Raw genomic sequence first — 144179 nt, forward strand, 5'->3', positions numbered from 1 at the left:
AAAAGCTTGTATATACAAGGGGCATGACATATCTCATTCATCAGGGGCAATCAAGTCAAGATTCCGAGAATCTCTCAAAGATGGAAAAAACAATCAGGGGCATGTATCCAAGTAAATCTTAGTCTATTTCCAATCAACATGGGGCATTGTCCTGGGCCAATGATTACGAGGGGCATGACGCCCATAGTGCACATCTCATAAAGTCCTCGCGAGGCGAATCTTTCCGAAATCCTTACTAACTGGGGCAAATCTATGCAAGTCCAGTTTGACAGCTTGATCAATACTCAGTAGGGTGCCCTGAATCGAATGGTAGTTACTACAATACTGGGGGCAATTTTCAAGACACCCATGTCTCCCCACAGAGCCGGGTTCACAAGATCATATCCCCACAGAGTAATCCTCAAAGAAGATATCTTTGAACATACTCGTCCCGACAAAGACATGGCTCCCCACCAGAGTTTACATCTTCAACACCATCGGTTCTCCGACACGTTGCTCTTCTCCAACATGGCTTACTAATATCTTTATCTCCAGTCAGGGTACATCAAGCTACTGGTTATCCCCAAGCAAGAATCATAAATTCCCAGCTGAGCATCTTCAAAACAAAATCAGACATCAAAACCACAAAGGCATAGAGATTTATTTTCTCAATAAAGACAACATAAATCATATTCACATATCATATGGCATAAACATATTCATACATTGCATACATTACCTCATAATGAATTCATCCATAACATACAAAGTTTCTCTTTTATTCTGAGGGACTCATTACATAATACATGCATCATGACATTGCATAACTATACCTATTGCAGGATACAGGCACAGACAAATGAACGAAATCTCCAACTTTCCAAGATCTAATTCAGCTACTACGAATAGTACTGACACGGTCAACGCTCGAAGATCTAATTCATTTACCACGAACGGTAATGACACGATCACTTTCAAAGATCTAATTCAGTTACTACGAACGGTACTGACACGGTCAACGCTCAAAGATCTAATTCATTTACCACGAACGGTAATGACACGATCACTTTCAAAGATCTAATTCAGTTACTACGAACGGTACTGACACGGTCAACGCTCAAAGATCTAATTCATTTACCACGAACGGTAATGACACGATCACTTTCAAAGATCTAATTCAGTTACTACGAACGGTACTGACACGGTCAACTCCCAGAGATCTAATTCTATCATCAAGAACGGTGTAGACACGATCACTGACCTTCCCAGTCTAATTCAGTTACTACGAACGGTACTGACACGACAAGAGAATCTAATTCTATCATCACGAACGATGTAGACACGATTATCTCTCTAAGATCTAATTCGGTTACTACGAACGGTGCTGACACGATCGACCTTTAAAGAGATCTAATTCCATCATCACGAACAATGTGGATACGATCAACTATTTCCTAAGTCTAATTCAGTTACTACGAACGGTGCTGACACGACCAACTCTCAAAGATCTAATTCATCTACTACGAACGGTAATGACACGATCAACATTCAAATACTCCTCAATACAGGGGATCAGTCTAACGCACGACTTATCCTCCAACCTAACGCACAACTCATTCCTTCAACCTAACGCACGACTCATTTCTTCAACCTAACGCACGGTTTTCCAGACATCTGCTGATGCAAGCTAGACCCAGTCTAACGTACGATTCAACCTAGGTCTTTTCCTCAGAAACAGTCTAACGTATGACACGTTCTGACTCTTAAGTACATCAAGTCAGATGGCATCTTCAAGCCCATCTCCATCATACATCTTCTCCAAACACCTGGATGGCATCTTCAAGCCCATCTCCGACAAAAGTCCCTACTTCAGCTAGGGCAAATTTCTTGGTATTCTAGTGTTCAATCATCTTCCACCTTCAGATACCGACTGGCATACAAACCACTCTACATCTTCAGGTTTAAGATAATTGAACAGGGGCAGCTGTCATACCCCAAAATTTGCCCGCATTTTCAAAAAAAGAAAAAAATTCGAAATTATTTTCAAAATTGGATTTTTATAAAATCTTGGATTCATTTACATTGACATCCTGAATTTTATAAATATTCGATTTAAAGTCTATTTTAAAATATAATAGTTTACTCTTAAATTGTTATATTTTAAATAGCAAAATATTGATTGATGCTTCTTAAATTTTCAATTGGCTTTTTATTTCGAATAAGTAATATAGCACAATTGGTAAGGAAGTAAGGTTTGCAGGTACAAGGTCCCGGGTTTGAATCCCACTTCTGACTTTTTTCCTTTTATTTCTTTCTAACTTTAATTTTAATTTTTATTTCAAAAATCATAAAAAAAAATGTATTTTTTTATTTTTTAATTGAGTTTTCGTTTTTTTAAATTAAGCATATTTTTTATATTCAGTTTTATGCTTTTATTCACTTTTTATTCAAAAATAACCAAAAAAATTATAAAGTAAAAAAAAAATGATTTAGATGTTATTTCTTCAAATATTAGATTATTTTAAATATATATTATTAGGTAGCTTTTTATAATTATTTTTAGTTTTATTTTATTATTTAGAGATTTCTAATTCTTTCCAAAGCAGTAAAGAGACAAAATCATTCAACCTTCCAAAACAACTTCAAGACAAAATCTTCAAAAATTTGAAGGGAATTAATCATGGGACAAGACTCTTGATGTCAGTAAATTAGTTGGTCCAATTCCATATTGAGCATTTTTCTTTCACCATAAGAACAATCCTAACGCACACAAAAAGGGGACCATTCACACGATCTCTACACGAAAACCTTGACTAACAATTCCACACGGTCTATTCACATACATTAACCCCAAACCTTCCATCACCTTTGAAACCATACTTCAAATAAACATTCATATAACCAAAGTTACTGACCAAAAAAAGAGAACATATATGGTCCTCATCGCTTTGCCTGGTGAACACTATCCATCATCAAACAATTTTTCCATTTTGTTAAACACTCAAACAAAATTCTTCATATTAACCTTTTGTTCAACTCACAAAACCATAAACAAATATTAACACTATTTATATTAACATTACTTGTGTAAGACTATAAACAATATTAACATTAATTATATTAACATTATTTGTGTGTAGCATGTTTTACAGGAAAAAGAAAAAGAAGAAACAAGTACAACTCTGAACCCCCCAGCGAGATCGATACCGATCTGCAACAGCCTCCGCAATCAAGCACCGTGAACGAACAACAGCTACTGACAAATCCAACTCCACCGACCACCTTCACCGACTCCCTCGCTCGCAGCTCTTCCGCAACCGACCTCACCTTGTCGTTTCCGCCATAGATTTCGGTAGCTCATATTCGTTTTTACTCTATTTTCTTTATTTCAGATTATTTTTGAATGTGTTTGATTTGTGTCTTTTGGCCTAAGGAAATGGTGTGGAAGAATCATGTGAGGAAGATGAAAGGAATGGGTTGGATCTGAATGCTGCTATATATCTCTTCAATTTCTTGTTATATGTTTTATTTTTATTTTCATCTTAAAGTGAGACACATGGCAGCAAATGATTGGCGGATTTATTTTTGACTTACTCAGTACCTTTTTTTATTTTGTTTATTTTGTATCACATTAAAAAATGAGATTAGGATGTGGGGATCTCCCACGTTAAGGAAAAAAAGAAATACAAAATTAAAAAAAGTCATTTAGTAAGAATAAAAAAAAATGTCTTAATTAGAATATTTAATTATTAGTTTTAGAATTAGTTTAGTTATGTTTTTTAGTTTATTAATTTAGGCTATTCAATTTGACTTATTAAAAACATAAAACATCAAAAACATTTTAACTATTATTTTTTTTAGAGCTTAATATGTTTAATTTTATGTTTTCTTTTACTAATTATAGTTTATATTTGCAAGTATTTCACCATCTTCTTGTATATTATTTTGTGTTTTATTACTAACCCTTTGTCTTGATGTGAGGTACGACATTTGCGATTCGTAACTATTGCGGACGTTCGCGAGTTCCATCTTTGTATATTTACCGTTTTATTTTTTTTACAAATAATGTAATTGTTTATAGTTTGTAATAGCTTAAGTAGGATTTACTTTCCGCACCTTTTTACTTTCCGCATTCCCGACAAGTTTTTATTGTAATCCCCATCCCGAAGCCATGTAATAGCATAGGAACTTTACTTTCCGCACTTTAATTTTCTGTACAAATAATAACTGTTAGATGCATGTTTAATAGGATTGCATGGAAAGACTAAAACTGAACATAGCTAACTAACTCAAGATAAAAATAATTGAATACAACACACTTGCACGCACTCACCTCTAGGGTACGCCCCTCTTGGTTGCCTTCGATTATAAGGTCGTGTCCCTCGAAATGTAGAGATACCCATTAGCAAAGGTCCCTCGATATAAAATCGTCACTAAGTCCCTCGATGACCCTCGATTGTTGCCTACGAAAAAGTGACGACCGTCCCTTCGAACTTGCTAAAGGTACATCTACCTGTTGCCTTCAAACGACCTCGATGACCCTTCGATGACCCACACGTCCAATATAACAAGGATTTCCTACTTCTATATAGTATGGATAATCCTGGGAATCGTAAAAAGCATAGAAAAAGACCAGTTAAATAGGGTAGTGCTCTTAAACTGCCTAGCTCAATAAAAACATCTTTTTCAATACTATTTCAAAAGACTAAGGCTACGCATTTACGCTAAAGCCCTTATGCTCCTTTCAAAACAAACAAACAAACATGAGCTAAGCAAATTAAGAGCCCGTAGACAACTACGGATGAAAAGGGTGCTTACACCTTCCCTTTTCATAACTTACCCCCCGAGCCCATTTTCTTTAAAAAGGTCTTTTTCTGTACTTTTTACCTTTCCTAAAATTGGACAAAATAAAAGTCGGTGGCGACTCATGCTCACCGCAACATTTGTTGCTTATAAAAATAAAAGTCAGTTCACCGAGTTACAATGCCCAACATAATCGGTGAAGGAAATGACGCCAGAGGAAGCTTGGTGTGGGGTGAAGCCTTCGGTTGGGCACTTGAGAGTCTTTGGTTGTCTGGCATATGCTCATGTATCGGATGCTAAACGAACAAAGCTTGAAGATAAGAGTCGTTGTTGTGTTTTTTTGGTGTAAGTGAAGAATCAAAGGAATACCGACTATATGATCTTACCTCCAAGAGGATCATTATCATTCGGGATGTCGTATTTGAAGAAGATGGGCAACAAAATTGGGAGAAGAGCTCCGAAGAAGATAAAACGTTTGATTTGGAATGGGAAGATGAGAAAAGTGAAGAAAGGGAGGAATCGAGTGATGGCGGTGAAGAAGAAAATGCAGCGGAAGGTAATGAAGAAGAAAATGCAGCCGATGGTAATGAAGAAGAAAATGCAGCTTCTCCAGTGACAGAACCCATAAATAGAAAAGCACCGAGGTGGATGAATGACTATGTCACCGGTGAAGGTCTTTCCGATGAAGAGGTACAAACACACTTAGCCTTGTTTGCTCATGCTGTTCATTTTGATCCTACTTCATTTGACGAAGCAGTAAAGGAGGAGAAGTGGAGGGCAGCCATGGATGCAGAAATGAGATCGATTGAGAAGAATGGAACGTGGGATCTCATGGAGCTGTCGAAAGGAGCGAAAAAAATAGGAGTCAAATGGGTGTACAAAACAAAGTTCAATGAGCTTGGAGAAGTAGAAAAATACAAGGCTCGCTTGGTCGCAAAAGGGTATGCTCAGGAATACGGAGTTGATTATGAAGAAGTATACGCTCCTGTAGCTCGTATTGACACGGTTCGAATGATTTTGGCACTTGCTGCACAAAGAGGTTGGTGTGTGTTTCAGCTGGACGTGAAGTCGGCCTTTCTTCATGGGAAGTTAGTTGAAAATGTGTATGTGGATCAGCCAAGAGGTTATGAAATAAAGAATGAGGAGCAGAAGGTATATAAGCTTAACAAAGCTTTGTACGGACTCAAGCAGGCACCGCGAGCATGGTTTAGCCGAATTGAATCATACTTCAAAAAGGAAGGCTTTGAGAAGGAGGATAGTGAGCAAACTTTGTTTACCAAAGTTAAACAAGGTAAGTATTTGTTCATTTGCTTGCATGTTGATGATTTAATTTATACCGGAGATGATGAAAAAAATGATGTTTGAATTCAAAGAGTCCATGATGAAGGAATTTGATATGTCAGACTTGGGTAAGATAAGGTATTTTCTTGGTATTAAGGTAGTTCAGTTTGATGGCGGTATATTCATCAGTCAAACGAAGTATGTGATAGAAGTTTTGAGAAGATTTGGGATGGAGCATAGCACTCCTGCTGAAAATCCAATGGTTCCTGGATTTAAAATCTCCAAAGATGAAAATGGGGTTGAAATGGATGGTTCATTTTTCAAGCAACTGCTTGGAAGCTTGATGTACCTGACCGCTACGAGGCCGGACATAATGTATGCGGTTAGCTTATTGAGCAGGTATATGTCAAGGCCTACAGAAGTTCATTATTCTGCAGCAAAGAGAATTCTACGTTACTTGCAAGGTACGACAAAGTTTGGCATTCTCTACAAAGCGGAAGGAAATTTGGAATTGATTGGCTTTACTGACAGTGATTATGCTGGATCGGTGGAGGATAGAAGAAGTACTTCAGGTTATGTTTTTATGCTAAGTGGGGCTGCAGTAGCTTGGTTAGGGGTGGCAAAACGGGCCGGGGCCCGCCGGGCCGCCCGCGCACCCGCCAAAAATTGGCGGGTTGGGTTGGGATTTTAGGCTCGCCGCTCGCCAAAGCCCGCCCCGCCAAAACCCGCCGCCCGCCATACCCGCCCCGCCAAAGCCCGCCACTCGCCAAAACCCGCTCCTCCTCCAAAACTCACTCTTTTTTTAGTTAATTATAATAATTGCAATTCTTGATAGTTTATTTTATATATTTATTTATAAATATATGTAATATTTTTTAGAGTAAATTTGTTAAAAATTACTTTTATAAAAAAATTGTTTTAAAAAATAAGTGAAAAGTTTAATTAAAAGGTAAAAAAAGTATATTAATCTATTAAAAAAATATAAATAAAAATAGGCGGGTAAGCCCGCCGCCCGCCAACCCGCCATCTTGGCGGGGCGGACATGATTTTGATGCCCATTTTACTTGGCGGGCATGCCCGCCCCGCTCGTTTTTTGGCGGGCATAAGGCGGGGCGGGCGGCGGGCGGGGCGGGCGGCCCGTTTTGCCACCCCTAAGCTTGGTCTTCTCGAAAGCAACCAATAGTAACATTGAGTACGACGGAAGCCGAATTTGTAGCAGCTGCGGGAAGCTGTTGTAAGGCAATATGCATGCAAAGGGTGCTGAAGAAGATAGGCTACACGGGAAGTAGAAGTACTGTCATTTTTTGTGACAATAGCTCAACAATTAAGTTGTCGAGGAACCCGATGATGCATGGCAGAAGCAAACACATTGATGTGCGCTACCATTTCTTAAGGGAGTTTGTGAATGATGGAGTAGTGCAGCTTCAGTTTTGTGGTACAAGGCATGAGTTAGCGGACATCCTCACCAAACCGCTGAAATTAGAGTCATTTCGGGAGCTGAGATGAAAGCTTGGAGTTTGTGATTTTTCAGAAGTTAACTAACTGCAAATGCAGTCTAGTTCAAGGGAAGGAATGTTAAGGCTTAGTCAAATAAGTGTCCTAGATTTTAGCATTGATTTGTTAGTTGATTTAGTAAAGTTTGTTTCCTTAAGTTTAGTCAGAACGTGGGCTGTAGAGTCTGTTACAGCATTAGGTTTTTGTCTATTTATTTGTTGCACTTCCACATGAATAAAACTAGTCAGTCCAAAACTGTTATTTGCAATCTAACAAACAGTGTAAAATGTTTTATATAATCAATACATTACAATGATTTACTTAAGTAATATTTTATATGAAATTAAACAAAAAATTAAAATTTTTATAAAATTTTAATAATTATAATCACTATGGTGTACAATTTTAATAATTATAATCACTATGGTGTACAATTTCTTTATACAATCTGTGTATTTCAATTAATCTTACTTATAAATGTTTTTTATTTTATTTTACATGTTTTAAATTTTAAAAAAAAAATATTATTTAGTATATTTGAAAGTATTTTATATAATTATTTATTTTTTACAAAAATCACAAATAATATTCAAAAAGAATGTTTGGAATCTAAGAAATTGGTAAATTTTGTGGTTTGTTTTATTAATGTTTTTTAAGGCTAAATTTTGTGGTTTGTTTTATTAATGTTTTTTAAGGCTAACTTACACTACCATCTCCAAAAGACAAAATTAAATTATAGTTTAATTAACGCTTTCGGCTATAAATAATATTTATGACGGAAATTTTATATCACCTAATAAAAAATTGAGCTATAAATCATAGACATGTTACGTTTTAATATTTTTTTTTTTAAAAAACCATATATTATTCTCTCGATTAAGCTAGCAAACAAGGGATAAAGTATTTAAAGGGCAAGCATTCGAATCCCAACAACTACATTTTCATTTTAATTTTAAATACTTATTACCTCGATTTTGCTGAAAACCGATGGATAAAGTATTTAGAGGAAACGTCTTCAAATAACAACAACTATATTTTATCACCTTTTAATTTTTTTATGACCTATTACATCGATTTTGCTAAAAACAGAGGGATAAAGTAGATAGAGCACACGTTTTTGAATCTCAACAACTATATTTAATCATCTTTAAATTTTAGTAATTTTTTAATGGCCTATATTCAGTGGCGGAGCCAGGACCCTGGTCGATCGAGGGAGTGCAAACTTCAGAATATTAATTAATATTAATAATTATAGTAATATATATTTAAATTAATTAATAATTATAATAATATATATTCAAAAAATTACATTGTATTAAAAAATAACAATACCAAAGTCAGTTCTAGTGCTGCATTAAAACAAACAATAACAAAGTCTAAACCAAACATTCCTAAACTTAATTAAAAGACCCACATGAAACACTTCACATTTTAAAATTCAAGCTTAAAAGATCTAAATAACTCTTGTTCTTTACAAAAGAGGTAAACAAGTCTATTTTCACTTCTTATATACTGCAATGATCTTGAAGTAAATATTCTTTAAGATTTAATGAGTTCTAAAAATTATAAAAACTAGTATTTACTAGCTACAAGTTTCAGTAGACAAATGATAATTTGTTTTCTAGTTCCAACAATACAATACTTCAAATTTAGAGATAATTTGTCTCTCTAAAAAACAGAACTTCATCCAAGTTATCTAACAAAAAACCAATAGCATGAAAAGTAAATCTCAATTCTACTAAATAAAATAAAAACAAAATCAGTAGCTTAAAAGAAAAACAAAATCAATAGCATAAAAAACTAGTAACATAAAAAAACCAATAGCATAAAAATAACTATTAACATAAAAAAAAGTAAATCTAAAAGAAACCATATATGATATTGATTCAACTGATAAAAAAATAGAAAAGAGGAAGCAAATATGAAAAAAAGGAAAACAAATTCCACAAAATCCTAAAATTAGTTTTTAAAATTGATCATCTTTGTTGTTATTAGGCTGCAAAATTAATGTTGACAGCTTGAGTAGTTTATTTTTGGATGGAGGAAGTGGAGAAAAGTGGAGGAAGAAAGAAGACGACTTTTGGCTTTTGAGATCTATTTCTTTCTTTGACAAATGCGTTAGAAAGAAGAAAGAATGACGAGGATGACGCTTGAGAACGAGTAGTGATGGTGGTGGTGCCGCCACAACCGCAATCAAGGATGGAGGTTAGAGGAAGTTAAGAGTTTTAATTAGTTCAGAAAGTTTAGGGTTTGAGAGAGATTTAGAGAGAAAATAAATGAATGAAAATTAATTTGAATTTCGACTATGGGTGCAAAACTATTTTTTTCAGGGGGTTCAAAATAAAATAAAATAGAGATATTGGTGCAATATTTTAAAATCCAGGGATTCAATTGAACCCCCTCATTATACTCTCCCTCCGCCACTGCTTATATGAACTCGGTTTTGATGAAAACCGAGGAGGAAAGTAGCGCATTGTATATATATATATATATATATGAGGTTAAAGGTAGTGCACTGACAGTGTAAAAAAGTTTTACACTGTCATCCAATAGAAACAAATTGTTTTGCCATGTCATATAAGTTTTTTTAAAATTACAGTCTGACTTATCCTGATTCATGGTCGTGATTGGTTGACAGTGTAAAACTTTTTTACACTGTCAGTGCATCACCTATTTTCTCTCTCTCTCTCTCTATATATATATATATATATATATATATATATATATATATATATATATATATATATATATATATATATATATATATATATATATATATTATAACCATTGTATATTCAACGTTCATTAATAAAGTAACAATGGTCAAAACATTGTCAATTCATCAATCCACATGAAACAATAGTGATTCGCGTGAAACTCTCACTAGTCAATCAAAACCTGAATGCTACCAACTATCCATCTTGGATGCAGATTCTTGAAATTTAAACTAGATGACTAGTCCAAACAAAAAAAATCATTATTATTTTTTTTAAATAGGTAAGAAAAAAATTTTAAAATTGTTATTTGGGCCATATAATCTTTAAAAAAACGGTAACAAAAGAGCTAAACAAATATTTCTTAAAAAAAACTAGATGACTCCTTTTCTATAGTCTTTTTATATATTATTAGTTCGATTAATTTAAGTATAAAGAAAAGGAGATATTGGATGAACTTAAGTCATTACATAATGCTCAGAATAGTGCTTTTACATATCATAATTCATAAATATTGGACAAAACAGCACAATGTAACTATCAGCTTTTCCAACCTAACATATTAATGAACTTGCTTAGCAACAAAATAACAAATAAAATAAAATGAACTTTCTTCACAAACATCTTAAACATACATTAATTTATTTTCTTCATCACAACTATGTCTTCCATTCTTCCAGGTGACAAACAAAACCATATAATAAAAAAGCACTTAATGCAACATACATATGATCATGGTATTCCAATGATTGGGAAGAAAGGAAGATAAAAACTACTTGGTGCCAAACCCCACTGTGAAGGCAAAGGAAAATTATAGGTTTTGGATGAGCCAAATTGATTATTCTCATCTTTGCATACTTTGTTTTTGGGGCAAGAAGTGAAGAAACTAAGAGGAGTGGAAGTTGTGTAGCTGTTTTCCTCTTTGTCCTTCACAATTTGTGAGAATTGGTTTTTCCTTGAAGCATAGAGATTACTTGGTCCACCAAGAAGTTTTGCATGGCAATTATCAGAAGCAGGTTTTGTATGGAATGTGGAAAGATCAACCATGAAGGAGCCATCATTTTCTGTAGTTGCCACAGCCAGGTTTTTCATAGCTTCACACTTCACAGAGACCTTAATCCCTAAAACCATGAAAAATAGTTATTTAATGCATATATAATTAGTTTAATCTGAAATAAAGTAAATTGAATAATGAGATGAGAATTGAAACAAACCTGAGAAATCATAGTCCTGAGTGCAATCAGTGCAAGTGACCTTGCCCTTTACAATTTGGCATGCAGAAGGGTCAATTCTAGCAAGAGTTAATGCAAAAAATAGTGCTGTGATAACATGAAAAAGCTTCATATTGAACCAAGTGAAAGCAAGAAATAACAATATAGCTGAATGATATGAAAGTTAGAATTTTGAAGAGAAGATTGGTAGTACTGAGTTATATATATTGACAGCTTGAGACATATTGATATTAATTGTAGGGGTCCTAAAGTTTGCTAGAGCTGTTATTAGTAGTTGGTATCCACAACTGTACACTTATGTTTGCATATGTATATATGGACGTAGAGTTTACCTGCATGTGACTTGGAGGTACCTAATCTTTTTTTTGGGTACAATGGAGGTACCTAATCTACAATACTTCAACATGCACAACACAACTAAAACTATAATAAGTATATCAATTATATCAACAAGCAATGGGGCTTATAGTTAAAAAAAAAGTGTTTCTTTATTGCTGGAACGAATAAAAGGTGTTACTTATAAAAAACAAAAATAGAGTTATCCGTGAGTATTGAACAGAAAGTGGTAATTCAGGTTATGGTTGCATGTATGTAATAATATTTAGAAGAAAAATGTGACAGGAAAAAATTAAATAACTTAGGACACTAATAAATGCACCGATAGATCTTGTTTCATTTAATAAGTAGGAGAAAATTGCTTTCATACAGGGCTGGTCTTTATAAAAAGAATTAATGCGTAAGAGGCGTTAAGAAAGAATTTATGTGTTAAATCTAAGTGTGCAGCTCAAACTTCTTAGAGTGATTTCTCGAGGAATCTAAATTTAAGATGTAACTTGGCAAACTTTGGTTAAAATTTTCATTTATTTCTTGCCGAATAATAAAGTAGCAATGTCACTTTCTATGAGATCTAGTGGTGGAGGATTAGGATAAAGCTAATACTGTATTGTTATTTTCTGGTATCAGATTAAAATTTGTTTAATCTATTATTAATCTATTATTAATATATAAACGTAAAAGTATCTGGAAATTCCACTTAAAGCCTTTTGATAAATATACTAAAACTTTTCTTATTCCATGGATAGAAATGACTTTTTGCAAAATAACTCAATATTATTGATTTGACATTTATTACTGTTGATGTGTCGCTCCCTTAATTTTTGTTGGTATTTTATATTTATTTTTATTTGTTGTTATTAAGTTATTTATTTACACAAATTACAAAATACTAATAGCTACTATTAAATGCATAGAGTTATTCCATAATTTGGAATGATGAGTTTTACGTTTTTGAAAATCCAAGCCCTCCACTAAAGATTATTAATATATAAACCTAAAAGTATCTGGAAATTCCACTTAAAGCCTTTTGATAAATATACTAAAACTTTTCTTATTCCATGGATAGAAATGACTTTTTGCAAAATAACTCAATATTATTGATTTGACATTTATTACTGTTGATGTGTCGCTCCCTTAATTTTTGTTGGTATTTTATATTTATTTTTATTTGTTGTTATTAAGTTATTTATTTACACAAATTACAAAATACTAATAGCTACTATTAAATGCATAGAGTTATTCCATAATTTGGAATGATGAGTTTTACGTTTTTGAAAATCCAAGCCCTCCACTAAAGAAAAATACAATTACTCCTGCCCTTCCATATTTCTATACAGATTGTTGGGTTATATATTTACTGAATCAATGGAATTCACTCTTCAATTTATCTTTTTCAGGTTTTCAAATTCTTCTCCATATCTGTTTTGCTGAAAGTATGATTTTAATTTGCATTTTTGTTTTTGTGTCTTTTTATTTCGATTTTAATTTGCCAAATCAAGTGAAATCTGTTTTGTACTTGCAACCTTTTAATCACTGGCATGCCCAATCGATTCTGTGAAAGACATCAATGAGTCGAAGGATTTGTGGAAGACAGCAGTTAGGTGTAAGCATATATGGCCTGCAACAAGTTTATTTGTGTAATTTTTTTTGATGGGTAGTTCATTGTACTGAAACATTGCTTCATGGTACTAAGTTTGATTTTAGCATAGATATGGGAACTCCTTTTAACTTGGGAAGGTGATTGGGACAAGGTGATTGATTTCATTGGAACAATGAAATTTTAATGGTTTTAGCTGAATTTTAATAGAACATCTCAAATGTTGAAGCCTAAAATGTAGGCTGGAGTACAAACGTAAAGTATTTCCAGATTATTGAGGTGAGAAGACTACTATGAATAGGAAAATTATTAGAAATTGGAGTTTGTCCACAATCTACTGTTTCATATTTCTTCTATTGTCCACAATCTGCTGTTTCACATTTCTTCTATTAGGGACAAAAATTTTCTATTTTCCACAATCAGCAGTTTCATTTCTTTTATGGAAATTGTGATTTGTTCATAAAAATGTTTGAGTGAATGTTATGTTTCGTAGCAATGTATATATTATGATTATTTTTTTTAGAATATTTGGTTGTTGATTATTGTCTTAATAACATTTTGAGGTTTATGAAATTATAATTTCTTAATTTTTTTTGCATTTAGTTGTTGATTAGAAGTAAGATCCATTCTCAAACACTATCGAATCTATCAAATCAATTAATGTAATGATGAGTGGAAGAGGGTTTGGATTACCACCACCACCAAACTCAAACAAACTCAAACTTAAAGTGGCTATCTTACTGCGTCTATTCCTATTCTCTTAGTGTAGCCAATAAAGACTAATAAATTTAGTTGACCTATTTTATTCTATTTTATTTATTCTTTATAATCAAATATAATAAGAGTCATTCTGAATTGTGGTAGTAATAAATACATAAAATAAAAATTATTAAATATATTTATAATTGCTATTAATTTAAAAATATATATTTTACCTAAATAGTAGTATCATAATATAACTTTTATTTTGAGACAAATAAGTAGTATAATAATATAATTTTGTCGTGTTATTTGAATGAATTTAAACTTTACAAATATAGTACTCTTTTGTTTTTTAATGTACTTCTAAGGACATTTCGATTTTAAAGTACTTCTAAGGGCATTTCGATTTTAAAGTACTTCTAAGGGCATTTCTTCTGAAAGTGCTTTTAGATTTTTGGGTATTCTTTTATTAATTACAAATATTTTTAGTAATTTATATTTGTGTTATTTATTTAAATATTTTGTTTTAATTTTATTAATAGTTATAATTTACTAAAAAAAATTAAAAACATATTAATTAATTCTCTATGAAATGGTATATTGAAAGATTTGCATACAAATAAATATCTAAGAATATAGAAAATCAGTTTGACTATAAAATTTTAATTATTGTAATTTATGGAATGGAACGATATCACGTCTAATACGTCCCATACATATTTTTTGTATGGGTAATGCTAACGAGTGCCCCAGGGGCACTGATTAAGAAATTAAAAAGGCAAGTGGAACATTGTTTAATAAAGTAAAAAGATATGTTTTTATCCAAAATATATGTATTAAATGCATTGAAAATATAAATAATTAACTTTTTTAAAGAAGATTAGGTGTATTCAATGCATTGAATATAGAATATTTTCTTAATTTGGAATGCTTAACCAGTGCCCCTGGGGCACTCGTTAGCATGACCCTTTTTGTATTTAATATTTGAATGTTTTCAATTATTGTGTTTACAAATTAAAATCTTACGATTAAATAATACATTAATTAATTTTAAAATATCTGAATTATTGGGTTTAATCATAAAAAATGTTATTTAATATTTGAATGTTTCTAATTAGTGTGTTTACTAAATAAATATTACAATTAAGTAATACGTTAATTTAATTTTAAAATCTTAAAATCTTAAAATTATTGGGTTTAATTGTAAAAAATGTTGATAATAAATTTTAAAATTTATTTCTTAAATTGGAAAATATATGAAACATTTAATTAGAAAGAGTATTACCGAACAAAAAATATTGCAAAACCTCAATCATGATTAATTTTATTATTTATAACAAATAGTGAAAAATGTCACTTCAAATTTGTTAATATAACACTAATTTTAAGGTAATAATATAAATCTATAAATAAAATAACATAAATAAAATTTCAATAGATGACTCAATTATAACTTTTTCAATTTCAAATCTAAAAATTAAACCTAGAGAATTTTTAAAATAATGGAGTTTTAATATCTAATATGACAATTATAATTATATATTACTCTATCTAATTAAAGAGTTTTAATATCTAATCTTGACAATTATAATTATATATTACTCTTTATAATTAAAGAGTTTTAATAATATAATTGTTTTTAATAATAAAATTGCAACTTATATATTGTGTCTCTTTTTTAAAAAATTGTATTAAATCATTATTATTGAATTGAAAACTAAATCATATTATGATAATTTCATACGTTATTTTTTATGCAAATCAATCAGTTTATGATGTTTGTACATAGACTTTGTTACTAAAATAAATATTCCAGTTATTTACTAAATTTATATTTTAGTTTTTATTTTTAAAATTTAGTAATACATTAACTATAGTTAAAACTACTATTAAAATATAATAAATTATATTAAAATTTCAATTTATCAATAAAGATTAGTGTTTTTTTATGATAAAACGGTATCATTTATACTAAAAAAATGTTATAAATGTTCGTATATGATAAAAGAACATGAGACAATCATGATAGAAACATGCATACATTTTTTTATGAAAAATATAAATTTATCATTCTTTTTACATTTCTACAATTATATATTATCATTTTATTTAATTAGTACATATAATATAAATTTTTATCACCACATCAAAAGTAAATTTACCTCTTTATAAAAACGTATAAAATAAAATACATTAATTATAATAATTTTAATTATTATAATAATATACATTAATACTTGAAATTTTTAAACATTTGACGAGAGCTGCCATACATTTTAGGTTTGAAAAAATGAGATAATATCTCAAATAGGTTTAATAAATTTTATTCTCTAACTATGTTTAATTTTTTAATTAAGATTATATTTTTTTAAAACTTATAAAATTATATTTTTATATTATAATAATATACATTAAATGTAGAAACTTTTAAGCATTTGACGGGAGCTGTCATACATTTTAGGTTTGGTAAAATGAGCTAATATCTCAAATAGGTTTAATAAATTTTTAGAATTAACTCATTTGGATTCAACTGGGGTTTGAATTGACGGGTAGATGTGAACGTATCTATGAGATGTGAGCTATTGACTGATCATTTTAATGTCTATCTTTTAACTATTTCTTTTACTACTGTTTTATAAAATTGAAGCAGGCCACATGTCAGAAAAGAAGGGTACTTGCAAAATTTTGAAGTGTAAACAATAATTTAGTTTTTCAATTTAAAATATTTTTACTGTAAAAATCTTTTCAAATTAACTTCATTATTGTAATCATGATAAAAATATTTTAAATGGTAGTCATGAAAATTTAATAATAAATGATAATAATAAAAAATAATGATAAAAGATAAAAATGTATTAATATAGTCAATTTTATAAACTCAATAAGCTACAATTGATTTTATAAACGTGAATAAGTTACAAATAATTTTATGAAAGTAATAAATTTAACTATTTATACAATTATTTGTATAAATGAGAATAAAAAGCAATGAAATTTTCATAATTTTTTATTTTAGAATTAATTTGACAAAGCATTTTAAATTTGAGATTCTTATATTTATTACACTATCCAATGAAAATTACTTAATAAGATTATTTTATTTATATGGGAATAAATATATATTATTTACCATAAGTTTTATATTTTTATTTTTTTTATAATTGTATATATTTAGATCTAATTTTTCTATTAACATATTCATATTTTCATTATTTGTTTAATTTTTAAATATTTTTTGCTCTTGAATATTTTGACGGGTACTGTCGTACATTTTAGATTTGTAAAATTTGTAAATTTGAAATTTTACAGGGAGCTGTGATATAATTTAGGTTTCTAAAAATGGAATAATATCTAAAATAGATTTAATAAATTTTTAGAACTAACTCATTTGGATTCAACTAGGGTTTGTTAACTCATTTGAATTCACGGTTAGATGTCAACGTATCTATGAGATACAAGCTATTGCATAAAATATGTTTGATATATATAAAGGAATTTTATAAGTCAAAATTAGATATATGTAATGTGAAATTCCAACCAGACCCGTGCGACAGCACGAGTTTCCTACTAGTAATAGCAATAAAATATGAGTAAGTAATTAGTTCATATTAGGTGTCTAAGTTTAATATGTATTTCTAATAAATTACTGTAAAAGATTAATTTAATAATTATTAATTTTTTTAATATTTTAATATTTGACCTTACGATTACGACCAAGGAAGATTAATTTCACTATTTATTTACAGAAATCTTTTTAGACCATAGCAAAATTTTGTATAGATATGATCTAATACAGAAATTATTTATACTTATCGAAATTCGAATCTAAACATTGAGAGAAGTTCATTCACTTAATCTCATTAAGTCCAACACACTATTTTATATTATATTGATGATTAAGTATACTAAATTTTAAATAATATAAATACTTGTTATTACATGTTTTAAGATTAGATATAGATTTTAAATAACATATTATTTATTACACGTTAAGACTAGATAATATAGTTTTGATTTATATAAATTTTATAGACTTAGTTTATTGAAAAGAAAATTAATTTTCAATGTTGAATTAGTTGAATTCATTGTTCACAATATATATATATATATATATATATATATATATATATATATATATATATATATATATATATATATATATATATATATATATATATATATATATATATATATATATATATATATATATATATATATATATATATATATAATGTAAATGTGTTAAACTATGGGTGTCAGCATATCTGGTTCATAAAATTAAAATATTATTTTCTTACTATATAATTTTTCGTTTATAATTATTTTAACTTATTTAATAATAAATATTAATTTTGTAATAAATTTTTTCTATACAATATTAATTATATTTTGTAACTCATAGAATTATCACAAAATTTACAATTAGGGACGAAAATAGTTGTGTTGAAAGAAACAAAGAATAAATGCTGCATTACAATTGGAATGTTTTATTATAGTCTAGGGTCAAGGGGGGAGGGACTCTATTTTCCATCAAAAATACTACCAGGATGGGGCTACTTTCTATGAATATTAATGAACCGTAAGTAGTAGGCCATATGTCATTATCTTCTTATTAGTTTTCTAACTTTCGGTTATATGGGATCCTAGATCAGTCCACACCAACGGACCAATATGTTGTCTCTCTTTTTTCACTCATTCTACTATATGTTTTGGAGAAATCAAGTTCTTGGTTATGTTGATCTAGATGGTAACCTCTTTGGTGGGTTTAATAATAGTCGAGGAGGCTTGAAACTCACTCTTCTCAGAGTTATGAGTTCGAATTTTACTAGGTTTTAAACGGGACTCCTGCTAATAAATGGTGGAATTAGTTCTCTTGAATTAATCGGTCGCAAGCCGAATATTAACATTTTAAAAAATGAATAATACTATTTACTACGAAAGAATTTAAACAAAAAACACAAGAATATATATATGTGTCATTAATTTAATAAATAATTTTAATTATTATAAAAAGTTGAAGTATATTAGGGAAGTAAGAATGTCATGTCAAACTTTCATTCAACGGTTGGCCGCATCCTATGTGCATTATCAACCATCTTCTCTAAAAAGGAAAACGCGCTACTCTTTAAGTATTCCAATAATTTCTGTTCATTTTCTATTTTTCGTCCTCTTACTAACTTAAACATTTGAGTTCTACCTTACCAATCAGATTCCTCTCCACTACATCAAAAACAGCAAATTACCGTAAGAGAATGTAAATACATTCCTTCTGATCATCATCTAGTTCTAGAGCAACCAAGTATCATGCATAATATAAATGAACATATTAGCAAATTAAGGAGTAGGTTTTAAATTCTCAAAAGCATCATGCATTTTGAATTTCCTAATAAAAAACACTGTCATTGACAATATCAATCGAACTCACTCTAATGCTTATATTTCTAGTTAAGTAGCTTCTTTTAGATTTTGTGCGTGTTATACGTGCAAGAGGATGAAGGTGTTCAAAGTTGTCAATGGCAGAAGATCATAAATCCAATATATGAAGACTTTGTTGTGGCCTATGGCGGCACATCCGTAACAAATTAATAAATAAATTCAAATATCTCATAACTCATATATGATGAAACTCGATGGGGAAATGAAAACAGAAAAACAACACAATACACTCGCCATACCAGAAGCCTAAACCAAACCATCTTTCTCCTTCATTTTTATTATCTAAATGCTCAAGAACCTATCTTTTGCTATCTTTTTAACAATCGGCTATCTTTTTAACAATCGACTAATTCGTCTTTGTGTTCAACAGTGAATTGTTTCTTGGGGTTCCTCGTTCCTCATCGTCGTCACAATGTCATATAGATCAAATTTTAGGTCAATATCAAGTTTATTTGTCCCATGATAGACATCAATTTTTTTTTTGGAGAAAAATAAAGAATATATTAATTCCCAAAAAGCATTGATTACAAGCTGATCCTAAGATCCAAGCATCCAAAAGACTAAGGAAAATCAAGGCCTAGTTTTAAAGAGTATTACAAAATGCCCATAATTTGCTGTCCCTCTTGGAACGTTCCTTGATAGTGTCTCTAATATGAATAAAACTAACATCAAGCCCTGCCTCCTGTTGGAATATCCTTCTATTGCGCCAAATCCAAACATGATAGAGAGATTCAGTAGCACAGAGTTTCAGCAGTCTAGCCCGATTGCCATGATAGACATCAATTATATATGATAAAAAGTACAATGATAAACAACTCGTAAGGTTGTTAGAGAATTTAGAAAATTTCACTTTATTTAAGGATAATTTTCGTAGTGTAATTGGTTTTCTCGCGAGAGATTGCAAATCTCTACTCAACTCTAGGTTGGGAAATTTTAGTTAGGAAATGTAGTTTTTTATAAAAATTAAATTGGGCTGTCTAAATTCAATTGTTTAAATAAAAATTTTGAAGAATTCTTATGAAATGTTTTTTCAAAGCTAAATTGAGAAAATTTCAAATACTACATACAAACTATCTTAATACAATGTGAATCTCAAATTAATTTCTATAATTTTTTCAAATTTTGCAAAAATCAATCCCCTCATTTTTCATTTTAGAAATTGGTCCGTACAAAATTTCACAAAATTTAAGAATGAATAATTTTTTTACTCTATACAATTTTAATTTTAATAAAATTTAAAATTTTCCTAGTCCTCACATACTAGGAAATGCATTTTTGAAGTCGTCCAGGATAATGCATTTTTAAATATAAGTTCCAGAGACAAGTATCTTTCCTCTCTCCCCAGGATAATGCATTTTTGAAGTCAGATTTCACTATTTATATCTGTCTGTTGTATCAACTGTCATGAACTTCGCTTGCTAATTCCAATTGATGCAGCAACAAAAGCCTTTTACCTCTCCTAACTCATTACTTAGAACTTCTCCAATACCATCAGGGCTTGGTTTCCCTATGATGGTCAATCCACATTCCGTTTCCAACTATTCGATGGTGGCGGAAACCATGCATCATTCAGACTTCTCTCTTTACCTACACTACAACTTCAAATTTCTTGAATATTTTTAAGTGATCATTTCACTACTAGGTTTCTATTTGTTTAAGTCATGAGTTAAGATCCTCTCCATTTCTCAAAAGAAATGGAGAATACCATTACTACTGTTTTCATTAGATACAAGTTAAATTACATAGATTACATGTCACACATTTCAAATATATATATATATATATATATATATATATATATATATATATATATATATATATATATATATATATACACCAGTACTTTAGTAACTGTGTTCTCAATTTTTTTTTAGAAACGGAGAGGATCTCAACTCGGTTTTAAGGTATAATAACATTTAAAGGCACACAAATCAAAATGAAAGCAATTGCATTACAGCATGCTGCATGTAAGTGTGTAACCACTATTTTTGGCTTTGCTGCCCATAGGTACATAGATTAGTAGCAGAAGAAAAACCAAAAGTCTTACATTTTCAAACATAAGTCTAAGAATAATCTCTGAATCCTTCACAAATGTATTACACTTCCGCCATCTCTGTTGTGCACGGTACTTCATTTGCGTGCTGTATGAAAGTGTATAAATCATCCTAAAGATAACATAAAAATTAAAAGTCTAGGAATAATTTCTGAATCTTTCACTAAGCCATTAAATTCTCTTCTGGCATCTCTGCTGTGCATGATACTTCATCTGTATGCTGTATGAAAGTGTGTAAATCATCCTAAAGATAACAGAGTCGGAGAAAAGCCTTCCAAATTTTAAAACAAAGATCAAACAGATATAAGAAAGACTGTTGGAAAAACGGACTCCTAAACGAAATGTTTAGGTTTTTCATTTTTCAATTTAAATGAGTGTCTCATTGAAACTTAAAAGGGTGGAGTATCAACATCATCTGTCTTTTAAACAGGAGTAATGTGGCTGCATGGTAAGAAAAGAAACTAACCATCAAACTTTACTTATCTTCTACATTCCAAAACCAGAGGCTTAGTTCTGTTACCATTCACTATCCTATAGGAATAACTTACACAATCAGAACAACATCATCGGCTCCATGTCGGTAAGATTTTAGACACCAATTTTCTTTTCATCATCTAAAACATAATCATCATGATTTCTAAATCAACTATCAACAAAATCATAAAAAGAAAAATATGTCCTACCAAACTAATCCAAAAATAGTAAGAAACTAGACTACATGTAACTTACAATCATATCAATCACCACATAGTTTCAACAAAAATTCTATGGAAACAGAAACAAATTACTTCAGCACGTCGCAAAAATCATCCTTAGAGTTGTATAATTCAAATAAATTACCCAAAATTCACAACAATATCTTCCAACAGAACACATTAATCATAAAAGAATTATATACTTTTGTTGATTAAAGAAATAATAAAATTGAAATACTTTGCTTCTATCATTGACCAGGTCTTCAATTTCATCTTTATTCATTAGGGTTTTTATTCATATGCAATTTCTCAGCCAAAACTCATAGGCGGAGATTCAAAAACTAAGAAAATATGTCAAAATATAAAGAATCAAAAAGAAAAAAGAAAAAAAAAAAAGAAAAACAAAATTCAAAACTCATTGTTTTTCAATCAATGAAACCTGTTTGGCTCAAAACGGCATTCCGAACTTTACGCAAATCTCTTCCCTTTAGGGTTCTTCCAACTCCTTCAAACAACGAACACGAATGCATCCGTGAAAAATCCAATTGCTTCGCGAGAAACTCGTGCGGAGGCATCTTGTTCTTGAAATCTTCCTCCTCAGCCAACTCTCGTGCTTCTTCCTCTTCGAATTTCCTTGCTAGCTCCGCCATTTCCAGCGACATTATCGGAATATTAATCGGCGCGGAATGGTAGAATTTAGTCGCGGCGAGGGACGGAAACGGCCGAGTTCGGTCTGTCGCTGATTGCTGGACGAGAATCGGTTGCGTTGCGTAAGAGGAAGATAAATCGGAGGAAACGGAAGAGAAGATTGAAACAGAGTCGAGATCGAGAAAATCCGTAGCGTCTACCGCGTCGGGAGAGTCTTTGTTTTCCGGCGAAACGGCATGGATTTCAGATGAATCGGGAGGGCCTAAGGGAGAAGGATTTTCGTCGTGACCGAAAACGACGTCGTCTTCGCTGAATTCGAAGGGTGTGGAGTTATCGAGTGGCGGCGCGTGGTTTGTGATGCCGAGAAAACGCTCGGCCCTCGAGGTAAGGAATTTGGGTGATCGGAATCGGGTCGGGTTGCGTGAGTACATGTCAGTTAGTTACCGGTTCTGGGAATTTTTTATTTTTTATTTTTTTGGTTTCTACTTTCTTTATTCGTGTGAGAAAGTGAGTTAGGTTTACGGTGTAAAAATGATGAGGTAAATGATTTTTATTGGGAAAGATGAGTAAGTAACGGTCATGATTATACTTTCTTTGATTTCGTTTCAACTTTCTTTGAACGTGGCAACGAAACAATAAATCGTGGATATCCACCAAAATAAAAAAGAGGTAGATAAACATGTTCGATTTTTTTTTTTTTTACATAAGAAAAAGAAATTAAGGAAAAAGTTAAAAAACGGTAAATAATTATGTCGTCATAATTTACAATTTTAATATTCTCTTGAGTCATAATTAAACAATTATAAAGTAAAATAATTATTTTTACACTAATTAAAAAAATTAATTAAGTGTAATTAATTTTTTTTATTTTATATACAATCTAAATAAAATTTATCAATTAATTTTTTATTTTATATACAATCTAAATAAAACTTATTATTCTTAGTTATAGTATGAATCAACTACCAACATTTAATGTTTTTGAATTAAATCAATTATATAACATTGATCTTTCAAATGCGTTAGTTCATATAGGCCGGCCTACCAGACCTGGAAAATTAGAAAATTTTATCTCGTATCTCTATATTATCCTTCTACACCTACATTTTTTTAAAATATTCTAATTCTACCATTTTAATTTATCAAATAATTCTATTATTTAATATTTACCATTTCACACTCCCACCAAAGTGCACCGATAACTTGCAAACAAGTTTTTCAGTTTGAAATTTTTCTTCACCAAATAACTTGCAGTCAAGATTTCCGGTTTGTAATTTTTTTTAACCAGATAACTTGCAGTCAAGATTTCCAGTTTGTCATTTTTTTAACCAGATAACTTGCAGTCAAGTTTTTCGGTTTGTAATTTTTTTTCACCAGATTGTTGCAAATTATTAATAATAATTAATAATATGTGTGTTCCAAAATGACAAGGAAAATATACTAGTGGATTTTAATTTTGAATTTGAAAGTTGGTAACTCTTCATGAAATGTTGCAACCGTTGGTGAACCATGCTGTGGGCCAAAAGTCATAACTCTTGGAAAAGAAATTGTTTCACCAAGGGTCGCTACCTTGTGAAACAATATCAGCATGGCCTATAAAAGCATAATTTCAGATTCAGAATTAACAACAGAAAAAATGCAAATCCTTTAGAATAATTCCAGAGCGCTCTTCGCTACATTTGAGTTTTCGTCGGTCTTGCGCAAACTTGATAAGGCTGAATTATCCTGGGTATTCTGCGTAGAAACTCCAAGACAAATTGGGAGTGCTTGAAATACTATAAGGAAAGTGTTTCGTACACGATTCTAGCCTCGATTCCATTCGATTTAAGTTAATTTTATAACAATCTTATAGTATTCAATTGCAAATAATATTGGCATCCGAGGCTTTTGTATCAAAATCTAGAACAAGAATCGATGTCACAAATCTGGGTAAGTTTTTATTTTGCCGAGTAGTGTAAAAATCATAATATCAAGATTACTGAATAAAGTTTTTTAATAATCAGTAATCATATCCTTATTTATCGATATTAAGATTTTCTGGTAATTATCTAGTGATATGCATTCCTAATTTTATTCTGATATGCCATACATAAAATAATGCGTAACGTTGTTGTAATGCACGATGTTTTTCATAGACTTATTGATAATTGAAAAAGAATATTCATGTGCCGATTACGTGAATGAATTGCAGTAATAAGTTTAGTATCATGTGATCATAAAACTAGAATTCATATATATAGTATGAATAGGAACAGTATATGCATATAAAAATGATTACATTTACATCAAGGCACTAGAAACAAAAGATGAAAATATATTTATATATGTATATTACAGTGATTGTTTAGTTTCAAGTGGATGTTGTATTGTCGTGACTATACTATATCGTAATATATCTGGATATAATATTATAAAATATATGCATGGTTTATATGACACCAATTGGATTTTATACATCTTATCTAATTACATTTTCAATTACGTGAATTATAAAAAAAAAAAAAAAAAAAAAGTGTTGCTAGCATTTCTCTTGTTTGTATTCAACGAGACTTATTATTATAAGATATATAAAGATCATTAAAAAATGGATCATGACTTATATAATATTATGAATTTGGAGGAGTCGAATATAACTATTGAATTTCGAGATGTGGAATTTAAGAATCTTATCGCGGAGGATAAGGAATTCAAGATTCCCACAAATGAAAATCTCGCGAGGAAGGTTCTCTACGGATTTGTTGAAAAATAAATCGAAAGTTCGTCAATGACTGTTGAAAAAACAAATCGAACTTAGAATAAGCAGAAAGTCCAAAATGCTAAGGATCTAAAATCGAACAAAATCGCTTTTCGACTTATTTCTCTTGTGTAGAAGGAAATAGTGAGAGATTTGTTCGTAAGATTCCTATTACGCTTCAAGTGGAAGATGGTACTAAGAGTTACAAGGAATAACTTTAAAGGACTCATCCTTTTGGCATGATGTTATCCAAGAAGAAATGGATTTGAGTATGTTAAATCATACTTGGGAATTTGTCGATCTACCCATTGGATGCAAGTGTTTGTTTAGAAAGAAGTATCATAGTGATGGTACATTAAACATCTACGAAGATAGATGATTAACCAAGGGTTTTAGACAAAATGAATGTGTTAATTATTTTAACACATATGTACTAGAAGGAAGCACAACGAAATTTATAATTTTGTTTGCTTTGACTTCCTAGCATGACCTAATGAGTCATCAAAAAGGATGTCAAAACGACATTCCTAAATGAATATCTCGATGAGGAGATTTACATAAAAAAAATCATAAGGTTATGTGCTTCTTGGTAATGAACAACTAGTGTACAAGCTTGTTAAATCCTTGTATGAATTAAAACAAGCACCGAAACAATGACATTAAAAGTTTGACTTTGTCATTGTAAGATTCTCCGATTAAGGAGGAACCACACAAGTTAGGGGGAGAATTTTCAATATTATCAAAACAAGAATTCAAAGAGTTTGTCATCATCAAAAAGGGGGAGATTGTGAATAATACATCTTATATTTAGTTTTGATGAAGACAAAGGTTATCAAATAAGAAAAGGATCTAAAGTGTCATGTACATCAATGATGTGGTTGATCAAGAAGGTTGAACATAGAAGTTCAAGAGAAGATTTGAGAGAAGTGAACATAACTAAGGTACTCATTGCAATTCATACTATTTATTTTAAATTTCTCATAATTTAATCTCTCACTTCATCTAAAAACCTTCTTGCATCATCATGCATGATTATCTAAAAACCTTTTTTCATCTAATTCTTATGATAAGTGTTTGTACACAAAGTTGTGTAAGAATTTTGTGATATTCCTTTGTCTCCATGTTAATCATTATCAAAGAGATGAATGAAATCTTAGAAACAAAGAGGTTTCTAACTTCCACATTCAAGATGAAAAATCTTGAAGTAATGGGCACTCTTTGCGATCAAAGTAAAACGAAAGAGTGGGGGTTGAGAAAACCACATTCAAGATGAAAGATCTTGGACTAATTGACACTCTTTTGGAGATCAAAGTAATGCAAAAATAGTGGGGGTTATAAACTTAGTCAAATACACTTTGAGAAAGTTCTTGATAAGTTCAAACTATCACGTTTCAAGAAAGTGAATATTCAATTTGATCTTAGTGTCAAAATGATGATGGAAGAAATGTGGCTATATTAGAATACGCAAGTGAAATTGGTTTTCTAATGTAATGTACTAGACCTGACATAGAATTTGCACTTAGTAAATGAGTAGATTTACTAGAAGTACAAATGGTGAACATTAGGAGGCTATCACAAGGATTTTGATTATCTTTTAAAAAAACCAAAATCTTGACCTCCGTTATGGTAGGTTTCCTGCCATATAAGAAGGATATACCAACATGAGTTGGATATCGAGTGTTGGGGATCATATACTTACACTAGTTAGTGGTGAGATTTCTTGGAAGATCAAGAAACAAAGATGCAACACGCTTTTGACCATGGATCCATAGTATATGGATCTCGCTTCCACTGGTCAAAGAAGTTGAATGATTGAAGGACTTTCTGTTGGAAGTTCCATTGGCTAAAGATGATGTTTCAAAGGTGTAAGTGTAAAATGAAAAATCTGGGCACTGAGGCCTTAGATATTCTTTCGTAAGAAAATTGATTAAAGATGTAATCATTTAATTCACATATATACGATTGATCTATAATTTGAATGTTTCATTTACTAAACTACTGGCCAGGGATTTAATAAAGACAACCTCAAGAGGTGTGAGGCTGAAACTCCTTGAATAAGTGTTCCAACAATGATAGCAACCCAATCTGAAGTTAATACATCTTAACCTAAGATTCAATGGGTAACAACAAGTCGTTGATTTGGAAGATGGTGCAACATTTTGTGACAATGTTGACTATTACATAATTGAGGGTTGAGTTTTTAGAAACTCTTAATGAAGTTCTATATCGAGGAGGATATGTATCTCAAGAAATAGATACAAACTGAACTTCACCTATATGAATTTCAAGATGGTGCCGTCTTAAAGTGAGAGTTGGAGTTTCTCTCATGAAAAATTCATGAAAACAGGAAAAGCACATGGCCATAAATAGTGCTAGGCGAGATATGTAGGCGAAGAATCTTTAAAGAGTGTGTGTATAGTAACGCCGGTCTGATCACATGGGATAACGGTTCAAAGCATAGCTACCTAACGTTCCGATTAGGCTTTGCGTTTTCTTTACTAAGGTTAAGTTCAAATCGAAAGATACCTAACTGTATTAACACTCTTTTGCTTTCTATATTCTGGAATTAGACTTGTCATTATTAGAACAAGTGGGGGATTGTTGCAAATTATTAATAATAATTAATAATATGTGTGTTCCAAAATGACAAGGAAAATATACTAGTGGATTTTAATTTTGAATTTGAAAGTTGGTAACTCTTCATGAAATGTTGCAACCGTTGGTGAACCATGCTGTGGGCCAAAAGTCATAACTCTTGGAAAAGAAATTGTTTCACCAAGGGTCGCTACCTTGTGAAACAATATCAGCATGGCCTATAAAAGCATAATTTCAGATTCAGAATTAACAACAGAAAAAATGCAAATCCTTTAGAATAATTCCAGAGCGCTCTTCGCTACATTCGAGTTTTCGTCGGTCTTGCGCAAACTTGATAAGGCTGAATTATCCTGGGTATTCTGCGTAGAAACTCCAAGACAAATTGGGAGTGCTTGAAATACTATAAGGAAAGTGTTTCGTACACGATTCTAGCCTCGATTCCATTCGATTTAAGTTAATTTTATAACACAGATAACTTGTAGTCAAATTTTTCGGTTTGTAATTTTTCTTAACCGGATAACTTGCAGTCAAGTTCTCTGGTTCATTGATCTATTCATTAATCTTAAAATATTTTATTAATTTAGATATCATATAAATTAATATAATAATATTATAAGATATTTATAATATTTTAGAAAGTAGTATAAGATATATATTTATAATATTCTAAAAGATATTATAAGATATATATTTATAATAGTTTAAGAGATATTATAAAATATTTATAATATTTGAGAGATTTATAAGATTATAATAATATCTTTTATTCCAATAATTAAGAAGATATGTTTTGGATTTATTATGAATTTGTTGGATTGTGTATAATATGTATCTCTTCTGTTATTATAGTGTGACAATTTTAGAGCTTTAGAGAAGAAAAAAAAAAGAAGAAATAAGGGTTTAGAGAATTTCAAGGGAAACTTAGAAAGGAATTTTTTTTTTTTGAAAAATTACAAATCGGAAAACTTGATTGCAAGTTATCCGGTGAAGAAAAATTACAAATCAAAAAACTTGACTGCAAGTTATTCGGTTAAGAAAAATTACAAATCGGAAAAACTTGACTGTAAGTTATCCGGTGAAAAAAAATTACAAAGCGGTAAACTTGATTGAAAGTTATCCGCTGCACTTTGGTAGGGGTGTGAAATGGTAAATATTAAATAATAAAATTATTTGATAAATTAAAAGGATAGAATTGGAATATTTTAAAAAATGTAGGGGTAGAAGAATAATGGTAGGGGTATGTGGTAAAATTTTCGGAAAATTATAGGGCTTGGGCTTTATAATTAGAGTCTATATTTTTTAGGGCCTTTTTAGCCCAACTCTGAAAAGTCCGCTATCCATTAGGCTAGCAATATGGATCGTTGGTAGCTCATTAGACCCGCATAATTATAAATTTTAAAAAATATATTAATATTTATATTATTTTACTCTAAAATAGCATATTGATTTTTCTCACTTCACTAAATTTTATCTTTATTCTTTTCAATCTTTCTTTTTTAAATATTATACACTAATATAATCAACATTTTCTCATCGTATTATATTAGTTTTTCTCTTATAATAAATATTCAAGTATTATTTTATACAATTTAAACATATATTGTATTTAAAAACACATTATAGTATTTATAAGAGATAATATAGTAATTAAAAATGTATTATGTTTAAAATAACATAATTTTTAATTTTATTTCTAATAATATTATGGAATTTTAATTTTAATTTTTTTAAATAAAAAAGTTTATTTAAGGCTGGGTAGTCTGAAGTCCATCTAAGACCGGGCTCGGGTAGTAAATCTTTAGCCCATTTTACACAGGACCTTTTTAGCCCAACCCTAAAAAGTCCAGGGTCGGTCAGGGCCGACCGTTTAAGACCGGATAGCCCTTTTTGACAGCTTTAGTATAATACAATCATTAATTAGTTTAAAAGCTAATGACATTTGTTTATAATTGTGACTAAGATTTAATGTAATTTTTTGTTTATAATAGTAAGTGGAGTAAGTATTAGGTATTAAACAGAGACAAAACACATGTTAAACCATCGAATAATGCATCTGACCATTCATAAGACACTCGTTAGTTGAATCATATTTGTTAATGTATTACCATCAATATTTGCAAACATCTCTTAGAGAGCCAACGAAAATCATGGTTAAAATCAAACATTGGTATCTCCATCTCCTATATTAAAAATAAAATCATCTTTCAACACATCAAGAGCCATCTTTTTTCTTATCTATGAACATATTGCTTTCTAAGATATATTAATCTTCCAAAAGTGAGACACAAAGTTTCTTGCTTGATTGCACTTAGTTTCAGTAAGTTTTCCCAACAAAGTAATGTTCTCAAACCGAGTTAAACGAGTCCCTAAATCACCTTTATTTTTAGGATTAATAACATTTTCCCAACGAACAATATTCATGGATCAATTTGTCTTACCATGGCAAACAAAATTTCTTACAGTTATATCGAAAGTCTCGCAAACATATTGAGGAAATCAACAAACTTGCATATTATATGTAGGTAAAGAAATAAGAATGGCCATGGTAAGAGTGACATTCCCTAGCTTGTTCAAAAGTCTACCTTTTCAAGAAGCAGGTTTGAAGATACCTTATCATAGATTTCCAAGAAATCCCTTTACTTATTGGGTTGTATTTCATTTTGAAACCCTACTTATTTCGCAAATCGATAAGTAAATATAATATTGTGAGCTACTCAAGATCATCCATAGTGGCTCGATTAATACCTTTAGAGGCATAAGCTCTTGATTTATATAAACTCACTTTATTACATGAAAAGAAGAAAGAATGTTCAAAAAGTTAGCAATGGTTTGTGCTTGAAAATATTTTGTCTTCATAAACACTAACACATCATCTTTATGCAAAAAGTGAAAAAATAAGGAGATAAACTTCTTTATCAATAAACATAAGTCGAAGAGATACTACTCATGATCAAAGAGATTACCACAACAAATTCTTGCAAAGAGTGAAAAAATAAGGAGATAAAGTATTTCTTTGTTGGAGGTCACAAAGAGGTTTAAAGTGTTCAATTCTTTTTCCATTCTACCGCAACAAGGCATAAGTCGAGGAGATACTACTCATGATCAAAGAGATTACCACAAAAAATTCAAAATAATAGAGGGTGTCACGAAGAAAATCCTATTTCACTTTATGATAAGCTTTCTCAAGATCAAACTTATAAATAACATTTATAGTGTTTCTTCTAAGTCTTATGCATATGGTCAATGTATTATTAAAGAATAATATCATTATCAATTGTACATGTATCTCGATTGAAGCTACTCTATAAAGAGATGATAATCTCACTTATATGCATAAGGCGGCTAACCAAAAATTTTAAGAGCAATTTATAACTGATGTTACACAAGTTAATAGGTTGAAATTCCTTGAACGTTTATGACTTATAAACTTTATAAATTAGAATCATAAGAGACTTATCCCATAAGGATCCATGTAACCTTTGTCAAAAGTAGACCACGCAAAATTTCAAATATTATTCCAAATATCTTCCTATAATATTTTAAAGAAAGTAGGTTAGAACCCATTCAAACCAAGGGCTTTATAGAATTTCATGATCATAAGGGCTCGATAGACTTCTTGATTTATAATTGTATTCTCCTGATCAAATTTAAATAGGAAGTGATAGATGTTATGATTTTTTGGTAATTCAAGTATGTGTAACCGGTTAACACGGGTGTGTTATCAGTTAAAGGCATCAAAAAGAGTCAAATAAGTTGCAGAAAAGTACTTTTGAGGTTGGTGTAACTGGTTACACAAACGCAGTAACCAATTGCAACTGATAGTTGTTTTCTGTTTTGTAACAGTTGTAACCGATTACAAGTTTGTGTTAATCGATTACATCCTCGAGTTTTTGACTTTTCTAATTTTTGACTTGATGCTTTTGCATCCCAACACAAATACTCTAGTGGTATGTTTTTATTGGAGAATGAATAAAATGATAATTGATCACCCTTAATTATATATTTCTCTAACTCTCTTCTCTTTCACTTTTCTCTTTCTCCACATACTCAAACTCTCTTCTCTTTCATTTTTCTCTTTCTCCACATACTCAAACTCTCTTCTCTTTCACTTTTCTCTTTCTCCACATACTCAAACTCTCCATTGTTTACCAATTGTGTGATTGTATATTCCAATATTTGACATCAAAAGTGTGATTTTGATCCACAATCACCTAGTGTGCAATATAATATAATCACCTAGTGTGCAATATGAATTATGTCTCCAATGATAGTCCCTACATTGAAGTGCAATCAAATGATGGTGTTGTTTGGCTACCAAGATGTTCTTGAAGTGATCAAGAATGGGGTAATCAATTAAGAAGAGGAAGATGAAGAGGAAGACCCATAAAAACTACTATAAGAAAAGTTATTAAAAAAGATCTCGAGATTAATGATTTGGATAAAAACATAGTCCTTAATAGAACATTATGGCAAAAGTTGATCCATGTAGGCGACCCCACTTAATGAAACAATACTTAATTGTTGTTCAAAAACATTCAAAATAAGAATTTCAAAAACTTTTCTAATGAAAAAGGATTTGAGCATACTTTTTATGCTCCAAATACTTGATAACAAAATAGAATATTTGAAAGAAAAAATATATCTCTTAAAAGAGTTAGTGCAAACTTTGTTTACTTGCTCTGTTTTACTGAAAACTGTTGCATTATTGGAAATCCATAACATAAAACGTATTTATTATTGCAAGTGATTACACTAACAGAAATAGTTATATCAACCCTTTCACATCTCTCACAACATTTTCTAAAACAATCACTGAATTATTAAAATAATAACAAGACTAAACATTTAAATAATGGAAATAATAGGCGGCTTGATTTCCCATTTATTGGAATCCTTAGGAAGCAAGTCCTTTCTTCAAAGATTGAATGGTTGCAACATTAGTTTTGAAAGCCAAAGCCAAGACATTATCATCAATGGTAGTGTTAAACAATGTGCTAGCAATTGAAACAGTTCCAGCATTAGCACTCCCAAAAGCAGATAAGGCCAAAGCAGGTTTTTGAGTATCAGAATTGAATTGAAAGTGCACAAGTCCCTTTGGAAACACAAACATGTCACCAGTTTGTAGCGTCTGAGTGAATAGCTTATTGGTTGTGTCCACAAATCCAACTTGAAGGGAACCTGTCGCGAGGAAAAGTAGCTCGGCCGAACGAGGATGTGTGTGTGGCGGATTGATTTTTCCAGCCGGAAATACTAGAGCAGCATATGACACACTTTGTCCATCAAGAGCTGGAAATTCAGCTTTGCTTGCTTTCAATACTTTGAAAGCTGAGGGTGGTGTGTTTGGTGGAAGAAGCGCACGGAAACCGGTGAATGTGAAGAAGGTAGCATCAACTTTGGTTCCAATTGGGGCTATGAAGTCGGTGAGGATGTCTGGATCACCAGCTGATGTTATTTGCATTATGGTGAATGCAGATATGATCAGTGTAAGGAGTTTTGAGGTTGTGGAAGACATGGTTTTATGATTAGATGGAATGTTTCAAAGTATGAAATTGTATCAACAGTTGGAGGATTTGTGTTTTCTGAAACTGAGGAATGTTGCATATATAGTGGTTTCTATTTGTATGCTGGCAATTTGTGTTGTAACATGTATGGAGATTTCAAGGTATTGTTGTCTGCAGCTATTTTCTTGTGACTTTTTTAATTGTTGCAGGCACCAAAAACAAGGATAAGAATGTGCCTTGTAAACACCATATCCAGCTTCACAATTAATTAAGTTATATATGAAACCTTATAATTAGTAAATCCTTTTCCTACAAGAAGATATGTAGTAGCAAAGAAGATATATAGATCAGAAATACTTTATTGTGAGATTAGACTAGGTGATTGAAATAAAAAATTTAATTTTTTTAAGTAATTCAAATGTTTTAATTGAATTTTTTAAATAAAAAAAATTGTTTGGATAAAGTACTGGAATTCTTTATTGTTATAATTTTAGGAAAATTTTGGTTTTTATCAATGGGCAAATTTAAAAGGCCTAATTTACACAATTTTCATGAAGATTAATTTTTTATATTTAAAAAAAATATGAGAATTAACTTGTAAAATTTAAAATATTAATAAGAATTAAATTGTTTTTCATGTTGTATAGAATGCATGTTATATAGAGTAAGAGAGTTATTTTAAATTTTAAATCTTTTAGAATTCATTTGAAATTTCATAACTTTAGCATTGAAAATATTTCATATGACTTTTTAGAATTCATTTGAAATTTCATAACTTTAGAATTCTTTAGAGATTTATTGACAGTGACTTTTTTTTTTTATAATTTAGATATTCTTTGTGTGCAGTTCTTTAATGAACTACAATAGATGGAAAAATTCTTCCTCCAAATATTTAACATTATTGCATGTAAAATGTTGAATTTAAACCATATATAATTGATGACTCTTCTTCATGGTGCTGAATTCAAACTATAATGAACTACAAAACCCTCCCTCACAATGCTGAGTTTGAATTACAATAGACGACAAAAAAAATTCTTAAAATATTTAACATTATTACGTTGAACATGATTGAATTCAAACTCAAAATCTCTTACGTGAACTCAAAATATTCAAGAATACTTTAAAGAAAGGCAAAATTATACATGGCAGAAGTTGATTCTTTAAATTTTGGATACTTTAGTTGATAAAGAAAGGCAGAAATTATAAATAGGTATATACTGAATTGAACCATTTAAAATAGTCATATACTTAACAGGACCTTATGTTTAAGTGTGAAAAGAATTGAAGTTATTCTTTTGGGCAGTGTGTTCTGATTTTTGTAAATGTTTTTTTTTTTAAGCAAGGGATATATTGAAGGGAGAATTAGGCTCTGTTTGGTAAGCCATGTTTTCTAACTTATAGCTTATGTCTTATGTCTTATAAGCTCATATGATAATTTAGACCCGTTTGGTAACGGTCTTTTCATCATGAGCTTATAGCTTATTTTACTAGCTTATAGCTTATTTTCCAGACGCTATTTCAAATAGCGTTTTAGCTTATGTCTTATAGCTTATCATTTTTTCTTCCTTTTTTATCCTTATTATTTTAATTAAAATCCATTTTTAACCCTTATAATTTATTTTAATTTAAAATAAAATAAATATATATTAAATATCTTTTATGTCATTTTACATTTATAAGTTAATTGAACCGCTAATTTTACCAAACACTTCAATTAGCTTATAAGCTATCAGTCTCAATCATCCGCTATAAGCTATAATTCATCAGTCATCAGCCATCAGTCATAAGCTATAAGCTATCAGCTAGCTTATCAGTCAACCGCTATTTTTACCAAACAGACCCTTCAAAATCGACCCAAAGCATCAATTAGAAAACGTGGCTTACCAAATAGAGCCTTAGAAAACAAATGATCCGCCTCTTCGACATGAGAATTACAAAAAACACACATTAAATTGTCATGATTTAGATTAATACCTCTATACACCAATAAATCTTTAGTTGGTAACCTATTCAAAAAAAGCCTCCAACCAAATGCCTTTATCTTAAAGGGAACATCCGCTTTCCAAATCAAATTGAAAGCCTCTTCACATTTAACCGGAGGACCGTAAGGAATACGCCTAGAAGCATAAAAACAATAACAAGAGGAAACCGTATATCCGCTATTCAAGTCCAACAACCATTCCACCTCATCCTTCGAATCATTCAAGCTACCGAAATTATCCAAAAGATCCTTCAACACCGAAAGGGAATGTAAAAAAACCACATCCCTACCAACAACCGAAATGCCAAGATCTCCCCACTTCCAAATCCCATCAATCCACCCTCCCATAACCGCAACCGACACCTTTTTTAAAGAAGAAGCCAAAAAAAGTTCCGGAAAAACTTAATTTGTAAGTGTGTTAAAGCTTTGAACTAATTATTACGCTTTTATCTATCAACTCCTAACCAAAAAGACAAAACATAAATCAGATAAAACCGAAGCCAGAGAACCCCATAAAATAAAAATAAACTTGAAAATCACAAAGACCACCCGGTGTAATAATTTATTTACATTTATCTCTTTTTTCGTAGCATATAAACAAAATGGTTACTTAAATGTGAAAAATATTTTTAATATATTTTAGAGATCTGATTACAATACTTGTTTATTTAAACATATTTTTCTTAAAGACGGTTGAAGAGTTAAAATTGTGAGTTTGTTAGACTACTAAAACAAGGAAAGATGGTTAAAAGCAAGTGGGTGTAAGTGGCAATATCAAATTTCAAGCGTTGCCTGAATTTGATCAAGTTTACGGAATGTTGATTTAATTCAAAAAGAGAAACACGATGGTTGCTTGGTAAAGTGACATCACCACAGTTTAAAGTCATAGAGGAGAATTATAGAAATATGTCTTAAAACATCAAGTGATAAAGAGAAAGAAAATATATTTCGAGACTAAAGAAATTAGAAAGTCAAAAAGCAATAGAGCAGTAGACAGGAAACATTGAGACCGTGGGGGCGGTTTGACCAATGGTGGTTGGCAGTGTCGTCAGGGAGCTGTGGTGATGGTGGTCTGGAAGTCGTTGGGTGTCTTAGAGACAAAGCCCGTCCGTGTGTGACAGTGGTCCATCGAAGGTTCGGTCATCCTCTGAGGCAGTCCGATGAAGATTCAATTGCCCGCGACAAAGTTGACGGTGACACAGTAACCGACTGATGTCCGGTCAGGTATTGAGCTCTGACAAGTACAAGGTCGGGTCCTTCGAGAAACAAGTCTTATGGTGGTCTGGAGGTCGTTGGGTGTCCTAGAGACAAAGCCCATCCGTCTGTGACAGTGGTCCAGCAAAGGAACGGTCGTCTTCCACGACAATCCGACAAAGATTTAATCGTCCGCGACAAAGTTAACGGCGACACAGTGGCCGACTGATGTCTGGTCGGGTGTTGAGCTCTGACAGGTAGAAGGTCAGGTCCTTCGAGAAACAAGTATGATTCGAGCAATTTCCTTGTATCGAGCTTTGTCCTTTCACCTTAAAAGCCAGTTTTGAAGGCTTGAGTTAGGCCCAACCACATTTCTTAATATTAGAGTTTGACCTAACTCGTCTTACAAAACCCATTTGTGAGGTGAGACGGCATCACTATATATAAACTCATTCAATGTTATATCTCTAACCAGTGTGGTACTTGGGATTTTTCCAATACACCCCTCACGCCCAACACTTTTTTTGGGCTTGGTGCATGGATTTAAACGGTGGGCGGCGCAGGATCTGATCAATAGGATCTGCTAACATATTAGAGTTTTCCCTAATGCATCCTTACAAAACCGGCTTAAAAGGTGAGGGTGTCACTCTATATAAACTATTTCAATGCTCTATTTCCAACCAATGTGAGACTTGCAATTTTCTCAATATGGTATCAGAGTCTATCGATCGGACTATGGGTCACCCGCCATTAATATCCACGCATCAAGCTCAAAAGAGTGTTAGACATGGGGTGTATTGAGAAAATTACAAGTCCCACATTGGTTGGAGATAGAGCCTTAAGAAGATTTATGTAGAGTGACATCTCTCATCTTATAAACTGGTTTTAAAGGGTTAACTTAAGCCCAACCATTTTTCTTAACACTATTAGGATTAATTTTATATATATATATATATATATATATATATATATATATATATATATATATATATATATATATATATATATATATATATATATATATATTAATCCTTCAATACTTAGTGAGAAAATTAGAGAGATAAATGTAGAAATTTCTTCGGTTTCATATGTTTAAGGAGATTGATAAACGCTTCTAAACAACTTGGCTTATGTGATTCATATACAAGGAGTTGAAGATATTGAGAGACATTTAGATTGAAAACAATTTTTTTTCTCTTATCTGATTTACTACTTTTAATATTATTTGTAACAATTTTTTAAATTTATAGCGAATTGGATCATTATTCTCTCTTTTTTCGATAGATCGGTTTGATCTAAGTAAATAAACTTACAAGTTTCTTGTTCTTGATATTACATGATTTTTTTTTAAAATTTTGGAATACGATCTTGCCCGCCCGTTTAAAGTCAGAACAAAATTTTGTATGAACTATTCCAACACAAAAATTGTTAGCACTTAACAAGATTTGCATCCGAAACTTTGAGAAGAGCACACCCTCAAAACTCAAACTTTTACCATTAGGCGAACCTTTAGAGGGGTTATTTATAAAATATCATTTATATTTACTTTCATAACAAAAACAAAAAACTATTTCAGCTTTGCAATAATTGCAACGTTGCACAAACAATTTGCATATAGATAAGAACACCATTTGTACGCACTAATGTCAAATATTATATTACCACATATCAACAAATCATGTTAAACAATTTGCCAATGTAATTTTATTATAAACTTGCACATTATGATGCTTTATTACTTATGTGCATCATACTTGAATTACAATAACAGAAATAGTTATATCAACCATTTCACATCTCACAACCTTTTTGAAAACAATAACTGAATCATAAAGTAACTGGAAGGAAAAAAAAAAAGCAATTTAATATTGAAATTTTGCAATGTTCCATCAATTATCATAACCCTTAAGAAGTAAATCCTTTCTTCAAAGTTTGAATAGTTGCAACATCAGTCTTGAAAGCCAAAGCCAAGACATTATCATCAATGGTAGTGTTAAACAATGTGCTAGCAATTGAAACAGTTCCAGCATTAGCACTGCCAAATGCAGAAAAGGCCAAAGCAGGTTTTTGAGTATCAGAATTGAATTGAAAGTGCACAAGTCCCTTTGGAAACACAAACATGTCACCAGGCTGTAGCGTTTGAGTGAATAGCTTACTGGTAGTGTCCACAAATCCAACTTGAAGGGAACCTGAGGCGAGGAAAAGTAGCTCGGCCGAGCGAGGATGTGTGTGTGGTGGATTGATACTTCCGGACGGGAACTGAAGAGCAGCATACGCCACACTTTGTCCATCAACAGCTGGAAATTCAGCTTTGCTTGCTTTCAATACTTTGAAAGCTGAGGGTGGTGTGTTTGGTGGAAGAAGGGCGCGGAAACCGGTGAATGTGAAGAAGGTACCATCAACTTGGGATCCAATTGGGGTTATAAAGTCAGTGAGAATGTCTGGATCACCAGCTGATGTTATTTGCATTATGGTAAATGCAGATATGATTAATGTGAGGAGTTTTGGAGTTGTGGAAGACATTGTTTGTGTTTTGGAATGTTTAAAATAAGAGGTTACTAAGGAAAAACTAGTTCAATGAATGGAAGATTTGTGATTTTTGAAATTTGAGGAATGCTGTATTTATAGTGGTTTCTGGTATATTATATGCTGGCAATTTTGAATTTGTTTTTTTCAACATGTATGGAGATTTCAATGAAACGTTTCTTTTGCTGTCTGCAGCTGTTTTCTTGTGACATTTTAATAATTAAGAATGTTACAAGGGGTATCTATATATTGAACCAATTAAGTGAGTAATGTTGATGCAACTTATATAGGATCTCACGTTAAAGTGAGAAAAGAATTTAAGTTTTTCTTTTAGGCACTGTGAAATCCTGATAAATTGAATTGAGTAATGAAGTGTCTTAGTGTCAAATGTATTTGGCCCTATTCTAGTCTTTTACTATGGGAAATGATAGTGGTACACCAGAACTTACAATCTACACCGTATTTTTATACTAGTTGGTTACTTTACTATATTTAATCATTATTTTTTAGTTTTTTTAATACAAAAACATGAATGCCATTGTTGTATTTTAATAGGTGTAAGGATACGGTGTAAATTTTGGAGGTAAGAATAGCATCCCTCTTTTACTATAGGCCCATTAACCAATCCTTTTTTGTTTCAGAATTGATATTTTGACACTTAAAGTGACACAAACACCGTATATTAATACGGTTTTGTTTTATTACATATAAAAAATATTTTTTTTTCTCCTTTAATACAAACCATTTTAACATTTCATTGTGTATTTGATACGGTGTTGATACAGTGTTCATTTTAGAGGTGTACATTTCTGTTTGTTTCGAGACCAGGAATTGGCCGTCTTTGTTAAACAATGAGCAACCATATTCGCTTGACGCCTAACAAACTCTACCTCAAAGTTTGGAAAATCAATTAACAAACGTTTAATAGAACGAATAATATAGCTAAACTCGGAACTTCCGACAATATTGGATTGGATAGCTTGCACCACCTTTTGCGAGTCACTTGCAAAAACTATATGATCGAGATTAAAAGCTAAAGCTCCTTGGATAGCTTCCTTCAAAGCCATCGCCTCAGCTTCTAGCACATATAAAGTACAACATCCCACGCAACACCCTCCTGAATAAAATTCCCCATATTATCTCGGATGCACCAACCTCTATTGGTAGTTCTTTGACTATCATTGTACCCCGCATCAACATTACACTTGAGTCAACCCAGCGGAGGGGGGATCCAATGCTGCGGATTAGGGGGGCAGCCTCTCTATCCTGAAAATTTTGAGCCAAAAACCAATCCTGCCATCTGTGAAAAGCTAACCAACCAAGCTTTGACGCCTCCTCTTTCTCATTGTGCCAAATAAAATTATTCCTATTTTGCCATAATGTTTCAATCATAATCGCGAAACGCCCAGCCACCTTTCTATCCACCACACTACAAACTTTCAAAATAAGAGATTTAATGTCATCAGAATGGTTAATAAAAGGTGCGACAGCATCATGCAAACCTGCTGACGTCCAACAAGAATTAGTTTCAGGACACCCGAAAAAAACGTGTCAGTCATCCTCCTCAGAGACCTTACAAAACTGACAAGTAGAAGGACAAGGAACATGATGTTGTTTCAGCCGAACCCGGGAAGGCAAACATCCAGTACAAATCTGCCAAATAAGATGCTTCACTCGGGGTGGTGCAAGGATAGACCACAAACCTTGCCAATTAACCTCCTGATTCTCCTGGATATAACACTTCTTTCTACTCTTCCAAACTCGATACCCTGACCGGACACTATACTGACCATCATTTTCTTCCTTCCACACCAATCTATCTGCAATAACATCCTCCACAAGCGGGACAAAAATAATTTCCTCCGTTCCTACGCAATCAAACAAATCGCGAATCACTCCCATATTCCACTGTTTAACGTTAGGAAGCATCAAGTCCTTAACAACTAAATCATAGATACCTTGTTGTTGCTGTCCATGCATACAACCCTCTGCTTAACCTCGAATCCAAGGTTCTTTCATTACTTTTATTTGGCTACCATCACCTATACTCCACCTACACCCAAAAGTTAGCACTTCTCTAGCTTTCCAAATACTTCTCCAAACAAAACTAAGATTATAGTCGATATTAGCATCAAGGAAGGTAGTTTTAGGGAAATACCTTGCTTTAAAGAACCTGGACACCAACGCTTGCGTGTTATTCATGAGAAACCAACCTTGTTTTGCCACCATAGCCATATTAAATGCTCTAAAATCTCTGAATCCAAGGCCCCCTTCTTTCTTGGAGCAAGCTAACTTATCCCAAGTCATTTCGAATACCATTCCGAATTCGATGCAAAATCATATTAACTCGGGTTAACCATTGAAAAGAGAGAAAGAGAACGATAGAAGTTGAAGGAAAATAACAATGACTACCAAAATATGTATACTACTAATACCATGTTGATATTACGCACAAAGGAAATATAAAATGTGAAGCAGACATTCTCATTCAATGGATTGAATTATTACACACATACAACAAGATAATGTGTAGCTTTTATATATTGATAGGCTTCATTCTATTCAAGAAAAATACAGTTAGCCATAACTAAAAACACAACATACTCATAACTAAAATATGTTGAATGCTCTGTTACCTTTACCCAAACGCAAATCTAGCTCTTTTTCTTGTTACCCCTCTTCTTGATGCCAAGAACTATCAAACATGATCCTGATCAATGGAAATTGCCCTAACTTCAAAGTGAAGGATAGAAAAACACTTAGAAAGGGGGGGTTTGAATAAGTGTAGCTTTAAAAAACTTGACAGATAAAAATAAATGCACAGTTATTTTTATCCTGGTTCGTTGTTAACTAAACTACTCCAGTCCACCCCCGCAGAGATGATTTACCTCAACTGAGGATTTAATCCACTAATCGCACGGATTACAATGGTTTTCCACTTAGTCAGCAACTAAGTCTTCCAGAGTCTTCTGATCACACACTGATCAGTCCAGGAACAACTGCTTAGATACCCTCTAAGACTTTTCTAGAGTCTACTGATCCACACGATCACTCTAGTTACAACCTGCTTAGATCACTTCTAAGACTTCCTAGAGTATTCTGATCCACACGATCACTCTAGTTCCTTACAACTTAATGTAATTCTAAGAGTATTACAAATGCTTCTTAAAAAGCTATAATCACAAACTGTGATATTTCTCTTAACGTTTAAGCTTAATCTCACTAATATATTACAACAGCAATGTAGTGAGCTTTGATGAAGATGAAGATTCTGAGTTTTGGATTTGAACAGCGTTTCAGCAAGTTAATTTGAATTGTTTTGGTGCAGAGTCGTTAACCTTGCTTCTCATCAGAACTTCATATTTATAGGCGTTGGAGAAGATGACCGTTGAGTGCATTTAATGCTTTGCGTGTTCCGTACAGCATCGCATTTAATGTTATACGCTTTTGTCAACTACCTCGAGCCTTGTTCACGCTGTGTCTACTGACGTAGCCTAGAATAGCTTTTAACGTTCCTTTTGTCAGTCAGCGTAGCTTGCCACTTGTACTTTCTTCTGATCTGATGTTTGTGAATACAACGTTTGAATATCATCAGAGTCAAACAGCTTGGTGCATAGCATCTTCTGATCTTCTGACCTTGAAGTGCTTCTGAGCGTGATACCATCAGAACTTCAGTGCTTCTGTTCTCTTGTTCTTCTGATGCTTCCATAGACCCATGTTCTGATTCTGCTTCGACCATCTTCTGATGTCTTGCCAGACCATGTTCTGATGTTGCATGCTGAACCCTTTGAGACAAAGCTTCTGAGCGCTGAATTATGCGTACTCTTTATATATTTCCTGAAAAGGAAATTGCATTGGATTAGAGTACCATATTATCTTAAGCAAAATTCATATTATTGTTATCATCAAAACTAAGATAATTGATCAGAACAAATCTTGTTCTAACAATCTCCCCCTTTTTGATGATGACAAAAACATATATAAATGATATGAATTTGCGATCAGAAAGAACAGACGGCAAAAGACAAATTACACAGCTATAGCATAAGCATATGAATATGTCTCCCCCTGAGATTAACAATCTCCCCCTGAGATAAATAATCTCCCCCTGAAATAAATACTCGAAGAACTTTAATAAAAGACTTCCCTGATTATTTCGGTAGAGACGATCATATAAGCTTCTGTCTTTAGAGAATTCATAGCTTCTGACTTCTGCTTCCATTGGACAGCTTCAGAACTAGAATTTCTTTAGATCCTTAGAATACTCACAGCTTCTGATTTCTGCTTCCATCTAGGACAGCTTCAGAACTTGAATTTCTTTGATCTTCTGAACATTCACAGCTTCTGACTTCTGCTTCCATCTAGGACAGCTTCAGAACTTGAATTTCTTTGATCTTCTGAATATTCACAGCTTCTGATTTCTGCTTCCATTTAGGACAGCTTCAGAACTTGAGTTTTCTGGATCTTTAGAACATTCGCAGCTTCTGATTTCTGCTTCCCTCGGATAGCTTCAGAGCTTTGAATTTCTACCAACATCACTTCATGCTAGATTTGTATCAGAACATTGTTGAATGTACCAGAGCATCATCTGAGCATCTCTATATCCTGAAATGTTACAGAACAAAAACTAAACGACAAAAGTCAGCATGAACGAGTCAGAACATAAAATGTATATTAGAACACATTATATGTATCAGAGCCATATAGGCCAAAATGATGTATCAGAGCAAATAGAATTTTGTCAGATCAAATAGACAAATATGGATCAAATTCTATTATCAGAGCTTCTGATTCATTCTTCTTTCTTGCTTCTGATTTCTGAAGCTTGATAGCACTCAGCTTGCTTCAGTTTCCATGGTTTTGCTTCTTGTGTTTGCTTTGAAGATTCTCTTCACTTCTTTATACCTGCAAAACACTTAAACCATATAGAACTTGCAGTTCTCGTTAGTGAATGCGTGGGAGCTTTACCCAGCAACTGATAGATTTAATCAAATCATTTATCATTTATCTTCTCCCCCTTTTTGTCATAACATCAAAAAGAATATTTCAAAAGATTCAGATGCAAAGCAAGAGACAAATAAAATTACTGGAATGTAAATCAAGGAAACTTTTTCATTGATAATCAAAAGCTATTACAAAAGGTTCCTATGTTTAACAAGATGAGAAACATTCCTAGCAAATACATAAAAAGTCATCCCAAGAGGAAATGACTACAAAAATTAAAAACAGCACCCTAGCAGGACACACTCCGTGTCAACCCATCAAGAATCCCTGTGGACTCTTGTCTTCCAGACTGGAACCTCCACTGTAGGAGAGATCCAAGAGTCCAAAGAGGAAGAGAGGGACAGTTCACAGACAGAGAGCTAATGTTGCAAACGGGGCTTTCCCTCAACATAGAAGTTAAGAATATCATTCTTAACCTCCTCCCATAACTCAAGAAAGTCTTCTGTCTTTGGGTGAAAGTTGATAACAACATCAAAGAAGAGGTCTGACTTGAGAGGTATTAGGAGAGCCATCCCGAGATATGCAGAGATCTGTCGCCTTTGAGTCATAGATCTTCAACAGGCTTAGGGTGAACGCTAGGTTTGAGCTAGGATTTTTAAAAGAAAGAAAAAACTTGTTTGAGCAAGAGACGAAAACGGAAGAGAGAGAAATAACTTGAAGAGGAATGCAAAGTGAGAGAGATATGAGAGGGAAAAGAAACGTTTGAAGAATATAAAAAAAACTGAAAGAGAGTAAATGATGAAAAGCATTTAATGTTACGTGACGTGAGGAGAGATAATAATGACAAAAGACGTGACTAGCACAGTTACCTATGGTCGGCGTTCCTTCAACTGCACGCGCGCTTATCTATGAATAGTAACGACAGGTTTACCATCCCGAGATAAAACGTTACAGCTGTTTTGCTTTAAAAGAGGTTCTGAATCAACTTAGACAATGAAACGTTAGTAATAACCGAATCATAATTTCTAAAAGATTTCAATCAGAACTTCTGATTTAAAAAATCATTTTCATTTCAGAAGATATTCATACATAAGAACTTCTCATCTTCTCATTCTGGGCATAAATCCATACTGATGTTCTTCAGAATGAACTTAAACCTATCTTCAGCCAGGGGTTTTGTAAAGATATCAGCCCATTGATGGTCTGTATCAACAAAGTTTAAAGATATAACACCCTTCTGAACATATTCCCTTATGAAATGATGTTTAATCTCAATATGTTTAGCTTTTGAATGAAGAATAGGATTCTTAGATAAACATATAGCAGAAGTATTATCACAGAATATAGGAATGTTACTCTCAAATATCTGATAATCTTCCAGCTGACTCTTCATCCAGAGCATCTGTGTACTACAACCAGCAGCAGCGACATATTCTGCTTCTGTTGTTGATAGAGCAATAGTTGCTTGCTTCTTGCTATACCAAGAGATCAAATGACTTCCAAGAAATTGGCAACTTCCTGAAGTACTTTTTCTTTCAATTCTGTCTCCAGCATAGTCAGCATCGCAGAATCCTACTAAGTTGTATTCTTTAGATTTTCTGTAAACTAAACCAACATTAGTAGTACCTTTCAGATACCTTAGAATTCTCTTAACAGCAGTTAAATGAGATTCTCTAGGATCTGATTGGAATCTAGCACACAAACAAACACTGAACAGAATGTCAGGTCTAGAAGCAGTCAAATATAGAAGAGATCCAATCATACCTCTGTATAACTTCTGATCTACCTTCTTACTTACCTCATCCTTACCTAGGATGCATGTTGGATGCATAGGAGTTTTGGCTTCTTTGCAGTCTAGAAGATTAAACTTCTTCAGAAGTTCCTTCACATACTTGGTTTGGTGAACATACGTTCCTTCTGATGTTTGATTTATTTGTATTCCAAGGAAATACTTGAGTTCTCCCATCATGCTCATTTCAAACTCAGCCTGCATAGACTCAGCAAACTCCTTTCCAAGTGTAGCATTAGATGTTCCAAAAATAATATCATCTACATATATTTGACAAATTAAAATATCCCTTTTAAAGGTTTTACAAAAGAGAGTAGTGTCCACTTTTCCTCTAGTGAAACCATTATCCAGAAGGAAAGAACTTAAGCGTTCATACCAAGCTCTGGGAGCTTGTTTCAATCCATATAATGATTTCTTTAGTTTAAAAACATGATTAGGAGACATAGAGTCTTCAAAACCAGGAGGTTGATGGACATAAACTTCTTCATCTATATAACCATTTAAGAAGGCACTCTTAACATCCATTTGATAGAGAGTGATGTTATGTTGAGTAGCAAATGAAATTAATAGACGAATAGATTCTAACCTGGCCACTGGTGCAAAGGTTTCTGTATAGTCAATCCCTTCTTGCTGACTATAACCCTGAGCCACCAGTCTGGCTTTGTTCCTTACCACTTCACCTTTCTCACTGAGCTTGTTTCTGAAGACCCATTTTGTACCGATTATATTGAATCCATCTGGTCTAGGAACAAGATCCCAAACATCATTCCTTGTAAACTGATTCAGTTCTTCTTGCATAGCAATTATCCAGTCTGGATCTTCTAGAGCATGATCAACAGAAGTTGGCTCGATCAAAGATACAAGACCTAATTGACAGTCTGCATTGTTCTTAAGGAATGCTCTTGTTCTGATTGGATCATCCTTCTTTCCAAGAATGACATCTTCTGAATGACCAGAGATGAGTCTGGATGATCTTCTGACAGATGGTTCTTCAGAAATGCTTAGGTTCTCCAGAGAAGCTGATACTAGATCTTCAGATTCTTTGCTTCTGGGAAGCTCTGCTTCTGATGCGTTGCTTCTTGGCTCAACAACTTCTGATATATCAATATCACAATCTGCAAAATTATCAAACTGCTTTGGTTTTTCAGAACCAAGCTTATCATCAAACCTGATATTGATTGATTCTTCTACAATCAATGTTTCAGTATTGTATACTCTGTAGCCTTTTGAGCGTTCAGAATATCCAAGAAGAAAACATTTTTGAGCTTTGGAATCAAACTTACCAAGATGATCTTTAGTGTTCAGAATAAAGCACACACATCCAAAAGGATGGAAATATGAAATGTTGGGCTTTCTATTCTTCCACAATTCATAGGGAGTCTTATTTAGAATAGGTCTGATAGAGATTCTATTCTGAATATAGCATGCAGTGTTTATTGCTTCTGCCCAGAAATGCTTAGCCATATTGGTTTCATTGATCATGGTTCTGGCCATTTCTTGCAGAGTCCTATTCTTTCGTTCTACAACCCCATTTTGCTGTGGAGTTCTAGGACAAGAGAAATCATGGGCAATACCATTTTCTTTGAAGAATTCTTCAAAGGATCTGTTCTCAAATTCACCACCATGATCACTTCTGACCTTTATGATTTTACACTCTTTTTCAGATTGAATCTGAATGCAGAAATCAAAGAACACTGAATGAGTCTCATCCTTGTGTTTCAAGAATTTTACCCATGTCCAGCGGCTATAATCATCTACGATGACTAATCCATATTTCTTCCCTCTGACAGATGCTGTTTTGACTGGGCCAAACAGATCAATGTGCAAGAGTTCTAATGGCCTTGAGGTAGAAACAACATTCTTGGACTTGAATGCAGGTTTGGAGAACTTGCCCTTCTGACATGCTTCACAAAGAGCATCTGATTTGAATTTCAGATTAGGGAGTCCTCTGACAAGATTCAGTTTGTTAATCTGAGAGATCTTTCTCAAACTAGCATGACCTAATCTTCTGTGCCAGACCCACTGCTCTTCAGAAACAGACATAAGACAAGTCACCTTCTGACTCATAAGATCTTGCAGATCTGTCTTATAAATGTTGTTCTTCCTCTTGCCTGTAAATAGGATTGAGCCATCCTTCTGATTTACAGCCTTGCAAGACTCTTGATTAAAGATTATATCATAACCATTGTCACTCAATTGACTGATAGATAAGAGGTTATGTGTTAATCCTTCTACAAGAAGTACATTAGAAATGGAAGGAGAGTTACCAGACTTTATAGTTCCAGAGCCAATTATCTTGCCCTTCTGATCTCCTCCAAACTTGACTACTCCTCCAGATTTAAGCACCAGGTCTTGGAACATAGACCTTCTTCCTGTCATGTGTCGTGAGCATCCAGAGTCCAGGTACCATGACATGTTGTGCTTTGTCCTCTTTGCAATCAAGGATATCTGCAATAGGAATAATCTTATCCTTAGGTACCCACATCTTTTTGGGTCCTTTCTTGTTAGATTTTCTCAAGTTCTGATTGAACTTGGGTTTAACATTGTAAGCAATAGGAGGAACAGCATGATAATTTTTAATGTGAGTTTCATGATATTTCCTAGGTTGTGTCACATGCTTTTTGGTGTGTGTTATGTGAAAACTTTGGGCATGTGAAGTGTGCCTAATATCATGGGAGTGGCCATACTTGAACTGATCATACAATGGCTTGTATGTGAGTTTCATTTCATCAACAGGTTCAAGTTTGTATGGGGTTTCACCCTCAAAACCAATGCCGACTCTTTTGTTTCCAGACACAGCATATATCATAGAAGCTAGCTGACTTCTGCCAATACTTCTAGATAAGAACTTCCTGAAACTTAAATCATATTCTTTCAGAATATGGTTTAGACTAGGAGTGGATTTTTCTGAATCAGAAGGAGATCCAACATTATTGGATAATTTTAAAAGTTTTTCTTTTAATTCAGAATTTTCCAACTCAAGCTTCTTTGTTTCAAATTCAAATAGCTTTTTCAGCTTTTTGTATTTGAGACTAATCTGAGACTTGAGTTCCAGAAGTTCAGTTAGACCGGAAACTAACTCATCTCTAGTAAGTTCAGAAAATACCTCTTCAGAATCTGATTCTGATGTAGATTCTGATTCGTCATCTTCTGTCGCCATCAGCGCACAGTTGGCCTGCTCATCTTCAGTGTCTGAATCATCCTCTGACTCATCCCAGGTTGCCATAAGACTTTTCTTCTTATGAAACTTCTTCTTGGGATTTTCCTTCTGAAGTTTTGGACATTCATTCTTGAAGTGTCCAGGCTCATTGCATTCATAGCACATGACCTTCTTCTTGTCAAATCTTCTGTCATCAGAAGATTCTCCACGTTCAAATTTCTTTGAACTTCTGAAGCCTCTGAACTTCCTTTGCTTGGTCTTCCAGAGTTGATTTAGCCTTCTGGAGATCAAAGACAGTTCATCTTCTTCTTCAGATTCTGATTCTTCAGGATCTTCTTCTCTAGCCTAAAAAGCGTTAGTGCATTTCTTGATATTTGATTTTAATGCAATAGACTTACCTTTCTTTTGAGGCTCATTTGCATCCAGCTCTATTTCATGACTTCTCAAGGCACTGATAAGCTCTTCCAGAGAAACTTCATTCAGATTCTTTGCAATCTTGAATGCAGTCACCATAGGACCCCATCTTCTGGGTAAGCTTCTGATGATCTTCTTTACATGATCAGCCTTGGTGTATCCCTTGTCAAGAACTCTCAATCCAGCAGTAAGAGTTTGAAATCTTGAAAACATCTTTTCAATGTCTTCATCATCCTCCATCTTGAAGGCTTCATACTTCTGGATTAAAGCTAGAGCTTTAGTCTCCTTGACTTGAGCATTTCCTTCATGAGTCATTTTCAAGGACTCATATATGTCATAGGCCGTTTCCCTGTTAGATATCTTCTCATACTCAGCATGAGAGATAGCATTCAGCAAAACAGTTCTGCATTTATGATGATTCCTGAAAAGCTTTTTCTGATCATCATTCATTTCTTGCCTTGTCAGCTTTACGCCTCTGGCATTTACTGGATGTTTGTAACCATCCATCAGAAGATCCCATAGATCACCATCTAGACCAAGAAAGTAACTTTCCAGTTTATCTTTCCAGTATTCAAAGTTTTCACCATCAAATACCGGCGGTCTAGTATAACCATTGTTACCGTTGTATTGCTCAGCAGAGCCAGATGTAGATACATGTGTAGACTTTTCACTTTCATCAACCATCTTTTACTGAAGCGTTTTTCTCTTCCTGAATCTTTTCTAAACACGGTTAAGTGCTTGCACCTTAGAACCGGCGCTCTGATGCCAATTGAAGGATAGAAAAACACTTAGAAAGGGGGGGGTTTGAATAAGTGTAGCTTTAAAAAACTTGACAGATAAAAATAAATGCACAGTTATTTTTATCCTGGTTCGTTGTTAACTAAACTACTCCAGTCCACCCCCGCAGAGATGATTTACCTCAACTGAGGATTTAATCCACTAATCGCACGGATTACAATGGTTTTCCACTTAGTCAGCAACTAAGTCTTCCAGAGTCTTCTGATCACACACTGATCACTCCAGGAACAACTGCTTAGATACCCTCTAAGACTTTTCTAGAGTCTACTGATCCACACGATCACTCTAGTTACAACCTGCTTAGATCACTTCTAAGACTTCCTAGAGTATTCTGATCCACACGATCACTCTAGCTCCTTACAACTTAATGTAATTCTAAGAGTATTACAAATGCTTCTTAAAAAGCTATAATCACAAACTGTGATATTTCTCTTAACGTTTAAGCTTAATCTCACTAATATATTACAACAGCAATGTAGTGAGCTTTGATGAAGATGAAGATTCTGAGTTTTGGATTTGAACAGCGTTTTAGCAAGTTAATTTGAATTGTTTTGGTGCAGAGTCGTTAACCTTGTTTCTCATCAGAACTTCATATTTATAGGCGTTGGAGAAGATGACCGTTGAGTGCATTTAATGCTTTGCGTGTTCCGTACAGCATCGCATTTAATGTTATACGCTTTTGTCAACTACCTCGAGCCTTGTTCACGCTGTGTCTACTGACGTAGCCTAGAATAGCTTTTAACGTTCCTTTTGTCAGTCAGCGTAGCTTGCCACTTGTACTTTCTTCTGATCTGATGTTTGTGAATACAACGTTTGAATATCATCAGAGTCAAACAGCTTGGTGCATAGCATCTTCTGATCTTCTGACCTTGAAGTGCTTCTGAGCGTGATACCATCAGAACTTCAGTGCTTCTGTTCTCTTGTTCTTCTGATGCTTCCATAGACCCATGTTCTGATTCTGCTTCGACCATCTTCTGATGTCTTGCCAGACCATGTTCTGATGTTGCATGCTGAACCCTTTGAGACAAAGCTTCTGAGCGCTGAATTATGCGTACTCTTTATATATTTCCTGAAAAGGAAATTGCATTGGATTAGAGTACCATATTATCTTAAGCAAAATTCATATTATTGTTATCATCAAAACTAAGATAATTGATCAGAACAAATCTTGTTCTAACACAAAGAACCAACAACATTTCATAGACGAAACACTCTCCAAACCATCACCCACAGATCCTCTTCATGTACCATGGGCAAGATGCAATAAAATGGTTCTTGCTTGGATTTTTCGGTCAATCACTGAATCAATCGCAAAATCAGTTCTTTGGATTCATACCGCTGCCGAGGTTTTGGAGAATCTACGAATGTGATTCTCTCAAAGCGATATCTTCTAGATCTCCGACATCCAAGATGACTTATACAAATTTCGGCAAGGTATTCTCACTATTTCCAATAATTTTACTTAGCTCAAAGTTTTTTGGGATGATCTTAAATTATATCGACCAACTTCTTCTTGTTCTTTCTCAATATCTTGTTCGTGTGGAGCGATTGCATATGTCAAAAACTACCGAGAACAAGATTACGTGATTTTTTTTATGAAAGACCTTAATGGGAAGTTCTCATCTTCAAAATTGCAAATCATGATGATGCACCCCTTACCAGATATTGATCGAGAGCTTTCTCATTGGTGAATTAACAGGAACGTGAGATGAATCCCCCTTTCTTCTATGCATTTTCCTTCAATCGATGCAATAGTTCTTACTTTTGTTTTGCAAGTTAATTTAAATGCATCTCAAGGTGGCAACAAAACTTGAAACCCTTATTCCAGAGGAAAAACCCCCTTTCTCCAAGCCTAATCGCGCATGCACTCATTCTGGTCGTACTAACCACACAATTGACACCTGTTTTGTCAAACATGAATATCCGCTTAGATTCAAGAACTAGGCTAAAAACTACTTCTTCCACAAACAATGTTTATGATCAGGCACCTACGACTTCAACAAGTCCAAGTTTTGGTTTTACACAAGAGCAATACAACAACATCGTGGAGATGATCTAACAGTCAAGACTTCAATTCACTCCTATGACCAACTCAATCACCAACACAGCCCTTTTGATTACGACAAACTCCTCCCTGCACAATGGTAAGTCTTCCATTTTTTGGATACTTGACACATGTGCAATTGACCACATCACTTATAGTCTTACACATTTTTTCACATATCAAACCATTAGTCCTATTTATGTTACTCTTCCTAATGGATCACAAATTAGTGCTAACATAAACAATGCCTTATACATCCCTAGCTTCAATGTTAATCTTGTATATGTGGCCAAACTAACTATTGACCTTAATTGTCATCTATTTTTCTATGCTAATGCCTATCATATTATACAAAATTATTCCAAGAAAATGATTGGTATAACTAACTTATAAAAAGGCTTATACATTCTATAATCTCCTATCTATCAAACACTTCTTAATTCTGATGACAATAACTCCTATGATCTTCGGCACTCAACATTAGTACATGTATCTAATGTAGGTTTAAAACCCATTTCTAGAATTTTTTTCTTTTATATATGGTAAACCTAATTTGGTCCCTTGTGATTCTTGTCATTACGCAAAACAGATAAGACTATCCTTTCCTTTAAGCAATACTTTTACTAATGCTCCTTTTGATTTATTACATGCTGATTTGTCGGACCCTTACTCTATTATTTCTCTTCTAGGTCAAAGATACTTTTTAACTTTAGTTGATGATTACACTAGATATACATGGTTCATATTCCTCAAAACCAAATATCAAACTAAAGTTAGCATTACCAACTTAATAGCTTACATTAAAATCAATTTAAAATAACCCTAAAATGTTTAAGATCCGACAATTGAACTGAGTTCCTCACCCTAGCAACTTTTCTTTTGTCCAAAGGAATCTTACATCACAAGCCTTTCCCTGAAACTCCTCAACAGAATAATATGGTGGAAAGAAAACAGCAACACAATCTTAATGTAGCTAGGTCCCTTCATTTTAATTTCAATACACCTTTATCCATGTGGAGTTTTGTGTGCAATATGCTATCCACATAATCAAGAAGTTGCCTACCCTCTCCTCAATTCCATAAGTCCTTATGAACTTATTTTAAAAACTCATCCATGCTATAGGCATCTAAAGGTTTATGGTTATTTATGTTATGCCACCTCTACGCAAGCACATAAGACAAAATTTTACTCTAGGGCTAGGAAGTCTATCTTTATAGGGTACCAAGAGGGCGCAAAGGGTTTCATCTTGTATGATTTGTCAAGTCATGCAATATTCCTCTCCAGGAATGTTATTTTTTATTAGTCTTATTTTCCTTTTAAAATATATGCTAACTCTGCTTAATCCCAACCTATCCCCTGGATTCCAATCTAACCCGGCTCCCATTCTTAATGACACACCTTCTGACACTGACCCTACTGTACCTCTAGCTCATGACTTTCCCATGCCAACTCCTAATCCCGATACATCTACAAACCTACCTATACCTTCAACTCAGAATTCTAACAGACATTTTACAGGAGATGTACCTCCAACTTATGACCTTACCTTAACCACTCCTAACTCTGATATTCCTTATCTATCTGAGGCATCAGATGCAAACTTAGTTCCTGCTTCCCCTTAGCATGACAAGTCCTTATCCAACACACCTTTCATAGCCACCTCTGAACCCGTGCACCCTCTACTCACAAGAGATTCAACTAAAATTTCCCATGCTCCCTCCTACTTGGCAGATTGCTCCCTCCTACTTGGCAGATTGCCATAGTTTACAAACATCTACCTCATTATCTTATTTCTCTTCCCCTTCCATGCCATATCATATTTCCTTTGTCCTGTCTTATAATAAGTGTTCCCTTTCATATAAAAGATACTGATGTTGTATTTCTTCAAACCCTGAACCAAAAACTTTCACCCAAGCAAATAAACTTAATTGTTGGAAACATGCCATGAGTGTTGAGTTACAAGATCTTGTTAACAATCATACTTGGTATATTGTTGACTTACCCCTTGGCAAAATCCCTATTGGGTTTAAGTGGCTATACAAAATTAAATATAACTATGCCAAATGTATTGGTAGGTACGAGGCAAGGTTTGTTGCCAAGGGTTATATCCAACTTGAAGGTCTTGACATAGTTTGACACCTTCTCACATGTGGCAAACATTACAAGAATCATAGTTTTTCTTTCTTTGGCAGCAATCAAAGGTTGACATCTAGCACAATTGGATGTCGGCAATTCTTATTTACATGATGACCTCCAAGAAAAAGTCTACATGACCCTTCCTCCAGGCCATTCTACATCATCCTCTTCCAAAGTATGTGAGCTCCATAAGTCTATTTATGGCTTGAAATTGGAAAGCAGACAATGGTGCTAAAAACTATCATCTTTTCTCCTTTCTATTGATTTTACATACTTTGAAGCTAATCACTCATTATACACTAAAGTCATTCCACACCGTTTTACAGCCTTACTAGTTTATATGGATGATGTTCGTACTAGAAACTTCATCACTAAGTTAAATTCTGTCAAACAAGCCTTGGATGTTGAGAATGTTGCCTCCAACATTGGACACCAAGTTCAAAATTAAGGATCTGGAACAACTAAGATACTTCTTGTACTTTGAAATTGCTAGAAATAGCTCACGGATTTTTTTCAACAAAGACAATATTCCCTGACATCTTGCTTCCAAACCTTCTTCTATTCCCTTTGATCATTCCCTCAAACTTTCTGCATTAGAGGATACCCCTATACTTTTGTCATATTTTTATTGAAAATTTGTAAAAACCATACGTAAAGAATTGTATATAAGTTTTTTCCTTTTTAGTTTTCTCATTTTAAAACAATTTTTAAAAATAGAATTGCCAACCAATTTTTTATTAAATAAACATTTAATTTAATCTCTAGACTATCACTCTTTCATAATTTACTCTCTAAACTATTATAATCAACGATAATAGAATGAAATAATAGTTTGAAAAATATTTTAATTACTTTTAAAATAATTTATAGGCTAATTTGATAAGAAAATAATAATTTAGAAACCAAATTAATTGTTTTTCTATTTTTGGCTTAATTTTATTCTAAAATACAATTATTGAAAATAGATTTAAAAAAGAGTATTTACAATAAAATACTCTTCCAGTTAAGTAGATTTTTAAAATATTGTGATAGGAAAAACACTAATTAAGCGGATTTTTAAATTTAATGAGAGAATCTAGTTAGATCCTTTTTCTTGGGATTATATATTTTACCACACTATAGTCATGGAGGATATATATATATATATATATATATATATATATATATATATATATATATATATATATATATATATATATATATATATATATATATATATATATATATATATATATATATATATATATATATAGGGCATATCATATGAGAATGACATATTTATATGAGAATGTGAGAATGAATCTGAACCATTGGATTTTAAAATAAATGGTGGAGATTATATATGAATCTTTTTTTTCTCTCTCATGCATCTTGAAATAAATGAAGTAGGAGAGAGAAAAAAAAGATTCACTTATAATCTCCACCATTTATTTTAAAATCCAATGGTTCAGATTCATTCTCACATTCTCATATAAATATGTCATTCTCATATGATATGCCCTATATATATATATATATATATATATATATAGAGAGAGAGAGAGAGGATGACTCAGGTGAGAACACTTGGTTATTATGAGAAATGAGAACAATGAATCACGACCATTAAATTTTGATTTTTTGGCTTTAATGGACTAGATTGATTTCTCTTTCTAAGATCTTTAATATTTATTTTAAATCAAAATAGAAAAAAAACATATCCAATTCATTAAAATCAACAAATCAAAATTTAATGGTAGTGATTCATTGGTCTCATTTCTCATAATAACCAAGTGTTCTCACTTGAGTCATCAAAGTTTTCATTTGATACGTCCCCATATATATATATATATATATATATATATATATATATATATATATATATATATATATATATATATATATATATATATATATATATAGAAAATTTCTCTATAGACCTCCCAACCTTCTAGTCCACCTCTGGTGAAAAACCCAAACTACCCCTGACTTCGGAAGTTCATTTCCGAAATGCAAGAAAAAGGCGTTTTCGGAGATGCATCTCCGAAAGCGCCTTTTTTTTTGAAAAAATTGTCTTATTTCGGAAGTTCATTTCCGAAAACAGCATTTCGGAAGTTCACTTCCGAAATACTGCGCGTTCTGCAGATTTAACAAAACACTCCCCCTCCCCCATTCATTTACCCTAACTCAAATCAAAACACAACCCCTCTTCAAATTTTCTGCCAAAATCAAGTGTAAGATCAAAGAGCATTCCCAAGTCTTCTTCCAAACTCATCATCAAACACTAATTGGTAAGTTCTACATTGTTTTTTCAAGTTTTAGATCTATTTGAATAAACTCTAATAGGGTGTTTAGAAACTGAAAAAATCACATTAAGATAGGTTAGTACTGATATTAGGATGTTTAGTAGGCATAAAAGTAGTTTTGGTTTAGGTTTTTTTGGGTCTGCCATTGGAGGCTGTATTGAAGGTCTGCGCAGGGGTGTTTCGGAAGTTCATTTCCGAAAACACCTCCATCCCAGTTTCGGAAATGAACTTCCGAACTGTATCAGAAGTGCATTTTTTTTGTTTTTTCATTTGTCTCGCATATTAATCGATTTCGATTGTTTACAGGAACATGTCAGGCAACCAGCCAGCACGCATCAGATAGGGCAGGGAGTCCTAGACTGCGTCGGCTAGACGCGAGCGGGCGGCGGCGCAGCTGGCGTCGACACGCGGGCGGGGCCGGGGACGCCGTGTGCACGTTCCACAGGACTTGGTGGAGAGTTCATCTGCTTCAGGCTCTAGGAGTAGGCTGGCTCGGGTATCTTCTTCCCGCCAGCGAGAGGAGGAGGATGAGGATGAGGAGGAGGAGGTCATACCGGATGTTGACCCTCCAGTCGGGGAGGAGGAGGAGCAGGAGGGGCAGGAGGTGGATAGCTATCCGGGAGGGCCTTTTGACACTTCCCTGCTGATTCACTACCAGGATCACGTCGCTCGGCGGATCTGGGAGGGAGAGGTATTTTTTTTAAGTTAGCCGTTTATTTGTCACCATTTTTTATAATTTTACCGTTTATTTCTCGCTTATTTGTTTTTTTTTTGTAACAGGAGAGAGAGCCATTGAAAATGGTGAACCACTCCAGGAAGATTTTCGGTCTGTTTAAACCAGCAGCTCAGTGGTTTAACGACCATGTGCGAGGTTCAGGACTTAGCGGGCTCTGCATGACCGGGTACACCACCATCAGCACCGGCATGCAGGGGGCATTTGTGGAGCGCTGGCACAAGGAGACGTCTTCTTTCCACTTGCCGGTGGGGGAGTTGACGATCACCTTGCATGACGTCCAGTGTCTTCTCCACCTGCCTATTAGGGGGCCGCTGTTGCACCACTCCAGGATCCAGAGGGTCGAGGCCATTGAGTGGATGATGCACTATTTGGGCCTGCCGCACGAGGTTGCTCACTTTGAGTGTGTCACGACTTGTGGGCCTCATGTCCGGTTCACTACACTGAGCATCTATTTTGAGTTCCACCTGGACGCGGCGGCCGAGGCCGAGCAGGAGGATAACGACCTATTCAGGGAGTACCACCGCGGCTGCGCTCTTCGGTGCTGGTACATGCATATGGTAGGCGCTGCATGCTTTGTGGACAAGAGTGCCAGGTACGTCGACGTGGCCTACCTCCGCTATTTCATGGACCTGGATACCGTTCACCAGTGGAACTGGGGGTCAGCTACTCTGGCATATCTCTACCAGAAGCTGAATGAGGCCTCCAACTGGAGGACGAGGCAGTTGGTCGGATCCTGCACACTGCTTACGGTACGTTTTATTTTAATACATTATCGTATTTATTTATTTATATATGTTTCGTATTTAATTTTAATACATTATCTTGTTTCTGTTTCAGAGCTGGATCATCTCCTACTTCTCCCGCATCCACGGCTTTCACATCGATCCTGCGTACGTGGACGCCATGCCCAGGGCCGTCAGATACGCTCTCCAGAGGGGGAACGATGCGGTGGGACCATACCGTCTGTACTTGGACCGCACGATGCACGACGACGTCACCTGGAGGGCGTTCGTCGACTACGCTCAGATTGTCCCCTTTGACGGCATTGCTCTATATTCAGGCTGGTTGGCATGCGGGACCGGCATCATGGTTCGATATCTCCCTGAGCGGTGCATGCGTCAGTTCGGATTCGTGCAGCGGATACCCAGGTCACCCTTTGAGGCTGCTCCCGACACTGTGACCCGAGTGCAGCTCACTGCCATATGGGAGCATTGGGAGGATCATGTGGTACCGCTGGAGTACCGTCTCACTCGGGTCACCCAGGACTGGCACAGTGAGGAGGGATACGTCACATGGTTCTACCGGGTGTCACATCCTCTTCTGAGACCCGACATTCCCGGCGCTCCTAGGCCAGCACACGAGGAGATCCTGGAGAACCAGCAGGCCGAGGATGATCACGCCATTGATCTCATGCCGATCTGCCAGCGGATATCGATGCTTGGGCGGGACGCGTTGGGTCGAGGTATCGTGGAGCGGGGCGGTCCAGAGGCAGTCGCCGTGATGGAGATGATCGTCACTGATGCGGACCGTGCGGCGACATACAGGCGGCAGAGGAGGTCTCAGGGCGAGAGGTTTAGGCACACCCAGTAGTGGTCGGATTTATATATTTTTTGTTATCGGATTGTATCTTTAGCACACTATTTTTATTTTTTTCGGTTTGTATATATTATTTTCATCGGATTAGTATTTTTTTTTGTTTATTTATCATATTAGTATTTTCAGTTTATCTATTGCTTATTTTATTTGGCGTTTACGTTTAATTAAAATGCGAGACTGTTTAAGAAAAAACATAAAAAAAAAACACAGTTTCTGCATAATTCGGAAATGAACTTCCGAATTCATCCATGAGGTGTTTTCGGAAGTTCATCTCCGAAGACACCCCCATGAGGTGTTTTCGGAGATGAACTTCCGAATTATGGAAATTTTTTTTAAAAAAAAAACGCTTCGAAAGTTCATTTCCGAAGCAGGGGTATTTTGGGATTTTCGCTGGGGGTCACCCCCATAGGGAGATGGCCAAAGAAAAATTCATATATATATATATATATATATATATATATATATATATATATATATATATATATATATATATATATATATATATATATATAAACAAATCAAAAGAGAAAATCGTGTTAAAAAACAAACTAATCTTCGAAATCTTATCTTTTTTATAAAATAAAATAAAAATCTGTTTTGATTTGATAATTTGTTACCCGCTAAGATTATATGAAACAAACAGTGAAGATTGCATAACAAGTAAACTGAGTTTCGCTATAAATTAGCATTCCAAATCAATATATATAGTAACATACACTTTGATAGAATCTTCATCACTTTCAAGCTTATGGCGGAACGCGATTTTGCTTCCAGAATATTAGAGGAGTGTGGTGGTGATGACTATTTGCTGATTGAAAAGTTACTAAGGTTGCGATCCGACTCTTTGGCGAATCAATTCAAAACTAAAGCTTCTGCTATTCTTCATGCAAATAATCGACAGTATGCACCTGTTTCAGAGACAATAACAACCAATAATCATGATGCTGCTGCTGGTACAAGTGTTGGTAAAGTTGATGCATCTGATTCTGATGATGTTCTTCATTCAAAGAATCGACAGTGTGAGTGTGATGCTGCTAAGGAGACAATAGCAACCAATAAACATGAGATTGTTGCTGGTAGAAGTGTTCGCAAAATACTTAAAATAAAACGAAGTGATGGACTGAGGAAAGTTGTTTGTGGAAATTCTAGTGCAGAAAATAACGAGACAGCTACCAAGGAATCTAACAATGCTGATATAAAGAATAATGAGACAACTGCTGAGGAATCCTATTCGGATTATGAACGTAATAAAAAAGTACATAAAATAGAGAAGATTGCCGGTATGTTTGAATCTATGTTGGATCACAATGTTAACCCTTGGGATGAAATGCGTTTAAAGAATCAAGAGATAGCTGCTGAGGAAATCGACAATCCTAATACAACGAATAGCGAGACAGCTGCTGAGAAAATCGACAATCCTAATACAAAGAATAAGGAGACAGCTGCTGAGGAATTCGACAATCCTGATACAAAGAAGAATAATGAGACGGTTGACGAGGAATCTTCGTTTGACAAGAAAATAAAGGCTAATAAGAAAAGATCAAACAAGCGTCGAAAGAAGAAAAACAATAACAATGGTAGCATTAGTCACCAGCGGGAAGTAGAAGAACCCGGACTTCCTTTGGAATTCAAAGAAAAGATTGAACAAATGGGAGGCATTGAGGTGAAGTTGGTGATCCAGAAGAAACTAACCAAGACTGATGTGACGCGAGGCAATAGTCGTCTCGCCATCCCAAAAGGAAAAATTAAAGAGAGTTTTCTGACACCAGATGAGGAATCGTACTTGGATTATGAGCGTAATAACAAAGAAGAGAAGATTGCAGGTATGTACGTATCTCTGTTGGATCACAATCTTAACCTTTGGGATGAAATGATCTTGAAGAAGTGGAAAATGGAGACAGCTGAACTCTACAATATCACAGAAGGATGGAATGAGCTTGTAGCAGAAAACAAATGGAACAAAGACGAGGAGGTGGAGGTGCAACTTTGGTCTTTCAGGCGCAACCACAAGCTCAATTTTGCGCTCGTCAAGCTCTAGCAAATATCTATCAATTAATGAAGATGAAATTTTTGTATGGAGGAAGGCTTTACCTTTCGTCGATAAAGAAGATTTTTTTAGGGACTGTTTTGGCTTTTGTGCTTCTAGATTTTCTTAATTTTTCTTATTTTCTCCTTTTGGCAAGATTTTTTGTTTCTGTTTTTCTTTGCTTATGTATTGTTTGTTGCTTTAGTCATTATTTTAAGAAGTTTTGTGTCTTGTTTTATTTTAATTTTATTCTTTTATTCTTTTATTATTATATTGTTTGAGTTCATTATTTACAGAATCTATGATCTGCTTTCTTGTTTAGTTCATGTGTTGAAGTGTGGATTATTGGTACTTAACAAGCCACCTCAACAAATTGTTGCATCCTTTTACTTATCAACATGGTTGAGGCTAAAGCAAATAAGGCAACAAAACTTGTAGCTCAAGCAATTGCAAGCTTAATGATTTAGTCGCAAAATGCACAGGTTCTTAAATACTGTAATTGACATTTTGTAGAATGCATGGTGAAGAAGCTCGGGCAGACTAATTAATGTAATTGTTAGTTATATTTTTTTTATCATGAATGTTAGCTGTTTGATTAAATGTCTGATAGACTTTGGGGGTGGATGTTACCTGTTTGATTAATTGCTTTGTTTTTTTAGTAGATTATGCTTACTCATCATTAATAGTTATTTGTAAGTTATGGAAGCTTAACTGCAAGGTATGACATGCTTTGGTTATGAAGTTAGATGTGAATGTGATTTTAGTTTGCTTTAAGATCAGGACAAACATGAGCTGGAATTGGATTTCTAGAGATTCTGGGAAGAGTTTTGCTCATCCAGCTTTGGCAAGGCTCTTGTCATTGTTTGATTTCTTAGATATCTAATGCATGTTTATCCAGCCATGGTTAAGAGATTAGTCTTTGGTGTGAATCTAGGCCTGTTCATGGCGAAAAACTGAACCGAACTAATAAATAGTTCAAGGAAATCGAACCAAACTAGATCTTTGGTTCAGTGCACTTTGTCTGAAACATATAGAAACTTCTTTCCATTTGTTTTTTGTTTGCCCTTTTGCTATAAATCTCTAAACAAGGCTGTCTGCAACGATTCTGCATTGGTTTTGCTTGCTTTCAAATTTGATTTTTTGGTTCCTTAAAACTTAAGAGCCATAGAGTATTATTTTAATCCCGGAGATAGGCCCGTATTAATTTAACCAAAGTTGGATGTATTTTCGTTACACAATCCAAATTTGGAAATTTCAGAGCTCCAAAGAAAATTATTATCTTTATTTATGAATTGCTTGTAACTCACATTAAAGTCATTCTCCACCCTCACCAATATCCCATCCAAGCGAGTGAGTCTCTTCGATTGCCAAGCAAGTAGAAAAAATTCTATTTGTAATACATTTCTTTCTCTTGCTACATTAAGCAGCTTTGGACCTTTGGTAACTAGTCAATTCAACTTTGTGTTATTCAAGATCAAATTCAAACTCAAAAACTTCAATTAGAGAAATTTCAACTCTAAACAACCAATACCTTGTAAGGAAACAATTTAAAGGTGTGATAGAGATTCTAAACTACACAACTTTGATTCATGTAATTTGTTCCATTAATAAGATATTCTTACTAGATAACTAGTCGATTATTTGCAGTTTTTTCATTTATATTTTTTGTAAAATTTATATTGCTATTGATTAAAATACTTTATCAATTTGTTTTGTTTAAGACAAACATAGAGAGAGTAATAAGTTAAATCCATTGTACAGCTGGATATGGTGTTTACAAGGCACATTCTTATCATTGTTTTCGGTGCCTGCAATATTTTAAAACTTAAAAAAGCTTTAAAAAACAATTAGAACATGCTTCTAACTCCTCCAAATTCGTGGTGGGACAAACAAAGAAGCATCTTTTTCTTGGTTTTTCAATTATACAATTGACAGAATCAAGAAAAGTACTAAAAGTAAGTACTCACAATCTTATTTTATGTGTATTTTTTTAAAATTTTGTATACTTTTTACGATAATAATTAATAATATTAATTTTAATATTTAAATAAATATATTTATTAAAAAAACTTATTGTGAATTCATATGTTTATAATAGAATATTTCTATGTTACTATTAACTAAGTTTTTTTTTGACAGGTATTATTAACTAAATTGATTTATTGAAAATAAATCCAATATGGAATTTGTATGAACATAATAATGGTGGTATATTCCCAATTTTTCACCCTGCCTAAAAAGCTTAAATTCTTTTCTCACTTAAACATGAGATTCTATATAAGTTGTATCAACAATATTCACTTAAAAGTTTCAATATATACATTCTTAATTATTATAAATGTAAATGACAAAAAGGTTACATCGAAATGTCCATACATGATGTTACAAAAAATACAAAATTGCCAGCATATAATAAACCAGAAATCACTATAAATACATCATTCCTCAAATTTCAAAAATCACAAATCTTCCATTCATTGAACTAGTTTTTCCTTAGTAACCTCTTATTTTCAACATTCCAAATCAAAGAAAATGTCTTCCTCAATTTCAAAACTCCTCACATTGATCATATCTGCATTTGCCATAATGCAAATAACATCAGCTGGTGATCCAGACATCCTCACTGACTTCATAGCCCCAGTTGGAAACCAAGTTGATGGTTCCTTCTTCACATTCACCGGTTTCCGCGCTCTTCTTCCACCAAACACACCACCCTCAGCTTTCAAAGTATTGAAAGCAAGCAAAGCTGAATTTCCAGCTGTTGATGGACAAAGTGTGGCGTATGCTGCTCTTCAGTTCCCGTCCGGAAGTATCAATCCCCCCCACACACATCCTCGCTCGGCCGAGCTACTTTTCCTCGCGGCAGGTTCCCTTCAAGTTGGATTTGTAGACACAACCAATAAGCTATTCACTCAGACGCTGCAAACTGGGGACCTGTTTGTGTTTCCAAAGGGACTTGTGCACTTTCAATTCAATTCTGATACTCAAAAACCTGCTTTGGCCTTATCTGCTTTTGGGAGTGCTAATGCTGGAACTGTTTCAATTGCTAGCACATTGTTTAACACTACCATTGATGATAATGTCTTGGCTTTGGCTTTCAAGACTAATGTTTCTACTATTCAAACTTTGAAGAAAGGATTTACTTCTTAAGGATTATGGTAATTGATCGAACATTGCAAAATTTCAATATTAAATTGCTTTTTTTTTTCAGTTATTTTATGATTCAGTCATTGTTTTCAAAAAGGTTGTGAGATATGAAATGGTTGATATAACTATTTCTGTTATTGTAATTCAAGTATGATGCACATAACTAATAAAGCATCATAATGTGCAAGTTTATAATAAAATTATATTGGCAAATTGTTTAACATGATTTGTTGATAATTTGGTGATACAATATTTGACATTAGCGTGTACAAATTTTGTTCTTTTGCGTCATCAGGGTTTGGTCTTGTATTACATTGTCCGAATTGAGTCCTCGATAGGCAAATAGTTTGTGCAACAGCAAATAAGTTCTCGTCTTTTTCCAATTGTTTTCTGCTACAAGTTCGTTCCATCCACCTGTGATATTGTAGACCTCAGCTGTCTCCATTTTCCACTTCTTTAAGTTCATTTCATCCCAAAGGTTAAGATTGTTATCCAACATAGATACAAAAATTAGACAAATAGTTGATATTAGTGTCTGACATGAATATGAAACAAAAAGGTACGAGAGGATCCAAATCCTGCTCAAAATATTTATTACGTGCTTTAGAAGTCACTTACCAGTCCCAAATCATTGACTCAGCTGGCCTACTGCATCTGGCTGATTCTCCGGCAAAGTCTCTCGGAAAGCTGGCATATCATAATATGTCTCATGTAGTCTTGAAAGAATAGGAAACTCACTCTGCTTTGACAGTTATACGAAAAGTAAGTCATCTGATGAATTTGGGAAATGCTATCGGACACATAATTGAAGATTTTACTAGTGAAAAAATACAGGTTTCAAAATTTTTGAGCTCTACAATGACTGGCTTTATCTTTGAAATCTAGATTGCATGTACTTCACTAACAGCCAACAAGTGGTAAAGCAAGAAAGGCATGCACTTTTATGAAATTTTGTATTCATACTATTAGCTTATTCCCCCACAAAATACTCACTACACGTCTACACCATAGGATATTACCATGTCAATGTTGAATCTCTTGGATGCAGCATGTAACTGAGGTGCTAAAAATATATCCGCCTGCAAATGATAACAAACATGTTTGATTATACATCAGTGATCAGACATTCAAATAGTTGACATTGCTAGCCAAGATTTTTGGGCTACTAGACCCTTTTGAAAGGATTTATTTATTTGTTTTAGGAAAATGCTAATTGTTAAGAAAACATATAAACAAGAAAGGCAAGAATAAATCTCAACCACTCATTATCACCACCACTCCATGATTCCTATTAAAAAGGAAATTAAATTAAAAATAAATTAAAAATTTCCCTATAATATAATGACATGTGTTCATTCTTGCATTTCTTCTCCAATTTCCTTCGTACTAAATAGCATTACTCTTTGTTTTATTAGTTTCAAAGGAATAAACTTGAATTTGTAACATACCATGAAAACTTCATCTCCAGTAGCATACCTCCCAGTGTGTTCTTTCAATAGCTTTTCAAGTGCTGAAACATATTTAATTGTAAATACACTCTAGATTAGATTAAGCCAACAACACTCAAACATGCGTCTAGCAAGGAAACCTGTATCTATTAAGGAGGGACATAACATTAACAGAATATTTCTTATCCGTTATGATAGGCAATAGCTTGAGGTGAAAATTAGTGCACTTTCTATCAAACTCTTCGTTACCACGAACAACCAATTGTAATAAAACCATTTTCTCAACGGTGGTGATAGATACTTTTATAACCGTGAATAAACTGTTTAACTTTGAATTATTACATGACATAATTGACATTAACTATAAAATAATAACTTATGCTAGTATCATTATTAATCCCTCTCTAGAGTAAATTAGTCTAATCTCACCTGTGAAGCCTTTTCTTATTATACTCTGGACCCATGGAAGTTTATCATCCCGGCTAACTCTTTTATCGATGTACTTCTGCAAATAGAAAAGCAAAATAGCGACAAACTTATCATATGCAGTCGAAATCCTCAAAATGAATAAGAAAAGAGGTGACATACACATGCATACCAGAGTATCTAGGTTTTGAAGAGGTTGTATTAATGAAGAAACAATACTCACAACCTGTAAATCAAATCATTAGATAGGAATCCATTTACCGCATGAAAATGAAATTCTTATTCGAATTCAAATTCAAATTCAAATTTAATATCATATGATCACGTACATCTCAAGGTATAGGTGTGTCGTTGTGTCCGACACGCGTCGATGTCAGAATCTTATATGACATCCATACGACACGTGTCGGAAAAGTTAAAAAGTGTCAAAAAAAATCAGACAAGTGTCTTATTAAAAATGATTTTTTTTTCTTTGCTTCAACACTCTTTAAATTGATGTCTAACAACCGTATGACAATCATACAACATGTGTCGGACAATTTAGATAGACAAATGATTTAAAAAAATTGTTTTATTCTTTGCTTTAACACACTTGGATATTTTTTAGACAAACTTCACACACGTCTAAATGAGTTAACCACGTATTTAAAGCGATTTATCAATGAATAATTAAACACGGCAGTTTTGGTTAGAATATTGTTAAATTTTTCAATAGTAAATAGATAGATGAAACTCAAATACTATCATATATATAACGGTGTTGGTGTCTTATGTTTTGACATTGTCGATATCGAAGTATCTGTGTCGTGTCTCAATATCTATGTCGGAGTCCGTGCTTCATAGCATATGATCCAAATTAGCATGAATTTAACCGCAAAATAAGCAAGGCAGTAGTGCAATATATTATTTGAATTTGGAAAGAGAGATTAGAATTGTACCTGGAAATTGATTGCTCTTTTATGGATATCGGTAGGGAGTAAAGGATGTTGAGGATACTTATCTTCCAAATACTGCAAGCATAGATAGATAGAAACATGAAAATGAGAGATAAATTAAATCCATAAATTAAAGAAAGATTTGAAGATTTAGAAAAGTGAATGAAAATGACAGAGACAGACCATGATAATTGCAAAGGAGTCAAAAATTACAGCAGAGCCATCAACAAGAATGGGAACAAAACCAACAGGGTTGAGCTGGAGAAATTCTGAATGAAGACTTGAAAATGAAATTAACAAGATATAGTATCATAATTGATAATACTATTATAAAGTATGGGAAAGGAAAAGAGACCAGGATGAGATTGTTCTCCCTTCAAAAGATTAACTGGTTTGTAGTCAAATTTGAGTCCTGAATGAATGAATGTAATTAGTAATAAATAAAAAGAGTTGTGACTTGTGAGGTGGTGAATGATCGAGTGAGTGAGTTACCTTTGAGGTTGAGAGCAATTCGGACACGGAAGGAACATGAACTTCTCCAATATGAATATAGAGTGAGTTTATTGTTGTTATGTTGAGCTTCATCACCAACACCAACACCTACACTTGCGCTAGCCTTGTTTGAATCAACGAAACAGAATGGGTTGATGAGGTAACAGTTACTAAAAAGGATAAAGAAAAAGATGCATAGTTGCATACCATTGATGGAGCTACTGATGATGCTGAAGTGCAGTGCCGTGCTTATGCTTCCAACTTCATAGCTAGATAGATGATAGACTCCAATAGGCGTTTTGTTCGTCAATAGTCTTAGGGGGTTGGTGAGTATTTTATGGACTCATCCAGAATTCTTATATTAAAGGGTACGAAATAAATAAGGTATATCTATATGAAAAATAAATATAATTTTAAAAAAATAAGGAATGTAATATCATGTGTTAAATCTATGATATATGAAAATTTCTTTGGCCACCTCTCAACCTTCTAGTCCATCTCTGGTGAAAAATTCAGACTACCCCTGACTTCGGAAATGCTTTTTCGAAATGCAAGAAAAAGGTATTTTCGGAGATGCATCTCCGAAAGCGCCTTTTTTTTTTTGAAATAATTGTCTTATTTCGGAAGTTTATTTCCGAAAACAACATTTCGGAAATGAACTTCCGAAATAATGCGCGTTTTGCAGATTAAGCAAAACACTCTCCCTCCCCCATTCATTTACCCTAATTCAACATCAAACACAACCAAAGGAGAAATTTTGCGCAAACACACTTCCAAGGCTGCATCAAAGCTCCAATCACATTGCTATACTACATTCAAAAGCCCTCAAATCACTCAATTTGTAAGTTTTGAATTTGTTAGATCCATTATTCAAATGCATGTTATTTAGGTTTTCAATTGCATAAATGATATATGGGTAGGTTGTTAGTAGTATTTAGGTTGTTTAGAAGCATTTTGAGTTGTTTTTAAGTCTGGTTTTGGGGTCTGCCATGGAAGTTGCAGAAAACTTCATCACAGGGGCGTTTTGGAAGTTCATTTCCGAAAACACCTTCATCCCAGTTTCGGAAATGAACTTCCGAATTGTATCAGAAGTTCAATTTTTTTAGTTTTTTCTTTTGTGTGGCATATTAATTGATTTCAATTGTTTACAGGAACATGTCAGGCAACCAACCAGCACGCATCAGACAGGGTAGGGAGACCCAGACTGCGTCGGCTAGACGCGAGCGGGCGGCGGCGCAGCTGGCGTCGACACAGGGACGGGGGCAGGGTCGGGGACGACGTGTGCGAGTTCCCGTGGGCGAGGGAGAGGGTACATCTGCTTCAGGATCTAGGAGTCGGTTGGCTCAGGTATCTTCTTCCCGCCAGCGAGAGGAGGAGGAGGAGGAGGATGAGGAGGAGGTGGCGGCAGTGCCCTAGCACGAGCCGGAGGGGGTACTGGATGTTGACCCTCCGGCCGGGGAGGAGGATGAGCAGGAGGACAGCTATCCGGGAGGGTCCTTTGACACTTCCGTAGTGATTAACTACCACGATCACGTCGCTCGGCGTATCTGGGAGGGAGAGGTATTTTTTATAATTTAACCATTTATTTGTCACCATTTTTTATAATTTAACCGTTTATTTGTCGCTTATTTAATATATGTCGCTTATTTGTTTTTTTTGTAACAGGAGAGAGAGCCGTTGAAAATGGTGAACCACGCCCGAAAGATTTTCAGTCTGTTTAAACCAGCAGCTGAGTGGTTTAACGACCATGTGCGAGGTTCAGGGCTTAGCGGGCTCTGCATGACGGGGTACACCACCATCAGCACCGGCATGCAGGGGGCATTTGTGGAGCGCTGGCACAAGGAGACATCCTCTTTCCACTTGCCGGTTGGGGAGATGACGATCACCTTGCATGACGTACAGTGTCTTCTCCACCTGTCGATTAGGGGGCCGCTGTTGCACCACTCCCGGATCCAGAGGGTCGAGGCCATTGAGTGGATGACGCTCTATTTGGGCATGGAGCACGAGGTTGCTCACTTTGAGTGTGTCCCGACATCTAGGCCTCATGTCCGGTTCACCACACTGAGCTGCTATTTTGAGCACCACCTGGACGCGGCGGCCGATGCCGAGCAGGCGGGTGACGAGCTATTCACACACTATCACCGCTGCTGCGCTCTCCGGTGTTGGTACATGCATGTGGTAGGCGCTGCATGCTTTGTGGACAAGAGTGCAAGGTACGTCGACGTGACCTACCTCCGCTACTTCATGGACCTGGATACCGTTCACCAGTGGAACTGTGGGGAAGCTACTCTGGCATACCTCTACCAGAAGCTGAATGAGGCCTCCAACTGGAGGACGAGGCAGTTGGTCGGATCCTGCACACTACTTACGGTACGTTTTATTTTAATACATTATCGTATTTATTTATTTATTTATGTTTCGTATTTATTTTTAATACATTATCGTGTTTCTGTTTTAGAGCTGGATCATCTCCTACTTCTCCCACATCCACGGCTTTCACATCGATCCTGCGTACGTGGACGCCATGCCCAGGGCCGCCAGATACGTTCTCCAGAGGGGGAACGATGCGATGGGACCATACCGTGGATACCTGGACCGCACGATGCACGACGACGTCACCTGGAGGCCGTTCAACGACTACGCTCAGATTGTCCCCTTTGACGGCATTGCTCTATATTCAGGCTGGCTGGCATGCGGGACCGGCATCATGGTCCGGTATCTTCCTGAGCGGTGCATGCGTCAGTTCGGATTCGTGCAGCGGATACCCAGGTCACCCTTTGAGGCTGCTCCCGACACAGTGACCCGAGTGCAGCTCACTGCCATATGGGAGGACTGGAAGCATCATGTGGTACCGCAGGAGTACCGTCTCACTCGGGTCACACAGGACTGGCACAGTGAGGAGGGATACGTCACGTGGTTCTATCGGGTGTCACATCCTCTGCTGAGACCCGACGTTCCCGACGCTCCTAGGCCAGCACACGAGGAGATCCTGGAGAACCAGCAGGCCGAGGATGACCACGCCATTGATCTCATGCCGATCTGCCTGCGGATAGAGATGCTTGGGCGGGACGCGTTGGATCGAGGTATCGTTGATCAGGGCGGTCCAGAGGCAGTCGCCGTGATGGAGATGATCGTCACTGATGCAGGCCGTGCAGCGACATACAGGCGGCAGAGGAGGTCCCAGGGAGAGAGGGTTAGGCACACACAGTAGTGGTCGGGTTTATTTATTTTTTGTTTTCGGATTGTATCTTTCGCACAGTATTATTATTATTTTCGGCTTGTATATATTATTTGGATTTGATTTATCATATTAGTATTTTCAGTTTATCTGTTGCTTATTTTATTTGGCGTTTGCGTTTAATTAAAAATGCGAGACTGTTAAGAAAAAACGTAAAAAAAAACACAGTTCCTGCATAATTCGGAAGTTCATTTCCGAAACCCCCCAAAATCTGAATAAATGTGTTTTCGAAAGTTCATCTCCGAACACACCCCCCATGAGGTGTTTTCGGAAGTTCATCTCCGAAGACACCCCCCATGAGGTGTTTTCGGAGATGCACTTCCGAATTGTGAAAATTTTTTAAAAAAATCAATGCTTCGGAAGTTCATTTCCGAAGCAGGGGTATTTTGGGTTTTTCGCTGGGGGTGACCCCCATAGGGAGGTGGCTAAAGAAAAAACCTAATATATTTATGTAATATCATGTGTTAAATCTATAATATATTTATGAATATTATTTGAAATGAGTGTTCTTATGTGTGTCAGCTAAAGATTCGGAATTCATTGCTCCCGCGTAGGTCAAAGAGTCGATAGCATAAGGTCTATTATTCAGCCTACTCTGTCAGGTCCAAGATATAAATACCTTTGTAAAGAATTCTCATGTACACCATTTTCATTTTCATTATTTTGAACTCTAAACTGACTTGACGTTGGAGTGCTAACTATGCAAGTATCCTCTTAGGTTCACTATATCGGAGATAACAAACACTGATTAAAGATGTCGCATCAAGACTGATACCTCTGGTTCAAGAGGCACCGTGATCACAATCTTCGGTCCACGGTGTCACATCGATGTAGAGCATCTAAAGCTTCGCTCCACTGTAGTTTCCGCAATCATCACTATTTCTAGTTCCGCAGTTGAACAATGGCATCGTTTGTGAGAATTGACTTCTGATTTCTACGATTTCCACAATTCCACATTCAACCCTCATGTCTGAGCTTCAAAGAGGTATCTAGCAAATAAATCGGTCTCAAAAGGCTGAAATCTCATAGTTGCGTCGTTTGGATCCACCAAACTCCGATTTGGCACCAAACAAGCACCTCAAAATAATATCAACTAACGCCTCGAAACGAGGTCCGATCCAGGGATATCTCGGTCGACACGAGGCATCAGCCTCGGATGCTCAGGAAATTCGGTCAGTAGGCACCTTCATATTTAGATTCAAATTTGAAAATCCAGGTTTGGTCGAGTTTTATGTTACCCGCAGCCGAGCGACATTATGCGGTCGACCCCACCAAGTGCACCTTCGCCCGGGTCTCATCAAATCCGAGGCAAAAATACATCACGGACCCATGCAAGATTAAAAGGAATCACCTCCACGAGAGGTGGCGGGTCCAATATTTGTAAATTAATTATATAATAGCGAAATGATATATATATATATATATATATATATATATATAATGATATTACACTCTTGTTGTTCTAATTTTAATCTTGTCTCGTTTTTAGGGAACCAAAACGTGAATGCATATTGCAGCGAACCGCAGAACAACCATAACAGTTGATGCCCATTTTAAGGATCTAGGGATTCTATTAGTGATGCTTTGATTATCCTACTATAGCAGTAAAAACCCTAGTACTTTTCACACGTGGTGATTCAGAGGTGTTGTCGGACACGCTTCGAGATCCCGGCTATATCAATAAATTCCCCACAGCGCCTCGTGCATCTTAAAAATTTATGGGTGATGTCAGACACACTTCGAGCATCCGGCTACAGCAATCAATTCACCACAGCGACTCGTGCGTCTTATAAATTCATGGGTGTTGTTGGACACACTTCGAGCGTCCGGCTACAACAATCAATTCTCCACAGCTCCTCATGCGTATTCAAAATTCAGGGGTGCTGCCAGATACGCTTCGAGCACCCGACTACAATAATTAATTCCCTATAGCGCCTCGTGCATCTTCAAAATCCAGGAGAGTAGTTGCAGATGCTTTGCACGTATGACTACAACAACTAATTTCATCAGGGGTGCTATCGGAGACGTTTTGCACGTTCAAATACAGCATTCAAATACCACATGTCAAAGAAATATACGCTTTTACATGTAGCTGGCGCACCCCTATTCGGATCTATCCAATCCAAAGGAGAGCTTGGTGAATCCTGGAGACGTTCACTTCAATTTGAGCTATCGCCTCGAGGGCATGTACGGGGTTCCTCTACCTTTTGTCGGATAAGATCCCTGTGACATGGAGCACAGTTTAAAACATGGAAACATCTAATCGGTTTCATGTCCCTCGTTTGTAAGTATAATTTGAAACATCACCATGATTAACCGGACTCATACCTTATCCATATAAATATGATTAAGTCATTTCAACGTCTAACTGGTCTGGCATGAAATACTTACATGTATAACAAGGAGCATAAATGCTCGGAGCCAAGTTCATATTTCACTAGTTTCAATCCGACATAAGGACACGTCAAATTATACTAATGTTTCCTCCGGGAAAGCGCATTTCAAGCACAGTCGTGCGCTACTACCTCGAAATTCTATCAAGAGAATGTGTACATCTTAACGCAACATGCTTCCGAGCGAAACAACCATACATGGCTCCGCAAAAGATTTAAGGTCATTTACACTTTAAGCAACTATCATTTATTATTTTCTACCAAGGTCGGTAAGTTTTAGCGGAAGTTATCTTATGACCGCGCTACACTCCTCGGCTAAAACAACATTTTCATCATCCCTCAATCTTCGCTTACTTGAGAGTAGCTCTTTCATGAACTTAGCATATACTGACATTTGATCCATGACTTAGCGTAAAAGGATGTTGAGTTGAATTTTTCTCAACATATCATTGAACTTTTTGAACTACTATTTTTTATCATATTTCTTCTTTATCATCTTTCTTCTTGATATAGTCAATAAGTTCTGGATTCGGCTTATTCAAAATCTATTTCTTGGTTCGTCTCAAGGTGAGTTCCTGTCTATGAATTGGTCAAGAATCCATCCCTTAACCTCATAATTACTCTCCTTCTCGTTTTTTCCTCACCTTTCTAAATGTTTGTCCCTGCTTCTATTACCACTTTCTTTTTACTTTCTCTCTGAGCATCACTAACTTGTTCTGGTGTCGCTATTGTTCTACTCCTCAACTCAATAGCACTCTAGTTTCCATTCTTTAGGTTATCAACAATGTTACCATTAAATCTCCCTTCAACATTAGTTTGAGTTGCTATTTGCTTCGACAAATATCCAATTTGTGCCTTTAAGTTTTTTATGGAGGCTTCTGCATTCTTATTTGTGTTCAGCTAAATTTGGGTCATCTCTTATTGCACTTGAATTACCTTCAAAAAAAACTCTCTTGGGTGGACATGATGAATCCTTTCAAAATTTCTTATAAAACTGATGGTTTCCGTTGAGGTGCGTGAGATTCTTGCAATGCACTTTGAGTAGGATTCATTCTTTGACTGTTGTTGATCTACTTGAATTTGGTTGATCTTTCTGGCCTAGATTATATATATTAAAGTATGGACTGTTTCTTTGGAAGTTTGCATACTGAACTTCTGCACTCTCTACATTTGGAACACAATTTCCATTTGCATGTTCCCTTCCACAGAAATCACACTTCAGAGTTTTATCTGGCTCACATTAGCTTGAGTTAACTGAGAGGAAGCCAAATTTTTGGTGAGAGCTTCCATTTGAGCTAGTTGTACAGTTTGTGTGTCAATAGCTAACAATCCCTTACCTTTCACAATTCGCTCACTTGAACGGTATTCGTATCGACACATATTTTATATTAGTGTTTTGACCTCATCGTCAATCTTCTCTCTCAACGAACCTTTAGATGAGGCATCAATGAGCATTCGGGTAGCTATTGTCAATCCTCTCGTAAAATGTAACAATTGATCCATCAAACTCAGACTATGATTCATGCACTTTCTGAGTAACAATTTTAACCTTTTCCAAGCATCTCACAAAGACTCACTATCTTCCTGGCCAAATTTTGTAATTGCATCCTTTCTTTCGAAAAACATTGAAACATATGTATGTTTTTTTTTTCCTTTTTGCTAACTTAAACATTGAAACATTAACCTTGCGGGTTAAATTCCTTTCCATCCATCCAAGACCTCCACCACCCTATTGAAGATCTTTTAGAGTGGACTCCACCAACCAACTACTAATTTTCTATTTCACATTAGAATAGATTTAAATATTAATCCATTTTATTCAAAATTGATCACCCGAGCCTAAAATTATTGTATGTTATTATTATAACTTGCATTTCATTCTAATAATTCTCCTTTTAAAAATGTTATACTAAAAGGCGTTGGAATTTTGACCTGCATGCCACCCCTTTGAAATTTTAATCCCAATATGCCACCCTCCCAAAATTTTGTCCCAAAATGCCACCCTTTTGTACCTTTTTTCCACTTTTTGGCAGGCTGCAGTTTTTTTTTTTTTTTGCGTGTAAAGCAGGTGCCCGCCATTTTGAATGGAGGCCATGTGAAGGCCTTCTTGAGGCCGCCATTTCAAATGGAGGGCACCCTTTACTTTATTTTTTTTTTCGTTTTTTCTATTATATTTAATTTTAATTGTTTTTTAATATATAGTTAATATGAAAAATTATTAAATAATTATAATTTAATTATTTAAAGTATTTAAAAAAATTTATAGTTAATAATAATATAATTATAATATATTAATTTATATTTAATAACAATAACACTATAATTATAATTTAAAAGTAAAGATTAATTTCATTAATTTTCATTCAACAATATTACACCATGACAATGCGATGAAAAAAAAATTTAATTATGTCCGCCACGATTATGATCTCCTGGTCGATACAAGTGAGTTCCGGTATAACACCTTGCAGGTATAATTGGACGCGTGCTTCGGCGGAGTTGTTGATCTTCAGCGGCTGTATCACAAATAGGGACCTCGTTTGGGAAAATTTCAAATGGGTTGAAATTTTCGAAGTCCATATTTGTTGGAAAGTTGGTGGTTGATTGATGTGTTGTTGAGGTGGGATGAGTGGAGTCTACGGTCGCAACATAATAGTCAGAGTAATTTGAGCTAGATGGATGTTGAGTTGAGTAGGTTTGGTTGAAGTTGGGGTTAGATATTGGAGTGTATTGGAGGGGTGGACGGAGGTGTTGTTCTTGTGTATGTTCATACATGAATTGTATTGGTTGTTGTGGTGTTTGGAAAGGGTCGGTGACTTGTTGCGATGGGGTGTTTTGAGTTTGGTGTTGGGTAGGATTGAACGAGGATTGTTGTTGTTGGTTTGTTTGGTAATTTTGGAATGGTTGGTCATAAATGTTGGACGAGGAGGGTTGTGCGAATGGTGGGTTGTTGAATGTTTGTGGTTGGGTAGGTGGCATTTGGGGAGAGGAAGCTTGAGTACGTGGATCAACGAGCCATTGATCTGCAGAAGCGTGCGTAAACGGCAAAGATCTATACCAATTCATATATTCGTGAGTTGGCGCAGACTGTGGGTCAACCGTAGGTCCAGTCAGACAATATCTCACCACGTTTCTCCATTTTTGGTGCTCACTGCGGTACAACCGAGTATACGGAGTATCCCATGATTCTTTCATCGTCATTTCATGGTGTTCTTTTAAGCAATGTGGTTTGCGCGGTACTCCTTGGTGGAACCCAAACTGCAACATTACCCTATCAGATTGTTGCCATTCGACAATCCAGAAGCATATGATCGGCACGGTTGCATTCCACATTGTGTGGTCGTTATTATCTAGGGGCGGATAGTTGATATATGGTCTCCATATAAACTGTTGCAGATTAAAAACAAAATTTAATTAATAATAAAATAAAATTGAAGTGATCGACGTTATAAAAAAAATATAGATAGATAGATATATATTTTATGTTTCCATGGACCATGTGATCGATGCGAGTACGGTATCCAAGGAGACAATGTTGAGGGCTATCCTTCATTTTTTTTCTTCTTTGCAGCCCACCTATGTACGAATAAATTAAATATAAGAATGTATGATGTTAATAATTTATAATATAAATTGAAATAAAAAAATCGTAAAAAAATATAAACCTTGCAGCATACGGATATGATGGTAGCTCCGAAGAGATGGGTGCCAAAAAAGGCAATCGGGAATATCCCCAAGCTTGGAGAAGTTCAACACACCCTCCCATTCCCTCGACTTCTACGTTTACTGACTTACACATTTCTCTATAAAGATAGGCTAACACGGCTGACCCCCAGCTATATGTATTGCATCTCTCCAAATCTTGTAGCAATGGCACCCACATGATATGCACATGTTTACTACTTTTATCGGGCATTAAGGATAAGCCAATTAAAAGCAGATTAAAAATTCTAGTGTATGTAGTTAAGTGCCCCACAGTTGAATTTTCATTTACCGGATTATTAGCTAACAATGATTTAAGCCAAGATATTAGAATCATCCGACCTTTTAAAGCTGTACGTGGTGGTTGAGCACCCAAAAATTCTTCCCACAAGTCCAAGTCTAATTCGGTGGGACCGCTTACAGCATCCCCATTGACTCGTAGACCCAATAACATACTAACATCTTCCAACGTTATGGTACACTCACCAGTTGGAAAATGAAATGTATGTGATTCGGGTCTCCATCTTTCGAGCAAGGCCATTAAGAAACTTGTGTCTATGTGGATATGTGGTATCCTTGCTACGTTTGCAAAACCAGATCTCGCCAAGTAAGGCATAATAACATCAGGAGGATCTAATTTTTTATGGGATCTTGTTCTAAATTTTTCAGGATCAGCAAGCTGTAAAAAAATATATAAATATATAAAATATATAAGTATAAATATAAACATACAAATATATAAATAAATAAAAATATATAAGTAAAAATAAAAATATATAAATAAAAATAATAAATAAAAATATATAAGTAAACATACAAACATACAAATATATATAGAAATAAGTATAAACATAAATATATGAACATGAATTTAAATCAATACCGCAGCATGTTCGGGTGTTCCTCTATGTTTATCACCAAACCAGAAGAAACTCATTTTATATGAAGAGAAAGAATTTCAAATAAAGAGATAAGTGATGAGAATATTGTAGTTGTGATGATGAAAATGAAGTGGAAGCTACCTATTTATAGAAAAAATTGGTAGGTGGTGGTGAAGTGATAACATTTAATAATATGGTTACATATTTATTGCATGGTGGTTAGATCTATTCATTAGGATTTTTACACATTGATAAAATTTCTTCAACTGTTCTACGAAATTTTACATACAATTCCATAGGACCTATGTTGATGAAAAATTGAAAATTCTCAAACATTTCACGTACGTCTTCATCAGTTCTGATCTTCATCTCTGAATATAACAACAACCCATTTGAATTCAAATAGGGTTTTCTGTAGCAAATTTCAGCAATTTCTTTGTCAATTGCAGTGACTTGATGTATCTGAGACTTAATGTCAGAAAAACTAAACGACTCCATCAACCGCACTGATATAGGATCAGATATAATATTACCACAAAAAATATCATTTGAACAGTTCGGAGCAATAATGTACACTACACCAATAAAGAGAGCCATGCGAAGAACTATTGTGTAACAGAGTGCATGCACCATCTCTGCATTTATACAGAATTGATAAGATAGGTGCCCTCCATACCAAATGGCGGCCACATGCTATAGGTGCCCTCCATACCAAATGGCGGCCACACCCTTCACATGGCCTCCATACCAAATGGCGGCCTCAAGCTAAGGGAGGACATGCAAAATTCCCACGTGTATTGCATGCATGGGTCACATGTGATCTTCTATTTTTTTTCCATTGTGTATATTAAGCTCAAACCAGTCTCATTTTGTGACACCAGAACAAAAAATGTCTCCAAATAGTTTTAACATTCAAGTCCACTACAACGGATTAATTTTTCCCGACATCAATGTTGGGGTCGTATTTCAAAACACAGACACCCAGACCCTCAAAATCAACCCCAACGCCAATTTTTCTCATCTCAAAGATCGTATCCAAAATAAATTTCAAATGATCGTAACCGACATTTTTTATCGATATCCTTTTTTCCACCCGGAAGACGGTAACATGTCCTATACAACCACGAAGATCGAAAATGACAACGATGTTCGGTCTATGTTTCATTGTCACTGTACGTATGATTTTTCAGATGTTATTGAACTATATGCGTGTATTCTGGAGGCACGTCAAGAAACACAACCAATGTATCACGCTGAGCCTTCTCAAACCCAAAATTATATGAGTCAGGAGTATATCATTCCAACGTCACCACCACCCGAAACACAAAACGAGCCCTTTCTCCAAAACGAAGAGGTTGGAGACGACAGCGATGCTGAAGAAAACAGGTTCGTCCATTCTCAAAATCTTTTTAGTGGCGATAGTGGAGATTCGTGGGATGAAATGGATGTGGGGCAACAACATGTTCCTATGGATCTGTATAATCCACCACTTCACATGAGAAATGTCAGCTTAGATGAGGAAGATGATGGTTCAATATTTGAAACACAACTGCCAATGCAAATTGAAGGTGGTTTGTTTGGAATGAAATTCGCAAGTAAAGAGGAGTGTGTGTTTGCTATCGCTCAATACCACATCAAACACTCTCTCGATTATGAAGTTTATAAGTCTGATTCTAAAAGATATATAGTCAAGTGTAAGAATGAAGATTGCATGTTCAGATGTAGAGGTACTTTGGGGAAAAAAAGTGGTAGGTGGATGATCACAAAGGTTGATGGACAACACACATGCACTTCGGTTGCAATTACTCAGGACCATAGAAAACTAAACTCAAACATCATCAGTGACAACATCAAACGTCTCATACAAGAGGATGCATCGTTGAAGGTTAAACACATTATTGCTCATATTTGTGAGAAATTCAACTACACAATTTCTTACAAAAAAGCATGGATTGCGAAGAACAAGGCAATAGCATCTACCTATGGTAATTGGGAGACCTCCTACAACGACCTTCCGTAGTGGTTATTGGTCATGAAATGTTATTTGCCAGGTATCGTAATCGATCTAGAGACCCTACCGGCATTATCAGATAACGGGACACAAATTGATGGTTGTAGAATTTTCCATCGTCTATTTTGGGCCTTCCAGCCATGTATCAAGGGTTTCGCTTACTGCAAACCCGTTGTTCAGGTTGATGGGACGTGGCTGTACGGAAAATACAAGGGAACCCTGTTACTAGCTGTTGCACAAGATGGAAACAGGAACATCTTTCCAATAGCTTTTGCACTGGTTAAGGGTGAGACGAGTGATGCATGGAGTTTTTTCCTAAGGAATCTAAGAATGCATGTGACGCCGCAACCCAACATCTGTCTAATATCAGACAGACATGTGTCCATTAAAAGCGCATATGATAACCCGGAAAATGGTTGGCAATACCCACCGTCTACGCATGTCTATTGCATTAGACATATAGCCCAGAACTTCATGCGAGAGATCAGAGACAAGGAGCTTCGCAAAAAAGTCTTTAACATGGGTAATTCTCAACATCCAAGGTTTTATTTGTAATTGATAATGTTGTTTAAAAATATTTTGCTTAACTAACTAATATTCTTATTTTCACTTACAGGTTATGTGTTAACTGAATCAACCTATAACTACTACAGGGGTGAAATACGTATGTCAAATATGGATGCATACAACTGGGTAGAAAATATTCCAAGAGAAAAATGGTGCAGAGCTTTCGATGATGGGCGACGGTGGGGTCACATGACTACCAACCTGGCAGAGTCAATGAATTCAGTCTTGAAGGCCACTCGTAATCTACCCGTTACAGCATTGGTAAGATCTACATACTTTAGGATGGGTGAGTTATTTGGCAGAAGAGGGCATGAATGGACAAAAAAAATTGGGTTCTGGACAACAATACACCAAAAGTTGCCTGAAAGGTATTGAAGAGGAGGCTGCCAAAGCAAGTAGTCATCACGTTAGGCAATTTGATCGTCTAAGGTTCTGCTTCTTGGTGGAGGAAACTATGAACCATAATGAGTGTCGACCAACTCGTCATTTCAACGTCGACCTTAAAAATCAAACATGCGAGTATGGAAAATTTCAAACATTTCATGTGCCTTGCTCGCATGTCATTGCAGCGTGCGCGAGCATACATCAGGATTATACCGTGCATATAGCTGATGTCTTCAAGGTCGTTAACGTGTTTAAGGTCTACGAAGAAAGTTTCATAGGGGTGGGGACTGAGGCTGACTGGCCTCGATACGAAGGAGACACTCTTTGCCACAATGACACCATGAGAAGAAGAAAGAAAGGTCGCCCAAACAGTACCCGCATACGAACAGAAATGGATGATTATGAGAAGGAAAAAAGAAGATGTGGTATTTGTCGCGAGTTCGGACATTATCGCAAGACATGTCCAAACCGAACTGGACCATCATCTTAGTTGTGTTTAAGTTTTTATTTTGATTTATTTTCATCAATGCCTTGTAGTTTCTTTCAATATCAATGACAACTCTAATTAGAATCTTTAACTTCTACTAACATCATAATAACGTTTACAACAACACAACGATTTAAAATTAGATTACAACAACATAATCAAAACAACAAAAGACATACTTTAGACACAAATAGATCATATCATGACTCAATCAACATACAACATTTAAACTACTCAAGTATAACTGCTAGAACGAGTGGATCTTGAATGCCTCGATTAACTTCTCCACTGTATGTCCAAAACATTAGATCCACATCGACATCATCTTTCACACGATCCCAGTAATACATGTAGGTTCCTTCTGGGCTTTGCATCCGTCAAGGTTATATATGGACATCGATAGTCTATTTGTTTAACTTTGCGGGTAGGACCGTCAACTTGTCGAAACCCGGTGTTGATGGCTCTAACAACTCTGCTGAAATTCCAATGCGGGTTCAGACATACCCTGATGTGTTCGCCTTCCTCAAAAAACACTACAGCCCAAACAGACATGATTTTTAACTGTTAAAATTAACCACAACACAAGAATTGATAATTTAACTCTCACATACATACCTCTATTTATAGAAGATCAAACCTCTTCTACCCATAATTTTGGCGGGAAAATATAGTACAATATTTTGCTTTGGCGGGAAATATTATTATTATTTTTTATTAATTTATAATCATACTAAATTATAATCTTAGAAGTTCTTCCCACCAATTTTTCCCGCCAAAATCTATAATAAATAATAAATTAATTAAATAAAATAAATAAAACCTACAATAATTAATTAAATAAAGTAAATAAAACCTACAATAAATAATTAATTAATTAAATTATGTATTTTCCCACTAACTTTTTAATTTCTTTTACTATATATTAAAGTTGTAAAATCTTAAGTAATTTTATTTATTGATATTCATTTATTATTTTTAATGATTTTTATTTACTTATTTATTTTTTCTCACTAACTTTTCAATTTCTTTTTTTAAGTATATTTTTTTATCCGACTAACTATTTTTTATATTATTTATTTATTTGTTTATATAGTATTATATGCCTCTTAGAAAAACTTATTCATTCCAAGATTTAATGAATGAGCCTACTAACAATTTTCAATATTTATTTTTTATATAAATATTTATTCATTTATTTGATTTGTGGTTTTCTTTAAAAATTCTCCTTTAATCCACTAACCCGTTAGCTTCGACTATAACCCATACTTCATAAAATTTCATTCCATAATTATAACAATTTTTGCTATTATTAACTACCATAATTTGAAATTTCTATCCACTATCTTGCCATTTCTCTCTCTATATTAGCAACTACTCCACTATCTTGCCATCTCTTTCTCTCTGTATTAGCACTACTCCACTATCCTGCGATCTCTTTCTCTCTATATTAGCAACTACTGAATTATTTTTTTCTAGCATATTTACATCATTTTAAATGGATTGGTTTTGCTCAATCAATGGCCATTTTTGGATTTTATTTTCTCTGTATTTTTAATAATAAATTAATGTAAACATGGATATTTTCTTTGTATGCTTTGCAAGTTGTTTATGAAGATGCACCCATGGAGAATTTATTTATGGAGATGCTTTTTTTTCTAGCACATTTACATCCTTTTAAACGGATTGGCTTTGTTCAATCACATTGAATTTATCCTTTAATATACAATTTTGATATGGGTACTTTAAAACCACCATATCCACTAATATTGTTTATCCAAAAAAATAAATTCATCTCAATCTCATTTCATTTGGAACAAAATCAAGGAGAGGGAATTGTTTGGTGGCTCAATGGTTATTACACAGGTTTAATAGTTTCATTATAGATATCATTACTTTGTAGATTTCATCTCAATTACTTTTTGGTTTGTCAATATGAGGTTTGTGTTTTTCAACATCTTAGGCTCATTGTTTCTCTTCAATTCTTTTAGATGTTATGACTTTAACATGTATTTTGTAGAAGCTGCACATGAATGATGGGGATGAAATAGATACCAATACCATTCTCTAAGATTAGAAAAGTGCATGCATCAAACTCGACATTAACTTTAATATCAAAGAAAGGACAATGTTTATTTTTTCTTTAATTTTCTAGCATTTTGATCTTATATGATAATTTAATGTTGCCGAATGAGTATGAAACACTCTACTTTTTTTTTTTATTTCACTCTATTGATTTTTTACTTGATCTATATAAGTGGTGTTTGTGTGCCACTTCTTAACCTTACTTCCTTTGTAATTGTGGAATAAGATACACTATGTTTTACATTATTTATTTTATATTCTATCATCTATTAATCCATTTCTATTTATACAACTTAATTACATTTATAACACTTAACATTAATGCAAATATAATATTACTAAAATGTTGCGAGTGCTAACAAAATGAATTATTAATGTATATTTAAACATTTTCCATTGGTTATTAAGACCAATATGGCTTATTGATTTGGTTGCTTAATATTTGAGGTCTCCAAAGAAAGAAAACAAAGTGAAATTAAGACAAGTGAATGATATGATGAACGAATTGCATATGAAATTGAAAAGACTATAAATTTGGGCCGATTCATAGATTTTTTTTATTCTTGAATATTTTTTCCCTTTTTTTATTATATTAAAAATATAAACTATTAAATTAATGTTAATTTTTTCATAAAAATGTAATCCGTACAAAACAAAATTATATCAAACATATTATTTTCTAAAGTTTAATATTTATCAATAAAACTTATCCGTGCATTGCACGGGTAAAACGTCTAGTATTTATTAAATTTTATTGTTCTCTTATGTATCAAAAGAGATTAACTTTAATGGAAAAATTTATTTTTTTTTAAATAATTAAAATAATTAAGTTATATAATCATTATTTATAATAACTATAATAAAATATTTTAAATAAAATATTTTTTATTCACAAATTTAATTTTTTAATTTTTAAATACTTTAAATAATTAAATTATAATTATTTAATAATTTTTCATATTAACTATATATTAAAAAACAATTAAAATTAAATATAATAGAAAAAACGAAAAAAAAAATAAAGTAAAGGGTGCCCTCCATTTGAAATGGCGGCCTCAAGAAGGCCTTCACATGGCCTCCATTCAAAATGGCGGGCACCTGCTTTGCACGCAAAAAAAAAAACTGCAGCCTGCCAAAAAGTGGAAAAAAGATACAAAAGGGTAGCATTTTGGGACAAAATTTTGGGAGGGTGGCATATTGGGATTAAAATTTCGTGGCATGCAGGTCAAAATTCCAAAAGGCGTTTGCTCTTTATATTATAGGCATAGATAATTGCATTACATATTTCTAAGTTATCAAAGTTGCACAGGATTTGAAATCCAAACCATATGTATATATTTGTATACATATTTATTTTAAGTTATCAAAGTTGCACATGATTTGAAATCCAAACCATATGTATATATATTTGTATACATATTTATTTTTTATTAGTATGATGTGACATGAATTTATTATGATGATAATTTTTTTCTGACAATATTTATTTACTTATTTAATCTATTTGTTTTTATTATTACAATCATAAATTAACTTTTAATATATTATATGTTATATTATTATATCAACCTATGAGTTACTAATATTGTTATAATATTAATAAAAATATAATTGAGTATATTCAAAAATCAATTAACATTATTATATCAACCTATGAGTTACTAATATTGTTATAATATTAATAAAAATATAATTGAGTATATTCAAAAATCAATCCAAATTAAACCGTATTAAATTGGATCCATTTTTTTTAAAACTCATCCAAACCAAACCACAAACACCTCTCCTCTCGAATTTGTTCGAGAACAACGTTTTGGTTAAACTTTAAAGGTATCACTTGCCGTGAGATAACATTGAAAATAGAGAAAAATATGTGGAATGGATCAAAAATATATTTGGACCAAAACAAAATGTCTTGTGGTGGTGTAGCATGTGGGTTAAAATAAGAGATTACTTCCTTTTGGCAAAGGCATCCAAAATTGGTCAATTTAATTACAAAATACTACTCTTCGGTTGTTAGTTCAGGTTGGTCATAACTAAAATTATTGTACAAAAATCGTTCTGTGGGAGTAGAGGTAACTGGTAAATGTTGGCTATGATTTAAGAAAGACTTAAAGTTCTAATACTGTTGATAACTGTGACAAGTGATTAAAGAGATGACAATGATGGTTTTACAATAGAGTTTAAGGTTTGAGAGGCAGTGATACTACAGAACAAGAATCTCATGGTGTTGCAAGAGATGAAAATGACATTCAAACAAAATGAAATGTAAAGGAGCCATCATTTCAAACAAGAATTGATAGGACTTGGTACTTCATCTATCCAATCCCACTACAGATCCGATGATATAATAAATTCTATTTTCAAAATAGAAGTTTAGTGTTACTCCAATTACTAATTTTCTGAAAACAATTTCGTCAAAGTCATGTAAACTCTCTCTTATGGCAATTAAGACGCACTTCAAAACCAAGTCATATCCAAAAACACAACTATTACATGTTGAGCACATGAATTATTTTAAACACATAGAAAGAGTAGTTCAATTCTGACATAGCATAACTACAACATTTGTTTACACTAATGTCTAACGTTGAATTATCAATCATCTTACACACTTTAAGAATGTGATTTCATAAGAACCTTGCACATTATAATACTTTCTAGGTTATCCGAATCATTCAAAACACTTGATCGAATCAATTTCTCAAAATACAAATGCATTATTTAACAAACTATTGGGGTATTATTTAACAGCTAAAAATTAATTTGGGGCTGCATATAAACATTACTGCATTCATCAAAACTGCTAAAGAAATTCTTGCCCAGATTAAACAAGTCACCATTAATTAAAAACAAAATTTTAACAATGTCTTCAACAAAATAAACTGCAGCAATAACAAAACATCCTCATAATGTTGTTCCCTAAACAAAATCTGAAAAATAAATAAACACCTCAAACCGCTTATGTATTAGTTGCTCTGGTGTAAATCTGTTGGCTAGCATGAGCAGAAACCAACCTAATCAAACCTCTTGCCATCAAATCTTTGATTGCACGACGTGCCAAAGATCCATTAATCTGTAAGAAACACCACAATAATTAAAAAAAAAAAAAAAAAACTAGACATCTATTTCTTCATAATTCAAATCAATTAATGATGAAATTGAGATAAGAATGTACCCTGAGACGATCAGAAAGAACCGATGGAGTAATGAGTTTATACTTAGGAGCTTCAGTGAGAAGCTTATCGTAGGTACCTTGGTCAAACAAGACCATGTTGTTGACCTTTTCCTTTTGCTTACCCTTGCTCCATTTCTTCTTCTTCTGTTTTCCTCCTCCGGATTTCGCCGGCTTTGACGACGGTGGTGGTGCCTTCTCCTTCTTCGGTGCCTGTTAATGTCAACAACGCAAACAATAAAAATTTAGCACAATGAAATGTAGCGATACAGATCTGAGAAAATTGGCGATGGAAATTGGGGATGGAAGTTACCATTAGGGTTTGGAATGAGCGAGGTGGTGGAAGCCGTCAGAGAAGTGGGAGAAGGGTTTGTTCTGAAACTCGGTGTGATGAAATATAGGGTTTCAGACTGGTAGTGTTTGGATCTTTATGGGCCTGGGCTCAACCCGTACAAAGCAAGGCCCAAATAACTTGAATCTATTAAAGCCCGTCTGGGTGGGTTTGTGTTGAGTTTTTTAAAATTAAATCACTAATTAATGGTTGATGAAATAATTTTTTTATTCTAATGTGTTGGATATCATTGGTGTCAATCTATTTGAATCACTAGTGTTAGAAAAATGACTCCAAATATAGAAAATATAGGAGGGGGTGAATTGTGTGGTCGAAAAATGATGTTCAATTATAAAAAAATTATTTATAAAAGTATTTAAGTTAATTTTATAACTTAAACAAAGGCAATAAAATAAGTAAAATAAGGAAATAAGAGAGATGTGAAATAAAAATATAGAAGAATGAAATAAAGAACAAAAATATAAAAAGATGAGGAAATAGAGAAGTGCACCAAATAATGTACAAGGCTTAAAATGGTTACTCTTCAATCCAAACAATGAACACGACTTGAAGCGGTTGGTCTTCAATCCTAACAGAGATTTTGAAAAGAGTGATCTTGAACCAAGATGAAGTTTTGAATTGGCTATCATGCGAGCCAAAGAGGGATTTTACATAACCACGAACGGTACCAAGATCTTTACCAAATCAAACTCAAACCTACTGAGTTTTACACCAGGATTAACTCAAAAACCAGGATTAACTAAAAAACTAAGAGACATTTTACACTAAGATAATCTCGAATCAATCGTGATTTTAATTGAGTTGAGCTTAAGAACCGTTATGGAGATTTTTCACTAGTTGATTTTCACAAACCAAAAGAGACCTTTTTCATTGACGGAGCTCACGAACCAAACAAAGACTTGTCCTAATCCTCTAAATTCATACAAGAGCTTTTTTAATGGTTTGGCTCCTAACTAAAATAATGACTTCCAAAGGAAGAATTATTTCCTCAAGAGAAAATTCTACTCTTGGAAAATTAACATGGGTTGGGTAGACACGGTAAAACTCACCCAAACCCACCCAAAGAATGAGTCGGGTCATTGGGTGAACACCATTTTCAGAAATGAAAATTCATTCAAAATTATTGGATTGTGGATAAACTCACATCCAACCAATAAAATCCATGGGTGATTGAGTGATTATTTTTTTAGCTATTTTTTGTAATTTGACGAGAGATGACTTTGATGTCTTTCATCTTGGTTGCTTCAATTACAATCTTTTGAAGATCTTTTATTTTATAAGTAATGATTTAAACATAGTTAGGATGCCACATTTTGATGCTAATTTTTGTAAGATGTTAGTATTTTATGCAATTTAACCGTAATGTAAATTTGGTTTTTGCAAATATATTTATGATGAATTTTATTGTGTATTTAGAAAATTTATTATAAAAAATAGCACTCATAGAATAAACTAAGAAAAAATGTGACACATCATTTATATTTATATTTATATAAGAAAGAAAAAAAACAAAAAATTGGGTAAATTATTACGCAATTCAATCCAACCCATAAATTTTTGATTTTATTCAAAGTGACTCAATAATATTTTGGTGGATATTTTATCTCACCAAAATCAATGTACCCTATATGAGTTGTTGGATTATGATTTTGGTTAAATTCAACTCAAACCGACCCATATACTCCCTTAATCGTTTTTGTCTAATTTATTTGGTTTAACCAGTCAAATGGTTGGATCCGTTCCGGTTTTGTTCATCTTAATCAAAAGAATGATAATTATTTAAATTTAGAGGTTAAATATAATGCAACATTGTAAAATATTTTTATATTGTTATCCGATAAGAATTCATCAATTAGTGATGTCACACAAATAACTTAAAAATATTAAAATAATAACTTGACATGATATATGATAGTGATTAGTTGAAAGTGTTTTTTCTCTTAAATTTAAAAAACATGAGATTAATCTCATGAATTACCACAAGATGAATTTTTTCGAAGACAGCTATAAATAACCTAACCACACGTGAATGACGGAGCTAGTAGTTCCGAGCACAAGCAGCAAGCGAGATGTTTTTGTACGCTAATACCTATATAACGCATAAAGTGTTATTCCCAAAACACGCACCCAGAATGTGTTAACGCTTTGCCGAATAAATTACCCGAATATTGTCTGGTGGGAGATAAATTATACAGAATATCATAATCTAATCTCCTCTCTTCACACCAAACATGGAAGACAAGGGTAGAAAAGTGGTTGTTTCCGCTCTTCAATTTGCTTGCACCGATGATGTCTCAACCAATGTCGCCACCGCCGAAAGGTTTCTCTTCTTATCTCATTATATCACCTTTACCCACATACTTAATTATATAAACCACCAATTTTATTAAATTTCAATTTTTTTTCTCTCTTGTAATCAATTCCTAAATTTCGAATTCAATTAATTTCAAACCGTTCACCCTTGCAACCTTAATCATACCCGAGAACCCTGAATTCGGTATACAAAATATGTGATCATCTATAGTTTAATCAATATGGTAGAGAAAATAAAATGTATACAGAATGTTTTGTCATGCTTATGGTTCTTTTATGCAGACTTGTTCGAGATGCTCATAAACTTGGTGCAAACATTGTTCTCATTCAGGTGTGCATAATAAAACCCTAGATGCTCCTAGCAATGAGTGTTTGGATAATCTTAACTTAATGATGCATGACTCATTTCAGGAACTCTTTGAAGGTTATTACTTCTGTCAGGCACAAAGAGAGGATTACATTCAAAGAGCTAAGCCCTATAAGGACCATCCTACAATTACGAGGTAAACAAAGGAAAATGTGGTTTCTGTTGTTTGTTTCTCAACCAGAGGACTCAAGACATTATTGCGGTGCTGTTTAAGTGACAGTGGAATGATGGATATTTAGTTTTGTATTTTTTGAGCTATAGTTTGTAGTGAATCTTGTTTCAATCTGCATAATGTAGGATGCAGAAACTTGCGAAAGAGTTGGGCGTAGTCATACCAGTTAGCTTCTTTGAGGAGGCAAACAATGCTCATTATAACTCAATAGCCATTATTGATGCTGATGGAACAGATCTTGGAATTTATAGAAAATCTCATATTCCAGATGGACCAGGTATTCAATATTCGGGTTATTTATATGTGTCGTTTACTATGTGTACATCATATCTAATTATATTATCTTCCCTACAGGTTATGAAGAAAAGTTTTATTTTAATCCGGGTGACACTGGATTTAAGGTGAGTGTTGGGAACTGCTTTGATGACGTTTGTTTTTCGTTATTTTGTATGATCAGTAAACTTTGTATAACATTGAGGCTTTTTTCCAAACAGGTTTTCCAGACAAAATATGCAAAAATTGGAGTCGGTAAGAACTTTTGTTGGCATTCTATTTTTTGGTCCTGTGTCCCTGGATAGACAACTTATATTTAAGCGTTTCTAATATAAGTGCTTATATATAAGTTATATCTATAACAATAGTTAAAATAAAGTTACCTATTTTCAAAATTGAAGCTATAAGCTGTTTTAATAAGCTAGAGAACTTATGAAAATAAGATGAAATCAACTTATGCATACTATAAGCTGTTTCTATAAGCTCTTCTGGACAGTGTCACATGACAAGTATGTATGTTCATTCGATAAGTTCTAATAACTTAATCCAGTAGACCATATATCTACAAAGGTGTCAAACCATTATTTTGAGTGAAAATAGTTTTAAGATAAACAATCATGACTCTAAAATACATTTTCCCTGTATTGACTTTAGGCTATAGCATGAAAACACAGTTTAGAAATTTCATTTTTCATCTTTATGTTAGTTAGGACGCCAATCCTTTCATAAGAAAAAATAATTGTTTAATTTTTCGTGTCAGCTATTTGCTGGGATCAGTGGTTTCCAGAGACAGCCCGAGCAATGGCGCTTCAAGGTGCTGAAATTTTATTTTATCCAACTGCTATTGGATCTGAACCTCACGATCAAAGCATTGATTCTCGTGAACATTGGAAACGAGTAATGCAAGGACATGCTGGGGCCAATCTGGTAGGTTTTGAATACTATCTACTCCACCCACCTATATTCATAATGTGGTTCTATAAGATGCATACTCTCCTTTCTCTCTCATAGTCTCTTATATTGGTGTACGAATGCCATGTTCACCGCTCTCTTTTTTCCTTGTCTTGAACTCCTCAGCAATAATTTTAAATAGAAAAGACCATGTTTTACTGAAGTATTTCTCGAAGAGTGAAATTTATTTGGTCATATGTTTACTTATAGGCAAAATTGCACCATAGGTCTTTTAACTTAATTTAAAGTTTCAAATAGGTCATTTATTCATTTTTAATGTCAAACTAGTCCTTTTTTCATGTCAAGTTAGTCCTTTATCTTATGAATTAATTCTGGGAAATGCAGGTACCTCTCGTGGCTTCAAATAGGATAGGAAGTGAGATAATTGAAACTGAGCATGGAAAAAGTGAGATAAAGTTTTATGGAAACTCCTTCATAGCAGGTAATTTGACTGAACTGTTTCCTTTTGAGAATGGAAACAAATGTTACTCTTTGACCATTGATAAAAGCCTTTTCTTTCAACAAACAGGACCTACTGGAGAAATTGTTTCAATTGCTGATGATAAAGAGGAAGCCGTTCTTATTGCTGAATTTGATTTGGACAAAATCAAATCCACGAGGCATTGTTGGGGGGTATTCCGTGACCGGCGTCCAGATCTATATAAGGTGCTTTTAACATTAGACGGAAAGAATCCTGTTCCTTAATGGATAAACATTTTAGTTTGTCAATGTTATATAATTATGCCTGGGATGGCTTAAGCCTTTTCAAACTTCCAGAGCATTTATCAGCTTCCAAGTAGGCAACCGTTGAACACAGAAACACCTTCAGTGAATTCCATGTAATTTAATAAATATGCGCATTAAAGATCAATGAATGAGCAAACAATTTTTTTATGTATTTTGGTGCTTCGTTTCTCATGTAGTGTCCTTTTCACAATCTCATTATTTGATTCCAGTTTCTGATTTTTTTTAAATCTTCACATAATGTGCAAAGTGTTTTATGAGTTGCATGACTTGATGTCAACACAAACCTAGATTCAACTCTCACTATTGAATAAAGAGTGTTTGCTTCAAACACTTTCATGTATAATCTCACTTTTGATTTTTGATTTGGCTGAGGTTATGTGTAATAAAGAGTATTGTAATAAACTAACAATTTTATTCTCATTATCCCATGACAGTCTCTTACATAGTCACTTCTGTAATATAAAGTGTGAAAGGAAGACCCAAAAATTTAAAACAATGATTTTCGTTTGCATGAATGTGTTTTGATATTTAAGATTTATGTATAAAACTATGACTAATATATCTAATTTTCATGAAGATATCACAAGCAACTCAGTTGAAAATTGTAATTCATAGTTTGTTGTTACAACTTGATTGGTAGAAGTTAGAACTGTTTGCATAGGACTAATAAAAGGGTATTCATGTTTTCTTTCCTGTCTAGCTGTCCCTTGTCATAGGTCTCCCGTGAACTTCCATAAAAGAATTACTTTTGACAATGGCATGTTCTTTAAAATGAAATGTAATAGAATCACAGTTTCACATTGTAATAAAGTCTTGACATCAGAGACATATAGATACCGATAATAATTTAAGAAAATATAAGTGCTTCAATGTAACTAGTAACTACATATAGTGTTGGATATCGGGCACACTTTTAATGTAAAATATCGATATTACACGTGGTTTATGTGTCTTCAACAATACTCGTTTGCGAGGGATAAGTGTTCAACAAGACAAAGCTATAACCTGTAATTAGAGAAGAGTAAAATTAAACAAACCTATATAATAGGGTGTTTATCAAATATTTAGACATTTTTTTTACATCCATTGGGAAGAAAATGTCTTGATTATTCAAATTTTCTGCCTTTTGTTAATTGAGTAATTAGTAACTTGACCATCAAGCAATCTCTTTTTCATTTGAATGATGTGTTACACAATCATCATCTTCTTTTCCAATATCTTCTCTTTCATCATCTATGCTTCCTGTATCATCCTCTTCTTCCCCTTCCTCTTCCGTAAACTCGTCCTCTGGAGGATGAACAAACTGCAGCTTGAGCCTTCCATCCTCTCTATAAGCACGAAGGAACTCTTGTGTCGGTATCCTTACCTCTTCGAGGACAAATCTTCCATTATCCCTATAAGACCTGAAATAAACCCCAGGCTTCCCTGTTCTCCTCATGATTGAAATGGGAGGAGGGTATCCACTAACCCTTGACCTCCTACATTCTCCATAAGAATGATTTCTTGAAGATAAACGATGTTCGACACGTTTCTCGTTTTGATCAATTTGCCAATGTTCATTTATCCCACTCTTTGAGTCCTCAACATCATCCGAGCTCTCGAAACCAAGACCCTCCGTGCAAAGATGCATGCTTTCAGAACTCAACCATGAAAAGCTGCCACTGCTTTTGTCCCTGCTGTTGGCATGGCTTGTTATTTGAGTAATTGAAAAAGAAGCTGAAGATGGAGTTTGACTAGTATCAGAAGACTCAGAGTCTTTGTTCTCGTTGAGCTTTGTGTTGTTTGTCTCTGTTGTTGGTGAAGCTGGTGATGATTCCTTGAAATGGAGTTCACCAAATATCTCAGTACAAGTGGAGGAAGAGGACTCTAAGGATTTTACATGTTTAATTTTGTTCAATGAAAGGGATTCTAGTAGTGTTGGATTTTCTGGCAATAGGTTATCAAAGATGTGTTGCAGGCTCCTCTCACAGGTTGCCATGGCTTTGCTTGCTAGTGAGCTAGTATTCTGCTGATAAATAGGTTTTTCAAAGATGAGCGAGAGAAGAAAATGGTAAGGAGGAATACGAATAGATGACTTGAAAAATAATCAAGAGGAATATGTTATTATATATGTTGTAAGAGGATCTGATTTTTTGTATCTTTTCATGTGGCTTATAAATGAGTGGTCATGTGGCTTATAACTAGTCCTTATTCTCAACCATTGGGAGAATCTCATTCACGCAGTCACGCGGTCCTTCCTATTTGATTTTAATCAAACGGTTCATATTCCAACTTTGGATAATTGATCCAAAAACAGTATCAAAATAGGTCTTTTCAATCAATATTTGACAGTCTAGATCTGCAACAGCGCGGTTGCGTTGCCTCACCCGCAAACTTCACCTATATTTAAAGGGCATGCAAGCTGAAAGTTGCCTTTATTCCACGGTCAGAGGAAATGACTTGATGACATGGAAATTTTCTATAAGAGAGATTTAGTCCTGTGTGTAATAGCTAATTGCATCAGACAAAATATCTTCCAATCTTAAAAACTTCTACCTAAATACATAAAATGAAAGGTACAATAAACATGATCATGCTTGTACAGATGGCCAACCAATTACAAGTTCCCTTTGAGGAAGGACATAAGGGACAGGACCACAACTTTCTTGGAACGTGATGTGCAATTTTTAAGCAATGATTTGATCCTGTCATGGTGCTGTCCAGTGTACACTGATTTTTAATGGCAAAGACTATTTCATACACGTGTAGATATAAATTTGGATTGCACACGGTCAACAATTCTACACATTCACGCAGTTACTGTGTTGTTAGCTATTGAATTGAGATCAAACGGTTTAGATTTCAAACTCGGTATAGATTGGTCTCTGGTGTAGCGAATGCTTTGAATTGCTGACGGTAGACAATTCTAATTCTATAGAAATAGCCATACATCATTAATCATTTCCCACTAGTAAGGTGTCCAAGTGGCTCCACAAGATTCAATAGTGCATGCAACATGTCATGTTTATGGACTTTTATCATGTGAAATATAGTACCACAGTATCAAGTTCATATATTGGCAAAAAAGTTAAATCATACAATTTCAGGATCATTAGACCATCAAATCTTTAGCTGATATAGTTTATTCAATAAGTGTTTTACACACCTTAAGAATTGCACTTGCCTTGGAGGTTGAATTTGGAATCACATTCACTATCAAATATCAATTGGTGTTACTAAAAGCAAAAATCATTCCGCTTTCTGCATTAAGATAAGGATTCAAAGTAGAATTGCCCTTATAATTCTACCATTTCCACTAATGATTTTATCATTATGGCTGGAAAAAGCAGAAGGAATATTCGATCGAATCAATATATTTCCGGTCCATTCTAGAAAAATGGTTGGCTCTCGCTTAGTCCTCTCTCTTTCTGCCTTATCCTAATATAGCAATATTCATAAAAATGATCCATTGATGTGTTTTGATCAGAGAGTATAGCTTTCAGCATTTTCTGTGACTCTAAATTTCCTTACTTGTGTGGCTTTCCTTCTTCCTGATATCTCCCACCTCCATAAAAATGCCATCAATAGGTCTACCTTTGTGGTCCTTGATGCTTCCAGAATCAATCATGCAATATTGTTGATTTCATTAATGTTTGTAAAGTTCTAATTTCACTATCATGGCCCAAAAAGAATAGGCTCCACTCAAACTTAAACACGTAGCGTATCGTATTACCATATATATAAGCTATGTAAGAACATGCCAACTCATTTGACAGATGAATTTATGAATAAGGAATAATTGTGAAAGAGAGAATGAGATTTCATTGCAATGTTAGTGTGATCATAATAGTGTTATTTTTGATAAAATGAAAAATAGATAAGTTAAACAAACACAGAAAATATAGAAAGCACACTGGAATGAATCACTTCACAAACTTCCTTAAATATTTTGCAACCTTAGACTTATTAAAACAAACTTACAATGGTATAGTGTGAAATAATCAATTTACAACTCAATACTTCTTTCATCGCCAAGATTCAACTCGGTCAGATCTTGTATCAGTATTGCTCAAAGTCTTTGTTCCCTTTTTCTCGACTGATACTTTTCCGTTGGTCACAGGTTGCTGTCCTCTTGTCTTTTTAGACCCTTTTTTAGCATTTGAACTACCTGATTGACCAGACTTGTTGTTCTTTCCCATGTTTTTTTTCGGCGGAAACTCACAATACAAATCCTCATTGCAAATCGGATTCTCAGAAGTGCTTATCAACGTACCAGATTCTCCTCCAGTCGAGGAGTTCTTATCGAGTGATGATGATTCAGGTGAACATTCTAAGACAGATTTTTCTGAGACAAATTTTTCCTTAGCCTCTTCATTGTCTACTGCTGCAGTATCTTCTTTCTGACACAACTTGAAAAGTCCACGCTGTTCGTTCTCATCAGAAGGCTCTAAATTTAATCTAGGATTCGGTTCCACCACCGAATCGTTTCTTTCGCGTAATGTCCTCAATATAAGCATCTTTAAAAAGTTCATCACTTGAACCGCATACATCAATGCAGTGAATGGATCCGCCATCTGAAATCACAAAAGCCAAACACTGTCATTAACTTGAACCTAAAGGTAATAGAGAGAATACTTGAATTAATTAGAACAGACCTGAGTCATGTTTGGTGCGAAAACCATGGCAATGTTGCGCGCGTTCATCTTATTGAGATTTTCATGTTGGACGACATCGACCATTAGATTGATGGCCCAATCCAAGAGTGTAGATTCGGTATGAGGTAGATGCTTAACTAGTTCAACACACTCTTCCTCAGTTTGGCATTGCATTACCTGCTCTTGTGATAATGGATCTAGAACTCCCGTAGGAAGTTCCCGGAACCAAGCCTTGAAAAGTACAAAAATATCGAACTTTTCATCATTATCATGTCACAAAAGAGACTTGGTTTTCGCAATATCACCATTCAAATCAATTCACTAAACGAACAATCATAAGCACATCAACAATATGAACCGCGGAACTAGATCCAATTATCTGGAAATTTCGTACCTTAATTAGTCCTGCCAAACAATGTACATCGATGTCTTCAGGAACCAATCCCAAGTTCAATTGATTCCTAACATGTTCCTCTTGAGTATTGTCTGCATTGATTCTGAAAATCCCTTCCACCTACATATACACAAACTCGACTTCAAAACCAAGCAATACGACTAAACTAGTCATTTGTAAATCGAATAAGCGCTTATCATATATAAGCGATTAACCTGCAATCCTCCTTGAACATAGAGATGCCTTTGCATTAACAGAAGAATTGTTGGCACACTATTCCCTCTTGAATCATAAGATAACTGCATTGATTCCGTCGAAACTCCAAAAACAGTTGCACTACATGTGAAAATCAAACAACAAAAAACACAGATTAGATCAATAAAAAGGTACACAATCGCGAAACTAGTCTTAAATATACCTAGCACTAGGAGGTCTTCTGGGGAATTCAGGTTCAAACTCATCAGGCAAGCCTAAGAAACCATTGAACCTATCGAAAGTAACGTGCGCGACATGACGCACGTTGGTCGGAGGACTTATGTCCATGATGGAGATGTCCTTGGTGACAGTATTCTTGAAAGAAAATAATGATTTTCTGAAAAGAGTAACTAGAAGTTCAAAAAGTGGGAAATGTGGGTGAGAGGGAGGTTGAAAAATGGCATGGCAAGAGAAGGAAGAAAGAGGAGAAGAAGAGGTTGAAGTTGAGGGTGATCTTTGTGATGAAGCAAAATGAGGTGGAGAGTGGAGAACTTGGGTCATGGCTGGCAATGAAAAAGGCTTTTACTTGTAATATAAAGTAATAAAAGAAAGGAATGTGTGTTAGTTTAGATTTGAATTTTCTGAATTAAGAAAGTGTTGAGAATGATGATTTAGTTTTAAGAAATGGGAAATAGTAAGAGTTGGATATTGAGCTGGAGTTGGATTCAAGAAATGTGTGGGACGTGAGAATCATTAAGTCAGTAGTTTTATATATTTTGTTGCTTACGTGGTGTGGAGCGTTGAAGAAGCAAATGAAATGAAGCTTGTGTTGTGAGTTAGTTAGAGTGGAGAGAGAGAGAATGACACCACCAACACCAACAACACCAACAACAAGAACATGTTACAACAACATAGACAAGGAAACAAAAAGAAGAGTAGAACTAAAGACAAAAAGACAATTAAAGTGGTGTGAAATAAACTCTAGAGAAAACATAACTATGATACACTTACTCAATCTCATCTAAAACACATAACTACTTTTTATTTATTTACTAAATTTGATTTTTAACACATAAGTAAATATAATCAAACTCTAAGTGTCTCTTTAAATGAGGATTGTTTTATGATTTTAAATTTATTTTATAAATCAAAATTAAAAAACTATTTTGAAAATAAAATAAAATAAAGTGTGTTTCTGAATATTATTTTTTAAAATTGTTTGAGATTAAAAAAATGAAAAAACTTGTGTCGTAAATTTATTTGCAAAATATATTTTGAAAACTAAAAAAAGAGCAAAATTTGTTTTACTCATATTTTATTTTTTATAATACAATCACAACAATCAAGTCTTGTTTCACTATGTGGACTCGACTACTTAGATCAACTTTTGACATAATGTTCTATTTAGGATCATGTTTTTATTCAAACCGTTAATCTTGAGATATTTCTTAATAAATTTTCTTATAGTTTTTTTTAAAAGTTTTTCTAAATTTAGTTGTTTGACTTCTTTCTATTTGATCTACTCTCCCTACCCCAGAATCTACAGGTCTTTTCTCTACATGTTCAAACTACCTAGGTCTATTTTCCATCATCTTTTCTACTATAAGTGGGTACCCCAACACTATATAATATTGACATTTCTAATCTTATCATATTTAGTTTTACACTGCTTTCAATGCAACATCCTTATTTTTCCTACATTTACTTTTTTCTCGTGTTGATTCTTAATTGCCCAACATTTTGTTTCGTACAACATCACAGGTCTTACCGCAGTCTGATAAAATTTCCCCTTTATCTTGAGTGATATCTTTGTGTAATATAAAATCCCTAATGTCCTCCTCCATTTCAACGAGCCGGATTGAATAAGATGGTTTACACCCCATTTTATTTTTGTATCGTTTTGTATTACGGATACGAAATATTTAAATCGTGTGACTTATGAGATGATATGGTTTCCAACTTTCACCTATAGGTTAGATGCACTTATTCTTTTGCTGAACATACATTCCATATGCTCTGTTTTACTTCTGCATAGGTGAAAGTCACACGCTTCTAAAGTTCGTCTCCAAGTTGTCAATGTCTCATTTAAATTCTTCTTCGACTCTCCAAATACTATATCATATGCAAAAAAAAAACACGTATCTCAGTGCTAGCTCTTAAATGTATTTCGTGAGTAGATTCAACATTAAAGTAAAAAGGTAAAGGCTTAGGGTTAAACCTTGATGCAAAAGTATTGTAATGAGGAAGTCGTTTGTCTTTCCACCAAGTGTCTGCACACTAGTCGATACTCCTTTATATATATTTTGGATGACTCAAATATATAGAATACAAACCTATTTCTTCTCTAGGGTTTTTCCACAAAATCTCTCAAGACACTCTATCATACACATTCTCTTAGTAAATAAATACATCCAGACACGAGAGCATCTCTCTCTCTCTCTTCCCACCAACCTTATTCTAACTTCCCCGATGACAACTCAAAATTACTCATAGACCCTAACTCACCTCAAACTCCTCAAATACAAAATGACCATCATAACACTACCATCCCCACAACCAATTATGATAATACTACTCCTGCCAACAACATATCCCTTCCTACTCCTCCACCCCTCATATTGTGTAAGTCAAACCATATTACCAAACCACCAAAATACCTTGAAGACTATCACCGCGCCCTACTTCAAGGTAATCACTTTCCTATCAACAACAACTCAGGTAACATTTTGTACCATTTATCTCAACTTATTTCGTATGATAATATTTCAACTAATCACAAAAAATTTAACTTAAAATTTTCTACCATTAAAGAACCAACCTCATACTCCTATGTTATTAAAGATCCTAAATGGAACTAAGCCATACAAGAGGAAATTAAATCTCTCACTAACACTCACACTTGGGACATAGTCACTCTTCCATCCAATAAGAGTGCAATTGGTTGTAAATGGATCTTCAAAATAATTTTTTGCCAATGGAATTATTGAGAGATATAAGGTCTGATTTGTTGCAAAAGGGTTTAATCAAACAAAGAGCTTGGATTATTTGGAAACCTTGATTCCATTTATAAAAATGACAACAATTAGATTACTTTTATATATGGCTTCTTCATTAAATTGACATTTGCATCAACTTGACATAAACACTTCATTTTTACATGGTGACTTAATTGAAGACATGTACATGAAATGTCCCCCGGTCTCAAAGTTCCTGATCACTTCATTTGTAAGTTAAGCAAATTCATTTACAACTTAAAATAAATTGCCCGTCAATGAAATCAAAAGCTAACATCCACCCTTTTTACCTTAGGATTTAATCAATCTAAATCTAATTATTCTCTGTTTACTAAGAAATTCAATCATTATTTTACTGCCATTCTAGTATATGTTGACGACCTTATCCTTCTAGGAAATGATATCACTGAAATCAACAACATCAAGTCTATCATTGACTCTAAATTCAGCATCAAAGACCTTGACAATCTCAAATACTTCTTAGGTTTTGAGATGCTCGTTCTTCAAAAGGAATAACTTTGTGCTAGAGAAAATACAGCCTAGACATGTTATAAGAACCAGGCCTCTTAGCTGCCAAACCGGCCTTCACTCCCATGGATCCATGGTATAAACTTGATATAGAAGATGACCAACCTCTACAGGACCCTCTTAAATTCAGAAGTTTGATTGGTAAATTGTTATATCTTACACACTCTCGTCCTGACATAACTTATGTTGTTCGTAGGTTAAGCCAATACTTGGCAACACCAACAAATACACACATGCTGGCAGCTATACACATACTCCGTTACATAAAAAATGAACCTGTAAAAGGGTTTTTATTTCATAACAGCTCATCTCTTACATTGACAAGATTCACAGATTCCAATAGGGAAACATGTCCCACTACTAGAAGATCAACAACCAATTTTACATTCTTTCTTGGAAATAACTTGATTAGCTGGAAAATGAAGAAACAACCGGTCGTGTCTCATTCCTCCTCAAAAGCAAAATATAGAGTTTTGGCAAACACGACATGTGAATCACAATGGCTGTTGTATCTTCTCAAGGACTTTTTCATTGAACACACACAACCGATAACAATATTATGTGATAATAGAAGGGCCATCCACATTGTCTCAAATTCGGTTTTTGTTGGAGGCAACTCGAGGGAGTCAACGAGGAAGCACATTACACTTGGGACATACCTTTATAAGAGACACATCACTTGTCCACCCAAAATCTTAAGGTGATAGATGTGTGGGTTCTCTCACTTATAAAGTATCATTCTTCCCTTTTCTAACAAATGTGGAACTTCTTCATCACACTTGATTCTCAACAGTTTTCAAAAAAGAACAAAAATTATAGAGATGGACTGCCACCCCGTCTGTGATAAGGTGTAAGCAGAGCCGATACATCTCATACCCATGAAATCAGAAAATCAAGTTGTCAATGTCTTCACAAAACCTTTACACCTTGGTCCGTTCACTTCTCTTATTGACAAATTTAAAATGATCAACATACACTATTTGCAAATTGAATTTTTTTTTTCTTTTTCGGATGTGTAATTAGTGTTATGTTTAATTCAATTAGAATTTTTTAGAAAATTTAGTTAGAGTGTTTTTAGATAGTTAGTTAGAGTTTTTTAACCGAATAAACTCTTTGAACCTATATAAAGACGCATCTTTACTTTATATTTACTTAACTTTTGATTAATAAAATTTATTCCTTTTCTTTTAATCATGCTTCCCTGCATATCATAACACTATATAATGTGACATTTTAAAGTTGCTTTGATGGGAGAAAATAAAATAAATTTTGAGTAAGGTTTTAAGAGTTTGGAGTTTTGAGTATTTTAAAAGTTTTGTTTGACTTGAAAATGAGAAAAAAAGATGAGTGTGATGGTTAAAAACTTAAAATGAAGATTCAATGGGGTCTCTATGTAGGAGGTAAGTTAGTTCTAACTTGGATTTAAAATCATGGTCTCAAGGCCTAAGTTGATTAATAATAACGACTTTAGTCTTTTCAAATAATATATGACTTATTTTTCACCCGCCTTCTAAATGTCGTAATGTCAAATTACTTGCTGTAAAAAAAAAAACTTTAGATTTTACTTTAAGTTTTAATAAATAAATGTTGAGTGGATACCGTTTAGAATGGATATTTCATATTTCCTCATTCATAGATTATCATATATAAATTTTATGGAGAATATCTCATTACATTCCTTGATTATTTTAGGTATATGGTGAAATTCTAATTTTACCTTCGATTTTTTTGTCAAAAATTAAAATTTTCCGGAGATGCATATAGAGGAAGTATTTTAAACTAGTGAACGTTAGGAGAAATACAAATTAATTCAGTTTAGAGATTTTTCTGTAGGTGCATCTACAGAGCGACTTAGCGCTAGAATTTTCCGTAGATGTATCTACAGAAGTATCTGATATAGTTTGAACCAACATGATCACTCCCCCATTGTTACATTTCTTCTTCAACACTCACTTCTCCACGTCCTAAAAACCCTACATCATCAATATTATCTTTTACTCCAAAACTCCAACTTTTTAGTGCAACAAATCAAAGGGAGGAAGAGAAGACTCAATTTAAGGTAAATAATCATCTTTGTCCATTGCATTGCTCACATTATGCATCAATTTTCTGTCAAAAAGAGTAATGTTGCTTCCGCAGGTACATCTACGGAACGTGTTGAAGATGAACACGTTTTGGAGGTGCATCTACGGAACGTTTCTGTTCTATTTTTTCCAGCAGTCTTGTGATTTTGTGTTATTTGTGTTATTGTTTACAAATAGGTATGGTGCACCCCCGATAATATCTCAATAGAATTAGTTCTTTCCGTAATTGTTTCACCGAATGTTGAAGGGGTAGTTGTAAAGGAGGTAGATGTCAATGATGAATTTAATAACAAGCAAGTGTTTGATGACCGTGAAAGCGCTCACATGGATTCGTAGGAATGCAACAAATCTTGGAGAGGATAGTCATACTCTTGTCCGCCATTAACTTATCAAAGTGTTGAAGACGCATAAAGACTCGTACACGCGGTTATATGGAGAGGAAGCTAAATTTGAAGCGGTTAACGAAGCTCTTGTTCCTTGGTTAGGCGCTTACGCACCGATGTCAAAATGGATGAGATTCCCATAAATGAGACATCTTATTGCATGCGCTATGATAGGGTGTGCATTGAATTGACACGTTATGGTTTTTCGAAAACCTTTTTCCCCCTCTGCACTGCACCACCAGCAAATCCAAATGATTGCATAATATGTATTGGATGGCTTTCAAAATCGAGTTTTACTTGAAATCGAGATGCCCCATACCACCTAGGTCACTAGAATGGACGCTTCATCATACCGAAGATGCCAAGACGTGGCCGGATCTTTTTGTTGATAGGATACACGAATTCGAAAGATTGAACATCATCGAAAAGGAAAAGTCAAAATTGGAACCACTAATAGATTTAGCCAGCGATAGTTCTTTTGATGTGTTTTGTAGTTTCAAAGTGTAATATATGCACTCTTCATAAATTCTGCATTGCTAATTTTATTTTGTTCTGCTGAAAAAACTTACAGGGAAAATTCCGTAGTTATATCTACGGAACATTTAAATTTGCAAATTATGGGTTTTTTCCGTAGGTAAACCTACGGAAACAAAATATCTAGGTTCCTTTAATGGATATACCTACGGAACATTTTGTGACAAAAAATTAATTGGTCCATATTCACCTAGGTTTTCTATAAGTTTGAGGTTTCTAATGTTGTATTTCACACAAACACAACGAGTACACCGATGGTAGAACACCCGGACGGACGTTCAAACTCAATTAGTACACCTCGCTTGACGTTATCATTGAAGAAATTCACTACCGCCTACTTTACGGTGACAGACGAAAGGTTGTGAAGCTCGAGTATCGTTTACCTTCATTTGACAACGGAGGGAAATTCGCTTACAGCAACTTTGAGCTCAAGAACCGAGCGGATGTTTTGGCGACGTGGCGAACGTATTTCGGTTTCGAAGAGAAAATTTTAGAGATGTGCAAGCGTTCACGGGGCTATTGAAATGTAATGTTTAATTTGCTGTTGGAATTATCGATGTAATGCCGATTTTAATCTATGAATGTTATTTTTATTGTTGCAAATGTTGTTTTTTCTGGTATTCTGTATCTGGTTTATTCTGTAGATACACTTAAGGAAGTTTTCCGTATATGCATCTACGAAAGATTTTCACACAAATGTAAAAAAATACTTTTAAATGTACATCTACAGAAGCAGAAAGACAAATTTAAAAACACGCATGATATCTTTGAACCCAAAAAAAATATAATAAGAGATTCCATTTTATGTTATTTTTAAATAAATTCTAGATAGTTATCTCTAGCTTTTGTACGATGTGTGTACGTCTATGATAATTTAAAATTTTTATTGTAGGAATATTATTTTATGAACATTTAAAAAGTCACTAGTGTATGATTTATTTATTAAATTTGTACACACAGCTGTTTACAGTAATCATATAAAGAATATTTATGCCCCGTGACATATATGGTAAAGACATGTAAACTAATAACATATAATTATTATTACCAAAAATAAAAAAACATATAATTAACAATTTTTTCTTATATAAAAAATAGTTTTATATATATTTTTAGTATATGTTTGTTACTAGTTCTTTTTCGTGGGTTATTTACATTATAAAACTGATAAAATAACCATAATAGTGATAATATAATATGAATTTCTTTTAAAAAAATGATATGCACATTAGCCCATACTCAACACTTTTACAATATCAAGAAGATTGCAGTTAACCATTTTTTCATTTAAAAAAAAATAATGTAATGAATAAAAATATAGTTAAAGTAGAATTAGGATACCAAATTGTACAAATCAATAATTGTATTTCTTTAGAAACAACTAAAAGTCCACGCACTATAGTCCTTAACAAAAAAAAAAATCTAGTCGTATACATCTTAAATCTACATTAATTGGAAACCAAAGTTAAAGAAAATTTCTATATAATATTCACACTCTTCAATTCGAAAAATATTTTTCAAAAGATGAATATGTAACGGTTTTCTTACCTAAATCAGACAATATATTATAGATGCAATGTCATAATACAATGACCTGACCCAGGATCACACTTATATATAACAGTTGAAATCGTTTTTGATTTGTCCAATGATGTGGATCGACAATCAAGATGGGGAAGGTTGTGCTCCTATGCGAAGTCCAAGAGTGAAGGACCACATATACTCTAGTGAGCGAAGCATTTTCACTGGATTAAGCCTATGAATTGGATCAGTCTTAATGGGCCTTTTTCCAATCTAGAACAGTTTCCACAAGTCCTTGCTATCATCTTTGAAGGAGGAACGTTGATTCAGTGAAGTGAGATAGAACTTTTCAAGTGTGTGTAAACGAATATTTAGGCATGACTCAGGGTCATAATTATATAGAGGAGACAATTTGAACTATTTTAAGTTTGTTTGATGTAACATCCCGATTTTATTAGCTATTCTATTAATTAGTTAATTTGGTGTTTTTATTAATTATTTATTTAATTAATTATTATGTGGTATAATGACTATTTGAAATAATTAATTATTTGTGTAGTTATGTGATTCGAGTTAATTGAGTTATTAGGGAGATATAACTAATTGGGCCTAAGTGGTAGAAATACGACACTAGGTGGAATTATGAGTTAAGCCCAATTAGAGAAGAAATGTAGTAAGAAGAGTTAAGTCATTTCATAACATAACTTTTGTAAGAAGAATAGAAGAGTGAAGAGAAAAGAAGAAGATTTGTGAGATTCTTGAAGATAGAAGGAGATTAACTTGAGGTAGGGGAGAATCCAATTATCTTGAGTTTGTATGTATGCAATGTGTGATAGTATGCTAGTTAATCATTTCTCAATTTCATATGTTAGGGTTTTGTAGATTTATGAGATTTCGTGAATCAAATCATGTTTAATGATGTTAACTCATGAATAGAAACATGATTAGGACCTTTATATATGCGTTAGATTGATGTTTGGATGAGTTTTGGTTGAGTAAAAATGGTTTTTAGAATGCTGTCAAAAACCGAGTTTCGCTTTCCAAAAATCGCACAGTCGCGCCGCGGATGTCATGGTTGCGCCGCACTAAAACCTCTAACTTGCCATCGCGCCGCGGAAGGTCTTGGCCGCGCCATGCAATATTCTCTGACTTGAGTTCGCGTCGCAAAGGTCTTGGTCGCGCCGCAACACCCTGTTATGAAATTTTGGAATTTCGATTCTTTGATTTGGGATCCTGTATGCTTATGTTTTTAGATGGATTTCCATGAGTTTTATTAATTTATTCAAGGATGTTTGAATAGGTTGTGAATCGAAATTGAATCAATACATGATACTTGTGTTTTAGTATATATATGATGTGAAATTGTGGAATATATGCTAATTGAATGTATTCGATGTGAATTATTTATTTGATGCATGTTATACAATTGGTGGATAATTCAATGTGTTGAATTATTGTGGTATGCGGTATGTTAAGATTGTATGGATAATCTTAATTGCATATGTTTTGGTGATAATTGTACATGCACTTATGGTGGCTTTGAAACATAAGCGGTGAAACTTTGGATTCACATGGTGGCTTTGATCCTTGTGTGGAAACATGAGTGGCTTTGTTCCCTTTTGTGGATTCGGAAGCGGTGAACTATATGTTCATATTTTGAGGGCTTTGATCTTGTCCGAATCGGAAGCGTGGCTCTGGTTTCGATCGGGAGCGGTGAGCTTGATACTCACAATGGTACCACATGCATTGAGTCACATTTATTAAATTCGAGTCACATTGTATGCTTTGTGATTGTTTTCTTGAATTGATGTGATTGCTTTGTGCGAATATTGAGAAAATATGTTGAATGTACGATAATTGTGGAACTTATTCAATTATGAAGTGTGATGAATGATAATGCTATTTTATGCTATGTTCATTGTACATATTATATATTCTCATTATGATGCGTATTCTTACCCTTCTGTTTGAATGATGTTCATTGTGATATCGTGCAGGTTCTGACGAGTAGTGAGCTTGTCCGAGGATATAGCCGAGGAGCTTTTGGTTTATCTGTGATTAGGTATAGAGTCAAATTCTCTGGTCATGTAACACTGGGGGTTTCATTCGAATTCATGTTTTACTATTTGGATATTGTTGTCTTGTTTATATTTGGTATGATGTTTTGGGTATTTGAATTGTATGGCTATGTTGCCTAGTTGTTGTATTTCATATAGCATAGTTGATTATGTTATCTTGAGTATGGGATATATTCATTGAAATTGTTGATTATAATTATTCTTCCGCGTGCGATATGCATATTAATGAAACATGAAGTTTTCAAATTGTGTTATGAGATGATCAGACGCATGTTTGTATGTTGTATTTTTGTTTTGGGTTTTCATTACGGTGAAAACAACATGTGACGCCCTTTTGTTTATCCATGTTGTAATACGGTGAACTGACTTTATCGAAATGTTGTGGATAGCAAGAGTCGCCACCGACTTTTATTTTATCCAATTGGAAAGGCAAAAAGAACAGGAAAGACCTTTGAAAGATTTTGAGTTCGGGGGGTAGGTTATATAAAGGGAAGGTATAAGGCACCCTTTGCATCCATGGGTATCCATGGGCTCTTAATTGCTTAGCTCACTTTTGAATTGTTTGAAAAGTTTGAAGTGTCGTGTGTGAATAGTAAAAAGATTTCGTTAAGGACTTTAGCTTGTAAATAAGCGTAGCCTTGTTTGAAAGTATTTGAAAAGGAGGTGTGAAAAGCATTTGAATTTTGAATGTGTGAGCAAGCAATTAAGAACTACCTACCCTAAGATTGTCTTTCTTGTTCTTTAAGTCTTTCATTTGAAAGGGTCTATCCATACCATGATAAGGCAGGAAGTCTTTCAATTGGATGTGCGGGTCATCTAAGGGTCATCGAGAATAATCGTTCGCCACAAGACTGTCCCTACCACAAAGATGGCGGGTAGTCTAAGGGAAGGACATAATAGTCATTAGGCAACAATAAGGATACCTTAGCAATCGAAGGGACTATCACCATTTAATCGAGGGACGAGATCATATTTATCGTAGGCAGCTCGAAGGGACTGTGATCTTTTATCGGAGGGACGTGGTGATTTTTGAATCGAAGGCAGCAAGCTAAGGTATCCCTACGCTCGAAGGGACTTGACTATTTGATCGAAATCGAAGGCAACAGGCAACAAGAGGCGTTACCCTAAAGGTGTGTGTGTGGCACAATCAGGTGGTTAATTCAGATATTTATCTTGTAATTAGTTATCTATTTCTGTTAAAGGCTTGCACTCCCTAAGATTACTAACCACGCAGTTAAAATCATACGGAAATTAAAGACAGGAAAATAAAAATCCTACGCTATTACAATAAACACCTGCAGGGATGGGGGAATTAAAACAGAAAATAGAAAAGATAAATAATTAATTTAATTTTTCTTGAGCCTTGATCTTCTTCGAATTCTTAATTCTTGATTGATCCTGAAAATTGCAATGAAAATAATAGGGCATGAGTGTATGGGGAATTCTTGGCATTGAAAACAAACCTCAATTTTAACCTCTAGGCAAAAATTAAAATAAGAGGTAAGATAATTTGAATAATAAAAAAGGAAGGATTAGAACTTAGCTTTTCAACTGCCCTGGCGCGTAGTCGAAAGATTTTTGATTAATCCTGAAAATCAGCCACGAAGGAAAAACGTTAGTGCATGAATGATTTATAAACCCTAAAAAGGTTTACAAACCTTACCCTTAAACCAAAGGCTTATTCAAGAAAACTGATGCATTGGTGTATAGCACCTACCATTGACAGTGATTAGTTATCATGCTAAAAATAGTGAGCTAACATAAAATCAGGGTTTAAGGCATTCAATTAACCCAAAAAATAATATTAGACTAAAAAACAATTATTTTAATGTTATGAGAAAAGTCGGGTTTTCGATTTAAAAAAAATCGTGATTATAATTTTACTATGTAAAAAATAATTTATTAAGATAAGTAAAAAAATATAAATGATAATAACTATAATAGAAAAGAAAAATAAGGAAATTAAAATAGAAATATTCATTAAAATAAAAGGGAATTGAGAAACTTAGATTTGATCCAGTGTGGCTGTCTCATGAGTGTCTACCATAGGCATCTTTTCCTGGGCGCTTGGATTTAAACTTGATGAAGATCTGATGGTGAGGATTGCAGGTGCATCGTTGTCTTGTATATGGTCGCGGCATTGGATTTCGCGTGGGAAATCCTCATAAAAATTAAATAGCTGCACCTGGGGCTCGAACACAGGTTTTGGATACACAGATCTCCTCCTCATGCCATTCAACCATTACAAGCTTGTTGTTAGTTTTATGGGGGAAAATAAATAAATATAAAAAATAGCACTAAATGGAAAGAGTCAAACAAATATTCAGAGTGGGACCCCCTTTGTTGTACGTGCGGCCAATCAAAGAAGAGAGAGGATTTCTGTTTTTTGACCGTCCAATGCCTTCATGCCACGCATGGTGAGAGAGAAGCTGGGAATTTGACTGGCCAATGAGGGAGTGGTAGCACAGCAGGTCAACCGTCCAGGTCTACTGTTCATCATCTCTCCCAAGGTTTGTTGCGGATTTATTTATGAATTCCGCTGCAATTTTACCTGCGGAATCGCAACGTTATCGTAGGAAAGCAACCTGCAAGCATGGAACACCAAGCAATACGAGCGTAACCGAAATCCAACCAGCCCAGATCGACTTAAAATCTCCTTCTGATCACGAATATGATGTTAGTTTTCCACGAAACCTCTTACAAGTATCAAAACGACGAGCACGAACTTGTATGCCCTAAACATGGTGTTTCGTGATTCTGGACTCAAAGCTTACATGTAATGGTTCAAAACCCTTCTAAAGCATTCTATAAACTCAAATTGATCATTAGATTAAATTAAAATAGCCATGTATGCGTAAAACGAAAAAATAAAAAACGCAATAATATGAACCTTATGAAACTATGGTGTTACGTGGTCGTAGGGCCCATGCTTTGATCCATGATCATATTTTGATGTCTCCTGAGAATGAAGAAGCAATTATTTGGAGCTTTGGGAGGGCTGCGACAAGAAAACAAAAATAGTCAAGTTTATGTGAATTTTGTGACTTGAAACCCTAGTTCTTAAGCTGCTGCCTCCATCCCCTTGTGCCTTGAATAGCATGAGTATATATAAAGGATGATTTTAGGGTTACAAGTTTGGAGAGAATCAAATCTTTTGATTGAAAAATAATATTTGATTGAATTTTAGAATGGATGTTTCTTAATTTGGCCAAAATCAATCCTTTCTCTCATCAATCTTGTTTCCCACGAAATTGAGTTAATTTATGGGATATTTTGATGATTGGTAATTGATTGGAAACAAAACAAATAAGATCTCTTATTAATTTTACTATTTTATATAATTAATTTATGATTTAAAATGATTAAAACCATAAAATAATTAATAAAAACAATAAAAATAAAAAGGCTCTTGTTTTGGGGCGTGCATGGGCTTAGAATAATGATAGGATAAAAATAATGCAAGCCCATGTGGAACTATTTGGAGTTTTGGGCTTTTTCTCTTCATGCATGCCCTTGAAAATAGGTGAACTTGTACACCTTGCCATTTCCTCATACTTCCATATTTTTTCAAGTTCTTGGACTTTTTAGAAAGCTCAAAGAGTCCTCTAAAGGCTCCTTTTGGTTTCATCTCAATTGAGTCTACCATGTCCGAGTTATGAGCTTTGAGAAAAAATGACTTTTTGCGATCTTTTAGAAGGACCTGTAATGTATTGCCTCATATCTCTCAAATGGTGCATTTTTAGACTTGGCGTGTGAGAGACAAAATTGTAGAGAATTCAATTTCCTTCAAATTGAGCTTTGGATGGGAAATTTCTGATGTTCCATGTGGGAGTTATGGCCGGTCAAAGTTTAGTTGACTTTCTCCTATACAAACCCTAATTTAGAAACTTTTTGAATTGATGATTTTTGATCTTTCCTTGATGAACCATGATCAATAATTGATCAGATGATGAATGATACTTCATAATGAGGACGTTGACAAAAAAGCAGGAGTTTTGACTATACTTTGACCATAGTTGACTTTTAGGTCAACTCAATTGACTTTTGACTTTCTGAGCAATTGAGTGATCTTTGAGCATTTGAAAGGTGAAATGAGATGGGCAAATTTTGGGGTATGACAGCTGCCCCTGTTCAATCTTCTTATACCTGAGGATGTAGATTGGCTTGTGTGCCTTTCGGAATCTGAAGGTAGAAGAGGATTGAACACTAGAATACCCAGGAATTTGCCCTGGCTGAAGCAGGGACTTTTACCGGAGACGGGCTTAAAGATGCCATCTGTCTCGATAAGTTTTGAAAGTCAGAATGAATCGTGCGTTAGATTATATTTGAATTTGAAGTGTTGAGAAGTAGTTGTTCAATGTTAATCGTGTCATTTCTGTTCGTAGTAACAGAATTTAGACTTTGACAGTTGATTGCGTCTACCTCGTTCGTGATGATAGAATTAGATCTTGGAATATTGGTCGTGTCAGCACCGTTCGTGGTAACTGAATTAGACCTTGGAAGAATTGATCGTGTCCACACCGTTCGTGATGATGGAATTAGATCTCTTGTCGTGTCAGCACCATTCGTAGTAACTGAATTAGACTGAGCAGGTAATTGATCGTGTTCACACCGTTCGTGATGATGGAATTAAATCTCTGACCGTGTCAGTGCCGTTCGTAGTAACTGAATTAGATCTTTGAAGATGATCGTGTCACCACCGTTCATGGTGATGGAATTAGATTCTTGGAAATAGAAGACTGTAACGGGTCATACTTTAGACCATATGTTGAATGATGTCAGAACGAGTCGTACATTTAAACCATATCTGTTGAAGGATGTCAGAACGAGTCATTCATTTAGACCATATCTGTTGAGGAATATCGGAATGGGTCATACATTAGACCATATCTGATTGAGAATACCGGAACGGGTCATACATTAGACCATATCTAATTGAGAATACCGGAACGGGACATACATTATACCATATCTGATTGAGAATACCGGAACGGGTCATACATTAGACCATATCTGATTGAGAATACCAGAACGGGTCATACATTAGACCATATCTGATTGAGAATGCTGGAACGGGTCATACATTATACCATATCTGATTGAGAATGCTGAAACGGGTCATACATTAGACCATATCTGATAGAGAATGCTTGTCTAGGCAGAACCTGAAAACAAAGTTAGAAATATGCAATGTCATGATGCATGTATTATATGACGAGTCTCTCCAAATAAATGAGAAACCCGTATGTTTATCATGAAGTAATGTATGCAATGTATGAATATGCAGGTGATGTATATGATGTATGACTGATGTTGTTCTGAGAAAGTGAATCTATGTATCATTGTGACTTGGATATTTGATCTTGTTTTAAAGATGTGTAGCCGGGGATTTATGATTTCTGCTTGGGGATGAAAGCAATTTGAATGATTGATCCTTGATGTACCCTGACTGGGGATAGGAGATATGAATAGACCATGTTGGGGAAGAGTTAAGTGTTGGAGAACCAGTGGTGTTGAAGATGTAAACTTTGTTGGGGAGCCATGTCTTTGTTGGGACGAGCGCATTTGAAGATATCTTCTTGAGGATTGCTCTGTGGGGATATGATCCTGTGAAGTCGATTCTGTGGGGAGGCATGGATGCCTTGAACATTGCCCCTGGTGTTTATAGTAACTGTCATTCCTGGACTTGTACTGATTGGAACGCAACGATGAGTATTGATCGCAGCGTTGAACATGCCTTGTGTACTTTGCCCACGGCTAGTAGGAACTTGAAGAGATTCACCTCGCGAGGACTTTATGAGATGTGCACTATGGGCGACATGCCCCTAGTACTTAGTATGATGCCCCAGGCTGATCGGGAAATAGTTTTAAATCTACTTGTGATGTATGCCTTTGACTTTGTGGCATTTTGAGAGATTCTTCGAATCTTGACTTGATTGCCCCAGATTGATTGGGCAAACGTGCCATGCCCCTTGTATACGTAGGAGATGTTGCTTCCCGGAGTAATCTTGTCTATCGGGATAACCTCCAGTCATTAGCTATACCTTGTGCAAGTTCTTTCTGATGCTAACATTTGAAATTATGTAGCAGAATATGTTTAATAATGAACTCATAAGATGCAATGCATACGTTTGTCTTGAGTTTTTGAAAAAAACATTAAAACATGAGACGTAAAAGCGTGATATTTGTAACAACGTGATGTTTGTAAAAACATGATGTTTGTAAAAATGAAATATCAACTCAGCATTTTTGGTACGCCTTAAGGAGTCAGGATACCTTTTTGGTGACAGTATGCTTTCAAGCTAACCGTGCTTCAGTTAGGACTTTCAAGGGTTGTAACGTGGCCTGGTTCACGGTTTAAGAAACAAAGGATAATGGCTCAAAATTTGAGTGTACCCACCCCTCTTCGTGATGATCTTCAGCCCTAAGCTCAATTAATTCCACTTATGCATTCAGGTTCCAAGAGACTTTTGGATTTGCACCTTTGATAATGATGGTGGTTCACCAGCAAAGAGAACTTTTGAGATGGCAGTCACTTCTTCCTTTTGGTAGTCACAACATTGAGATGGCCTTCATGCCACGCGTGGTGAGAGAGAAGCTGGGAATTTGACTGGCAAATGAGGGAGTGGCAGCGCAGCAGGTCAACCGTCCAGGTCTACTATTCATCATCTCTCCCAAGGTTTGCTGCGGATTTATTTATGAATTCCGCTGCGATTTTACCTGCGAAATCGCAACGTTTTCGTAGGAAAGCAACCTGCAAGCATGGAACACCAAGCAATACGAGCGTAACCGAAATCCAACCAGCCCAGATCGACTTAAAATCTCCTTCTGATCACGAATATGATGTTAGTTTTCCACGAAACCTCTTACAAGTATCAAAACGACGAGCACGAACTTGTATGCCCTAAACATGGTGTTTCGTGATTCTGGACTCAAAGCTTACATGTAATGGTTCAAAACCCTTCTAAAGCATTCTATAAACTCAAATTGATCATTAGATTAAATTAAAATAGCCATGTATGCGTAAAACGAAAAAATAAAAAACGCAATAATATGAACCTTATGAAACTATGGTGTTACGTGGTCGTAGGGCCCATGCTTTGATCCATGATCATATTTTGATGTCTCCTGAGAATGAAGAAGCAATTAGTTGGAGCTTTGGGAGGGCTGCGACAAGAAAACAAAAATAGTCAAGTTTATGTGAATTTTGTGACTTGAAACCCTAGTTCTTAAGCTGCTGCCTCCATCCCCTTGTGCCTTGAATAGCATGAGTATATATAAAGGATGATTTTAGGGTTACAAGTTTGGAGAGAATCAAATCTTTTGATTGAAAAATAATATTTGATTGAATTTTAGAATGGATGTTTCTTAATTTGGCCAAAATCAATCCTTTCTCTCATCAATCTTGTTTCCCACGAAATTGAGTTAATTTATGGGATATTTTGATGATTGGTAATTGATTGGAAACAAAACAAATAAGATCTCTTATTAATTTTACTATTTTATATAATTAATTTATGATTTAAAATGATTAAAACCATAAAATAATTAATAAAAACAATAAAAATAAAAAGGCTCTTGTTTTGGGGCGTGCATGGGCTTAGAATAATGATAGGATAAAAATAATGCAAGCCCATGTGGAACTATTTGGAGTTTTGGGCTTTTTCTCTTCATGCATGCCCTTGAAAATAGGTGAACTTGTACACCTTGCCATTTCCTCATACTTCCATATTTTTTCAAGTTCTTGGACTTTTTAGAAAGCTCAAAGAGTCCTCTAAAGGCTCCTTTTGGTTTCATCTCAATTGAGTCTACCATGTCCGAGTTATGAGCTTTGAGAAAAAATGACTTTTTGCGATCTTTTAGAAGGACCTGTAATGTATTGCCTCATATCTCTCAAATGGTGCATTTTTAGACTTGGCGTGTGAGAGACAAAATTGTAGAGAATTCAATTTCCTTCAAATTGAGCTTTGGATGGGAAATTTCTGATGTTCCATGTGGGAGTTATGGCCGGTCAAAGTTTAGTTGACTTTCTCCTATACAAACCCTAATTTAGAAACTTTTTGAATTGATGATTTTTGATCTTTCCTTGATGAACCATGATCAATAATTGATCAGATGATGAATGATACTTCATAATGAGGACGTTGACAAAAAAGCAGGAGTTTTGACTATACTTTGACCATAGTTGACTTTTAGGTCAACTCAATTGACTTTTGACTTTCTGAGCAATTGAGTGATCTTTGAGCATTTGAAAGGTGAAATGAGATGGGCAAATTTTGGGGTATGACAGCTGCCCCTGTTCAATCTTCTTATACCTGAGGATGTAGATTGGCTTGTGTGCCTTTCGGAATCTGAAGGTAGAAGAGGATTGAACACTAGAATACCCAGGAATTTGCCCTGGCTGAAGCAGGGACTTTTACCGGAGACGGGCTTAAAGATGCCATCTGTCTCGATAAGTTTTGAAAGTCAGAATGAATCGTGCGTTAGATTATATCTGAATTTGAAGTGTTGAGAAGTAGTTGTTCAATGTTAATCGTGTCATTTCTGTTCGTAGTAACAGAATTTAGACTTTGACAGTTGATTGCGTCTACCTCGTTCGTGATGATAGAATTAGATCTTGGAATATTGGTCGTGTCAGCACCGTTCGTGGTAACTGAATTAGACCTTGGAAGAATTGATCGTGTCCACACCGTTCGTGATGATGGAATTAGATCTCTTGTCGTGTCAGCACCATTCGTAGTAACTGAATTAGACTGAGCAGGTAATTGATCGTGTTCACACCGTTCGTGATGATGGAATTAGATCTCTGACCGTGTCAGTGCCGTTCGTAGTAACTGAATTAGATCTTTGAAGATGATCGTGTCACCACCGTTCATGGTGATGGAATTAGATTCTTGGAAATAGAAGACTGTAACGGGTCATACTTTAGACCATATGTTGAATGATGTCAGAACGAGTCGTACATTTAAACCATATCTGTTGAAGGATGTCAGAACGAGTCATTCATTTAGACCATATCTGTTGAGGAATATCGGAATGGGTCATACATTAGACCATATCTGATTGAGAATACCGGAACGGGTCATACATTAGACCATATCTAATTGAGAATACCGGAACGGGACATACATTATACCATATCTGATTGAGAATACCGGAACGGGTCATACATTAGACCATATCTGATTGAGAATACCAGAACGGGTCATACATTAGACCATATCTGATTGAGAATGCTGGAACGGGTCATACATTAGACCATATCTGATTGAGAATGCTGAAACGGGTCATACATTAGACCATATCTGATAGAGAATGCTTGTCTAGGCAGAACCTGAAAACAAAGTTAGAAATATGCAATGTCATGATGCATGTATTATATGACGAGTCTCTCCAAATAAATGAGAAACCCGTATGTTTATCATGAAGTAATGTATGCAATGTATGAATATGCAGGTGATGTATATGATGTATGACTGATGTTGTTCTGAGAAAGTGAATCTATGTATCATTGTGACTTGGATATTTGATCTTGTTTTAAAGATGTGTAGCCGGGGATTTATGATTTCTGCTTGGGGATGAAAGCAATTTGAATGATTGATCCTTGATGTACCCTGACTGGGGATAGGAGATATGAATAGACCATGTTGGGGAAGAGTTAAGTGTTGGAGAACCAGTGGTGTTGAAGATGTAAACTTTGTTGGGGAGCCATGTCTTTGTTGGGACGAGCGCATTTGAAGATATCTTCTTGAGGATTGCTCTGTGGGGATATGATCCTGTGAAGTCGATTCTGTGGGGAGGCATGGATGCCTTGAACATTGCCCCTGGTGTTTATAGTAACTGTCATTCCTGGACTTGTACTGATTGGAACGCAACGATGAGTATTGATCGCAGCGTTGAACATGCCTTGTGTACTTTGCCCACGGCTAGTAGGAACTTGAAGAGATTCACCTCGCGAGGACTTTATGAGATGTGCACTATGGGCGACATGCCCCTAGTACTTAGTATGATGCCCCAGGCTGATCGGGAAATAGTTTTAAATCTACTTGTGATGTATGCCTTTGACTTTGTGGCATTTTGAGAGATTCTTCGAATCTTGACTTGATTGCCCCAGATTGATTGGGCAAACGTGCCATGCCCCTTGTATACGTAGGAGATGTTGCTTCCCGGAGTAATCTTGTCTATCGGGATAACCTCCAGTCATTAGCTATACCTTGTGCAAGTTCTTTCTGATGCTAACATTTGAAATTATGTAGCAGAATATGTTTAATAATGAACTCATGAGATGCAATGCATACGTTTGTCTTGAGTTTTTGAAAAAAACATTAAAACATGAGACGTAAAAGCGTGATATTTGTAACAACGTGATGTTTGTAAAAACATGATGTTTGTAAAAATGAAATATCAACTCAGCATTTTTGGTACGCCTTAAGGAGTCAGGATACCTTTTTGGTGACAGTATGCTTTCAAGCTAACCGTGCTTCAGTTAGGACTTTCAAGGGTTGTAACGTGGCCTGGTTCACGGTTTAAGAAACAAAGGATAATGGCTCAAAATTTGAGTGTACCCACCCCTCTTCGTGATGATCTTCAGCCCTAAGCTCAATTAATTCCACTTATGCATTCAGGTTCCAAGAGACTTTTGGATTTGCACCTTTGATAATGATGGTGGTTCACCAGCAAAGAGAACTTTTGAGATGGCAGTCACTTCTTCCTTTTGGTAGTCACAACATTGAGATGGCCTTCATGCCACGCGTGGTGAGAGAGAAGCTGGGAATTTGACTGGCAAATGAGGGAGTGGCAGCGCAGCAGGTCAACCGTCCAGGTCTACTATTCATCATCTCTCCCAAGGTTTGCTGCGGATTTATTTATGAATTCCGCTGCGATTTTACCTGCGAAATCGCAACGTTTTCGTAGGAAAGCAACCTGCAAGCATGGAACACCAAGCAATACGAGCGTAACCGAAATCCAACCAGCCCAGATCGACTTAAAATCTCCTTCTGATCACGAATATGATGTTAGTTTTCCACGAAACCTCTTACAAGTATCAAAACGACGAGCACGAACTTGTATGCCCTAAACATGGTGTTTCGTGATTCTGGACTCAAAGCTTACATGTAATGGTTCAAAACCCTTCTAAAGCATTCTATAAACTCAAATTGATCATTAGATTAAATTAAAATAGCCATGTATGCGTAAAACGAAAAAATAAAAAACGCAATAATATGAACCTTATGAAACTATGGTGTTACGTGGTCGTAGGGCCCATGCTTTGATCCATGATCATATTTTGATGTCTCCTGAGAATGAAGAAGCAATTAGTTGGAGCTTTGGGAGGGCTGCGACAAGAAAACAAAAATAGTCAAGTTTATGTGAATTTTGTGACTTGAAACCCTAGTTCTTAAGCTGCTGCCTCCATCCCCTTGTGCCTTGAATAGCATGAGTATATATAAAGGATGATTTTAGGGTTACAAGTTTGGAGAGAATCAAATCTTTTGATTGAAAAATAATATTTGATTGAATTTTAGAATGGATGTTTCTTAATTTGGCCAAAATCAATCCTTTCTCTCATCAATCTTGTTTCCCACGAAATTGAGTTAATTTATGGGATATTTTGATGATTGGTAATTGATTGGAAACAAAACAAATAAGATCTCTTATTAATTTTACTATTTTATATAATTAATTTATGATTTAAAATGATTAAAACCATAAAATAATTAATAAAAACAATAAAAATAAAAAGGCTCTTGTTTTGGGGCGTGCATGGGCTTAGAATAATGATAGGATAAAAATAATGCAAGCCCATGTGGAACTATTTGGAGTTTTGGGCTTTTTCTCTTCATGCATGCCCTTGAAAATAGGTGAACTTGTACACCTTGCCATTTCCTCATACTTCCATATTTTTTCAAGTTCTTGGACTTTTTAGAAAGCTCAAAGAGTCCTCTAAAGGCTCCTTTTGGTTTCATCTCAATTGAGTCTACCATGTCCGAGTTATGAGCTTTGAGAAAAAATGACTTTTTGCGATCTTTTAGAAGGACCTGTAATGTATTGCCTCATATCTCTCAAATGGTGCATTTTTAGACTTGGCGTGTGAGAGACAAAATTGTAGAGAATTCAATTTCCTTCAAATTGAGCTTTGGATGGGAAATTTCTGATGTTCCATGTGGGAGTTATGGCCGGTCAAAGTTTAGTTGACTTTCTCCTATACAAACCCTAATTTAGAAACTTTTTGAATTGATGATTTTTGATCTTTCCTTGATGAACCATGATCAATAATTGATCAGATGATGAATGATACTTCATAATGAGGACGTTGACAAAAAAGCAGGAGTTTTGACTATACTTTGACCATAGTTGACTTTTAGGTCAACTCAATTGACTTTTGACTTTCTGAGCAATTGAGTGATCTTTGAGCATTTGAAAGGTGAAATGAGATGGGCAAATTTTGGGGTATGACAGCTGCCCCTGTTCAATCTTCTTATACCTGAGGATGTAGATTGGCTTGTGTGCCTTTCGGAATCTGAAGGTAGAAGAGGATTGAACACTAGAATACCCAGGAATTTGCCCTGGCTGAAGCAGGGACTTTTACCGGAGACGGGCTTAAAGATGCCATCTGTCTCGATAAGTTTTGAAAGTCAGAATGAATCGTGCGTTAGATTATATCTGAATTTGAAGTGTTGAGAAGTAGTTGTTCAATGTTAATCGTGTCATTTCTGTTCGTAGTAACAGAATTTAGACTTTGACAGTTGATTGCGTCTACCTCGTTCGTGATGATAGAATTAGATCTTGGAATATTGGTCGTGTCAGCACCGTTCGTGGTAACTGAATTAGACCTTGGAAGAATTGATCGTGTCCACACCGTTCGTGATGATGGAATTAGATCTCTTGTCGTGTCAGCACCATTCGTAGTAACTGAATTAGACTGAGCAGGTAATTGATCGTGTTCACACCGTTCGTGATGATGGAATTAGATCTCTGACCGTGTCAGTGCCGTTCGTAGTAACTGAATTAGATCTTTGAAGATGATCGTGTCACCACCGTTCATGGTGATGGAATTAGATTCTTGGAAATAGAAGACTGTAACGGGTCATACTTTAGACCATATGTTGAATGATGTCAGAACGAGTCGTACATTTAAACCATATCTGTTGAAGGATGTCAGAACGAGTCATTCATTTAGACCATATCTGTTGAGGAATATCGGAATGGGTCATACATTAGACCATATCTGATTGAGAATACCGGAACGGGTCATACATTAGACCATATCTAATTGAGAATACCGGAACGGGACATACATTATACCATATCTGATTGAGAATACCGGAACGGGTCATACATTAGACCATATCTGATTGAGAATACCAGAACGGGTCATACATTAGACCATATCTGATTGAGAATGCTGGAACGGGTCATACATTAGACCATATCTGATTGAGAATGCTGAAACGGGTCATACATTAGACCATATCTGATAGAGAATGCTTGTCTAGGCAGAACCTGAAAACAAAGTTAGAAATATGCAATGTCATGATGCATGTATTATATGACGAGTCTCTCCAAATAAATGAGAAACCCGTATGTTTATCATGAAGTAATGTATGCAATGTATGAATATGCAGGTGATGTATATGATGTATGACTGATGTTGTTCTGAGAAAGTGAATCTATGTATCATTGTGACTTGGATATTTGATCTTGTTTTAAAGATGTGTAGCCGGGGATTTATGATTTCTGCTTGGGGATGAAAGCAATTTGAATGATTGATCCTTGATGTACCCTGACTGGGGATAGGAGATATGAATAGACCATGTTGGGGAAGAGTTAAGTGTTGGAGAACCAGTGGTGTTGAAGATGTAAACTTTGTTGGGGAGCCATGTCTTTGTTGGGACGAGCGCATTTGAAGATATCTTCTTGAGGATTGCTCTGTGGGGATATGATCCTGTGAAGTCGATTCTGTGGGGAGGCATGGATGCCTTGAACATTGCCCCTGGTGTTTATAGTAACTGTCATTCCTGGACTTGTACTGATTGGAACGCAACGATGAGTATTGATCGCAGCGTTGAACATGCCTTGTGTACTTTGCCCACGGCTAGTAGGAACTTGAAGAGATTCACCTCGCGAGGACTTTATGAGATGTGCACTATGGGCGACATGCCCCTAGTACTTAGTATGATGCCCCAGGCTGATCGGGAAATAGTTTTAAATCTACTTGTGATGTATGCCTTTGACTTTGTGGCATTTTGAGAGATTCTTCGAATCTTGACTTGATTGCCCCAGATTGATTGGGCAAACGTGCCATGCCCCTTGTATACGTAGGAGATGTTGCTTCCCGGAGTAATCTTGTCTATCGGGATAACCTCCAGTCATTAGCTATACCTTGTGCAAGTTCTTTCTGATGCTAACATTTGAAATTATGTAGCAGAATATGTTTAATAATGAACTCATGAGATGCAATGCATACGTTTGTCTTGAGTTTTTGAAAAAAACATTAAAACATGAGACGTAAAAGCGTGATATTTGTAACAACGTGATGTTTGTAAAAACATGATGTTTGTAAAAATGAAATATCAACTCAGCATTTTTGGTACGCCTTAAGGAGTCAGGATACCTTTTTGGTGACAGTATGCTTTCAAGCTAACCGTGCTTCAGTTAGGACTTTCAAGGGTTGTAACGTGGCCTGGTTCACGGTTTAAGAAACAAAGGATAATGGCTCAAAATTTGAGTGTACCCACCCCTCTTCGTGATGATCTTCAGCCCTAAGCTCAATTAATTCCACTTATGCATTCAGGTTCCAAGAGACTTTTGGATTTGCACCTTTGATAATGATGGTGGTTCACCAGCAAAGAGAACTTTTGAGATGGCAGTCACTTCTTCCTTTTGGTAGTCACAACATTGAGATGGCCTTCATGCCACGCGTGGTGAGAGAGAAGCTGGGAATTTGACTGGCAAATGAGGGAGTGGCAGCGCAGCAGGTCAACCGTCCAGGTCTACTATTCATCATCTCTCCCAAGGTTTGCTGCGGATTTATTTATGAATTCCGCTGCGATTTTACCTGCGAAATCGCAACGTTTTCGTAGGAAAGCAACCTGCAAGCATGGAACACCAAGCAATACGAGCGTAACCGAAATCCAACCAGCCCAGATCGACTTAAAATCTCCTTCTGATCACGAATATGATGTTAGTTTTCCACGAAACCTCTTACAAGTATCAAAACGACGAGCACGAACTTGTATGCCCTAAACATGGTGTTTCGTGATTCTGGACTCAAAGCTTACATGTAATGGTTCAAAACCCTTCTAAAGCATTCTATAAACTCAAATTGATCATTAGATTAAATTAAAATAGCCATGTATGCGTAAAACGAAAAAATAAAAAACGCAATAATATGAACCTTATGAAACTATGGTGTTACGTGGTCGTAGGGCCCATGCTTTGATCCATGATCATATTTTGATGTCTCCTGAGAATGAAGAAGCAATTAGTTGGAGCTTTGGGAGGGCTGCGACAAGAAAACAAAAATAGTCAAGTTTATGTGAATTTTGTGACTTGAAACCCTAGTTCTTAAGCTGCTGCCTCCATCCCCTTGTGCCTTGAATAGCATGAGTATATATAAAGGATGATTTTAGGGTTACAAGTTTGGAGAGAATCAAATCTTTTGATTGAAAAATAATATTTGATTGAATTTTAGAATGGATGTTTCTTAATTTGGCCAAAATCAATCCTTTCTCTCATCAATCTTGTTTCCCACGAAATTGAGTTAATTTATGGGATATTTTGATGATTGGTAATTGATTGGAAACAAAACAAATAAGATCTCTTATTAATTTTACTATTTTATATAATTAATTTATGATTTAAAATGATTAAAACCATAAAATAATTAATAAAAACAATAAAAATAAAAAGGCTCTTGTTTTGGGGCGTGCATGGGCTTAGAATAATGATAGGATAAAAATAATGCAAGCCCATGTGGAACTATTTGGAGTTTTGGGCTTTTTCTCTTCATGCATGCCCTTGAAAATAGGTGAACTTGTACACCTTGCCATTTCCTCATACTTCCATATTTTTTCAAGTTCTTGGACTTTTTAGAAAGCTCAAAGAGTCCTCTAAAGGCTCCTTTTGGTTTCATCTCAATTGAGTCTACCATGTCCGAGTTATGAGCTTTGAGAAAAAATGACTTTTTGTGATCTTTTAGAAGGACCTGTAATGTATTGCCTCATATCTCTCAAATGGTGCATTTTTAGACTTGGCGTGTGAGAGACAAAATTGTAGAGAATTCAATTTCCTTCATATTGAGCTTTGGATGGGAAATTTCTGATGTTCCATGTGGGAGTTATGGCCGGTCAAAGTTTAGTTGACTTTCTCCTATACAAACCCTAATTTAGAAACTTTTTGAATTGATGATTTTTGATCTTTCCTTGATGAACCATGATCAATAATTGATCAGATGATGAATGATACTTCATAATGAGGACGTTGACAAAAAAGCAGGAGTTTTGACTATACTTTGACCATAGTTGACTTTTAGGTCAACTCAATTGACTTTTGACTTTCTGAGCAATTGAGTGATCTTTGAGCATTTGAAAGGTGAAATGAGATGGGCAAATTTTGGGGTATGACAGCTGCCCCTGTTCAATCTTCTTATACCTGAGGATGTAGATTGGCTTGTGTGCCTTTCGGAATCTGAAGGTAGAAGAGGATTGAACACTAGAATACCCAGGAATTTGCCCTGGCTGAAGCAGGGACTTTTACCGGAGACGGGCTTAAAGATGCCATCTGTCTCGATAAGTTTTGAAAGTCAGAATGAATCGTGCGTTAGATTATATCTGAATTTGAAGTGTTGAGAAGTAGTTGTTCAATGTTAATCGTGTCATTTCTGTTCGTAGTAACAGAATTTAGACTTTGACAGTTGATTGCGTCTACCTCGTTCGTGATGATAGAATTAGATCTTGGAATATTGGTCGTGTCAGCACCGTTCGTGGTAACTGAATTAGACCTTGGAAGAATTGATCGTGTCCACACCGTTCGTGATGATGGAATTAGATCTCTTGTCGTGTCAGCACCATTCGTAGTAACTGAATTAGACTGAGCAGGTAATTGATCGTGTTCACACCGTTCGTGATGATGGAATTAGATCTCTGACCGTGTCAGTGCCGTTCGTAGTAACTGAATTAGATCTTTGAAGATGATCGTGTCACCACCGTTCATGGTGATGGAATTAGATTCTTGGAAATAGAAGACTGTAACGGGTCATACTTTAGACCATATGTTGAATGATGTCAGAACGAGTCGTACATTTAAACCATATCTGTTGAAGGATGTCAGAACGAGTCATTCATTTAGACCATATCTGTTGAGGAATATCGGAATGGGTCATACATTAGACCATATCTGATTGAGAATACCGGAATGGGTCATACATTAGACCATATCTAATTGAGAATACCGGAACGGGACATACATTATACCATATCTGATTGAGAATACCGGAACGGGTCATACATTAGACCATATCTGATTGAGAATACCGGAACGGGTCATACATTAGACCATATCTGATTGAGAATGCTGGAACGGGTCATACATTAGACCATATCTGATTGAGAATGCTGGAACGGGTCATACATTAGACCATATCTGATAGAGAATGCTTGTCTAGGCAGAACCTGAAAACAAAGTTAGAAATATGCAATGTCATGATGCATGTATTATATGACGAGTCTCTCCAAATAAATGAGAAACCCGTATGTTTATCATGAAGTAATGTATGCAATGTATGAATATGCAGGTGATGTATATGATGTATGACTGATGTTGTTCTGAGAAAGTGAATCTATGTATCATTGTGACTTGGATATTTGATCTTGTTTTAAAGATGTGTAGCCGGGGATTTATGATTTCTGCTTGGGGATGAAAGCAATTTGAATGATTGATCCTTGATGTACCCTGACTGGGGATAGGAGATATGAATAGACCATGTTGGGGAAGAGTTAAGTGTTGGAGAACCAGTGGTGTTGAAGATGTAAACTTTGTTGGGGAGCCATGTCTTTGTTGGGACGAGCGCATTTGAAGATATCTTCTTGAGGATTGCTCTGTGGGGATATGATCCTGTGAAGTCGATTCTGTGGGGAGGCATGGATGCCTTGAACATTGCCCCTGGTGTTTATAGTAACTGTCATTCCTGGACTTGTACTGATTGGAACGCAACGATGAGTATTGATCGCAGCGTTGAACATGCCTTGTGTACTTTGCCCACGGCTAGTAGGAACTTGAAGAGATTCACCTCGCGAGGACTTTATGAGATGTGCACTATGGGCGACATGCCCCTAGTACTTAGTATGATGCCCCAGGCTGATCGGGAAATAGTTTTAAATCTACTTGTGATGTATGCCTTTGACTTTGTGGCATTTTGAGAGATTCTTCGAATCTTGACTTGATTGCCCCAGATTGATTGGGCAAACGTGCCATGCCCCTTGTATACGTAGGAGATGTTGCTTCCCGGAGTAATCTTGTCTATCGGGATAACCTCCAGTCATTAGCTATACCTTGTGCAAGTTCTTTCTGATGCTAACATTTGAAATTATGTAGCAGAATATGTTTAATAATGAACTCATGAGATGCAATGCATACATTTGTCTTGAGTTTTTGAATAAAACATTAAAACATGAGACGTAAAAGCGTGATATTTGTAACAACGTGATGTTTGTAAAAACATGATGTTTGTAAAAATGAAATATCAACTCAGCATTTTTGGTACGCCTTAAGGAGTCAGGATACCTTTTTGGTGACAGTATGCTTTCAAGCTAACCGTGCTTCAGTTAGGACTTTCAAGGGTTGTAACGTGGCCTGGTTCACGGTTTAAGAAACAAAGGATAATGGCTCAAAATTTGAGTGTACCCACCCCTCTTCGTGATGATCTTCAGCCCTAAGCTCAATTAATTCCACTTATGCATTCAGGTTCCAAGAGACTTTTGGATTTGCACCTTTGATAATGATGGTGGTTCACCAGCAAAGAGAACTTTTGAGATGGCTGTCACTTCTTCCTTTTGGTAGTCACAACATTGAGATGGCCTTCATGCCACGCGTGGTGAGAGAGAAGCTGGGAATTTGACTGGCCAATGAGGGAGTGGCAGCGCAGCAGGTCAACCGTCCAGGTCTACTATTCATCATCTCTCCCAAGGTTTGCTGCGGATTTATTTATGAATTCCGCTGCGATTTTACCTGCGAAATCGCAATGTTTTCGTAGGAAAGCAACCTGCAAGCATGGAACACCAAGCAATACGAGCGTAACCGAAATCCAACCAGCCCAGATCGACTTAAAATCTCCTTCTGATCACGAATATGATGTTAGTTTTCCACGAAACCTCTTACAAGTATCAAAACGACGAGCACGAACTTGTATGCCCTAAACATGGTGTTTCGTGATTCTGGACTCAAAGCTTACATGTAATGGTTCAAAACCCTTCTAAAGCATTCTATAAACTCAAATTGATCATTAGATTAAATTAAAATAGCCATGTATGCGTAAAACGAAAAAATAAAAAACGCAATAATATGAACCTTATGAAACTATGGTGTTACGTGGTCGTAGGGCCCATGCTTTGATCCATGATCATATTTTGATGTCTCCTGAGAATGAAGAAGCAATTAGTTGGAGCTTTGGGAGGGCTGCGACAAGAAAACAAAAATAGTCAAGTTTATGTGAATTTTGTGACTTGAAACCCTAGTTCTTAAGCTGCTGCCTCCATCCCCTTGTGCCTTGAATAGTATGAGTATATATAAAGGATGATTTTAGGGTTACAAGTTTAGAGAGAATCAAATCTTTTGATTGAAAAATAATATTTGATTGAATTTTAGAATGGATGTTTCTTAATTTGGCCAAAATCAATCCTTTCTCTTATCAATCTTGTTTCCCACGAAATTGAGTTAATTTATGGGATATTTTGATGATTGGTAATTGATTGGAAACAAAACAAATAAGATCTCTTATTAATTTTACTATTTTATATAATTAATTTATGATTTAAAATGATTAAAACCATAAAATAATTAATAAAAACAATAAAAATAAAAAGGCTCTTGTTTTGGGGCGTGCATGGGCTTAGAATAATGATAGGATAAAAATAATGCAAGCCCATGTGGAACTATTTGGAGTTTTGGGCTTTTTCTCTTCATGCATGCCCTTGAAAATAGGTGAACTTGTACACCTTGCCATTTCCTCATACTTCCATATTTTTTCAAGTTCTTGGAATTTTTAGAAAGCTCAAAGAGTCCTCTAAAGGCTCCTTTTGGTTTCATCTCAATTGAGTCTACCATGTCCGAGTTATGAGCTTTGAGAAAAAATGACTTTTTGCGATCTTTTAGAAGGACCTGTAATGTATTGCCTCATATCTCTCAAATGGTGCATTTTTAGACTTGGCGTGTGAGAGACAAAATTGTAGAGAATTCAATTTCCTTCAAATTGAGCTTTGGATGGAAAATTTCTGATGTTCCATGTGGGAGTTATGGCCGGTCAAAGTTTAGTTGACTTTCTCCTATACAAACCCTAATTTAGAAACTTTTTGAATTGATGATTTTTGATCTTTCCTTGATGAACCATGATCAATACTTGATCAGATAATGAATGATACTTCATAATGAGGACGTTGACAAAAAATCAGGAGTTTTGACTATACTTTGACCATAGTTGACTTTTAGGTCAACTCAATCGACTGTTGACTTTCTGAGCAATTGAGTGATCTTTGAGCATTTGAAAGGTGAAATGAGATGGGAAAATTTTGGGGTATGACACATGTTAATACTCTGTGAACATTCGTTATATTTGGGGTTTAGAAAAGGGGTGTTACATTTGACATGGAGTGCGAGCAACCGTTGGTTGTGAACAAACGATCAAGATGAAGGGAAAAGCTTGTGCTCCTACTAGTGTCTAGGAATGAAGATCCACCTATACGCCACTGAGTGGAGCATTCGTTTTGGATTAAGCCTATGAATTTGGACAATCTTTATGAGCCTTTTACCAACACAAAATTGTTTCCCCCCTCAAATGCTTACTACTAGCTTTGAAGTGAGCACTGTTAATGTAGAAATTAGTGAGAGTATTCTAGAACAAAATACCTTTAATGAAGATTTTCCATTGAGAATGTGCCCGGGGAAGAGAAAGCTTTGTAATGGCGTCGAGTGGAGATAGTTGGTATGAGAAACATGCAATAGATTTAAGTCTTCCCTATGGTAATCATATCAGAAAGATTCTGGAACACACAAGATTCAATTTTGAAGAAGAAGATTATACATAAGATGTAACTAATATAGGAAAATTAGTTTGCTTATCACCCTTTATGAGTAGAAGACTTGGTTAGAGAAGAAGCTGAACCTTGTTATGTGGAAGTTTGTTGTTGAAGTTTATAATCTCTGCTTAGGCTATCACATGTTTGATTGTTGGTGATATATCTTCCACCGATTGTATGGAAGTAGGTAGATTGTTTTCCTCACCTTTCATCTTAACTTTCTTAGCCTGCCACTCGTATGGTAGTAGGTAAATCATTGTTTTCTCACCCAGTGTGTCACCTGTTGCTTAGGCTATCACTTGCTTGATAGTAGGTGGTCCTCCCCAGTGGAGTTACATTATCTCCCAAAAATTGTTTATCCTTTCCCTAGTGGATCTGATCCCCTATTCTAATTTGAACTGGGATGTTATTCATTTGTTATGTTGCCATTACTTGTGAAAGTCAGAGTTTTGCATTCATATCATATCATGAGCATACTTGTGGTCTCTTAGGGCCCAAATTGTGTTCTGTTTTGTATTTAATCCTCTCATATCACGTCGAGACGAAGATTTCAATCTTCACTTCTCCGAATGAAAGAAACTTAAATAGGGGCAGCTTTCATACCCCAATTTTGACCCTAAGATCCCACTTCATTTGCATTAAATCTAAATTCATCATATGACCTAAAGATCATTCATGCATCATTACTAACCTCAAAGATATAAGAGATATCCGTTTGCTTATTTTAAAAGATAGGTATGGTGGATCAAGGAGCTCAAGTGGTCAAGGTTTTTTGGCCCTCAAAGTAACTCAAGCTTATCATAGGATCAAGTTATTTCCCTTCATCAATATTCAAGTCCAAGTGTGCCTCAACTCAAGATCATCGACTTTCAAATTCATATGATGCACCAAATTAGGGTTTTGACCTAATTCAGGAAAAGTTGAATTTTTTATCAAGGCATGATTTAATGGCTTGAGACATGATTTAAGATCCTCAATTACTTTATTATGTCCCATTCATATGATTCAATTGGCTAGAGGAGTTGTATTAACTAATATTGGAAATATTGCAATTCATATGGTAAAAAGTCAAATGTCCAAGGATCAAGTTTGACTTTCCAAATTTTTGGTCAACCATGGACTCTCAAGGTCAAGGATCATGAAAATATGGTTGATAGAATAATTTGATCAAGTGGAATCAATAAATTTGAGGTTACTCGCAAAAAGGGCAAAAATGAAGAATTTGAAAATTTTACCAAGTCCATAAAATTCATGTTCAAGTGACCTACTTTGAAGGCTTATAAATTTTTCCTCAAGTCACCATTTTTCAAGCCGAAGGTCTCTACTCAAATATGATGCATCATACTTCAACATTGTTGAAGGAATAAATAAAAAATGTCATAAGGATTGGAAGTTATGGATTGATCAAAATGATGTTTCAAAATTGTGAAAATCTCAACATTTAGAAAACTTTCTAAGTGTCAAAACAACTTATTTTTTTCCAAAGTTAATGGCCAATTATCTCCATTATCCAAGTTGAATTTCTTCAAATTCCCAACATGAAAGTTGTTGAGGGTGATCTCATCTTTCCAAAATGTACAAGAGCATGAATTTATCATACTTGAGCTAAGAGAATCGAATTTAAGAAGATGACACCATGAAGTTGTTCTTAAGGTCCTGTATGTAAGTATAAGAGTGCGCCTAAGAGGGGGGGTGAATTAGGTTTTCAAAAATTTAATCGGTTTTATGAGAATACTTCTAATAATTTTTGGTTAAGTGTTTGAAGGTTTTTGTAAGGTTCTTTTCTTTTCTTTGGTAATGGTGATGAATGCAATAAAGTGCGGAAAAGTAAAGAACGCAACGATATATACTGGTTCCCCTCACAATCCGAGAGTACTCCAGTCCCCTTTCAAACACGAAAGAGATTTCACTATAGTTAGAATTATTGTACAAGCCTATGCCTACTATCTAACCTATAGGGTGATCAAAGGTTCTTAACACCTTTAAGATCAATCAACACTAATGTGAATGAAGAACAATCCTCTTCAAACACAACACTTACTTCCAACAATCCTGGATAGTAAGGAGATAATACTTTTGAATTTATACAAGAGATTTAGATGAAATTTGTATAGCACTATCAATCTTGGATTGATCTTCTTCTTCAAATAAACAATTCTAACAATGAATATAAATGTTCACAATGTATGCATGAAACTTTGAATAGATTTCTCAATGAAAATGTGTATGGAAAGTTTCACTTGAAAATGAGAATTTATGAACACTTGAGAATATTGAAAGATGAAGAATATGGTTTATGAATTGTTAATGAAGAAGGTGATTTTTGAATATGAAAGATGTGTAATATATAGTGTGTAAAACACCTCTTCAAAAGGTTATTTTTCCATGAAGCAATGCAATGTTTAAAAGGTATAAAGACAATTTCGTTTGAGTGTAAAATGCAATGGAAAAACACACTGGTTCAGTAGGAACCGGTTCCTGTATAGGACAACCCGGTTCCTGCTGAACGTTACAGCAGAAATATTCAAATTTTGAACGTGGGAACCGGTTCCTGCATAGGGACAACCCGGTTCCCCATAGTAAACCACAGAATGCTGAAATTTGAGAATGCTGGGAACCGGTTCCCCCATAGGGACAACCCGGTTCCTAAAACCTTTATTTTGAATTTTAACTATAAAAAAGGTTTTAAATGAACTCTTTGATATATGAGACTTGTTCATGATTATGATATGCATGAGAGTATATTTTGTGAACAATTATATGTCAAAGTGAGTATTGTTTATACCTTTGCCATTTATTGCTTGATTCTTGAATCTTTATTATTTCTTCAAGACTTTGAAATTGTGTGTTCTTTGCTTAAGACTTGAGATTCTTTTTGCACATCCTTTATGAAAGCTTGATGTCCATATTGTCTTCATCAAAACAAACTATGCTTGAGATGCTTTGCAATTACACTGTAAGCTTTTGTATGCACTAATACAGATTTGTAACACCTCCATCACCACCTTCCAATTCCCACTTTTCAAGCTTGCAAGTTGAGTTGGTTGGAAATATTCAAGCAGTTCCAGTCCAAAGTAAGAGTTGCAACACATCCCTTGAGGTTCAGGGAAGCTGAACTGATCATCATCCATCACTAGATAGCTAAAACTCCATATCCATCTCTCCATGAAAGGTAAGTTTTTTGGACTTTAAACTTCATGTTGGAAGCATCATTTTAAGAATTTCTTGATACCATTCTGTTTATTATGATGTGAGGAGTAAGAATCCTAAGCTATCAGGTATTGATAGTTCATATGTGTCATTTATAGTGTGTTTGGATGGAGCATTTTAATGAGGTAATGTAATGTTTTGAGGTAATTTAAAATGATTTGTACAAAATTTATTGTTTGGATACAAAAATGAAGAATTGTTAAAATGATGGAAATTTATGGAGCATTTTATCGAAGTTAAATTTAATCATTTTGAAATGACACCAAAAATCAAAGAATTTGAAATTCCTACCCTACTACATAAAATGTATTTGTTACTAATTTTTCAAATTTTGCAAATTGGTCCTCGTATTTTCTAAAATTATAAAATTGACCCCAAAAATTTTCAAAAAATTGCAATTTGGTCCTTAATAATTTTTAAATTTACAATGTGGTCCTTCAAATTTTTAAAAATTGCAAATTGGTCCCTACTTTTTAATTTGATCCAAAAATTTTAAATTTTATAAAAATGACCCCAAAAGTCTAACAATGAATTATCTTAATACTTCATCCAAACAAAGTAATTTAAAAATGAATGGATTTCAATTGAATCATTTGAATTGCTTTGAATTTTAAATACCTTTAAAATATGAAATTACCTCATCCAAACACACTCTTAATTTTGTTTTGAAATTTTAGGGTTATTGAATTTTATGGAAAATTCAAGAGCTACAGTTAATATAAATTCATGATATTTACATTTTTGAATTCGTGATGAAATTCTGAGCAAGATGGGTGTTTACATTTTTGCATTTGGTTGAATATTGAGAGTGTTCCATTTTTGAGTTCAAGGTTGAAGATGACCATGGTGCTTTGCATCAAAATTTGAATTTTGGTGATTGTTTAAAATATAATTTTATGAAAGTGTTTTCTACATTGGATGTATAGTCACCCCAATGGTAGAGAACGCGTGCACGTCACCCTTAGGTATGAGGGTTCAAATCCCCCTCGCCCTAGACCTTTTTGTGTTATTTTCTTTTTATGCATTCATCACTCATTTTCATATATAATCTTATGAATGCCCATAATTTCCATTAGTGCATGTTGGCCCAGTGGTAATGTTTTAGGCTGGTGACTGTTAGAACAAGATTTGTTCTGATCAATTATCTTAGTTTTGATGATAACAATAATATGAATTTTGCTTAAGATTATATGGTACTCTAATCCAATGCAATTTCCTTTTCAGGAAATATATAAAGAGTACGCATAATTCAGCGCTCAGAAGCTTTGTCTCAAAAGGGTTCAGCATGCAACATCAGAACATGGTCTGGCAAGACATCAGAAGATGGTCGAAGCAGAATCAGAACATGGGTCTATGGAAGCATCAGAAGAACAAGAGAACAGAAGCACTGAAGTTCTGATGGTATCACGCTCAGAAGCACTTCAAGGTCAGAAGATCAGAAGATGCTATGCACCAAGCTGTTTGACTCTGATGATATTCAAACGTTGTATTCACAAACATCAGATCAGAAGGAAGTAAAAGTGGCAGGCTACGCTGACTGACAAAAGGAACGTTAAAAGCTACTAAAGGCTACGTCAGTAGACACAGCGTGAACAAGGCTCGAGGTAGTTGACAAAAGCGTATAACATTAAATGCGATGCTGTACGGAACACGCAAAGCATTAAATGCATTCAACGGTCATCTTCTCCAACGCCTATAAATATGAAGTTCTGATGAGAAGCAAGGTTAACGATTCTGCACCAAAACAACTCATATTCAACTTGCTGAAACTCTGTTCAAATCTAAACTCAGAATCTTCATCTTCATCAAAGCTCACTACATTGCTTTTGTAATATATTAGTGAGATTAAGCTTAAACGATTAAGAGAAATATCACAGTTTGTGATTATAGCTTTCAAGAAGCATTTGTAATACTCTTAGAATTGATTACATTAAGTTGTAAGGAACTAGAGTGATCGTGTGGATCAGAATACTCTAGGAAGTCTTAGAAGTGATCTAAGCAGGTTGTAACTAGAGTGATCGTGTGGATCAGTAGACTCTAGAAAAGTCTTAGAGGGTATCTAAGCAGTTGTTCCTGGAGTGATCAGTGTGTGATCAGTAGACTCTGGAAGACTTAGTTGCTGACTAAGTGGAGAACCATTGTAATCCGTGCGATTAGTGGATTAAATCCTCAGTTGAGGTAAATCATCTCTGCGGGGGTGGACTGGAGTAGTTTAGTTAACAACGAACCAGGATAAAAATAACTGTGCAATTTATTTTTATCTGTCAAGTTTTTAAAGCTACACTTATTCAAACCCCCCCCCCCTTTCTAAGTGTTTTTCTATCCTTCAATTGGTATCAGAGCGCCGGTTCTAAGGTGCAAGCACTTAACCGTGTTTAGAAAAGATTCAGGAAGAGAAAAACGCTTCAGTAAAAGATGGTTGATGAAAGTGAAAAGTCTACACCCGCATCTACATCTGGCTCTGCTGAGCAATACAACGGTAACAATGGTTATACTAGACCGCCGGTATTTGATGGTGAAAACTTTGAATACTGGAAAGATAAACTGGAAAGTTACTTTCTTGGTCTAGATGGTGATCTATGGGATCTTCTGATGGATGGTTACAAACATCCAGTAAATGCCAGAGGCGTAAAGCTGACAAGGCAAGAAATGAATGATGATCAGAAAAAGCTTTTCAGGAATCATCATAAATGCAGAACTGTTTTGCTGAATGCTATCTCTCATGCTGAGTATGAGAAGATATCTAACAGGGAAACGGCCTATGACATATATGAGTCCTTGAAAATGACTCATGAAGGAAATGCTCAAGTCAAGGAGACTAAAGCTCTAGCTTTAATCCAGAAGTATGAAGCCTTCAAGATGGAGGATGATGAAGACATTGAAAAGATGTTTTCAAGATTTCAAACTCTTACTGCTGGATTGAGAGTTCTTGACAAGGGATACACCAAGGCTGATCATGTAAAGAAGATCATCAGAAGCTTACCCAGAAGATGGGGTCCTATGGTGACTGCATTCAAGATTGCAAAGAATCTGAATGAAGTTTCTCTGGAAGAGCTCATCAGTGCCTTGAGAAGTCATGAAATAGAGCTGGAAGCAAATGAGCCTCAAAAGAAAGGTAAGTCTATTGCATTAAAATCCAATATCAAGAAATGCACTAACGCTTTTCAGGCTAGAGAAGAAGATCCTGAAGAATCAGAATCTGAAGAAGAAGATGAACTGTCCCTGATCTCCAGAAGGCTAAATCAACTCTGGAAGACCAAGCAAAGGAAGTTCAGAGGCTTCAGAAGTTCAAAGAAATTTGAACGTGGAGAATCTTCTGATGACAGAAGATTTGACAAGAAGAAGGTCATGTGCTATGAATGCAATGAGCCTGGACACTTCAAGAATGAATGTCCAAATCTTCAGAAGGAAAATCCCAAGAAGAAATTTCATAAGAAGAAAGGTCTTATGGCAACCTGGGATGAGTCAGAAGATGATTCAGACTCTGAAGATGAGCAGGCCAACTGTGCGCTGATGGCGACAGAAGATGACGGATCAGAATCTACATCAGAATCAGATTCTGAAGAGGTATTTTCTGAACTTACTAGAGATGAGTTAGTTTCCGGTCTAACTGAACTTCTGGAACTCAAGTCTCAGATTAGTCTCAAATACAAAAAGCTGAAAAAGCTATTTGAATTTGAAACAAAGAAGCTTGAGTTGGAAAATTCTGAATTAAAAGAAAAACTTTTAAAATTATCCAATAATGTTGGATCTCCTTCTGATTCAGAAAAATCCACTCCTAGTCTAAACCATATTCTGAAAGAATATGATTTAAGTTTCAGGAAGTTCTTATCTAGAAGTATTGGCAGAAGTCAGCTAGCTTCTATGATATATGCTGTGTCTGGAAACAAAAGAGTAGGCATTGGTTTTGAGGGTGAAACCCCATACAAACTTGAACCTGTTGATGAAATGAAATTCACATACAAGCCATTGTATGATCAGTTCAAGTATGGCCACTCCCATGATATTAGGCACACTTCACATGCTCAAAGCTTTCACATAACACACACCAAAAAGCATGTGACACAACCTAGGAAATATCATGAAACTCACATTAAGAATTATCATGCTGTTCCTCCTATTGCTTACAATGTTAAACCCAAGTTCAATCAGAACTTGAGAAAATCTAACAAGAAAGGACCCAAGAAAATGTGGGTACCAAAGAAAAAGACTATTTCTCTTGCAGAATCTCTTGGCGACAAAGAAGATAAAAATCAACATGACATGTCACCTGGACTCAAGTTGGTCTCAACACTTGAAGGGAAGAAGGATAGTCTTCCAAGTTCTGGTACTTAAATCTGTTGAAGAAACTTTGTCTGTAGGAGATCAGAAAAGATAGTTTATCAGTCTTGAAATCATTTGTCTTGTCTGTTTCTCAAGCATTGGTGTTTCGTTCTTGAGTATTCTAAATGCTCTAAATGCTACAGAATATACAAAATTGAAACATTGATTGTGGACGAATCAATAAACATCTGGTTTGATGTTAAACTTGTTTCTGATGAAACAAAGAGCTTAAGAATTTCCGCAGATACAGTTTTGTCTTATCAGAAGCTGCAGAACAAAGAAGTGAACCTCCAGAAGCTGTGTATATCAGAAGTAATGGATCAGAAGATCACTCAGATTTATATCAGCACACTTCAGAAGGAGTGTTTCCAGAAGAGAAACTTGATCAGATCAGAAGCAGTGATCAGAATCTGAAGGCGTAAAGTCTATTCTGAAATTTACAACTGTCATCTATTATCTGATGGTGAACACGTGTCTGTACGGTTTGTACAAAGCGTGCAGTTGAAATGACGCCGACCTAGGTAACTGTTTTAAATCATTTCATTTACCACGTTCTCTCTCCTCACGTCACTCATCATTTAATAAAATTGATTTCCTTTGATTCTGGAACTGTTCAATTTATATTTCTTATTATTTTCCTTTTCAAATCCGTCTCTATATATTCTTTTCAAATCATATCTTACATTTTTTTTCGCTCCCTTGTCTCTCTCTCTCCTTGCATTCTCTCGTTTGAAAAGTTCTTAGCCGTTTTCTAAAAACCCTAATCGAAAACCCAGTTCGCTTTTCTTGTTCGTTTTTGTTCATTCTGCATCCATGGCTGCCTTCTCATCCCAAAATGCTGAGTCATCTGTTCCTCATCATCTCCAAGAAGAAACTTTGCAACTCACTCCTGTTGTTGCATGCTCCATTCCTAAAGATGAATTGGAAGTTCTGTGTGAACTCATGGTTGACTTTGACAACATTGAAGAAAACCAATTTCACCTTAAAGAAGACATCATCTTTCAAGGATGGACCTCGTTGTTCGCTGAGTTTGTTGGTCCAGTCTATCCGGATCTTGTCAAGGAGTTCTGGGTACATGCTGTGGTTGCTCCAAAATCTATAATTTCTTTCGTCCATGGAAAGTTTGTTGTTATTACTGAAAACATCCTAAGAATGATGTTTGATCTGAAAAACCCTGAAGGGGTTTATGAGTTTGATCAAAGGGCAGATATGGGAGATGTCCTATCCACTCTTTATCCAAATGTCAAGAAAACAAAATACGTCAAGGAATTGAGAGATGTCTATAGAATATGGACAAAGATCCTTCTTGGGTGTTTCTACCATAGGAAATCAACACATGCCTCGGATTTCATCAGTAATGATCAAAGGTATATTCTTTATTGCATTGCCACTCAGAAAAAGGTTGATGCGATTTACATTATCTTCAACCATATGTGGAAAGCAGTAAAGGATTCCAGAAACGCTTTCAGAAAAGAAAATGGTGGAACAATCATTCCTTTTGGTAGAATTATTACAAACCTTCTGGTGCATTCCAAGATTGTTGAGAGTCTGGAGTCTGAAGGTATTATCAAAAACCTTGCTGTCACCTCTGGAGCCTGTCTGAATGCTTTTTCTCTAAAGAAGATGAAAATTATTGACACTATCCTCAAAGTTCCTCAACCTCTAGCTGGAACAAGAATCAGAAGAAAACCAGTACTAGCTGACTTTGAAACCTTCTTCAATAGTGAGGTACCTGAAGTCAGAACTAAGTATCTGAAGTCACAAAAAGAGGATAAGAGTCTTAAAGATCAAGACAAAGGTGCTCCTATTAAAGTGAATCGTAAGAAGGAAGAAAGGACCAAAAGAAAGTTTGATCATCCTGCTGCTACCACCAATAAAGAAGTGGTCCCAGAAGAAGTCATTGCAAAGGTTGCTAAGGCTGTCTCTGCTGATTTTGAGAAGAAAAAGAAGGAAGCTGAGAAAAAGAAGAAGTCTAATAACAATGCTGAGATTGTTGAAGTTGTTGAAAAGAAGAAAATCGGAAAAAGAAAGATGATTCTTCAAGAATCTGATGAAGAAAATATCTCTCAAGAGGCTGAGAATCAACCAGAAGTTCTGGCATATGTCAGAAGGAAAGAAATCGCTAGCCGCAAAACAAAGATCTTTGAAGAGCCGAAGAGTAAGAAGCAGAAGAAGACTGAGGATGTGGTCAAAGCTTTTCTGAGAGGTTCCAAAGTTATATGCATCTCTGAACCTAATTCTGTTCCTGCTGTTTGTTCAGAAGCTGCACCAATAGAGGTTGTCCCTACACCTGAACCAGAAAAAGCCACATCAGAATCACCTGTCTTTGTCCATGTTCTTACACCTCCATCTACTCCTATAACCATTCCTTCCTCTTCACCTACCATAAATCCTGTTATGGATATACCACCCCTTCAAACTCTCTTTCCATCTCAACCTCCTCTCAATGCCACTCTTGAACATACTCCCTCCACCTCTCAAAACAATCCTTGTGATTCTCCTTTTCCAACCTCTGCATCACATGAGCAGCTGCTCCGTGATTGCAACTACACTCCCAAGCCTCGTCCTGAAGCTGAAGTGGTAGTGTTAGATTCTGATACTGAAGCAGAATCTTCTTATAGGTTGGATAGAGAACCTCATCCTTACTTCACTTCCAACCCTGCCTTTTCAAAAACCCAAATAAAATTCCGCCCTGTATATCCTATTGGTGTAGTTTTTGAAAACATAAAGAGGAATCTCAGAAGTACCTTTGATACTCTCAGAATTGCTGAAAGTTCTGGATTGAATGATGTTGCTATGCGGAACTTCTGGAGGATCTTTCGCAGAGAATCAGATGCTCTGTTTTTAGAACTTCAGGAAGCCTGTGTAGCTGCTGCCCCACGGCCTCGTGGAATTCTGAGGAATTATGAAGACTTCTGGTTTGCCAGTCTCAAAGGAAGACATCTGTTGGAAGAGAAGCCCTTCTTGGATGAGATGGAACAATTAAGATTGGCTGCTGAAATGGAAGCAAATCCTTGCAGGGATATTGTTATCTTTATTCCTCAATATCCTGTTCTGCTAGGAGACTTCAAGACTCTCTTTGACTATCTGAGGGAAAACCCGTCTGTGAAAGACCCAAGCTTGGTCATTCCAGAAGTTGTTGACCCACCAGAAGTTGAAGGTCCTTCTGCTCCCAGGAATCTAGCTGCCATTCTTCAGGCACTTGAGAATGGAGACTCGGAAATTCCTGCTGCAGAATATGGAGATGCTTCTATGCAAGAAGCAGATGCTGAAGATCATGTTGCTAAAACTGTTCCTGTTGAGGAAATCCCTGCAAATGATCTATCTATGGAAGCTGCAGATCAACATGCTATTCCTGTGGTTGAAAGCGGTGAAGCTTCTTCTGATGAATCTTCTCGTCTTGCAAGGACTCTAGAAGAAATTCAGAAGAGACAGGATGAGCAAAGCTCACTCAATGCTGAGTATAGCGCTTTCATGGTAAGGCAAGAAGGACACAACAATATGGTTCAAGAGATGCTGACCAAGATCTTGTCAAGACTAGGGCCATCTTAGATTGAGTCTGTGTTGTTTCTTTCTTTTCGTTGCATCTGTCTTTGTGCATCTGATTTTTCTTATCTTCATGTACTTCTGTACCTGCTGGTTGAACTTCAATGAAATCATCTTCTTCCTTCGTGTGTTTCGTTTTGTTTGTCTCTGAATCTTCTTTGCGTTTTGATGATATGACAAAAAGGGGGAGAAGATAAATGATAAATGATTTGATTTAATCAGTCGCTCTTACTAACAAGAACTGCAAGTTCTATATGGTTTAAGTGTTTTGCAGGTATAAAGAAGTGAAAAGAATCTTCAAAGCAAACACAAGAAGCAAAACCATGGAAACTGAAGCAAGCTAAGTGCTGTCAAGCTTCAGAAATCAGAAGCAAGAAAGAAGAATGAATCAGAAGCACTGATAATAGAATTTGATCCATATTTGTCTATTTGTTCTGACAAAATTCTATTTGCTCTGATACATATAATGATATGGCTCTGATACATATAATGTGTTCAAACATATATTCTATGTTCTAACTCGTTCATGCTGACTTTTGTCGTTTAGTTTTTGTTCTGTAACATTTCAGGATGTAGAGATGCTCTGATGATGCTCTGGTACATTCAACAATGTTCTGATACAAATCTAGCATGAAGTGATGTTGGTAGAAATTCAAGCTCTGAAGCTATCCGAGGGAAGCAGAAATTCAAAGCTGTGAATGTTCTAAAGATCCAGAAAACTCAAGTTCTGAAGCTGTCCTAAATGGAAGCAGAAATCAGAAGCTGTGAATGTTCAGAAGATCAAAGAAATTCAAGTTCTGAAGCTGTCCTAGATGGAAGCAGAAATCAGAAGCTGTGAATGTTCAGAAGATCAAAGAAATTCAAGTTCTGAAGCTGTCCTAGATGGAAGCAGGAATCAGAAGCTGTGAGTGTTCTAGGGATCTAAGGAAATTCTAGTTCTGAAGCTGTCCTATGGAAGCAGAAGTCAGAAGCTATGAATTCCCTAAAGACAGAAGCTTATATGATCGTCTCTACCGAAATAATCAGGGAAGTCTTTTATTAAAGTTCTTCGAGTATTTATTTCAGGGGGAGATTATTTATCTCAGGGGGAGATTGTTAATCTCAGGGGGAGACATATTCATATGCTTATGCTATAGCTGTGTAATTTGTCTTTTGCCGTCTGTTCTTTCTGATCGCAAATTCATATCATTTATATATGTTTTTTTCATCATCAAAAAGGGGGAGATTGTTAGAACAAGATTTGTTCTGATCAATTATCTTAGTTTTGATGATAACAATAATATGAATTTTGCTTAAGATTATATGGTACTCTAATCCAATGCAATTTCCTTTTCAGGAAATATATAAAGAGTACGCATAATTCAGCGCTCAGAAGCTTTGTCTCAAAAGGGTTCAGCATGCAACATCAGAACATGGTCTGGCAAGACATCAGAAGATGGTCGAAGCAGAATCAGAACATGGGTCTATGGAAGCATCAGAAGAACAAGAGAACAGAAGCACTGAAGTTCTGATGGTATCACGCTCAGAAGCACTTCAAGGTCAGAAGATCAGAAGATGCTATGCACCAAGCTGTTTGACTCTGATGATATTCAAACGTTGTATTCACAAACATCAGATCAGAAGGAAGTACAAGTGGCAGGCTACGCTGACTGACAAAAGGAACGTTAAAAGCTACTAAAGGCTACGTCAGTAGACACAGCGTGAACAAGGCTCGAGGTAGTTGACAAAAGCGTATAACATTAAATGCGATGCTGTACGGAACACGCAAAGCATTAAATGCATTCAACGGTCATCTTCTCCAACGCCTATAAATATGAAGTTCTGATGAGAAGCAAGGTTAACGATTCTGCACCAAAACAACTCATATTCAACTTGCTGAAACTCTGTTCAAATCTAAACTCAGAATCTTCATCTTCATCAAAGCTCACTACATTGCTTTTGTAATATATTAGTGAGATTAAGCTTAAACGATTAAGAGAAATATCACAGTTTGTGATTATAGCTTTCAAGAAGCATTTGTAATACTCTTAGAATTGATTACATTAAGTTGTAAGGAACTAGAGTGATCGTGTGGATCAGAATACTCTAGGAAGTCTTAGAAGTGATCTAAGCAGGTTGTAACTAGAGTGATCGTGTGGATCAGTAGACTCTAGAAAAGTCTTAGAGGGTATCTAAGCAGTTGTTCCTGGAGTGATCAGTGTGTGATCAGTAGACTCTGGAAGACTTAGTTGCTGACTAAGTGGAGAACCATTGTAATCCGTGCGATTAGTGGATTAAATCCTCAGTTGAGGTAAATCATCTCTGCGGGGGTGGACTGGAGTAGTTTAGTTAACAACGAACCAGGATAAAAATAACTGTGCAATTTATTTTTATCTGTCAAGTTTTTAAAGCTACACTTATTCAAACCCCCCCCTTTCTAAGTGTTTTTCTATCCTTCAGTGACTTCAAGGACCTGAGTTCAAGTCTCCTTGGCCTCACTTAATTTTTATCACTTGTTTCTTTTGCTATTTTCTTTCATTTTTAATTTCCTTCAAAATTCCTTTTGATTTAATTTTTTTACCAACATTGATTATTTATTTATTTCTCTTCAACATGAAAAATCATAAAATATTTATTTTTGTTTAGTATATTTAATATTTACATATTCATTTTTAAAATATATTCAAAATCATTAAAAAAAAGAATGTTTTTCTTTCTTAATTAATCTGTGTGATTTTATATTTTGATTGAATCAATTTTTTTCTTGATGTCTTGTTAATATTAATACCTTTATACAAATTAAACTTTGATTCTTTATTTATTATATACCATGAATTAGTTCTTCTAAATGATTAAAGCTTGATTAAATGTGAATTTTACTTTGAAAATCCTAACGTTCTGTAAACCCTAATCCATACATGATCTTAACTTAAGTTTGATGCCATGCTTTGAGGTTTACACTTGTTTATACCATGATTTACCCTTTAGGTTTTTTCTCATTGAATCTTGCCATATACTTTGTGATTTAACCTTGTATGCTTGAATGTGTTTACCATGAATAAATGTTCATTTTAATTACCATGTTTGTATACTTGAACCATCTTGGTGTGATCCCCTTGCTTGTTGATTATCCATACTTGTTTGTTTGATGTTCATACTTTGCTTAGATCACATGTTTATATGTTTATATATTTGCTTGATCCATATATTTTCACCATGATGTTTATATACTTTGTACATGTTAAATCATTTTGTCTTGTTTAGATATTTGTTTACCATGATACCATGATTAACTTTGCGTTGTCTTGTTGTATATTATCATCACTTTATACTTGACATGACCATACTTATCCGTGAGATTACTATGTCCATATGCACATGTTCATATGTTCATACACACCTATATGACACATATACTTGATATAATCATGATCTTGATGTTTGACTTTGTTGAGTCATATTGATGATTCTTTTAGGGTTTCCCCCTTTGATATTACCATACCCATGTGATGGATTAACTTTGTTTATGCTTGTATATTCATTTGACTTTGTTCATGATCCATATACCATATCTCACACATGATATCACTTGAGATACTTTACCTTGATGCTTGCTTGAGATGTATACATGATTGCTTGATTCCTCATTGATATTGCTTATGCCACTAATCCAAAGGAATGAGATAGTATTGAATAAAATTGTTAAGGTACTCATCTCTTTCTTATCTTTACCTTTGCTTTGTATTTTAAATCTTAGCACCCAAACCCTTACTTTGAATTTCTAAAGCTTAGCCATTTTAAAACTTGCTTTGCATTTCTAAAGCTTAGCCCATTTTAAACATGCTTTGTAATTCTAAAGCCTGGCATCTCAAACTCTTGCTTTGCATTTCTAAAGCTTAGCACCCTCTTTTAAAAACTCGCTTTGCATTTCTAAAGCTTATCAATTCAAAAACTTGCTTTAGATTTGTAAAACTTAGCATCCAAAAAATATTTTTCCATATTAGCCCTTTTTTCCTTTTAAGGGGAATTACAAATGCTCTGACTTCCCTATTACACTCAAGGGGTATGTAGGCACAAGATGCGGCGTTTTGCCGAGCATAATAAAATTCTTTTCTCACCACCCCACTCTTTTTCACAAACAAGTATAACAACACTAAACTTTAATACACATATTTCAAAGAGGATCCTATAGAGTATTGTGAGATATTGGATCGAACTCTAATATGGTCGAAGGGTAGCTTCTTGGTTCGACAGTTCGACAGGGTTAAGCATGACGTCGAAGGTTGCTCACATGCTGGTGTCGAAGTGTGCATGCTGTAGTCGAAGATGGGTCGAGCATGCAGGTGTCGAAGATGCTAGGGTTGTTAGCATGTTAAATTAGGTTTTAGTGTTTAAACCCTAATTTGTTAAGTTAGCTTGTTTATTAAGTTGGCTTGTGTAATGGGCCTTGTGTAAAAAGCCCATTAGTTAGTATGATAGGTTTTATTATAA

The 144179-nt window shown here is 34.8% G+C and overlaps 12 protein-coding genes across 12 annotated transcripts; 3 read left to right on the forward strand and 9 right to left on the reverse strand.

Moving 5' to 3' along the window:
* Window positions 1-10861: 10861 nt before the first annotated feature.
* On the reverse strand, window positions 10862-11662 carry LOC131647887 (uncharacterized). The gene is made up of 2 exons (XM_058917703.1): window positions 11486-11662; window positions 10862-11392 (listed from the first exon to the last, which is right to left on the reverse strand). The coding sequence occupies exons 1-2, from the start codon at window positions 11613-11615 to the stop codon at window positions 11004-11006; spliced, it is 519 nt and encodes a 172-aa protein (XP_058773686.1). The 5' UTR covers window positions 11616-11662; the 3' UTR covers window positions 10862-11003.
* A 9846-nt stretch (window positions 11663-21508) lies between these two features.
* On the reverse strand, window positions 21509-23517 carry LOC131647888 (protein S40-7-like). The gene is made up of 2 exons (XM_058917704.1): window positions 22762-23517; window positions 21509-21847 (listed from the first exon to the last, which is right to left on the reverse strand). Exons 1-2 carry the CDS (start codon window positions 23399-23401, stop codon window positions 21837-21839), a joined length of 651 nt encoding a protein of 216 aa, XP_058773687.1. The 5' UTR covers window positions 23402-23517; the 3' UTR covers window positions 21509-21836.
* Window positions 23518-33193: 9676 nt separating this feature from the next.
* Window positions 33194-33811, reverse strand: LOC131647889 (germin-like protein 9-3). The gene has a single exon (XM_058917705.1). The coding sequence runs from the start codon at window positions 33809-33811 to the stop codon at window positions 33194-33196; it is 618 nt and encodes a 205-aa protein (XP_058773688.1).
* A 1835-nt stretch (window positions 33812-35646) lies between these two features.
* On the reverse strand, window positions 35647-36132 carry LOC131651051 (uncharacterized). The gene has a single exon (XM_058920731.1). It carries the CDS (start codon window positions 36130-36132, stop codon window positions 35647-35649), a length of 486 nt encoding a protein of 161 aa, XP_058776714.1.
* A 2545-nt stretch (window positions 36133-38677) lies between these two features.
* LOC131647890 (germin-like protein 9-3) lies at window positions 38678-39545 on the reverse strand. Its single transcript, XM_058917706.1, has one exon. It carries the CDS (start codon window positions 39499-39501, stop codon window positions 38884-38886), a length of 618 nt encoding a protein of 205 aa, XP_058773689.1. The 5' UTR covers window positions 39502-39545; the 3' UTR covers window positions 38678-38883.
* A 20609-nt stretch (window positions 39546-60154) lies between these two features.
* LOC131651053 (B3 domain-containing protein At1g05920-like) lies at window positions 60155-61444 on the forward strand. Its single transcript, XM_058920733.1, has one exon. It carries the CDS (start codon window positions 60155-60157, stop codon window positions 61442-61444), a length of 1290 nt encoding a protein of 429 aa, XP_058776716.1.
* A 2465-nt stretch (window positions 61445-63909) lies between these two features.
* Window positions 63910-64582, forward strand: LOC131653537 (germin-like protein 9-3). Its single transcript, XM_058923711.1, has one exon. The coding sequence runs from the start codon at window positions 63965-63967 to the stop codon at window positions 64580-64582; it is 618 nt and encodes a 205-aa protein (XP_058779694.1). The 5' UTR covers window positions 63910-63964.
* Window positions 64583-64751: 169 nt separating this feature from the next.
* Window positions 64752-68226, reverse strand: LOC131653536 (glutathione S-transferase zeta class-like). The gene is made up of 11 exons (XM_058923710.1): window positions 68088-68226; window positions 67881-68004; window positions 67744-67800; window positions 67572-67657; window positions 67392-67463; window positions 66626-66679; window positions 66457-66532; window positions 66028-66089; window positions 65599-65658; window positions 65198-65318; window positions 64752-65033 (listed from the first exon to the last, which is right to left on the reverse strand). Exons 1-10 carry the CDS (start codon window positions 68088-68090, stop codon window positions 65208-65210), a joined length of 705 nt encoding a protein of 234 aa, XP_058779693.1. The 5' UTR covers window positions 68091-68226; the 3' UTR covers window positions 64752-65033; window positions 65198-65207.
* An 18226-nt stretch (window positions 68227-86452) lies between these two features.
* LOC131647891 (small ribosomal subunit protein eS25y-like) lies at window positions 86453-87257 on the reverse strand. The gene is made up of 3 exons (XM_058917707.1): window positions 87114-87257; window positions 86804-87013; window positions 86453-86701 (listed from the first exon to the last, which is right to left on the reverse strand). The coding sequence occupies exons 1-3, from the start codon at window positions 87114-87116 to the stop codon at window positions 86588-86590; spliced, it is 327 nt and encodes a 108-aa protein (XP_058773690.1). The 5' UTR covers window positions 87117-87257; the 3' UTR covers window positions 86453-86587.
* A 1937-nt stretch (window positions 87258-89194) lies between these two features.
* LOC131653538 (N-carbamoylputrescine amidase) lies at window positions 89195-92126 on the forward strand. Its single transcript, XM_058923712.1, has 9 exons — window positions 89195-89472; window positions 89748-89796; window positions 89877-89968; window positions 90130-90281; window positions 90359-90405; window positions 90499-90532; window positions 91038-91204; window positions 91574-91670; window positions 91758-92126. Exons 1-9 carry the CDS (start codon window positions 89384-89386, stop codon window positions 91931-91933), a joined length of 903 nt encoding a protein of 300 aa, XP_058779695.1. The 5' UTR covers window positions 89195-89383; the 3' UTR covers window positions 91934-92126.
* A 471-nt stretch (window positions 92127-92597) lies between these two features.
* Window positions 92598-94139, reverse strand: LOC131653539 (protein FAF-like, chloroplastic). The gene has a single exon (XM_058923713.1). It carries the CDS (start codon window positions 93951-93953, stop codon window positions 93132-93134), a length of 822 nt encoding a protein of 273 aa, XP_058779696.1. The 5' UTR covers window positions 93954-94139; the 3' UTR covers window positions 92598-93131.
* A 1624-nt stretch (window positions 94140-95763) lies between these two features.
* Window positions 95764-98113, reverse strand: LOC131647892 (rho GTPase-activating protein 5-like). The gene is made up of 5 exons (XM_058917708.1): window positions 97422-98113; window positions 97219-97339; window positions 97004-97123; window positions 96610-96840; window positions 95764-96528 (listed from the first exon to the last, which is right to left on the reverse strand). Exons 1-5 carry the CDS (start codon window positions 97757-97759, stop codon window positions 95980-95982), a joined length of 1359 nt encoding a protein of 452 aa, XP_058773691.1. The 5' UTR covers window positions 97760-98113; the 3' UTR covers window positions 95764-95979.
* Window positions 98114-144179: the final 46066 nt, after the last annotated feature.

The sequence above is a fragment of the Vicia villosa genome, linkage group LG2, assembly GCF_029867415.1.
Source record: "Vicia villosa cultivar HV-30 ecotype Madison, WI linkage group LG2, Vvil1.0, whole genome shotgun sequence".
NCBI lineage: Eukaryota > Viridiplantae > Streptophyta > Magnoliopsida > Fabales > Fabaceae > Vicia > Vicia villosa.

Bases quoted from the DNA above. Each gene is read 5' to 3' on its own strand.
- LOC131647887 (XM_058917703.1), bottom strand. From the start codon at position 11,615: ATGAAGCTTTTTCATGTTATCACAGCACTATTTTTTGCATTAACTCTT. The intron at 11,393-11,485 runs GTTTGTTTCAAT...TCATGGTTTTAG, and splicing joins TCAGGACTATGATTTCTCAG to GGATTAAGGTCTCTGTGAAG.
- LOC131647888 (XM_058917704.1), bottom strand. From the start codon at position 23,401: ATGTACTCACGCAACCCGACCCGATTCCGATCACCCAAATTCCTTACC.
- LOC131647889 (XM_058917705.1), bottom strand. From the start codon at position 33,811: ATGTCTTCCACAACCTCAAAACTCCTTACACTGATCATATCTGCATTC.
- LOC131651051 (XM_058920731.1), bottom strand. From the start codon at position 36,132: ATGGGAGGGTGGATTGATGGGATTTGGAAGTGGGGAGATCTTGGCATT.
- LOC131647890 (XM_058917706.1), bottom strand. From the start codon at position 39,501: ATGTCTTCCACAACTCCAAAACTCCTCACATTAATCATATCTGCATTT.
- LOC131651053 (XM_058920733.1), top strand. From the start codon at position 60,155: ATGGCGGAACGCGATTTTGCTTCCAGAATATTAGAGGAGTGTGGTGGT.
- LOC131653537 (XM_058923711.1), top strand. From the start codon at position 63,965: ATGTCTTCCTCAATTTCAAAACTCCTCACATTGATCATATCTGCATTT.
- LOC131653536 (XM_058923710.1), bottom strand. The intron at 67,464-67,571 runs GTCTGTCTCTGT...CTATGCTTGCAG, and splicing joins ACTCCTTTGCAATTATCATG to TATTTGGAAGATAAGTATCC. The intron at 66,680-67,391 runs GTACAATTCTAA...TTTGATTTACAG, and splicing joins AAAGAGCAATCAATTTCCAG to GTTGTGAGTATTGTTTCTTC.
- LOC131647891 (XM_058917707.1), bottom strand. The intron at 86,702-86,803 runs GTACATTCTTAT...TGTTTCTTACAG, and splicing joins TTCTTTCTGATCGTCTCAGG to ATTAATGGATCTTTGGCACG.
- LOC131653538 (XM_058923712.1), top strand. From the start codon at position 89,384: ATGGAAGACAAGGGTAGAAAAGTGGTTGTTTCCGCTCTTCAATTTGCT. The intron at 89,473-89,747 runs GTTTCTCTTCTT...TCTTTTATGCAG, and splicing joins AATGTCGCCACCGCCGAAAG to ACTTGTTCGAGATGCTCATA. The intron at 89,797-89,876 runs GTGTGCATAATA...GACTCATTTCAG, and splicing joins CAAACATTGTTCTCATTCAG to GAACTCTTTGAAGGTTATTA.
- LOC131653539 (XM_058923713.1), bottom strand. From the start codon at position 93,953: ATGGCAACCTGTGAGAGGAGCCTGCAACACATCTTTGATAACCTATTG.
- LOC131647892 (XM_058917708.1), bottom strand. From the start codon at position 97,759: ATGACCCAAGTTCTCCACTCTCCACCTCATTTTGCTTCATCACAAAGA. The intron at 97,124-97,218 runs GTTAATCGCTTA...GTGTATATGTAG, and splicing joins ATGTTCAAGGAGGATTGCAG to GTGGAAGGGATTTTCAGAAT. The intron at 96,841-97,003 runs GTACGAAATTTC...GTACTTTTCAAG, and splicing joins GTTTGGCAGGACTAATTAAG to GCTTGGTTCCGGGAACTTCC.